Source organism: Equus caballus, chromosome 7 (genome assembly GCF_041296265.1).
Source record: "Equus caballus isolate H_3958 breed thoroughbred chromosome 7, TB-T2T, whole genome shotgun sequence".
Taxonomy (NCBI): Eukaryota; Metazoa; Chordata; class Mammalia; order Perissodactyla; family Equidae; genus Equus; species Equus caballus.
Genome location: NC_091690.1, coordinates 21193160 through 21337338, shown reverse-complemented (window position 1 = coordinate 21337338; position 144179 = coordinate 21193160). Strand labels below are relative to the sequence as shown.

The window sequence follows — 144179 nt, the reverse complement described above, 5'->3', positions numbered from 1 at the left end:
AGTTACAAGATGGAATATGTGTCAAAAATACTCTAAACCCAGGAAACATACAACATCAAAAAATAATTTAATAATAACCCAGATTCCAAATCCATATTTTTTTTCCTTTTTCTCCCCAAAGCACCCCCAGTACATAGTTGTATATTTTTAGTTGTGGGTCCTTCTAGTTGTGGCATGTGGGAGGGCGCCTCAGCGTGCTTGATGAGCGCTGCCATGTCCGTGCCCAGGATCCAAACCGGCGAAACCCTGAGCCGCGGAAGCAGAGCATGCGGGAACTTAACCACTCGGCCATGGGGCTGGCCCCCCAAATCCATATTTAACTAAAAAACTTTTAGGTAAGAAGGGGGAACAGAGGGAAATAAAAGTATACAAAGTCTTCATCCTCCACAGTTGTGAGCCTAAAATACCAGTTGGTGTTCACATACTTTCTTATAAACACATTACATATGAGAGTAAGGGGCAGTCCTTAAAAAGATAAAGAGAACTTCACCCCTGTCTCAAGGTGTTTAGTCTGGAGACCTCTAGCCAACACACAAGATAGATTTTAATGTTACGAGAAAAAAACAAACAAATGTTGAATTCCTCGATGAAGCCGTGGAGAGCCAGTCTTCAAATGATTTTAGACCTTACTGCCTCAGTTTTTTCTATTCCTCCTGGTAAAAGATTCCTAAAATCTGGCATGAAAGGCTGCAGAGTTCTTGTTTATGGATCTTGTTCACACGGGCCCTCTGTACCTGAGGACAGCATCTCATGCACACACACACACAGGCACACACACACACACAGTGTCAGTGCAAGTCATGACAGTCCTCAGGCTGGACTGGCCTTGTTCAATAGCATCACTGGTGTCATCAAGAAAGACAGACACAAAAATTCCGACCCCCTGGGGGGGTCTCCACAGGAACTACTGTTACACACACAGCACTTAGGCCTGAAGTCAGTACATATACCAGGTGTTTGCCAGTCACTATTTAATGTAATGCTCACGACAACCATCCAAATAGATGCCATTTTTCCAATTTTACAAGTGAAAAAAACTGAGGCTCAGAAAGATTGTTTTCCAGAATTACACAGCCAGTAAGCAGGTGGCACAGAGGCATCTCCAAGCCAGATATTTCTGGCTCCAAAGTTCAGCACATCACATCACACCATTTCCCTAATTCAAAGAGAGAAGGTAGAAGGAAAGGGAGCGAGGAGATTAATTTTGCAATTTATTAAAGTGTTCGCACAGGCGCTTCCTCTTGTACAAAACAGTAAGAATAATCATGATGATGAAGATGATGCGATGCACTGAGCTCGGACCTGCTTGATCCTCGCTAAAACACTCACAGCGTGAGTATGGGGCTGCTTTTCTCTGACATACAGGGTTCGGAGACATTCCCAGGGAGTGCTCCCGCCTCTACGGTTTGGTTAGCAAGCACCAATTACTGCACCTTCAGTCCTCGCAATCTCTTGAGTATTCCGGGCTAACCCTTGTCCTACCGGCAGGAAGACTAGATTGTCATTGGTTTACCTGAAAGAGTTCAAGTTCTAAGGCACTGTTCCTACCAGGGCTTTGAGAAGGGCACGATAACTAAGACAAAAGAATGCATCTCTAATAGTCAAATTTTAGACACATACAAGGGAGTTATTTTCAATCCCCTCCCCACTTCCGCCAAAAAAAAAAAAAATTCTTCACATCGCACCACATTGAGACAGTGGTTCCTCATCTGTGTGCCGAGGGCTTGGCTCATCTTGGTGTTACCTAACTCAATGTCTTGCTCCCCCACAAATCACGCGTAGACACCAAACCAGGGCGTAACACGCCCTGGAGATTGACCCAAGGCCAGCTCCCAGGCCAGCCGTTCCCTGGGAGGCATCGAGCCGCTGCTCGGAGCACCCAGTCTGTCTCCGTACTCAGCGGTCCCTCCTCTCTGGGGTCCGCCCGGCCAGCCTCGGCGCCCGCGGGAGGGTCCCCGAGCCGCCTCCGTCCCCGCCCCGGGAGGCGCCGCGGTGGCGGGCGGGCCGCTGCTGCCACCTCTTGGCCGCCTGGCTCCCAGCCGCACTCAGGTCCCCCACCCCCACCTCCTACCCCGCCCCCAAAACCCTCCCCAGACGTCCCGGGGCTGGGAGGGTGACGACCCTCCCCACGGGGACTTCCAACAGATGGAAGCGTCTTCCTTTCGGGTCACTCCCGGTGCGCGCCCCGGAAGGGATGTGGGGATGAGTGCGGCCAGCACCGACCTCCTCCAGGGTTCTGCGGAGCAGGTGCCCGCGCCCCTTCCTGGCTTGGAGATCCAGAAAACGCCCCAGTTCCCCGGGGCCACTCCATGGCCCCCTAGGCACACCGGTTAACAACCAGGAGCCCCAAATGTGGGCCAGCCGGGCTGCCTAAAGGAATACAGGTTACAGCAGAGGTTTTTAAACTCAGATTCCTATGTCAAACCCATTGAATTAGAATCTCCAGGGCAGAGGACAAGAAACTATTTTTGCAAAGTTCCCAAGGCCATCCTTGAAGGTCAGGCAGGCTGGGAACCCACTAAATCAGAAAATCTACATGACTTTTTCCTGTCACCCGTGTGCACACACAAACACACACTGCTGAATCTGTGAAAAGATAAACACCCAACCCCAGGTCCAGTGCCTGGAAAGAGAAAGATTTCACTGAGAGCTGGTCACCTAGCCCAGGGGTAGTTTTCCAGCCTTCTCTGTTCACTGTGCCCTCAGTGGCTCAGTAACTTTTTTCACAGTCCCCCCTAGGCCAAAAGCAGTCCCTAAGGGTTCTGTTAAATAGTTAGGCTCAAACAATGTAATTACGTATTTATGTCCTAACTGAGTATCCATTAGAAAAAACAATAGATATAAATTGCAGGGGGGCGGGGGGGATATTTTTATTCCATCCTTAAATAACCACAACTACTTGCTAATGGGATGTGTGTGCCAGTTGGGCACTGCACAGCGTCTCAAACCTTGGAATCAGATTAGACCCTGCCACCTTCATTTCCTGTTCTATATTGATTTCCCCATGGTGCTGGCTTTTTATCACAGCAACCACGGAAAAGCCAGCTTCCCAAAGATGTGATGTCATCAAACAGCGAGTAGGGCTACTTAATAGTGAAACTGCAAACTATCCTGAGCTGGTTAGTAGTTTGCATGGAGTCCTACATATGTCAAGGGTCACCTTAAACATTTCACATGTCCCACGGAGGCCCTGTGAGTTCACTGCAGCGCCCCAGGACACATGCGTGGACCTAGCTCCCCGCTCGTCTCTCTGTCTCATCACTCACCACGCCCCCCAGGGTTCACGGTGCGCCAGCTACAAGGACCTTCTTTCTTCTCTTGCCTGTGCCGGGTGCTTTCCCTCCTCAGCACATTTCATCCTTGCTGTTTTCTCTGCCTTAAATGCTCTTCCTTCCCCAGGTCCTGGCAAGGGGGACTCCTCTCAGCCTGCAGGTCTCAGTTCAAATGTTCCTGCACTCTCTGAAGGCTTCTGGGGCCTCCCACCAAATTCCTCTCGCTATGTCAGCCTGTTTCCTTGTCTTTGTAGCTCTTATCGCTACCTGAAGTTATCCTGTGTATTTATTTATTGGCTTACTTACTTATTGTCTAGCTTCCCCATCAGAATGTGAGCTTTATGAGAACAGGGAATTTTGTTCATTACTGTTTCCCCAGCATCTAGAACGATGCTTAGCAATAAGTAGACAATCACCAGTTGTTTAACAAATGAATGCAGCCACTACACCCAGCCCAGAGAGATAAAGCTATGAAGAATGTGCTTCATGGTGTTAGTCCCTTTGATCTTCACAACAGCTGTTAAAATATAGATCTGATTAACCCTGCTTTATAGATGAGGAAGTCAAGGTTCGGAGAAGTTAAGCATTCCAGGCTGCACAGCTAAAGCGGTGGAGCTAAGATTCAAATTCAGGTCTAGCTGACTCCAAGGCTTCTTTTCATAAAGCCACATTGCCTCCCATGGACTTCCGTTATCTGCCCAGAGAAGCTGAGGCCGGTGGCAAAGTCAGGCAGTGGATCCTGGGGGCTAATCCCCAGAGTCCTTAGAAGAGAAACTGGCCCAGGTTGGAATTCCCCCCTAGAGCCCCCAGCCTACCTCCAGTAGAGACCAGCAGAGGTGCCCCTCCCTGGGGAGGTCTTGCCTCTCTGGGTCCTCTGGCCAGTGGCTGGCACAGGGAGGTCTCCTGCAGCCGTATCTTCTGGCCTGGCCCATGTTCCGCTGTAAACCTAATGGCACGTGTAACTGGTGGCTGCCTCTAACTGCCAAGATCCTGTTGATCATCCTGTCAGGGAGGGGGCTAACACAGACACTGCAATCGAGGATTGATGAGCACCCACCATGCCCTCTTCACTGGGTACTAAGGGGGCCCACATTTTAGGCCGCCCCTGAGTGAGGCAAGGATTGTCAGGGCACACTCACCTGTAGTCCCCAGGAAATTTTAGGTTGCCATGACTCCCTGGGAGGAACTGTCAGAGGACACACAGGTCAGATGTTGGGTGGCTGGACACTGAATTTGAGGCCCTTGTACAAAGGAGAGGAGATTAAAATTTGGTCTGTAAAGTCAAGAGACCGTGCTTTGTCATTTTCCTCTTCACATGGCTTGCTTTACCACCTTACTATTAAGCTGGGTGGGTCAGGCAGGAAAACAACCCTCTCCTCACCTTTCTACTCCCTTTGCCTGGCCCAGCTGACTCCTGCTTATTGTCTAAGACTCAATTGACTTGGTTCCACCCCCAGGAAGCCTGCCCTAGCCCCTGAGCCTGGGCCAGGTACCTCTCCTCTAGGCTCAAAATACCCCACGTATAACTGGATCCTGGTGCTCAACACACTGCATTGTAATTAGACGTGTCCCCACCAGAGTGGGAGCTGTTCTGAGATGGGAACTGTGACTTATTCACTATCTTATCTCCCGCCCTTAGTACCATGCCTGGCATATAGTAGGAGTTTAGCAAATGTTTGTGATGAATGAGTTACTGAATTACCAGACCATGTGTTTGAGTGTGGTTGGGAACACAGAATCACCATAGTTCTAGTCTCTGTGTAGCCGGTATTCATAGGATCCTGGAAAAGACCTTAGAGGTCATCTAAGCCAGCACACAGCTGCCTGCAACCTGAGGTCCTTGCACTGGAAGGGTGGCCTGCTAAAACCACAAACCCGAAGAGAATGCCACCCTGGGAAAGGCTTGGCCACAGGCTACTGTCCTTTCTTAAGGCTGTGAGCCTGCATCACTGACTGTTTAGAACAAACTCTCCATGACTCAACTTCATTATCTCCTACGCTGAGTCGGAGCCTCCCTGGGTGCTGCATCAGGTCACTGTGATTGCTCCTTCTTGGGTTTGTGACATTACCTCCACACACAGCAGCAACCCCCGCTTCCTTTACAGCAAAAATAGCTTGCCAGGAAAATTGTCAGAAAAGCGATTAACATGGACTGGGTAACAAGAAAGCAGCAACACGTAAGAACAAAGGAGACAAGTCTTCATAGCAAAGTTTACAATCGGCTGCCCTGGAAGCCAGCGGCTGGGGACCTAGGGATCCAGGCTTTAGTCATCAGGCTCTGCCGCTGATGCTTTATCTCAGAAGAGCAGAGCGCCTCCTTTCATCATGAGCCGGAAGCTTGGCTGGTGTGGGAGCCTGCAGGGACCTCCTGAAGCCGGTGATGAGAGAAACAGGCGGCAGCTCAGGAGAAAGGCAGACAGTCTCCCCACCCGCCGCCTATGGAGAAACAGCTGCTTCTCTGCAGCAGAACTCGGAGCTGCTCAAGAGAGAACAAACATTTAGGAAACATGAGGTGACCAACTGTCTGCTGATGGGCAAGGTCATGGGGAGAAATGAGAGAGAGACAGAGAGAGAGAGAAACAAGGAGGGAGGAAGAGACAGAGACACAAACTGAGAAACAGAAGTTGAGAACATAAAAAAGAATTTTTTAAAAGAATGAGTTTTTACAATCAATGAGTTGTGTGAGCATGAGGGGCTCACGTGGGAGTTGGGAGGGGATTATGAAAGCATAACCAGAATATTCTAGACCTCATCACTGGTAACTACAAAGCCAGATCACATTTATTTTCAATTCCCAAGTTGTGATCACCTGAGATTTAGGTTCCAAGCCCCCACTGACCAACCCATCAGCATGTCCTGCAGCTGCCTCTGTGAGATGCTGTGCCTGCCTCACAGCAACTTAAGAACAAGCCCCTGAAGTGGAGGTCCTTCCACTCTGGCCTCCCCATCAGGCCTCCACCATGGTGCCCATGAGCTCACTGCTCTGCAAGGCACCACCATGACTGCCATTCTGGCCACCAGGGAAAGGACCCTGCTCTGAGCCCTTCTTCTCAGTCCTTACTTTGGGATCCACCCTTCTCCAAGACCACACAGCATGCCTGGAACCACCTACATTTATCATGAATTTCTGGGAGGATTGGAGGAATGAAGGGACCTACATAGGTCCCAGTGCAGCCACATGCCCACCCACCTTCATGGGGCCAGGTGTCACTCATCTCCCACCACTAGAAACATGCCAGGCACCTCCATGCTCTGGGTTCTGAGTCTGAGAGATGTTGCCCCACCCCAGTCTAAGGCCTACCTCCCAAAACCAATAAATGCCCTGGATTGCCCCTTTTTACATCCCTTCCCTTCTGGGGTACACCACTGCTACCCACCCTGTAGTCCAGATGGGCTCAAGAAAGACCATCTCACCATGGCATACAACGGTACATTTCCCAAAACCTGGCTGATTCTATTCTTAAGTAACCTCGCGTGGGGGATGTCAAAAGCTCAGTTCAGGTTCTTTCTAGTTTCTTTTCAACAAGGGTCAGAATTAGGTGGGCCGGTCCCAGTGACGTTCCCGCTCACGTGTAGATGCCAGCGGACTCTCTTCTCAAAACTATCAATTGAAAGTTTGCACTCTGTGGCTTCAGAAAGAGAGTCCACATGTTCTGGCTCTGCCATTCTCTCTAGCCCACCTCTAGTCACCTTGTCATATTCAATCTTTCCTTTGTCTCATCTACCTCCGAGCCTTTGCACAGCTGTGTCTTCTGCCTGGCATGTCCTTCTTTGCAATACCTACTCATCTTCAAAACTCAGTCCAAACACTACTGCTTCTGGGGAATGTTCCCTGACTTAAAACATCTAACCCGGTTGTCCCTGCTCTGTGCTCCCACTCCCATGCCTGCCTGACTCGTAGGAGGTACTCAAAAACGCTTCTTGCGTGGAAGAGTGATTGAAAGAGGTCACCAGGAATAAATTCCCTGGGGGCTACGATGGGGACTCTCATTGGTCACCAAAATCTGTCTTCTTCTGTTATAGGAATAGAGCTGTGGCTGGGCACTGGCTACCAGGAAGGGATATTTCCCAATGCCCCTTGCTTCCGTGGGACTAAGTTCTCACCATTGGAAAATGAGCAAAAGTAATGTGTTTCACTTAAAAATACCTCCATGTGCTCCTCCGTGTTCTTTCTGGAACCCAGAAGTGCCTGCATCCCAGCTTTAGTCAGCAGTTCTGACAAATGACCCTGGGGATGATGCTGGGTTCTGGAAAGCCCTTGTGGAACAAATGAGCTCATCTACTCAACCAAAGACTATTAAATGAGAGAGAAATAAGCCTCAATGTTCTTTAAGCCACTGTATTCCTGGGTGTTTTTCTTACAATGGTTTTGTCTTTTATCCTAACAAGATATTATTTCACCCAATCATAACAAGAGCAGGCAATTTCCTGGCATGAGTCACATCTGGTTTCAGCTCACAATAGTGATAATACTCTCTAAGGACCAATTTTGTATAATGTGGTGGTTCGGAGCACGTACTGAGCATTCTAGAGAATAACAAGGTGCCTCCCCAGCACCATCTATGTGAAGTGACAAGTATGGCCTCTCTCTTTTTTCCAGCAGGTTATCTACCTGTTTCCTCCTTCATTTTGTCTCACCCTTTTCCTGCTCTTTGAGACACAATGGAGGATCCAACAGGAACCAACCACACTCAGTGGCAGCACTAACCAGCCAAGTGGTCTTGAGCAAGTCACATGCCTTCTCAGGGCAGCTTTCTTTCCCTCCTTCTTGAAGATGGAGGGCTGGACTTGATCAGTGCTTCTCAACCCTGGCTGTTCATCAGAATCACCCAGGGAGCTTTTAAAAATTGAAATGCTGAGTCCCATGCCAGACCAATTAAAACCAAATTTCTGCTGGTAGAGACCTTCAAACTTGGAACTAAATCCAGTTTTCAGATTGACTTCATCACACCCTAAGGCTATCTTGGTCTGGTCACAGTCCACCCCAGTCTTCAGTGGACTTTGTATCATAGTGACAGCCCAACACCTAGGACAGTAGTAAGTGTCACACAGAGTAGATGCTTATTTTTCCTTCTGAGAGGTTGTTGTCATTTTGGATAAATTCCATATTTCCTGAACTTGATTTTAGAATATGTGAATGGAACTTTCTCTAAGGAGGGAAAAAAACTAAATTAAGTTGATTTTTAGTCCTATGAGGTCTCCAACAGATTGCTACAGCAGAAAGAACATAAGCTTTGGAGTCATTCAGACCTGGGTTTGAATCCCAGCTCTGCCCCTCCCTGCTGTGTGGCTTGGGCAAGTGACTCATTGGCCCCATCTCTAACTGACAAGGCCGCTCTAACTACAAAGTGAAGAGCGTCTCCTGGAGTAATGCAAATAGACAACCTGCAGCAGCCCTGGCTGAACCTCTAAGTCTAGTTTCCTTAGTTTACTGTAAAATGGGAATAATAATAGTTACAACACAGCTTTGATGCAAAAATATGAACAATGCATGTGAAGCAGTTAGTATAGCACCTAGCAGATAGAAAGCATTCAGTAAATGTTAATTTTCTCCCACTTCCCCTGACAAGTCCTCTATATCCCCAAACCTATGCATTTGTGTCCCCTGAATGGGAGGGACTCCTATTCCATAGCCACGTGAGATGCTTGTGAGGACACCTGTAGATGCAAGGGCAACTGAGACCCAGGCGATGCTCAGTGTGGCCCCAGCAAGGCAGCCACTAAGAACAGGGCAAGTTTTGCATTGCACAACTCCTGAGGGCTCCTTTCACTCTGTGATCATCACAGGTTTGTCTGGTTACTACAACAGCTTTCTGGAAGATGTCAGTGAAGTGTCTTGAGAAAGTGGTGCCTTTTTCTAAATTGGAAGAAATTTGCTCTATCAACCAGCAGCAGGGTGACATCCCCACTTCCTATCCCCTCTGGCCCAATGTCACATGGTCCCTCATCAGCCAACCAATCAACCTGCCCACAAGGTAAATCCTGATTATGCCTGTCTCAAGGACACATAAACCATTCTTTGTGTCCACCGACCACACAATGAGAATGGGAAACACAGCAGGACAAATGGAAAAGATGAATCCCACCAAGAGATGTCCTGAAGCTTCCGTTCTGTGAGAGCTCCCAGCCCCCTGCAGTGCAGACCGAATCACCCAGCTCCCAGACAAGCTCCAACTCTCAACAGCTACATATGAGCTCCTGGACGGGATAGCACTATGGCATGCCACACCCACATGCCCTTCTAAAGGAAACTGCCCACCCTCAGCCCCTGCTACAAAGACATCCCCAGGCAGTTCTGTTTCGTATCACACCCTCCCCTTTCAAATGTTTGCAACAGGAAGCAGACCCCCAAATGGCCAATCCACTGACTGGCCAGAGACCTTGGATGTGGCCAAGCACCAAAAAAAGGGGGTGGTGGCAACAATTGGATTTCTATCTCAGGAAACAGAACTGGGAAATGCCAAGAAAAGAAGTCAGCTGGTGGCGAGAGCCAAGACTGAAATGTCACGAGGTGGAGAGAGTGGAGAAATGTCAGAGGGACTGCACTGAGCTATAGGTAAACAGTTATGAATAAGCAGAACCTATGATGTAGAGAAAAGACAAGAGTGGAATTCAGGACAGGGGAGCTGGTCAGCAGCAAGTAGAGAAGTCAGGCTGCCTTATGGGGGGAACTAGAGCAAAATCCAGGCCCTCTGCTCCAGTGTGACCTTAGGTCCAAAATGCAGCTCTGCAGACATCCTTTCTCCCGTTGCTCCACTGTCCTTGTGACTTCCTCCCCAACTTCCCTCGAACTGGTGTGAAGGAGTCTGTTCAACCGCAACTAAAAGAACTCAAATAAACCACTTCGCAAGTAGAGATGGACAGAGAAAATTATGCAAGGAGCCAATTAATAAGGAACCTACCTAAAAGAAGAATAGCTCTTCTGGAGCTTCTGGAAACAGAACTAATTAACATATGTATAACCGTTTGAAATCTTTGGCTTGGGAAAATTATGAGAAACATGAAAATTGAAGCTGAGCTCTCTCTCTCTCATCAATCACCACTGCAAAATCAGTTCATTTTAGTCAGAAAGCCAGACGGAGGGCCTTGTCATCTACAGCTCTCCCACCCACATCTCAGTGGATCTTGAGCTGTAAAGAAATTCTCCTGCAAAGAGCTAGGGGGAGGAAAGCATCTTGAAACACATCCCAGTGGCCACTAGAGGGAGATGCTTCCCTGTGAAACATGTCACAGCCAGTTTCCCACCAGGGAGGATTCTTAGCTGAGACCAGATGTGAGGGGACCCATTCTCCTTCTTCCCCTTTCAGAAATGTGAAGAAGCAGCATCCTCTCAGGAACCAGACGGGCTCTGTCTCCGCCTTGGTCAAGACGAGACCATGTTTTACAAAGTTCACGTGATAATCCAGAGTTCATGCAGAGCAAGGCAGCAGGAGTGGACCGGGAGGTGGAAAGAGGAAGCTAGGAGAAGAGGAGCATAATGCTGCCCTCAAACAGCTGAGAGGAAAAGCGGAGGGGGCTCACCCACTCAGTGCTGCTTCAGACAGCAGAATAGGACCCGTGGGTGAGAGCTACAGGGAGAAACTTAGACACTTGATGCAAGAAGGGCTCCTTGAAAACAGAGCCGACTGACCGTGGAGTAGGCTGCTGGGCAGGAAGCTAAAGGAGCTGACCTTGACACCTTCTGGGTGTGGTGCAGATGGACACCTGTACTGTGTGAGAGGTTGGTCTCGTGGTCTCCGAGGTTGCTTCCAACTCTGAAGTCTACAGGAGGGAGAGAAGTGACCTGCGTTCCCCTGCCCACTGGTGGCTCTTTGCCTGCCGTACTACCACATACCACCAGGGGGTGGGGCTGCTCTGACAGAAGCTATACCACTGAGGTTTTCAGAGGCACAGCCTGGGAGCTAAGCGCCCACACTAGACTAAAAGTCTACCTGTTATGCCAGGACAGCACAATGAGTCCAGCTCTGTTGTATCCCCACTGCTCCAAACACATTGCAAGGGCATGTAAAATATAAAAAGAGGAAACCAAAAAATATAGTATCTCCAATCACCAGCATAAGGCCTGTTTCCAGACCAAAGATTCAGGAGGCCAAGAGGAAGCAGCCACAATATCTCTAGACAAGTAGAGTTGAACACATAGGAAGAGAAAGGGAAAAAGTCCCAAAGCTTCCAATTTCAAACGAGCCTTCAAATCGAAAATTACAAAACACATGGAGAAATCAAATGCTGAGCAGAACAGCCAAAAACATCAATAATCTGAACATGAACCAAGCCAGCTGCAATCAGTTTAGGATGCAGCATAACAGACATACATAAGTATGTCGAGGATGTTCGACAGATAACTGAAGGCATAATGTCTGCCACGCGAACAAAGGCAATGGCTGAGCGACACATGCAGCTGGCCCGCTGGAGCAGCTCTCACTGGGATAAACGCACAGAGAGGCACAGGAGCATGTGTGCAGGTACCCATGGCCCTTTTCTCCTAGGGCAGCACACAGAGGTCTAGCACGGCCCGACATGAGATGCTAGGAGAAGGACCCTGACTCTCAGACTGAGGGGCTTTGATGCTGTTGACTAGGGAAGCATCAGTCTCTTCCTGGAGTAGTCAGAGGCTGGGTGATGTGGCAGAACCTGGGCTCAGTGTCCTTAGCGGGAGGTAGCACCAGCACCTTCCCACGGGATTAGGTCCAAGCCTAGTGGCTGCAGCTATGTGACTGAGCAACCTCGTGGCAAGGATTCATGGTTGGGGAAGCGCCACCTCCCCTGCAGGCAGGATGAGGACAGGGCTGGTACCCAGTCCTTGCTGTTGATCAGGATTGATTGTCACAAGCACTGGGCCAGTTCCTATGTATCCCTGAAGGAAATCATCGCCTTTTCTGGGAGGCCCACCTGTAGGAGACCAGTCCAGGAGAAGTCCACTCTTACCTCTCAGTATCTACTTCAAAAGGAACACAAAAAATTAGGAAACCAAAACAGGTAGACATGAAAAATGTTTTTTTAATTTTGGAAATGAAAATCATAGAAATTAAATTTTAAAACTCAACAGTCACAAAAATCCCTACGCTGACCACAGTCAGAGAGAGTATTAGTAAATTCAAAGAAGGCAGTGTAGAATTCACCCACAATGCAGCCAGAGACACAAATCAAAAGTATGAAAGATTACATAAGACGGCAGATGGACTAGGAGGATCAAACCAACATCCAATAGGAGTTTCAGAAGAAGAAAATGAAGGAAATGGTGAAGAAATCTTACTTTATTCCTCTCTTTGTCTCACTTCCTGCACCAATCCATCAGCAGATTCTCTTGACTTGATGTTCAAAATATACTCTGTATCTAACAACTTCTACCCTCCCTGTCCCCACCACCGTGATCCAAGCCGCCACCATCTCTCACCTTCTAACTGATCTCTAGCCCCTTACAGTTTGGTCTCCATGCAGGAGCCAATATGATCACTATAAAACATAAATCTGGTCCCATCCATCCCTGCCAAAAGCCTTCCAATGGCTGCCCATCACATTTAGAGCAACATCCAAAGCCCTTACTACGTTCTCTAAGTTCCTTCATGATCTGGCCTGCAGTGAACATGCCAATGCCAACTCGCATCCTAGCCCTCGGTCCGCTCCACTGCACTGACCTCCTTGCTGTTCCTCCAACACTGAGGCCACTCCACCTCAGGACATTTGCACCCATTTTTCCCTCTGCCTAGGGGAAACATCATCCAGATTATTGCATGATTCCACTCACTTCCTCATTCATTCACCTCTCTGCTGAAACGTCCCTCATCAGAGAGGATGTCCCCATCCTTCTACCTACATCCCCCACCGCACCCCCCATCACTGCCCTTACAGACCCGTGGAGATAGAGTGGCCTCTTCGGCAAATGGTGTTGATGTAACTGGTTATCCATATGGGAAAAAAAAATAGATTCTTATCTCCCACCATCACAAAAATTAATCCCTGGTAAATTCAAGACCCAAAAGTGACGTGCAAAACTTCCAAACTTTAAAAGAAAATATAGGGGGATATCTTCTTAAGACCTCAGGGAAGGAGAGATTTTCTTTAAAAAGAGTCAAAAACACACTGCCCGTAAAAGAAAAGATTATAAATGTGACCATGTTAAAACTTAAAATGTATGTTCAGCAAAACCCACCACAAAGAAATGTAAAAGACAAGCCACATTTTGAGGAAAGATGTAACACATACAGCCAGCAAATGTTCAGTATCCTGTATTATAAAGAACTCCCACAAATAATAAGAAGATGACAAAAGACCAAATAGAGAAAAGGATATGACGAGGCACCTCAGAGAACAGGAAGCCAAAATGGCCACACTACAAATGTGAGAGAGAACGTACTAAAAGTTTATGTTCACCAAAATAAAGGAAATATGCCCTGAAACAATGAGATACTGATTCACACCAGATTTGCAGAAATTAAAGCCTGACAATTTCGAGCATTAACAGGGCTGTGGAGCATTTCCAGTCACTACCGAAAAGAAGGGATGTTTAACCCAAGACCTGAAAAAATCAGAAGGAGCCTGCCATTCGAGGAGCTCAGGGAAGAATTTGTAGAAACCAGGAGGAGGGTGGTGTGGCTGAAATGCAGCATGAGAGGAAGAGGAAGGATCCCTGTGGCACCTGCTGCTGAGCGTCGGGTAGGGGGACAAGCTCAGAGTCTGCGGGGAGTTCCAGCCTGGGTGTGTGGAGCAGCAGCGGGCCTGTGAAACTCTTGGTGACATGCCCATCCAAGCAGGCAAACTCCCTACCTCCTTATTCTCTATCTCAGGACACCAGGCGCAGCCAGGTCTTACGGGACCTGAAGCTTGTACAGTGTGGAAGGCCGTCTTTAAGAAAAAGTTTACAAAATCACAAATTCAAAACAGCCAGGCCCCCATGGAAGTGAGGGACCTTGAAAGTTAAGCTTCATTCGCCCCATGGTAATCTGCTTCTGCCTACACATATCATAGTTGGCAATTAATTTGTTTACTTTTTAATTGCCTGTCTGCACGACTAAACTGTATGGTCCACAGGGTAGGGGTCATCTTGTTCTTGCACCACCTAGCATGGTGCTTATCACAGAGTGGTGTTTGATGAGTCTCACGGAATGGATTAAATGGGTAGCACCACAAGCCCCAAGGGGCGGAACGATGTCCTTGGAATCTTCTCTGCCCTGTTGCTCCGAACTTTGGCCCCTCTGGCCTTGGGTTCTGCAGTTAGGAATCCCCTATATGGAGGTCAAGGCCTTCTGCTGGCCCACACCAGCCCTCCTTTCCTCATCTGTCTCCCTTTATCACCTTCCTCTCCTCTCCCACAAGCCTTAACTCCTCCCTGAACATCCCCTGTGCCTTTCCCACTGTGCCTTCATGCCTAAAATTCTCTTCCTCCTCCTGGCATGTCCAAATCCTACACTGCCCTCAAGGTCCAAACCAATTGCCTCCTCTTCTGCTCTCCCAAGCCCCCGCTAAAACTAATTTCCCCTTCGTCTCAAATCCTAAAGCCCACTATCTGTCTTTTGCTATGGTGACCATCCCTCTCTACCTGATTTCATTGCTGTTTATGCTCCTCCTCTCCCAAGGATAAGCTCCTTGAGGATGGTTGGATTCGTCTCTGTGTTTCCTCCCACCCGTCCACTATCCAGATGGAGAGTGCCTTGCATGAATCAATACTGACTGAATGAATGCAAGATGTTCACAGATCGCCTCGGCAAGACGTAACAACTAATCAATAAGGGGTTGGAAGGAGGAGGTGTGGAGAAGGACATCCTGGATTCTGGTGCTGCCGTATTCCCAGGCAGAATACAGGAGGACAAACAGGTTTGAGAGGGAAGACAATGATTCCATTTTAGGCAGGTGGAGTTGGATGTACCCACAGGACATCCACGTGCTGATGAATAGAGTAGCTGGCACCCAGGAGAGAGGGCCAGGCTGGAAACAATGCAAAGGATTTCCAGTGATCTCACTGTCTCCATTTAATGAATTAAAAAAATAGAACTTGGCGAAGGAACTTGTTCAAACCTGTATGGCAGAAAGTAGCAGATTCCAGGAGTAGATTCTGTCTGAGCCTATACTGCCTGGGAAGAGGACAGTAGGCAGCAGCCTCTCCCTGGGAGATTCAGGAGGGGACTCAGGAGGTTCTGGATTCTACTGGTGACTCCAGTGGTTTGGGGAATATGGAAGCCTAAGCAGTCCCTCTCTTGAGCTCACGTGCTCAAAGACAGACCAAGGTGGTTGAAAAAGCCCTGGCTTGGGAAATGTGAAACCTGCCACTAATTTATGTAGTACCTTAGGCAAGTCATTTTGCCTTTCAGTGCCTCAGTTTCCTCAACTGTAAAATGAGGTTAAACACATGATCCCTGAGGGCTGTTATAATTCTAACACAGGTGGATCCATAATTCAGCTCTTCAATTTTTGTATTTTTTAATACAAGCCCAGGATCATTTCTTTTCTAAGTACTTTGTTTCTGATTGTAATAGCAATATTATTTCTATAATGTTCATTGTAGAAAATTTGGCCAAAAGGAAAAACCCAAAGAAGGAAAGAAAAATCACTACCATATCACCAGTCAGAGACACAACTGCTAACATTTTGCCTAATTTCTACTGGTCTTTCTTTTACTGTGCAAATATACATACGTCCTTTTTTTTTTTTTTTTTTTTACAGAAATTGGGTAATAATACCCACTCCTAACTGAGCATCTGATAACCACCAGGCTCAGAACCTAGTGGTTTATGGACATGTCACCAATGCTTACAGAAACCCTGCAGGGCAGAGAGCAATGTCCCCATTTAACAGAAAAGAAAACTAAAGCACAAAAAAGGTCAAGTGACCTATCTGAGGCCAACTAGCCAGTAAGGAACAGACCAGAATTCTAAAATTCCTGCCATACTAGCTTTCTGAGCTGGGTTTTTTTAAACTTAATTCATCTTTAACATAGTCCCACTTTTCAAATACTTTCCTACCACATTATTATAAGTTGCTTCAAGGTACTCATCACGCAGCCCTTGCTGGTTAGCATTTAAGCTGTTTTCTATCTTCACCATCATGGACAATGCTATGATTATCTCCTTTCATATAATTCTTTCCACTCAGCAAATTTCCTTAGGGTAAATTTGTAGAGTTTGAACATCTAGGTGAAAGGATATGTGCATTCTTAAGGCTAATGACAAATACTGTCAGGTTGCCTCCCTAAAAAATTGAACAATTATTCTCCCTCTAACAATTTATCAAAGTTCCATTTACCGGCAACCTTTAATGTTGGGAATTATCTTGTTTATATTAATCTTTGCTGATGTTATAAATGAAATTTCTGGTCAATGAAGTTGAACTTCTGTCATTGAAAATTTTATGATTTATTTTAAGAAGCATTTATTATACAAATCCTTGGAAGACAGAAGAGAAATGAAGGAATGGAATGAAAGAGAGGGAAAATTAATTTTATTCATTTAACAAAAACCAAGTACTTAACATATGCAGAGCATGTTACAAGCCCTGCAGGCATTAAAATGAATAAGAGTGAGCAAATATTGAGCACCAATGCTATGCTCAAGACCAGGCATGCTAAGTATCATGGGAGACACAAAAGAAGGTACAACATTTATCCTCTAAGAGGAGGGAAAAAAACAAACACACAAGAAGGTGTTTTGAACTCAATTCTTCCCCTCCCTGTTCTTTCATGGAACTGCTTTCTATCTCCAAGATGACTTTTTGGGTCAACTTTAACCCATTGTTACCTGTCCACATGCATCTCTTCCTGAATCAACTGAGAGCCCCAGAGGGCAGGGATGGTGTCTTACTCATACTCCTGTCACATTATGTCGGTGAGTGATTTCATAATTACTTCACAATTATTCAGTGTTGTAAAATATTGGCAGGTTGCCATGTTCTCTTCCCATCGCCCACCCCATCATATTAGTCCACTGTGTGCCTGAGAGCATCAGAAACACAGGTGGGCACTCGTATACAAGGTCATAGGACTATACATTAACATTAACACATTAAAATACTGATTTGATTAAATAACCACCACACTCCACTTCACTCCACTCCACTTCAACTGGTAGATTCCCAGGATTTTCATTTGTCAGTTCATTTACATGACTGAATATGTAGGGGATTCAAGAGTGTTGAGTTTGTTCTTTTTGTTTGTTACTCTGTCTCATAACATACTAATGTTCTCAACTCCTTCCTGCCCTTCCAGGCCCGACAGACCTCATGATCACCTCCCGCCACCCCGTCACAGTGTCTGGCTCAGGAAACCAGCCTCTCCCACCTAGGCTGCACCAAGTTCATTTCACAGGCGGCTGTGGTCTCATTTTCCCTCTTTCTCCTGCTGAATCTTTTCTAGCCGCCTCCGGCCCTATCCCTTTGTCCCTCTCATTGCAGTTTCACACGCAGCCCCTGCAAGGTCTCCTTTCTCCTTTCTCTAAGGATGGAAGGCACTCCCTAAGTTTTCCCTTTACTATTCTCTGACATAATTTTATCTGTATTGCCCAAAGCATCTAGGGCCAGCTTAGCTAAATGAACATTGTGCTTCATTCAGAATTGATTAATTCAAATTTTGATCAGAATTTCGAGAGAGTTTCAGATTAGTGTGGTCTGAAGGGATTGGAAAAGACTGGCTGCCAAAGATGGGACTTGAACCCAACCTCATGTATAAGTAAGACTCAGATGACAAGGTGGGCAGGGGTGTGTATAACAACTGTCATTGACCACACAGGCCCTATACCAGGTGCTGTATCTATGCTATCTCATTGAATGCCACCAGGCACTATTCGCCCAAGACCACCAAGAACACCATGCCCGGTCAGCAGTTCCCAAACGTCAGAGTGTGTGAGAATCACCATAAAGCTGAATAAAATGACACAGGGGTGTCACGTCCTCAGATCTGGGTTGTGGCCTAGGAATATGCATTTTTTAATAAACATCCTGTGACAGAGATGCAGATGTCCAAGGACCACAGTAGTCTATCCAAATGGGATCATTCTGGAGCTCCAGCTCCCCTTTGGACCCTTGGAATCAGCCAGTCTATTAACACCTCCAGAGCCCACCATCCCCAGTCAGTGTCCACCATGAAAGCCCATCCAGTCATGCCTCCTCCACAGAACACTTCCGTGCTACTCCGTCCTCCCCCTCCTCCTCTGTTTCCCCCTCTAACAAAGCTTCCCTCTGTACCACTTGAAGCCCCCACTGCCTAGTAAGTTCCCCTACATCAGCAACCCTTTCCCTGCACCTTGTGATTTTAGATGAAACTCAACTCTCTGCTGAGGACACCACTTCCGGGGCCACCACTGGCCTCTATGGTGCCTTGGGTAAATTAGAAAAAGGTGGCCCCTCTGGGTGGAGAGGTCACAATGGTTAAAAGTGTCTCCCTAGGCATTCTAGCCCCTGCGGACCCAAAGTGTGGGGAAAGCTCAGATTTCAGCCCTTCCCTCCCTCAGACAGCACACAAACAATACAGACTCCAGCCTGACTACTTCCTTGTAACCCTCCATGGAGATTGCTCAACCTTCCATTCCCCCACTGGCCCGAGGTCAAGAAGGGGGTGCTGTCCTCTTCACTCCCCAGTGCCATCTCCAAACCTTTACTCTCCTCCTTCCTGTGAAAGCCTCTGCCATTCTGACGCTTGGCCATGTGGTTATATCAGCCTCTATTGCTCCTCATGACCATCAGCCTCCAACCTCGTCACTAAAAACTGACAGCCTATCTCTCTCCTTCACATCCGCCATCTTCCTACATAACTTGGATGTCCATAACCTGTCCAACACTGGAGTCACAGTTCACAAACCTCCTCAATCCAGTGGCCTTCACCTCTACCCCACACAGGTCCCCCCACATCTGGGAACCTTGTCAGAATTGCCCCTCTTCAGAAATCTCAAACTCCTGTAGCCCAGCCCCATACAGCAATCCTCTCCCTGCGCGGCTCTCTCCTGCTCTCACTCCTGCTACGTCTACTCCTCAGCATCACAGAGACCTCTCGTCCCGAGTCCTTCATTTGCTGCCTGCTCAGGCTAGACCACACAGCTGACCACCTGAATCATTCTCTCACAAGCATTTACCTTCAATCTCATTTTTTCTGGGAAAATCCAACCCCAATGAATCCAGTGATCCACCTCCTACCCTCCTCCGCTCAGGCTGTGAATGCGGCTGAAGAAAAGCGCACAATTCAACCACAGCACCATGGTCTCCAAATTCTAGTGGAGGGCCACACATCAAACATCCTTACTTGTGCTTTGTAGGCCATCTCCCTCACTCTTCTCAGGAACTGCTCCAACCTCCACAGCCCTCTTCAAGCCCCACACCCACTAACCCCAAAGCCCCTCCATCTCGGCAGATACCTCTTCCTATTTTAATGAGAAAATTGAAGACATAAAATGAGAGCTACCTTAATTTTCCAGCCCTACCTATACCCTTATCAATCTCTGCACCCCTCCTTTTTCCTTCTGTCCGAGGATGAGTGTCCTTCCTCCTGCCCCAGGCCAGTCTCTCCATTCGTGCTCTCCACCCTTGGAACCTGTCTTCATCAGTTTTCATTCCTTATCTTTCAATCTCTCCTTCTCTAGTGTTTCTTGCCTCTTAGCCTACAAATATGCTCAAGTTTCGCAGCATTTAAAAACATTACCTTCCTTCCAGCCCCACTTTATCTCCTTCCTTCTTTTTTTATTAAAACCTAGGGGCTGGCCCAGTGGTGCAGTGGTTAAATTCGCACGATCTGCTTCAGCAGCTCAGGGTTCACCGGTTCGGATCCCAGGTGCGGACATAGCACTGCTTGGCAAGCCATGCTGTGGCAGGAGTCCCACATATAAAGTGGAGGAGGATTGGCAACAGATGTTAGCTCAGGGCCAGTCTTCCTCAGCAAAAAGAGGAGGATTGGCAGCAGGTGTTAGCTCAGGGCTAATCTTCCTCAAAGGAAAAAAAAAACCCTATACTTGCTCTTCTCACTTCCTGACCTCCCCTTCCCAATTCAATCCACTGCAGGCTCTGAACGCCTATTCACCACTCCTCAGTCAAAAATCATTAACGCCTTTCCATTGCCAAATTCAGTGCATAGTTTCTAAACTTGTCTTAGTATTGCATTTGACCCTATTGCTCACTCTCTCCTTCCTGAAACTGTCTACTCCCTTGTGACTGTAATGACACTCTCTCTCTGTCAGTGTGGGTCTTCACCTTAGAATCCTCCTCCACCCACCACTTAATCATTGGAGTTTCCTGTCAATTAGTCTTTAAACTACTGCTTTTAACATTCTACCCAGTGTTCTTGGACAATGGCATCTATGTTGAAGTTTTCACTATTTCCAATATTCTGCTAACTTGCAAGTCTTTACTCTAGCCTGGACTTCCTTCCTGAACATCAGATTTCAATGCACAACCGCATGCTAAACATCTCCATTAGGACATTCCATAGGCACCTTAAACCAGACCTGTCTGAAACTGAACTCATCATCTCCACCCTTGCCCCAAACCTGCTCCTCCTGTGATCCCCATCTTAGTCAACGGCACCATCATCCACACATCCGGGCAAGCTAGATACCTGCAGTCATCCTTAACTCCACCCTCTTCTCAGCCTCTAGACTCTGCTCTTTTTATTGCCTTAATTTGTAAAATCTGTCCCCTCCCCTCTGTGCCCTACAACTGTTGACTATTTTGTGATAATTCATCATCACTCACCTAGACTATTGCAACAGCCTCCTAATTGGACTTCTGATTCCATATTTTGCACTCTCACATCCCTTCTCCACATAATCACTAAAGTGATTGATCCAAACACAGATCTGGCCATGTCACTCTCCTGCTTAAAACCTTGTTGCCTATAGGATAGAGTTTTAAATTCTTGGCTTGACCTACAAGGCCTCCCACAACTTGGTCCCATTCACTCTCCAGCATCAGCACCATCAGTTCTTGTCTTGAACATTATGTTTTAGTAATTCCCTGCTCCCATCACGCTGTTTCACACCTCCATACTTCTTTCTCCAGGAACACTCAACCCCAACCTCCACCCACTTGTGTGGGTCATCTTCTCCCATCCTTCAAAACAGCTCATCTGCCATTTACTTCTAAAAGCATTCTTGCCCTTCCTTTATACTCCTAAGGCACCCTGTGCTTACCTCTATCTTGGCATTTACCCATTATTTTGAAATTATCTATTTACGGGACTACCTCCTAACCCTAAACCAAATTCAAAAGCAAGGATCAAGTACTGGGTACCAATCTTTGTGCTCTCCCTCCCAACCCCCAATGCTGAGCACAGTGCCTGACACATATTAAGTACTCAAAAAATAATTGTCGAATTGATGGTCACAGCAGGGCTATGAGGCAGGTACCACAAGTGAAAAAATTCAGACTCAAAGAGTAGGTTACATGCTAGTAGATGGGAGAGCAGTGACTTGAAACTGACTCTAAGGCCTATGCTCTTTCAAGTACAACCTAGAAAACACAAGCTAAGCAAGGGGATGGAGATGAGAATGTGTCCAGGGCACCAGCCAAAGGGTGATGGTGTATGTGAGCAATCTAGGGAAATGAAGGTGGGCGAGATTCTGGGGGGCAGAACAGTGTAGGCTTGAGGCCCTGTCATTGTTTCTAAGCAAAGCCCTGATATTATAAACTGCCGGCAATGCAAGCCTGAGCTGCCCAGCAGCTAAATCTACATGCTGGGCTGAAGGCAGCCAGTGTTCCCACAAACACTCACAACTCTGCTTCACATTACAACCATCTTCTGAGTCCCGCACTTAACCCCTCGAAAACAAGCCTCCAGGAAGTTCCTAGTGTAGATCAAGACATGGAATATCCAGGGGATATTAGAAGAGAAATAAACATGGACCTGTGTGAACAAGAGCTGCCGTGTCCCTCAGCCTCTCCTGGGAGGTCCCCATCATTCTCCCACCCACCCTCCAGCAGCCTTCCCCTGCAACCTGAAACACAGAAGGCAGCCAACAAAAGGAGTCAAGAGGCAGAGGCATGAGACAAGCCAATGAAAGCTCAGGCCCGGGAACCCACAGAATGACGAGAACATTCTGAGGGAGCAGCCAAGGAGAGGGACTGTTAGATGGAGCTAAAGGCCCCACACCTGCATGCATCAGAACATGGCTGTCCCCTGCACGCCTCCCTCTGGAGCTCCTAGGCTAGAAGGTGATTGTTCTGGACAAGGAAGGCACAAGGACCTAGGCTTGGAATAATCCCAGCGAAAGAAAACTAAAAGTATCATCCTGTGTTGACAAAACACAGGAAAAGGCAGCAAGGGTGTGGATAACAAAAGAAGATAGGGTGCCTCGCCTCTGGTAAACTCCATGCCAAACAAAGGTGAAGAGCCAGAATGACCTCAATAGCAGAGAATCTGGCAGGCATCCAGGACATGGACTCCCCTACCCTCTGTCCTCACTCGAATCTCTGGGGGACAAGCCAACCTATCACCTCTCCTAAAGGGTTCTAGGAACAGGAGAATGCACTTCCTGCCCAGAGAAGGAGGCTAGAAGAGCCTCAGCTCTGAATCATAGTTTTCAGTCACAAATGGAGACTCCTGCACCTTCTCCCCACCTTTGCTTCTGCTCTGCAGACTGAGATAAAGGCCTTCAGCTTACAAAGTTTCACGAGAAAGAGGAATTTGCTATCCTCCTTTCTCACCTCCCCTTAGCCAACCAAGTCCAGCTCCACCCCAACTCAGCTGCAATAGATAGCTCATGACAAGCTAGACAGGCTCTGTCCTGGAGCCCTAGTGAAGCACCTGCAGCTCTGACTCAACTTTTGTTGCTCAAGGACTGGGATCTTGGAATTCCCCTCTGGAGGAGGTGTGGGCAGCTGCCGGGCACCACCTTGGTGGAATCTCTCCAATAATAACAACAAGGAAATCAAAAATTTATTGAGTGCTTTCTCTATGCCAAGCATTGTGCTTTACATGCATCATCTCATTAAAAGTTCCCAACAACCTTATGTGGTGCATACTACCATTATCCCCATCTTATGGACAAGGAAATAGAGCAGTTCAATACATTGGTCTGAGGTCACAGGCACAGCAAATGGAGAAGTGGGGATACGACACAGATCTTTCTTTCCAGCTTCAGAGATCCTGCTCTTAACCATCCACATAGAAGGGGCCGTCTTCCTTGCCTCTGTGTAGATCTCCTTCTCATTGTATGGACTATGATTTTTCCCTATTGATAGCTGCTCAAGTTTTCAGAACTCTCTTGGTCTCCCATTGGAATATAAGCTTCCTGAGGTTAGAAATCAGTTTAATGGCCCTTTGGAAGTGATAACAAGAACATAAATGTTGACTGACCAACTGAAGCGTTCGAAATACCTTGGATGTTTAATAAATGGTATTTATTGGTTGTTACTAAAATCATTAATATTTCACTCACCAGGTGATTGCTTTCCTCTAGAGCAGAGTTTCAAAACTTCAGCACTATTGACATTTGGGACTGGAAAATTCATTTTCGTGGGGGTGTCCTGTGCATTGTTGTTTTGTAGTGCCTCTGACCTCTACTCACTAGATGCCAGTAGCACCCCCCCCACCACCACCATTTGTGACAACCAAAAACACCTGCAGACATGGCTAAATGCTCCCTGGGTGGCAAAATTGCCCCCAGTTGAAACTATTGCTCTAGAGTAAGCAAATAAAAATGACAGTACTTATTCTCTCAGAGTAAAACAGCAAGAAAGCTTATTTCCACATTCAATAAAAGTGTTCTTATTACTCATAGTTAATAAATATGAGAGTTCCTGAGAATTACTTGTAGAGTAAAAGCCCCAGAGCACCAATTTCAGAAAATCAAGATAATGTTCCTATTATGCATGAACGAAATCACTTTCTACTTGCAGAATCTTTTGTAGTGGGATGTCACAGGCTGGTAGGAACCTAGAGCCAAAAAGGAAAGGCCTAGGTTCAAATCCCAGCTCGCACCCCAAATAATTTTTGTAATAAGATAGAGTAAATATAAATATTTTAAAATCTCATCTCCTTTACTTACTAGCTTTTGGTCAATTACTTAATATCGCTGAGTCTCAGTTCCTGTAAAATAGAGGTGATGGTTTCTAGCTCAGAATTAAATCCTAATGAGGAGTAAATCCAACAGCTAGAAAGCAACTATCTCGCAAAGTTTGGTCCAAGAGAGCTCAAAAAGAGTCACTTCTTGCCCTGTCCCCACTTGTCACCAGGCCCTTGAGAGAATCACACGTCTGATTTATTTTTGTTGTCTCCACACCATCCAGCAGAGCAGTTCTCAACCCCAGCTGCACCTGCAGCCTGCAGAGCTTTCAAAATGCTCATGATGCATTTCAAAACGTGGGCCCCACTGCACACGCACTAGATCAGAATCTCTGGCTTGAGAGTATATATTGTAAGTATTGAAAAATTTATTCACGATAAAGGTAATATATTATCTTTCACACAATTTTACTGATGCCAAAAAATAAAACAGTAATAATATTTGTATCAGTTCTTAAAATATGGTAATATTATATTAATCATTAATAATCAATACATTATAAATAACAAATAAATCAGTGTACCTCCAAATGGCATCTATTGTATCCTTAGGATCCACAAGTTCCATTAGAAACTTTAGATTTTATGTTTTAATTTCAATGATCTTTTAAATTTAGCCTTTACATGTTATTAAAAAAAAAATTTTTGAAGTGATAGTTCTCAACCGAACAACATGTTCATAGAATGACTTTGATTTCTTAAGTCAGTGTTTCTCAAAGCTTCAGGAAACAGTGCTACAAATAATTCTGAAACTAATGTATCAATAACAAACTACATAAGTGACAAAACTGCATTGTACACAAGGCAACAAATAGAGCTTGTTATCAGTATACACTACCATTTGTTTTGTTTTTATGAAACATAAGATGCTATAGTATACAGTAGGGATATTTAAATGCTATTACATAGTATCAAATCAGTACCAAAGGAAACGTCACAGTTCATGATTAATGGCAGAAGTTAGCAGCATGTAAGGGAATTAAGTGAATTAAAGTATGTTCCTGTGACACAAATAATGGAACGATATTGAAAAGGGAAAGGTATGGGCTAGATCAGAGCTGTGTTTCAGTAGCCTTGCTGTATACCACATCAGCACATCATAAACTCAAGGGGAGCAGGGCATTGTCTTATTCTCCCAGTGCCTACAACAGCACCAAACCCACAGAGACACTCAGCAAACATTTCTGAAATAGTGAACCCCACCTTCCTCTTATTATCTTATTCTATCTTTATGTTCCCTGTGTCCTTAACTTCTTACTTTTCAAATCTTGTATTTCTGTAAGCTCCCTTAAATCCTATGTGATAAAGGTAGGATATTACGAAATCTATACACTTTTAAAGAATTGGAAGTAAGGGAACTCCTGTAAGTAGCATATTTCCTTTACTTTGCCCCTGGAGAGCCGTCTCCATCACATTCTGGTCAGACCTCCACACTGATCCACAGATCATCCTGGGAGTTCCAATTCATGCCCCACTGATTAAACTGTCCCATAGTTTTTCACTTTTGAGTTGTCCAGTTAAACAGTAAGGACAAGGCATTTGAATTTCTTGATAAAATGCTATGCCCTCCAAAGAAATTTCAAAGTGTAGCCAACGGGAACTAAGGAGAGTCATTTGGTTCCAGAGATATCTGACTTGGACTTGCTAAACTCTCCTGAGACACCCTGCAATGCACTTCCTTTCAGGCAGAGTTCTTGTCTCTCCAGGGAGGAACACACCCTGGCTGGCCATGTAATCAGGGTCCCCAAACCTTCCTCCTCCCGCTGCTGGGGATGCCCTTCTAGTTCCTCTTCTGTTTGGGGATTGGGAAGCACCGAGCCCTGACTTCTCTTCTTGTCTCATCTCACTTCCTCACCCACCAACCCACTCTTTGACCAGACCACTAAGTGCCCTCAACACTTTCGTTTCTGCCTAAAAATGAATGAAATCAATTTGTAATCTTGGGGGGACAATGGATTCTAATATTAGAAGGAGAAGCTTGAAAGTTTCAACCTCCCACTCAGTGAGAAAGAAGTCTTTGAACACTCTTCCTGAGACAACTTTCCAGAGCCTACTTAAATGCCAGCAATCTCTGCTTCTTACCACAGTAACACAGGCATTTCTGGAAATTACGATGCAAATTAAATCTTTGTAGATCCCTGCTTTCCAGACTTTGGATTTCAGAGACCTAGATAGGGTGCCAATTTTTCATTTTGCCAAATAAGGACATTAAAAAAATAAACAGGGGGGCTGGCCCCGTGGCCGAGTGGTTAAGTTCGCGCGCTCCGCTGCAGGTGACCCAGTGTTTCGTTGGTTCGAACCCTGGGCGCGGACATGGCACTGCTCATCAAACCACGCTGAGGCAGCGTCCCACATACCACAACTAGAAGGACCCACAACGAAGAATATACAACTATGTACCGGGGGGCTTTGGGGAGAAAAAGGAAAAAAATAAAATCTTTAAAAAATAAAAATAAAAAAAATAAAAAATAAAAAAAATAAACAGATAAAAGTGGAGGAGGATCTACTATCTACAATCTACAAGGACCACAATTTCATAAAAGAAAGGATATTTTAACAACAAAACATCAAAAAGCTGTAATGTTAGAATAAAAGGCAGACCTTTAAATTGAGTAAATTTTCATGTTCTCTTTTAAAATCTCATCATTTTGCTCTCATTACTCTCATTCCATGAGGACAAGTGAACAGGTGATCAAGACTGTTGCCAGGCTGGAGTTTGGCAACAAGTGACTGTAAGGCTGGGGGTATTTTCCCCTAAAGCTGCACGACCTTGAGCAGCTTACTCAATGCCCCCAACCCTTGTCCACTGACCAAGGACACAAATGAGGCAAAGTGGGTAAAGCACTGTGACAATCTAACTGTGCTCTTGGCACACAATGTAGGATTAAATGAAGCCACAGATGTGACCAACAATGTCTTGAGCAAGAATATAACAATCAACTATTGCAATAGTAAACTTCTCTCCAAGTTCTATAGAACGCAAATAGACTGGGCAAGAGTCCCAAATGTACTACAAAGTATACACACAGCATATTAAAACTAAAGTGTTCTGTGCCTTGACTTTGACCCATCTGAACCTAAAATGCTAAGTAGCAGCAAGCATGTATTAACTGGATAGTAGAATTGCACAGTGGAGAACACACCCGGCCAAGAGGAAGGAAGAGGATGGGGAATGTTGTAGTCCTGACTTTGGCACTAAGTGGGTCTATAGCCTTCGGCAAATTTAATCTTTTCGTGTTTGGTTTTCTTAGATGTAAATGAGAAAGTTTGATTAAAAGGATCTCTTAGGGCCAGTTCAGCTTGAAAATTCTTAATGTCAGATATAAGGATATAATAGTGTGTCACCTCTCAGAGAACTTGCAAGCCTCAGGAAATGAGGATGGTCTCCATCTTCTAAACAGCTGACCAGTAGATTATCTTCTAAAGCATAAGGATCCACACTATGAGATCCTCAGAAGCATAACACCCACCACCCTGAACCAAATAGCCAAAGGGGACAACCTAATCTGTCCCTCAATCAACGAGTGTTGACTTAAGTACCCACTGTGGGCAAACAAATAAGAATAAACATTCTCTGGGCCCCTCTCTCTCCCAGGTAGCCTTCCTCTTAGATTTGCATCATGACCTGCCATCGGTGGCTAAGAACCACCACTTATGGAGTGCTGACTGTGGCATGCATGTTACCTGCATTGTCCCTTAAATTTTCACACAATCCTGCAAGGTTGGTATTATTATCTCCATTATCTGAATAAGACAAATGAGGTTCAGATAGGTTAAGTGCAGTCCAAGGTTTCAACATGAGGGACAGGATTCAAATTGGGGCCTCTCTGACTCTAAAACCTACTCTCTTGTCCCCATGGGCACTATGTTGCATCTCTCACACCTTTGACACACCCAGGAGACTGGATCAAAAACCCAGAGGTGCCTCAGGCTGACGATCACTTCATTCACCAGTGGTCACTTCTGGTGAATTTTAGGGAAGCTCCCTTTAGACTTTGACTTTAGGAAGATCAGCTGTTCTCTCCTCTCTGTAGCTCTCCTTCTCAGAAAGACCAACGAGGTATTGAAGTGCCCACTAGACTTTCTACAGCATGAAGAGTCTCAGCATATGAGCTCTAGGCAGACTGGCAAGTTTGAGGTGCAAGGTATAGTCATAGAACCCAGGTTTCCAACTTCAACAATTAGTCTGACATCCAGTTCTGACCTGGTTTACTCAGATCAGCTGCTAAACCCTTGCTAGTCAAGGTGTGATCCATTGATCAGCAGCATCCTGGCATCACCTGGGGGCCTGTTACAAATGAGGACTCTCAGGCCCCACACCAGACCTACTGAATCAGAAACTATGTTTGCAAGATGTGATTCAAATGCACATTAAAGTTTAAAAAAGCACTATTCTAGAATCACCTATGGAGCTTTTTAAAAGTGTGAATTTCCAGGACTAGAGTCCAAAATTCCAGAGAAAGGAGTAGAGGAATAGAGGAAAGCCCAAATACTTTTAAAAACTAGTTCTCCTGTGATCCCCTGTCCTCAAGAAAAATCAAGTCCTTTCTGGCTGAAATCAAAGGGCAACTTTGTTTCGCCAACAACTGTCCCTGTAGCCAATGTTGATGACTTCATACAGACCCTCTCTTGGGTTGAGCTCTATGTCGCAGTGAATGAATGGAACAATCCTGCTTAAATCAGTTTTCCCCTCTAAGTTGTTTCCTGTCCCCCTAGTCTTCTGCCCCTAGTTCATAGTAAGGTTTAGACTATTGCGTCAACATCAACCACAGAACTCCTATATTTTCTTTTCTCTTGATCCACTGCCTTAATCTGGTACAAAGGAAGGAAGGAAACAAATTAACACGTGTAACAAACCTACTATGTCAGACCCACCTCATCCCCCAAAGCAGTTTACATATATTTCTCACTTAATATACTTAAAAATATGTAAGATTGCAATTAATACCCCAATTTTCAGAAGAGGAGGCTAAATCTCAGATAGGTTAAAACTCTCCCAAAGCCAGGTTGCTAAACAGGATCTAATACTCAAATTCTGCTGCATTCTTTCTACTACCCCAACTTACCTACACAGAATATTACATACATAAAATTCTTACTGAGATATAATTCACACACTGTAAAATTCAATTTCAGTGGTTTTTAGTATATTCACAAGATTATGAAACTATCACCACAATCTAATGCCAGAACATTTCCATCACCCCAAAAAGAAACCCCAAACCAAGTAGTAGTCACTTCCCATTCTCCCTGTTCCCTAAGACCCTGGCAACTAATTTCTGTCTCTGTGGATTTGCCTATTCTGGATATTTCATGTAAGTAAAATCATATAATATGAGTCTTTTGTGTCTGGTTTCTTTCACTTACCATAATGCTTTCAAGGTTCATCCACGTTGTGGCACCTCTCAGTACTTCATTCCTTTTTACAGTTGAGTGATATTCCATTATATGGATACACCACATTTTTTTATCCACTTATCAGTTGATGGACATTCGGGTTGTTTCCACTTTTAGGCTATTACAAGTAATCCTCCTATAAAAATTCATGTACAAGTTTTTGTGTGGGCACATATTTTTAATTCTCTTGAGTATATACCTAGGAGTGGAGTTGCTGGGTCATATCATAGTAACTCTATGTTTAATTTTTCGAAGAAATGTCAAACTGTTTTCCAAAGTGGCTGCATCATTTTACATGCCCACCAGCAGTGTATGAGGGTTCCAATTTCTCCATATCCTTGTCAACACTTATCATCTGTCATTTTGATCAAAGCCATCCTAGTGGCTGTGAAGTAGTACCTCTTTGTAGTATTTATTTGCATTTTCCTAATGACTAATGCTATCGAACATCTTTTCATGTACTTATTGGCCATTTGTATATACTCTTTGGAGAAAGTATTTAAATCCTTTGCCCATTTTTAAATTGGGATATTTGTCCTTTTTTATTGTTGAGTTGTAAGTGTTCTTTATATATTCTGGATACTAGGCCCCTATCAGACATATGATTTGCAAATGTTTTCTCCCACTATCTGAGCTGTCTTTTCATTTCCTTGATAGTGTCCTTTTTAGTTTTGATGAAGTCCAACTTAATTATTTTTTCTTTGGTTGCTTTTGCTTTGGGCATTATATCTATTAAACTGTTGCCTAATCCAAGGCCATGAAGATTTATACCTATGGTTTCTTCTAAGAGTTTTATAGTTTAAATTCTTCCATTTAGGTCTTTGATTCACCCTGAGTTAATTTTTTACATGGTGTTAGCAGGGGTCAAATTTCATTCATTTACATGTAGATATCCCATTGTTGCAGTAGCATTAGTTGAAAAGACTGTTCTTTGCCCCATCAAACTGTCTTGGCACCCCTGTCAAAAATCAGATGATCATAAACATATGGGTTTATTTCTGGACTCTCAACTCTATTCCATTGATCTATATGTCTGTCCTTATGCCAGTACCACATTGTCTTGATTACTATAGCTTTGTAGTAAGTTTTTATATTAGTAAGTGTGAGTCTTCCAACTTTCTTGTTGTTGTTGTTGTTGTTGTTTCAAGGTCATTTTGGCTATTCTGGGTCCTTTGTTGTAGTTTTTGATATACAAGTCTTGTATTTCTTTTGTTAAATTTATTCAATATCTTTATTGAATATCTTCAAGTTTACTGAAACTTTCTTCTGCCAGTTCAAATCTGTTAAGTTCTTCTTGTGAATTTTTCATTTCAGTTATTATAGTTTCCAACTACAGAATTTCTATGTGGTTCTTTTTATCATTTCTATCTCTTTATTAACATTCTTTATTTAGTGAGTCATCATCTTCATACTTTCTTTTCATTATTTAGACATAGTTTCTTTTAGTTCTTTGAACACATTTATAATACAGTCGTGCATCACTTAACAACAGGGATACGTTCTGAGAAGTGCAAAGTTAGGCAATGTTGTTGTTGTGCAAACCTCATAGAGTGTACTCACATAAACCTAGAAGGTACAGCCACCTACAGACCTAAGCTACGTGGTACTATCTTCTGGGACTACTGTCATATATGTGGTCCATTGTTGACCAAAACATCCTTATGTGGCACATGACTGTATTTGAGTTAATGTCTTTGTCTAGTAAGTCCAACAACTGAGTTTCCTCAGGGACAGTGTCTACTGGCTGGAAGTTTTTTCCTGTGTATGGACCATACTTTCTTGTTCCTTTGTATGTCTTGTAATTTTTTGTTGAAAATTGAACATTTAAAAAATATAACGTGGCCATTGTGGACACCAGATTCCCCTCCCTCCTAGGGTTTCTTGTTATTCCCATTGGTTATTGTTGTTTGTTGCTGTTGCTACTGTTTGTTTGTTTAGCAACTTTTCTGAAAGTCTATTTTTGATCATGTGCAGCCACTGAAGTCCCTGCTCAATTAGCTTAGTGGTGAATTAATGAATAGACAGAGATTTCCTTAAATGCCTTGAAACACTAAGTCTCTCAAACTTTGCCGAGTTCCTCCAGTTGTGTATTTTGGGGCATGCCTTCACTGGTCAGATAGGCAGTTTACAATTCTACCTTTGCCTTCATTTCCTACTTGTACAGAGTCTCAAGTTCAGCCAGAGATGAGAAATTAGGGCTTTCTCGGCTCTTTCCTGGACGTATGCATAGCCCTCTACATGCAAATGGCCTTCCATATTTCCAGGAATTTATCAGAGCTTTTCAAAGCCCCCAACTGACATCTCATTCCCCAGTATTTTCTTTTATGTTTTTTGTTCAGCTCCTTGTTAATCTCAGTTGGAATCACTGCCTCAGGCAGCCAAAATGTTAAGAAATTCCCACTGATTATTTTCAACAAATACCCTAGCAATAAGGCTGTTTACATAGAGAAAGTTCTGAGTCAAGTCAAATTTTTAAAAGCCCTGAGAATTCAGCTTTATAGGCAATTTCCAGACAGGTCACATAGTGACAATTCTCTGGAGTGGGGCTTTTTGGAGAGCGCCAAACCCTTCCATTGTGTCCCTTCCATTGCCTGCTAGTTTGCTGATCTTCATGGCAACCATAGTTACAAGGCTATTGGTTTTTAAGGCTACTGCAGAGGTGGCGGGAGAGGCGTGGGAATAGGGCAAGTTAAAAATGCCACAATGCTCACTTGCTTAATGAGATTCAGCCATTTTTCTTATACAAATGCTCCTCAGATTGTTGTAAACCTTTGGTTAATTTCTAGAGTTCTGAAAAAGTTGACTTTGACCATTTTTGCTAGTGTTCCCACTGCTTTTCTGGAGGAGTGGATTTTTCAGAGGTCCTTACTCCACCATTCTGTAAGTGCTTCTCTTGAAGAAACATTTATACATATCACCTTGATTCAGTTCTACACTTTTTGTTTTCTTTCCTACTCAAGTTGTAGAATATTTCTTCCTTCTTTTCTCCTTCAGTGAGTAAATCATAAAAATCAGAGAAGAGGTATGAAAAAACATATTTTCTGATTTTTTTAGTAGTTTTCTTGTGCTATGATGCTATGGAGGAAAGTGTCAGGAGCAAGGTGAAAAAAAGCTGCTTCTTTCCAAAGAAATAAATATAAATCCATAAGCACAGTCTTCCTAGTTCTATGCTAGTCACAAAATGAACTGGGATTATAGACACGTTCAATTAAGGAGACTTGGAAAAGGATATGTAATATTCCAAGGAAAGAGGGCTTTTATGACTGAATAGAGAAGGGAGAAGAGTGGAGCTTCTAAATGAGCCAGGTATGTGGTGACTACTCAACTCAGAATTTCACCTTGCTGGCATTAAACCTTTCTCAACAGCTCTTCAAATAGCAGATGCTAAGGTGAATGAGATGCAAAATAAAACCATGATCTGTACATTCCCTCTCTTGAGCAAAACTGGAGTTTTAAAGGATCATGGTGACAAGTAAAAGGAGATCCATTCCTGGTGATATCTTGGGCCAAATTCCAGAAGCCAGTTCATTTTAGGGAGGAGTGGGAAGAAGATTTGCATGTATGACCTCACCCAGAAGCTCCAGCCCAGGAGCATATAAACAAGTAAGTCGTAGTTCTTACCCAGTTCCAGGCCCAGCAGTTCCCAGGTCAAGACTATGGCAGTCCTCAGGTCCATGCTGCTGCCACTGGGGCTGTGTCTGTGCCTCAGACTGCTGTTTTCTTCTGCCAACCCTGTCGCTGACATTGACAACTGCATGCCCTTTGATAAGGTCATCACCACCACTGGCTCAGCCATCAGGGTTGATTCAGATGTCTATAAAAGCAACAAAATCTACACAGGTAAGGAGAAGCCGTTCTCTCTGTTGTCCTTTGTACTCTGAGGGGAGTTAACCAGAATTTCAGAACAGATCCCTCCATTCTGCTCTCAATCACACAAAACATGTGTTTTTGACCCGGATGGGAAATGGGAGCAGAAAGAGAACAAGTGAGAAAGTGGATTGGGTGGGTCTATTTCTGCATCTTCCCTGTGTGAACCTGATCCACAGGAGTCATTAAGTCCCAACTCCCAGGTTAACTGAGCCCCAGTAAGAGCATACATGCAGCAAATCCTCTGATGTAAATAAAATGAGCACTTTTATTATTTTAAGGGATAATAATTACATCACAGTTTGTAGTCTTTTCATGGCTATTTGATAAAACAATGCTGCCACGGATGATTGTATATTGCACAATTCCAGGAAGCACTGTTGACATCTAGTCTATGGGTGCAAAATCTAGTGAGCTGGGCAGGGAAAGTATTACTATCCCACCTTATTTATGAGGAGCCTGAAGCTAAGAGAAGTTAAATGACTTGCTCAGGGTTTCACTGCTAGTAAGTGGCAGAACTGGTTCTTAAATGTTGGTCTTTTCATTCCTAATCCCATGCTTTTCTTAGAGGTGCCTAGTCTTGTTTTATAAATATCCCTTTTTGGATCAATGAAACCTAGAAGTCAAGGCAAGTGCTTTCTAATTACTTTCATAATAACAACAACAACATTTAATGTGGTGTTTATATATGTTAATGCATTAAGTCCTCTTAACAACCTATTAGGTAGATACTGTTTTCATTCCCATTTTGTAGATGAGAAAACAGAGGTAGAGATGCTAGGGACTTGTTCAGGTCACAAAATTACTTAAATGGTGGAGCTGGGGTATGAACCTGAGCCTTAACCACTATACTATAAGCTTCTCAATTATAGAAATGAGAGCGAAGTCTTCTTACTATGTGTTGAGTCCTGTTCTAAGAGTAAATGCTATTATCTTCCCATTTTATAGATAAGAACTGAGGCACAGGGAAGTTAAAGTTTCACCCAAGGTTATTAGTAGGTAGTATAGCTAATATGTGAACCTAAATAACAGCCAAAATGTGTCCAGCTTTGTCCAGCCAGGCTGTCCAGTTTCAGAGCCTGCCTTCTTATCTACTCTGTTATCCTGCCTCTCTTAGAACTTTAACCAAATTTTGCAGAAACCACCAGGGTGATATCCACACCATGGTCTACAGATTCCAGGCTTCAGCAGGAGAACTAGAGCCTGCCTTTGCACACTCATCCCAGCTTGTCCTTTTTTCTATTTTTTTTCATAAGGTCTGTCGCTAAGGGGCTTAGTTGTGACAGGGCTATGTCCCACTTCCTCAGGCAGTGGATCTTGTCCTACCAGGGCAGGGCGGACCAGATGCAGCATATGTGTGACTTTTTACATGAGGAAGGACCTGAGGGGTCGGAGGGACTAATGCAAAAGAGATCACAGAGCTCTGACCTAAGACAACACATCACGAGGCGAAGGATTTTGCTGTTGAAATGGAAGAAAATGAAACCTAACTTGTGACGATGCTGGGGAGGAGGGGATGGAATGGGAGCCTTCTGAAAGTAGAAAGATAGGAGAAAGAAGGGTCAAAAGAGATCCATAGGACCCCTTGAAAGAGAACATGCTGGATGAGAGGGAAATCACAGCATGTACAGAGGCATTAGGTAGAGCAGAGGGAAAGGGGAAGGACGAAAGGAAGTCTCACTGGACGCCCACTACGCACCACGCACTTCCCCAAACTGCATCTGATTTCATCTCAGAACAGAAGTGTGCTAAAGCTCTGTGATAAACTGACCCACTATAGGGATGATTTAAGTTAAGAGTCAAAATCCTATGCCCACGGAGCTGTGAAGCGCCAGATTCCACACGTAGGATTACACATCAGGCTCCACGATTTCCTTGTAGAGTGTCATTGCAGCACTGAGACTCAGGACTTTTAGGGGGACTGAGTAAATACCCACACAGGCCAAACACTTCTCCTTATTTTGATTTTGAATTTTTTTTTAATTTCAGAGTTTGTGTCAACAGGTGGTAAGTCAGGTATAAATGGCTCAGCAAGTCCCAAGACACAATTGCAGCTCAGGCAGTATCTTAGCACAGGTTCCCTGGGTCTGTCTTGATATCAATGAAAGAAGCCGTAATGCAGAGACATTTACATTAAGACTGTGCTGAGTAAGTACCCGCCTTCATTTTTCACCTCTGTGGGCAAGAAGGAGGTAACTTGCCTGCGTTTTTTTTTTTTTTCTGAACTTTCAGCTTTAAGGACACTCTACCACAATAGATGCCCAACATTTTAAGTCAATCAATGATTAGTTATTTAGCACCCTCCAGGTACCCAGCACTGGGCTGGCCACATACTGACACAGATGAAACAAACCACAGTGTATGGTACAAACTAGAATGTAATTAAGTACTCAAATCTACATTAGAAAACAAATGTTTCAGGAGTGAGAGACAGGTGGCTGAACTGGCCCAGGGGTGGGACATAAGCAGGATCTTAGAGAATAAGAAGGGGTGGGCTGTGTGATGAGAAGGAAGGATTCCAGACAGGCAGCCAGACATGAACAAAGGCCAGGGCATGTGTGAGCCAGGTGTGTCTGCAGAACCAGAAGAAGACTGGGTGCCCCTAGAGTGGGAGAGCAAATAGCAGGGTGAACTAGGTTATGAGGGTCTTAAAAGCCATATGCTGGGTACTGTAATCGACAGAACAGACGCAGACATGTTTATATGGTATAGAAAGAAGGGCACTTTGAAGGTTTGGGAGAGGAGTGTGTCTTGATGAAAGTGTTGTGTGTGGAAGCCTGATCTGGCCGCAGCCTGAGGGGAGGATAATGTGGAGGCCAGAAATCCAGATAATAAAGATGCATAAAAGGGAGGAAAAGAGGAGGCAAGCCAGAGTGAAAGGAAAGCAGAAGAAAGGACAGAGGCAAGAGCATGCCCATGGGACAGCTGACAGACTTGATGACTATCTGGATGACACCATTGCTCGTCACTATCCATCTCACCATCATGCACACATCTAGGACAAACATCAGGTTCTCGCTGAGCAAGTCAAGGCCTGTGGGATCTGGCTCAGCCTACCTTGATTGGCAAAAACAAACAGAACAGAGAAATGTTTTGTGATAGAAATAATAACAGTTGCAATTTATCCAACACCCACCATGTATTAAAGTCCTTACATTGTTCTCTTTACTCCTCCCAGGAACCTTTCAAGATAAGGTATCATAGTCTCCATATAACGAGGGATAATGTCATTATCCTTGTCATTATGCCCTGGTGCAAAGTAGGCATTCAATAAATATTTGTGGAGTGAATGATAAACAATAAGGAAACTGAGGGTCAGAAGTAAAATGACTTGGTCCAAAATGTCAGAGCTAGAATTCAGATTCAGGACTGTCAGATCCCATTACGCTACGTGATCGATTTTCTTTGCTTTGTGTGAAGGAGAAGTCTTTGAAGGAATTTTGGGTGGCTGAGAGGGCCCTGGAGAACAACACCTGAGCACTGGGGAATTCATTCAGAAGGGATCTTCTGTGGGAAGAAATGGACAGACTGAAAAATTCTCTTGAAATTTCTCCCCCATTACACATCAGAATGCTGAAAGTAACAAGCAGAATTAACGAGCGTCAGTGGGGTCTCTGTGAGCACACCCTTGGCTAGGTCAATAAGGATGACTCACCTGAGTGGAGAAGGTCAGGGAACCCAAAGGGGTTATTTGACAGGTACTTGGATTAGGGGCCCTAGGGCTCAGCGGCCCCTGTTCCCTCATCCCCAACAAGGGAGACCAAGAGCATCAGCATTTCTGGGATGAAGAAATGGGCTTTTCCTTGATTTGGCAGTAACAGTCCCTTATTCCATGAAGCACTTCCCAAAGGGCCCACTTCACCCTTTCATATGCATCAACACTTTCTCTCCCCACACTCCACTCCCCCTGAGAGAAGGGGAGAACAGGCTTATCCTCCTCATCTGATAGATGGGAACCAGGTTCAAGAGGTTAAGAGCTAACCAGGATCTCACCCCCAGTGTGTAGCAAAACCAAAGCCAGAGTACAGGTCTTCCTTTGTCCACGTTTTACTGTAGAAAATTGGGAAAATCCAAAAAAACACTAGGAAGAAAATAAAAATCATCTATAATCCCAGTGCTAATAAATCACTGCATTTAATATCTTGATGTATTTCCTTCCAGACTTTTTTCAACTTCTTTTACAAAAATGGGACCAGGATATATGTACAAACTATTTATAACTTTCTTTTTTCACACAATTTTGATTTCAGGACACTTATCCCTTGTCTTACTGCACAATGCTGATTGTTTCCATATTGTTTCTTCCTAGTATGGGTTCCTGTGAACAACAGTATCAGCTCTGTGGTCCTACGAGCAGTGGACAACAACAACAACTCCATAGGCAACTGGCAAAAAGCAGACAAGTATTGCAACAGCAGTGCCATCTATAACCTGAAGGACTCACACAACATGATCTTCGTGGCAAACTGGATATCTCCTAATTCCAGGAACATAACCACAGTCGAGCTACAGTAAGAACCTATCTATCTGTGATTTGCTTTCGGCATTTACAATTTCATATTGGGTTTACACAGTTTTACACTGGCCTTGAAGGACTCCAACTACAATCCAGCTATGATGTGGAGAATTCAGTTGCTGCACTCATTTTCTGCCATGTCATTCTTTGTCCTACTTTTATCTATAGGAGTTTATATACACACACATATACACACACCAGGTACACTCAACATAAACAGAAAGAACTGGTGTTAAAGAAAACCAGAGCTGGACAGTAGTTGAAGCAAAATGAATTAATGAATAAGTAAAAACTGATTATATTCAGGTCTATTGCAATAGGAGAAAAGAGATCTCAGTATAGAACCAGGCTCAATTCTGAATACAACATGGGCAAATGGGCTTTTATAGCCAAGGAGAAAGCTGGGGGTCAGTGGATGGAAAATTACTAAAAAAAACATCAAGGCCTGTAAGGGGGGATCTGGCTAAACTGACCTAACAGGATTCTTGCAGAAGGCAGGCCAGGGTGATCAGACATCACCTGGGGCGGGGTGGAGGAGAAAGAACTCGATCAGATATTAAGGGTGATCAGATATCAACGGTGGGAGGTTCTTGCTAAACTGACTTAGCAGGGTTTTTGCTCAAACTGGATTTTACAAAGAAGTACACAGAGGGGCATAGAAGAAGGTTCTAGAGCCTGACTAAAGTCTGGTCAAGCAAAGAATCTTTGTCACTGGGCACCCTGTTTGCTTCAAATTCTCTATATTCAAACTGGAAAGTCATTTTTTAAAACATAGATTCATTTTGGAAATGGTCTGCTAACTGAAAGTGTGATGATTGTGTAATAAATCTGGCTTCCTAGTGTCACACAAAATGGGCGCACTCAGATTCTGAGGTGAGGCCACCTGGGGACTCACATTACACTTGAACAAAAAAACCTTCCTCCCAGCTAGGGATTCGCTATTGAGATGACGTTAGGAACCAAATGCTGAGAGGTCCTTACACTTTCGGACTGCTGTTTTGTACTTACAGGGCTGGTCTGACCCTCAGGCCACATCCACTGTGAGCAGCCACCAAATCCCCGTGGACAGTGGTGGTGATGATGCTGTCAAGCCATCCTGCCCTCTGCTGCCATGCCATGGGCCTGGTCGGACCTAGCTGGCTCTGGAGGAGGCATTACTATGCCCACAGAGTGACTTGCAAGAGTAGAATCCAAAGAGAGCTGCTTACAATCCAGCCTCACAATGACAGTACTGTCTTAGAAGCCGGCCAAGGCTAATTAGGGCAATGTCTTTCCTTTCATCTCACCTCATTAAAGCCTCTGCACTCCAGGCAACAACAGATAAAAGACCAAACAGTGACAGTATGCAATGGAAACAGCACATTCCTGCTGGCAGTGTGGTCTCCAGACTCCTAACTCGCACCCCACTACGTGCACTGGCCTCTCTACCTGTTTACAATATACACACATGGCCTTGATCAGCAAGGCTGACAAGGAAGGAAGGAGCAGCACATATGATGGAATACAGAAAGCAGGGAAGTCCACTATGCTGGGTAGGGCACAAAAGAGATGTGAGGAGGCCCCTGCCCACGAGACTTTACGATGAGGTTTGGGGAGGCAAGGCCAAGCAGAGATAATTACTGAGGTTAAACAGCACTTCCTCAAGAAAGCATTCCCTAAACGCCCAGATTAAGTTCCAGCTGCCCGTTATTCACTCTCATAACTTCCACTGCTTCATCAGAGCACACATCACAAGTGTGATCAATTGTTTAACTCATTAGCTGATTATTCGTTTAAAATCTGCTCTCTGAAAGGACTGTAGGTGCCACAAGGGTAAGAACCATGCCTGTATTGTTCACTGCTGTCCCTTCAGCACAAAGCACAGTAATTGGCATGTCATGCACTCCCATTAATTAGTTCTTGAATGCACGAACAAGAGATTGATACAATAATGAGCCCACTGATATAAGAGCAACAGACTACGCTGTACAGATCATTTAACAAATATTAAGCACCTACTATGTGTCAGGCATTGTTGACAGCAGAACCTGCCCTTAAGGAGCTGGCCCTCCAGTGGTAGGAGAGGCTCAAACAAAGGCAATGCAGTAGAGGGGCATGTCTCTCTGGTGGAGATCTGTCTGGGTTAATGACAACAGGGAGAAATGATTTCATGGAGGACACTGTTGAGTCTGTGGGCATATGACCAGGATGGATATTACAGGCAGAAGAACTGGCTTGAACAGACCAGAGGTGTATACCACCAGCCTGTGGGGAGTTCAGGGTGATGAAGTCAGTAAGGGACGGACAGGATCTTGTCTAGACAAAAATCATGGAGGATCTTAGTTAAAATAATATAGAGCTGACCAGTATTTAATGATCTGCTAATTGTGCTGTAAAGAAAGTAAGCACAAAAGGAATTAAGACACTGGGGTCCCCTGGGAAGGCAGAAATGTGAGCTGAACTTGTGAGTTCCACAGCTGAGGTCCTCACCATTATCTCTCATTGATTTGCCCTCCACAGAGCCTTCACTATCAATTTCGACAACGTGGCTACATTTTCTTTTCTGAAACTGAAAAAAAATGGTAAGTCCTTCTGCAGCCTATTTACATATCTGGCAGTGAACTTAATCAGCATGAAAAATTACTTTGTGGAGGCCCTAGAAAAAAGACTCTTTGGCTCACTCATTACCCAGATGTCAATTGAGTCTCCCAGTACCTTGAGACCTACATAAGATTAGCTCAATCCCTTATCCTATGCCCTGTGGGAAATAACAGCCATCCCTAAGATTTCCGTCAATTCCCAGGGGCCTCGTATTCTCGCAGTCACCTGTGGCTTCAGACTCCTGCTTCCTCAGAAGCTGTTTCTATTCAATACCACATAGACACCAATATGAATGTCAACTCCTTCCGCAATTTCCAGAAAGAATTCCCACCCACACAAAGCCTTCATAGGCATAGCAGACTTTAACCAAAGGGTCTAAGGGAGGAGGGGAGAGATTTGCACAAAGAATGGTTGCTAGCATAGAAATACCAGGAATTTCATTAGTTCTCAGAGTGGCCTTTGGCCACCACCAATACCATCGGGAATTTCAATTGGCCTTTCCCAGGCTGTAGTCCTCAAACCATCCTGAGGTACCTCGCCCTTCCTCTCCCTTCTCCATCCCCTTCCTTCTCCCTTACCTCCCTCTAGGGAGCGTAAACAAATTCAAGAAGCTGAGGTTCAGAAAACAAAGGTAACTTGCCTAAAGCCACACAAAAACTAAATGGTAAAACTAGGACTCAAATTCCACATCGCATACTTTCTTCTGCTTTTCTTAGACTTACACCAAAACTATAAAGGCAATCTTTTTTTTTAACGAAGTTTTTAAATATAAGATTCACCAAGAACAAGAACCATTAGTCTTTCTCGTTGTCCAAATAACAGGTCTTCCTCATGAGCCCCTAAACACTGAAACACACCTAGTATGCTGCCCATTTTCCTGCCAGTCAGGCACTGCCAATGTAGTGAAAGAGATATCTATTTTCAACAACAAATTTTAAAGTGATTACGCCTAATCAAACTATTATATAAAAGCCTTAAACTGTTTCCTTGGTGGTTTTCCCTCTGTGAAAAAAACTGGGATGTTATTTTCTTGCTCAAAGACATTTTTGAGATGAAGCTTTGTGTAAATGCTAAGAAAGAAAAGAAAAATATTTCTAGTCAGGACTCCTTAGCTCCATGCTAATAAAATCCAGTTAAAAAAAGAAAAAGAAAGGGGTTGTGTTCAGACTTCCTGGTTCAGTGGGATACTTGAGAAACAAGGGGAAATGATAAATGAGATAAGACAATGCCACAGAACTGGAAGGCACCCTCCAGGCAGGCAGAAGAAGGCACAGGCCTGAGCGAATCACTCACATCTCCCTCCTTCCTTAGAATCCCTCTGTGATTCACTCACTCCCTTGGAGGTAGCATTGCCAAACTCCAGTCTTTCCAGAATCAGACAACCCCCCAGGGCTGCAAGCCTGGCTTCTCTGCTTCTCTGCAAGGCACCCTCGGAGAACCACTGCGTGATCAGATCCCAGCAAGTGAAAATGACTAGGGCCTCAGAAACCGTGATTCAGGGGTTTGGACGGGGCCTCTTTCCACTTCCTTTTAAAGTGGGGGTAGCCATGCTCAGGCCCAGATGGTATCCAGTTCTTACAGGCTTTATATGCAACCTTTGAAATTAGCATGAAAAAATTAAATTGTGTCATTGTGGATCATATTTGCACTGATTGATCTAATGTTAAGGACATGAAGACGTTTGAGAGCTGATTACCTACCCAATAACAATTTAGTAGTTGGGTAAATTCAGTATAAATTCCTTCCCCCATAGGACTGTGTAGATCTTAAGGATACAAAGTGTTTCTTACTTATTTTTTCTTCCTTGACATTCTGTACCCTCTTTTATTCCCCCTCCTCTATACACCTTTGGCTCTTGAGAAGTGTTTATTGAATTTTGCTCGTGAACTCGCTCTAGTGTTCCATCAGATTAGCCTCCTTTCTCTAGTGCCCACCCACCACCCAAAAGAGGTTCTGATAACATTGTTTTCTTTGCAGAGATGACCACAAGCTTGACCCCCACGACCTCAACCTCCAAGCCCTCCACAACCTCCAGGCCCTCCATGACCTCCATGGCCTCCAAGACCTCCATGGCCTCCATGACCTCCATGGCCTCCAAGACCTCCATGGCCTCCAAGACCTCCAGTACCAGGCCAACCACAACCCCACATCGAACCACACCCAGAAGCTTGGCCAACAGAGTCTTCCTCAGCCCCATCACAGATGCCATCCATATCCTGCTCATCTTTCTCACCAGCAAACTTCTATTCTAGAAGGAAGCTAGGGGAACAATTGCTCCTGCCTCCACTGCATTCTCCTACATTCAGCTCCAAGCCAGTGCTCCGATATGTGTGTGAACAAAGGCTTTACGTTCTCAAATGTACAGCTCTACTGCCACCACTTCAGACCCACACAGAGACGTAAGGGTAACTCAGTGGAGAGTAGCTAGTCCACTCACTGGTGGACTTGGGGCACACAGATGTTCAAATGGATCTTTCAGTACATAAATTAGGCTTTTTGTAACTACTTAGACCCTGTCTGGGTATAACCTGGAATTCTGGCTCTCTTTAATATGTTGACAGCCAATTTAAACTTTTCTTCATTGCCAGATGATTCCTCTGCACCCCTGAGTCTCTGTGGGAAGAATCTTTCCTCACTTTCAAGATGATCTCAGATTTCTGACGAAACCCACTCAGGTTACACAGAGCTTCTATGATTCATGTGATTCAACTAGGAAAGGAGAAAGAGTTAATAGCCCTGATGCTATTGGCAACATCAGTAGCATTTGAAGGGCAAGAAAATAAGAATGTGCCATGTCTGAGCAGCCAAGGATAGGTGAAGATTATGGTATAAAAGCATTATTTTCTATGTCATACCAAATAAACCATACTTCAAACAAGAATGATGAAGGTGTTAAATTCAAATATGTGTTTAATGAGTGATTACTTTAACTTAAAATACAGAGAATGTTATTTAAGTTTATTCATTGATGGGAGCATTAAAAAATTAATAGAATGGTGAGAGTTTTCAAGGCCAGATCTAAGGTAAAATTTTCTCAATTTCAATTTTCCTCAAGTGCAAACTGGGCACTTTTCCTCCAATGATAATTTCCACTAAGATAAATGGGACAAGATATTTACAATATTCATAATATAATGCAAAACCAAAAGAAAGCATGGTATTTCCAGTAATAAGCAACAAAATTTTCTTTTAATAAATATGCTAAATTTCAGTATGCCAACATGCAGCGACTGTTCTTCCTCAGAGACGATTTCTGTCAATATCCTCTTTTTCCCTCTTGATAGACCATACTTTCCTATTTTGTACGTCTTTAATTTCTTTGTTGAAAACTGGACATTTTGAATATTATAATGTGGTAACTCAGGAAATCGGATTCTCCCTTCTCCCTAGGGTATACTGTTGTTGCTTGTCGAGGGCTGCAGTCATCCATTTGTTTAGTGACTTTTCTACAGTATTTTTGCAAAGACTTCATTCCTTCTTGTGTATGGTCACTGAAGGCTCTTTTCTGTGATCTAAGCAGTCAGCCAGTGACATGACAGATTTTTGTTAAATGTCAAAATTTAGCAGTCTCTTTCCTCATTATGCATTCCCCTCATAGCTGTGAGTTTTTATTAGATTCTAGAGCTCTGAAAAAGTTGACTCTGATAGTTTTTGCCAGCTTAATGTTTGCTTTAGTGGCGGGGCCATTCTTAGAACTCATTACTCCACCATTTCCTGTGACATCACTCAGTAGCAACTATTAGTATCTGCCAGGCTCTGTAGTAAGCACTGTATATGCACTGTGTCATTTAATCCTCACAACAACCCTATAAAACATATCCATTTGACAGATGAGGATACTTGGGCAGAGAGAGAGAAATAATTTGCCCAAAGTTACTCAGTGAGTCAGTAGTGAAGCTGGGTTTTGAAGAGTGGTCTATTCCACTTCAAAGCCTGCACCCTTAACCAGGACACCCTGAGCAGCTCCTGCTCACCCGGGATCCCTCAGAACAACTGGTAACCCTGGGTCATGTGACAAGCAAAGAGTATGAGTGTCCCTTGCTGATACAACAAGCAGGCTGCATGTTCCGCAGTGCTCCTCCATGCCCCACTTCTCTGCTGCCATCTCCAAGATAAGCTACGGTGATTCCTGACCCGACAAGCTAGGAACAAGCTTCCTGTTTATCTTTCATAGCCCAACCTGGCCCCCAGCTCACGCTCAATGTGGAAGGTGTGACACATATTGGAGCCCCAGGAAAGATATTCTATGAAGCTGGAAAACTTTTAGACTCAAAGAAAGCTGAGTTCAGACAAGCAGTATAGAGGTGGCTGAGCAAAAGCATCGGATTAGGAGACAGGAAACTGTTAAATTCCAGTCCTGCTACAAAGTAGAAAGGCGACCTTACACAAGTGGTTTTACTTTCTTTCACCTCAGTTTTTTCACCTGTTAGATAAAGGGTCGGCCCAGTATGCCAGCCCTCTTCCAGGTCTCAATTTTGATTTCTCTGTCACACCCAGACCTAGTTCTAAAGGTCTGGTCAGAGACACTAAGCAGCTATTACCTTACACCATACCTGGTTGATTGAGAGAGGCTGCTGGGAGCACCGTGAGAAGGATTCTGAAGCAAAATCCAGGCTCAGAAATAGTGTTGTATTCAACGAGTGATATCTTCCTTGGGCTCAGGAGGCAGGAATTGAAGCAGCACAGGTTCCAGGTATTTGCCATCCTTGGTCACTCCTTAAGTGAATCCAGTAAGTGGCAAGCAGGGTGGGTTGCAGAATAAGAGTAGAGGACTAAGGAAGTGTGTACATTTGCAGTGTCAGGAATAGCTAACCCTGATCCTCACTAATGGGAAAGTGATACACCAAAAGGAAAACAAAGCACACAGGCCACTGCAAGGAAGCCCACAGGCTGCACCTCATGCACGGAAAGAAGAGATGAACAAGAGACACATGGCTTATCGCTCCCACACTCACTTGCCCAAACTTGTTCTTCCACTTTTGTGTTTTCTTGTTTGCAGCTTCGTGTTTTGTAAATTCAATGCATTCTTATTCTGTGTTAGAAAGAGCAATTGCCTACCCATTTAAGGGAAGTGGCAATTCATTCTGAGAAAGTAGGAAAGAAGACTGATGCCTTCCAAATCCCATTACCTCAAAGATCTTCACACACCAGAAAGAGTCTCAAACCTGGTCAATGGTCCAACTGTAACACCAATCATTCAGAGCAGGAAAAAATGCAGAACAGCCAGAAAATTGAGACAGTATCTTATTGTCGTCTATCAACCCCCAAATTACTTTTTAAAGTACATGTTGAAAATATTAATAATTAAGTAAAACTCTATTATTTCATAAGAGAGGTAGTTTGGCAGTTATCTTAAAAGTCTTAAATTGTCTTAAAGCATGAACTCTGAAGCCAGGCTGTGCGGGTTCAGTTACATCTGACTTTTCCCCTTATTAGTTGTGAGACCTTGTACAAGTAACTCAACTTCTATGTGTGTCAGTTTCCTCATCCGTAGAACAGGGAGAAAAATAGTAGCTACGTATAGGTTGTTGTGGAGATTAAATCAGTTAATGTATATAAAGCACCCAGAACAGCACCTGGCACAAAGTAAGCACTATATAATTATTTAATGCCTAAAAAAGGGCACCACAAATGATACATTGATGTATAAGAAAGCCAAGTATTATAACAATATAAATATGCACAAATAAAATGGTGCCTACAACAAGGACTAAAATTATTCATTTGTAACTATTATAAGAAATAGCTAATGTCTGCTTTCCCGTCTTTCTCCCTCCAGCTCCAGCTTCACCTTCAAACTTCTAAGGGGAAGGTCTTCTAACTTCCTGAGTCAGCTCCTAAGCTCTCTCTTCTTGTGGAGAATCTAAATAATGGGTAAATGGGTTAAATTATTCTACATAATAAAGAGCTGAGTCAGGAGAGAGGGTGGGGCAAGAAAGAGGAAAAGAGAGTTTGGGTTGGGTACTGTGGGAGTGGAGACAGGAGGAAAATTTTCGAGCCTCTGTGGACTGAAAGTAGGGTCTAGGGAATTTTCTAAGTGCTGTTCTCAGTTACAAACAGGTTCTTCCTTAATGTCCTTCAAGAGATACATGTGAAAATTGGAATTATTTTACCTTTTTTTCTAAAAGATTGGCACCTGAGTTAACATCTGTTGCCAATCTTCTTTTTGTTTTTCCTTCTTCTTCTCCCCAAAGCCCCCCATAGTTGTCTGTTCTAGTTGTGAGTGCCTCTGGTTGTACTATGTGGGATGCCACCCGAGCATAGCCTGATAAACGGTGCCATGTCCATGCCCAGGATCTGAACTGGCGAAACGCTGGGCCACCAAAGTGGAGCATGCGAACTTAACCACTCGGCCACGGGGCCAGCCCCAAGAATTATTTTACTTCTGATTGCTGGACTGTATTTCTTTGAATGTGGCTCAGCAGTGAAACTGGGACATATGGACCACCCCCACTCTGCTTTTACATAAGTTACATCCAGAATGAAGTTAAATATATACACCTGATACAAGTGGGAACTAATTTAACATATGCAAAAAATCTACATATTTATCTATGCAAACATATATAACCTATACATAAAAATAACTTTAAACTCAGATGCTTGAATACAACAAACTCAAAAAAAGCCTTTGGCTAAAATATGTAGACAAAGCAATTTAAAGAGCTTGGGATGGATCAGCAAGTTGCATGAAAGACTAGAGGAATCACCCAAGCTGAACAGATAAAAGAACAAATAATTAAAAAGAACAAGATCAGTCTAAGGGAATTCTAGGACAATATCAAGCACACTGACATGCGTATTATAAGTGTCCCAGAAGGAGAAGAGAGACACAAAGGGGCAGAGAATCTATTTGAAGAAAAAATAGCTTAAAACTTTCCTAACCTAAGGAAGGAAACAGATACGCAGGTACAAGAAGCACAGAGGGCACCAAACAAGATAAACTGAAAGAGGCCCACACCAAGACACATTATAATTAAAATGTCCAAAATTAAAGATAAAGAGAATGCTGAAAGCCACAAGAGAAAGGCAACAAGTGACACACAAAATCCCATAAGGGTATCAGCTGACTTCTCAGCAGAAAACTTACAGGCTAGAAGCCAGTGGCATGATATATTTAAAGTGCTGAAAGGAAAAAACCCACAGCCAAGAATACTCCACCCAAAAAGGTTATCATTCAGAATGGAAGGGGACATAAAGAATTTCCCAGACAAGCAAAAATTAAAGGAGTTTATCCACCAAGAAACCAGTTTTACAAGAAATGCTATAGGGACTTATTTAAGTGGGAAAGAGAAGATCACAAATTGCAATAAGAAAATTATCAAAAAAAAGGGCAATAAAATCACTGGTAAAGGCAAAAATATAGTAAGGAAGCAAATCAACCAACTATGAAGATAATATGAAGGTCAAAAGACAAAAGTACTAAAATTACCTATTTCAATGATAAGAGGGTAATGGATACACAAACACAAAATGAGAGGTTCAATATGATATCAAAAACATAAAATGTGGGAGTAAGGGAGTAACAGAGTAGAGTTCTTAGAAAGACGTCAAACTAAAGAGACCATCAACTTAATGTAGATTGCTATATACATAGGTTATTATACATGAACCTCATGGTAATTACAAACCAGAAACCTATATTCAATACAAAAATAATTAAGAGAAAGGAGCCCAAACATAATACTAAAGAAAGCCATCAAACCACAAGGGAAGAGAGCAAGAGAAGAAGAAAGGAACAGAGAAGAACTACTAAAACATCCAGAAAAAAGTAACAAAATGGCAATAAGTACATGTTTATCAATAGCTACTTTAAATTTCAATGGACTAAATGTTCCAATCAAAAGGCACAGAGTGGTCCATTGGATAAAAAAACAAGTCCCATATATACACTGCATACAAGAGACACACTTCAGACCTAAAGATACAAACTGAAAGTGAAGGGATGGAAAAAGATACTCCATGCAAACGGCAAAGAAAAGAAAGCTGGGGTAGCAATACTCATATCAGATAAAATAGACTTCAAAACAAAAACTGTAACAAGAGACAAAGAAGGACACTACATAATGATAAAGGGAACCATCCAACAAGAGGCTATAACACTTGTAAATATGCACCCAACATAAGAGCAACTAAATATATAAAGCAATTATCAACAAACATAAAAGGAGAAATAGACAATAACACAGTAATAGTCGGGGACCTTAACACTCCACTTACACCAATGGATAGATCATCCAAACAAGATCAACAGAGAAACATTGACCTTAACACATTAGACCAGGTGGACTTAGTAGACATATACAGAACATTCCATCTAAAAACTGCAGAATACACATTCTTTTCAAATGCACAGGGAGTATTCTCCAGGATTGATCACATTAGGCCACAAAACAAGTCTCAATAAATTTAAGAAGACTGAAATAATACTAAGCATCTTTTCTGACCACAAAGGTACAAAACTAGAAACCAACTACAGGAAGAAAATCAAAAAAGACACAAATATGTGGAGATTAAACAAAATGCTACTGGGGCTGGCCCAGTGGCTCAGCGGTTAAGTGCGCACAGTCCACTTCGGTGGCGGGGGGTTCAGCGGTTTGGATCCCAGGTGTGAATATGGCACTGCTTGGCACGCCATGCTGTGGCAGGCGTCCCACATATAAAGTAGAGGAAGATGGGCACGGATGTTAGCCCAGGGCCAGTCTTCCTCAGCAAAAAGAGGAGGATTGGCAACAGTTAGCTCAGGGCTAATCTTCCTCAAAAAAAAAAAAAAAAAAAACACTACTGAACAACGATTGGGTCAATGAATAAATCAAAGGAGAAATAAAAAGATACCTAGAAACAAACAAAAATGAAAATACAACATGCCAAAATCTATGGAGTACAGCAAAAGTGGTTCTAAAAGAGAAGTTTATAGCAAGACAGGTCTACCCCAACAAACAAATTAAAATCTCAAATAAACAATCTAACAGTGTATCTAAAGGAACTGGAAAAAGAAGAAAAACAAAGCCCCAAATCAGTTGAAGAAAGGATATAATAAAATTCAGAGCATAAATAAATGAAATAGAGACTAAAAAAAAAAAACAATAGAAAAAAATGAATGAAACCAAGAGCTGGTTCTTTGAAAAGATAAACAAAATTGACAAAACTTTAGCTAGACTCACCAAGAAAAAAAGAGAGAAGGCTCAAATAAATAAAATCAGAAATGGAGGAAGAGAAATTACAATGGACACCTTGGAAATACAAAATATTATAAGAGAATACCACGAAAAGCTATACGCCAAAAAATTGGATACTCTAGAAAAAATGGATAAATTCTTAGAATCATACAACCTTCTGAAACTGAATCAAGAAGAAATAGGGAATTTAAATAGACCAGTCACCAGTAAGGAGACCAAAACAGTAATCAAAAACCTACCAAAAAATAAAAGTCCAGGATCAGACGGCTTCCCTGGTGAATTCTACCACATATTCAAAGAAGATTTAATACCTATCCTTCCAAGTCTTCCAAAAAAATTGAAGAAGACAGGGAAGCTTCCTAACGCATTCTACGAAGCCAACATTACCCTGATACCAAAACCAGACAAGGACAACACAAAAAAGAAAATTACAGGCCAATATCACTGATGAACAGTGATGCAAAAATCCCCAGCAAAATACTAGCAAATCAAATACAACAATATATTAAAAAGATCATACACCATGATCAAGTGGGATTTATTCCAAGGAGGCAGAGATGGTTCAACATCCCCAAATCAATCAGCATGATAAACCACACTAGCAAAATGAAGAACAAAAATTACACTATCATCTCAATAGATGCAGAGAAAGCATTTGACAAGACACAGCATCCATTTACGATAAAAACTGTGAATAAAATGGGTATAGAAGGAAAATACCTCAACATAATAAAGGCCATACATGACAAACCCACAGCTAATATCATTCTCAATGGAGAAAAGCTGAAAGATATCCCTCTAAGAACAGGAACCAGACAAGAATGCCCACTTTCACCACTCAATTAACATAGTATTGGAAGACTTAGCCAGAGTAATCAGGCAAGAAAAAGAAATAAAAGGGATCCAAATTGGAAAGGAAGGAGTGAAACTGTCACTATTTGCAGATGACATGATTTTAAATATAGAAAACCTTAAAGAATCCACTAAAAAACTTTTAGAAATAGGGGGCTAGCCCTGTAGCCAAACGGCTGAGTTCACGTGCTCTGCTTCTGTGGCCTTGAGTTCGCCAGCTGAGATCCTGGGTGTGGACCTACGCACCGCTCATCAGGTCATGCTGTGGTGGCATCCCACACAGAAGAACCAGAATGACCTCCAACTAGGATACACAACTATATACTGGGGCCTTGGGGAGGAAAAAAAGAGGAAGACTGGCAACAGATATTAGCTCAGGATCAATCTTCCTCACCAAAAAGTATTAAAAAAAATCTTCAAGGTCAACAAAATGAAAACTTTTAGAAACAATAAATGAATATGGTAAAGCTGCAGGATACAAAATCAACATACAAAAATCAGTTGCGTTTCTATACACTAACAATGAAGTAGCAGAAAGAGAAATTAAGAATACAATCCCATTTACAATTGCAACAAAAAGAATAAAATATCTGGGAATAAACTTAACGAAAGAGGTGAAAGATCTGTACACCGAAAACTATAAAACATTGTTGAAAGAAACTGAAGAAGACATAAAGAAATGGAAAGATATTTTGTGCTCTTGGATTGGAAGAATTAACATAGTTAAAATGTCCATACTTCCTAAAGCAATCTACAGATTCAATGCAATCTCCAACAAAGTTCCAACAACATTTTTCACAGAAATAGAACAAAGAATCCTAAAATTTATATGGAAAAGCAAAAGACCCCAAATAGCCAAAGGAGTCCCGAGACAAAAGAACAAAACTGGAGGTATCACACTTCCTGATTTCAAAACATACTACAAAGCTATAGTAACCAAAACAGCAGGATACTGGCACAAAAACAGACATAGAGATCAATGGAACAGAATCAAGAGCCCAGAAATAAACCCACACATCTACAGACAGCTACTTTTCAACAAGGCAGCCAACATACAATGGAGAAAGGAAAGTCTCTTCAATAAATGGTGTTGGGAAAACTGGACAGCCACATGCAAAAGAATGAAAGTAGACCATTATCTTACACCATACACAAAAATTTACTCAAAATGGATTAAAGACTTGAATGTAAGACCTGGAACCATTAAACTTCTAGAAGAAAACATAAGCAGTACGCTCTTTGACATCGGTCTTAGCAACATATTTTCAAGTACCATGTCTGACCGGGCAAGGGGAACAACAGAAAATATAAACAAATGGGACTACATCAAACTAAAAAGCTGCTAGACAGCAAAGGAAACCATCAACAAAACAAAAAGCCAACCTAACAACTGGGAGAAGATATTTGCAAACCATCTATCTGATAAGGGGTTAATACCCAAAATATACAAAGAACTAATACATTTCAACAACAAAAGAACTAATAACTCAATTAAAAAATGGGCAAAAAGATGCGAATAGAGATTTCTCCAAAGAAGATATACAGATGGCCAACAGGCACATGAAAGGATGTTCAACATCATTAACTATCAGGGAAATGCAAACCAAAACTACAATGAGCTATCACCTCACTCCCGGCAGAATGGCTATAATTAACGAGACAGGAAACAAGTGTTGGAGAGGATGTGGAGAGAAGGGAACCCTCATACACTGCTGATGGGAGTGCAAACTGGTGCAGCCACTATGGAAAACAGTATGGAGAGTCCTCAAAAAATTAAGAATAGAAGTACCGTATGATTGAGCTATTTCAGTGCTGGGTATTTATCCAAATGACATGAAAACACGAATGTATAAAGACACATGCACCCCTATGTTCACTGCAGGATTATTCCCAATAGCCAAGACTTGGAAGCAACCTAGGTGCCCATCAAGGGACAAACGGATAAAGAAGATGTGGTATTTATACACAATGGAATACTACTCAGCCATAAGAAATGATGAAATTCGGCCATTTGTGACAACATGGATGGACCTTGAGGGCATTATGCTAAATGAAATAAGTCAGAGGGAGAAAGTCAAATACTGTTATGATCTCACTCACAATTAGAAGATAAAAACAATGACAAACACACACATAGAAACAGAGACTGGATTGGTGGTTGCCAGAGGTGAAGCGAGGAGGGAGAAGGGTGAAAGGGGTGATTAGGCACATGTATGGTGATGGGTTGTAATTAGTCTTTGGGTGGCGAACAGGATGTAATCTACACAGAAATTGAAATATAATGACATATGCCTGAAATTTATATAATGTTATAAACCAATATTATCGCAATAAAAAATAAATTAATTTTTTAAAAGAGAAGAAGAAGACAGAAAAGACAAAAAAGGAAAACAATAAAAGGACATTGGGGAATAGAAAATAACATAAAGAGCTTGGAAAAATCTTTGAAATAGTTATTTTAATTGCTGAGTCTGTTTTTTTCTTTTTTTTTTTTAAGCCAAACAAACCTAGGTTCCAATTACAGCTCTTCCACTTGCTGAGTGACTTTGAACAAGACTCTTAATCTCCTTACACCCAAGATTCCTCGGGGTGAACTGGAGCTGACTCCTACCTTAAAGAGTCATAGTGATTGAGACACTGGACACAAATGGCTGGCATAATGTTAATTCACAATAAGCCAACGAATGCAAAAACCTGAAGTTAGTTAACTACACAGACATCAACACAATCTCAAATGAGAGTGGAATGTTCTCCCCCACAATCTGGGTAGGTTGCATTCTTTTTCCTTTTCTAAACAGTTTTCTCCTTCAAGATTGGAGCCTTGATTTCCCCCTAGTACTTTGGGAATTATTAAAAGTTATTATGGCAACAAATCAGGCCCTCGTTTGCTGAAAAACACATATTGTCTCAATGTTGCCACAGATCTGTTCAGTTCTACACTCTACAAGGAACCCTGTTCCTAGGGGCCAAACAGATGGAACGATAAACGGCATTCTTTGCAAGACCAGCTGAGGCCCTCTCTGCCTGGGGCAAACCTACTCTCCAGGAGCCACAATAACTACCCACCAATCTTTACTGTTTATCTTGCTATAAAGGGAGTACCTAGTCAGTGAGCCCCTGAGTTAGGGCTGCTAACAAATGATGGTGTGGTCATGAAGATGGCAATTTACTAAGACACCCTCGATTCAGAGTCCTAGCCCATCCTTAGCAGCTGAGGACTAAAATTTTACCCACGAATGGAAATGGAAAATTCCCAGGAAGATAAAGTTAGCCAAATAAACAGATTGGAGGAATACTTAGGGGGTCTTATTTTATGTTGTGATGGTTGTTCTCTAAACTGAAGCACATAAAGAATAACACCTATCTGAAGTATGCTTGAAAAGTTTGGCATTAAAGTTTTGTGGTTTTGGGGGGGGTTTTTTGTGAGGCAGATTGGCCCTGAGCTAACATCTGTTGCCAATCTTCCCCTTTTTGCTGGAGGAAGATTGTCAGTGAGCTAACATTTGTGCCAATCTTCCTCTATTTTATGTGGGACGCTGCCACAGTGTGGCTAGATGAGCAGTGCTAGATTCACGCCCAGGATCCAAACCTGCAAACCCCAAGCTGCTGAAGTGGAGTGCAAACACTTAACCACTATGCCACCAGGCTGGCCCCTAAATCTCAAATTTTTACCAAACCAAGTTCAACGAGTTCTTTACAGATGGCAGGCACTTTCATCCATTCAATAATCCAATATCTTGGAGATGTATAGCAGGCACTGGACTAGGCCCTAGGAAACAAAAATGAGTCAGACAGACAGGGCTCTGGCCCTCATGAAGTTGACATCCTCAAGGTTGGGACAGACAATAAAGTGGCAAGCAAATAAATAAGACAAAATGAAACATATATATAAAATTTTAAAACTGCAAGAAAGTGGAGTGTATAGGTATTACAATAGAAAATAACAGAGGATTTCTACCTATATAGGGTGATTGAGGAAGGCTTCTTCAAGAGGGTGATATTTAGGCTGGAATATGAAGAATATTAGGTTTTTGAAAGGGATGGAGGTGGGGTAGGGGCAGCATTCCAGGCAGAAGGGCAGAAAATGCAAAGATCTTGAGGCAGGAATGAAATTGGTGTGCTTTAGGACTTAAGAAAAGGCCAGTGTGACCAAAACATAGTGAACGGCTTGAGGCTGGGAAGTACACAGTGGCTGGATCATAGAGGGCTTGGCAGGCCAATGTGAGGAGTTTGCATTATATTTTAAAAGCAACAGGAAGCTTTCAAAAGGTAACATGGTGGGGGGTTGGGGGGGCGGGGCAGAGAGGAGTGTTGAAGAGAACCAAAGTGGAAGCAGGAGACTGGCTAAGACGCCATGTCAGTGACCCAGGCAAGAAATGGTGGCGGTTTGGATTGGGGTGGTGGTATTGGAAACGGAGAGAAAGACAAAAATCATTACACACTTTGGAGGTAGAACCAATAGAACTTTCTGAAAGATTAGGGGTAGGAGGTAGGAATTCAGGACAACTCCCAGATTTCTGGCTTGAAAATATGAATGTATGGTAATGGCATTTTTCGGGAAGACTGATGGAAGAATAGATTCTGAAGAAGAAATCAGAAAGTCACTTTTGGAAATGTTAAGTTGGAGATGCCCATGAGACACCCGACTACTCCTAGGCGGTACTATCTGTGGGCAAATAAAAACTTTAAAAGGTGAAAGACAACCCTAGCCCTTCTGTTTCTGCAGGTTGTCATCAGCCAAGGTGCTCATATTTATTAAGACGTTTGTGAAAGGTGAAAAGGGTTTTTAAGCTTATTCATATTTATTAGCATACTAAATCGGGAATTTTCACTGAATAATAAACTGGTTGGACGAAGGTGAACTTGGGCTTAAGTACTGAGGACTTGTTTCAAGGGCATCTTTAAGAAGACAAGTTTGGGATGTCATTTCTTTAGCCAAGAACCAAGAAAAAAAACAGAACAGTGTTCTAATTCTCTTCTTTTAATGATGAATACTCCTGTCTCGATAGTGACAGAATACTGGCGGGAGAGTGTGGGTGGATTTTGAAGGAAGCAAACCAAGCAGTGAGCTCCTTGAAAGCAGAAGAGCTGCTCTGAAAATGCTCCAGGGTAGGAACCACCTTCTCCCACTTTTCTTTTGTGGGGACAGCAGATCTCTCTGCCACTATGTGGAGACAGCGTTTATCTGGGACATTTTCCAAAAGTGTCTTGCAACAGAATCTTGCTATAAAGTTAAATTGTGTGAAACTAGCAATGATTCTTCTATCTGCAAGGGAGGCTAGAAATAGCCCAGACATAACAAAAGCAAAATGAGCACAATCTGTTTCCCATGTTCAAGACACTTTCTTTCCAGGAGGAAAGTAAAAGTTTGGAGTTTTTTAAAAACAAGACGGACGCTTATCATAGGTCTAGTCTATTAGTGGCCACAAGTATACAACTGATCATATTATTCTGGCCACATTTGTAACACATTGGTGGTGACAACATCACTTCAGGCAACAGAAATGATAGGGTTCTGGTCATTCAGTTCAGAGATATGGTCGATATAATTTTTCTTAACTTCACACTTTAGAGTCGGTTTTAATTTCAAGAATCACAGCTCAAAGATTTCTAAATTTACCTACTTACAAACCCCACCATTCCCGTTGGAAACAACCGCTGCGGCTCTGATAATTCACTCTGGTAAAGTGAGATGTGCTTTCCCTGGGGTAAAAACGGGCAAGATACACACCCTCTGCCTACCTCTCCTCCTCATCTCCTCATCTCCTGCTATTGTCCACATCACACTTTACACATTAGAATATACATGTAATCCACCCCCCAAGGGTGGGATGGACCTACAGACTTGCTTCTAAGGAACAAAACACAAAAAAAGAGATTAGTTTACAAGACTGTGACTTCTGTCTTGCTAGCCCTCCCTCTCCCACCTTCCTCCTCTCTCCTCCTCCCCCTCCCCCTCTCTCCTGCTGGCACTCTCCCTTGCCCTCTTCCTTGCTCACTCTGATGAAGCAAGCTGCCATGTTGTGAGTTGCTCTCTGAAGAGGCCTATATGGCAAGAAAGGGAGGGAGGAACTGAGGCCTCAGTCCAACAACCCATGAGGAGCTGAATCCTGTCAAAAACGACGTGAGTCGGGAAGCTGATCCTTCCTAGATAAACCTTGAGATGACTGCAGCCTTCCCAGTGATCCTGAGCCAGGGTCCCAGCTATGCCACATCCAGATTTCTGGAACATTAAAACTGTGAGATACAGCCATAAAAAAAGACAAAATCATCCCATTTGCAACACATGGATGGACCTGGAGGGTATTGTGCTAAGCGAAATAAGCCAGACTGAGAACGACAAAGACCATATGATTTCACTTATGTGTGGAATATAAACAAACACATGGACAAAGAAAACAGTTCAGTCATTACCAGGGGAAGGGGGGTGGAGGGTGGGCACAGGGGGTGAAGGGGAGCACTTATGTGATGACAGATAAGAAATAATGTACAACTGAAATTTCACAATGATGTAAACTATTATGAATCTCCATTTTATTTTATTTTTTTAATAAAGATTTTTATTTTTTTCCTTTTTCTCCCCAAAGCCCCCCAGTACATAGTTGTATATTCTTCGTTGTGGGTCCTTCTAGTTGTGGAATGTGGGACGCTGCCTCAGCGTGGTTTGATGAGCAGTGCCATGTCCGCGCCCAGGATTTGAACCAACGAAACACTGGGCCGCCTGCAGCGGAGCACGCGAACTTAACCACTCGGCCATGGGGCCAGCCCCTGAATCTCCATTTTAAAAAAAGTAAAAAAAAAAAAAAACTGTGAGATAATAAATGTGCATTGTTTTAAGCTACTATGTTTGGGGTATGTTGCTATGCAGCAGTAGAGAACTAATACACTCACCCGCAGGGTGGTTATAAGGACAAAGTGAGGTAATATAGAAAGTCCTCAGCAGAATGCCTGACACCACAGGAGGCACTGCACAACACTAGCTCTATTCTCCTTGCCCTGTCGCTCTATTTCCACTGCCACCACCACACTCCTAACACCCACCGCCTCATGTCTAGATCCTTGCAACAGGCTTTGCAACTGGTTTCCTTGCTTCCCTTTGTCCAGCTGGTTATCTTTCTTAAAAAACAAACAAACAAAACTTGAACAGCTCCCTATTCCTGCAAGGATAAAAACCAAACTGATAGTCAAGGCCCTCCAGGCTGTCCCCATTGTTTCCAAGCTACCTTCCCAACACTCTCACACCTCGTCACCACTCTATTAAGGTTAATCTATTCACTATCTCCCAAATACATTCCCAGCCTCTAACCTCACTAGTAAAATCCGACCCTTAGGGTACTTATTCCCTCTTTTCTGCTGAATTCCAAACCACCACTCCCCCTGCCCCAGCACTTCAGTACCATTCAAGACTTCCCTCCTCCACTAAGCTCTTCCAAACCTCACCACCCCACAGCAATCTTTTTCCTTCTCTAAATTAATATTTACTCATTTGGTTTTTAAAATCATCAAGATATAAAATCTGAGAACAGGCAGAAGCAACTTCAGAAAGCATCTGGTCCAAGCACTCATTTTATGGTAAAGAAACTGAGGCTCTGAGATGAAAGTGAGACAACTCAATAGTAAGAGGACCAGGACTAAAATTCAAACCTCAAAAGTTTCATGTCATTCAATTCTGAAAATATTTACAAAGTGTCCATTATGTATAAGGCACTATAAAACTTCAGCAGTTTCTACCAATATGCCATCCATTTATTTAATCAACAAAAAATTATTGAGTAGTATTTACCAGATACTCTGCTTAGAATAAAGACTTTGTCCATAAGGAATTCAAGGTAGTGAAAAATCAGAAAGTTAAAGCAACAATTGAAATATAGTTTGATAAGGTCTCCGACAGCAGGTTCTAGGGAGACTTAGAAGAAAATCACCTACATATTTAGTCCTTCACTCAACTACTCACTTATTCACTCAAGAGACAGATAGATAGATAGATAGACAGACAGATAGAAAGACAGATGATTGACAGAACTCCCAATTTCCTACGGAGAGCAAGTAAAAAAAGTGCTCTCTTGAAATAACTCATAAACAACAAACACCTGGAATGTCCATGTTACTATGAAAAATAATGTTTTTCTAATATGATATCAGATCTGCAAAATTGGCATTTGAAAAAAAAATCTTGAAATATGCATACATTATCCTTTTTTTACAGTCTGTGTTTGGGAGTTAGACAGACCCTGAGTGTCAAACACTCAGTTTGCTATTTATTTGCTGAGTGATCTTAGGCAAGTAGCTTAAACTCACTCAATTTTAATATTCTCATCTGTAAAATAGGTATAATACCTACCTTGCACGGTATTTGTGGGAATTAAAACATAAAGTGCCTTAATAAACTATAGCTATCCTGTCTTTCAAGTCATCAGTACAAAATATATAGGAACAAGTAACATAAAAATTGTGTTTGATAACTAAAACACATTCAGATTTTTTTAAGTGGGCCCTGCATTACTATCAAAATTTATCATAAAATTCCTGCAGTTACTAACTCTCCAAAATAAAAGTATACTCCTCTGAAAATGTCTCTAATAGAGTAACCACTGCGTAAGTCTTTTTGCTATTTTCAGGAGGAAACAGTCTGAGAATACATTGTGTATTAGTTGCTATGTGGAGAGAAAAATAAAACCCTATAAGAAGTAGAATACTAAAGAGAACACGAGAGAGAACAGTTCTTTGTGCAAAGCAAGTAAATACATTCCTGTGGATTTAGTCATGAGCAAAAGACACCAGAGATGAATGCCAAGAATACAGTTCAACTTAATCAAGTAAGTTTAATGATCAGAACAAAATGGGATCAATTAGGAAAAACTGTATACAAGAGATGCTTTACAGAGTAATATATCCTTTTCATGTTGATTATTTTAATAGGGTTTAATATATGTGATTATCCTTCAGTCTTCCGAGTTAAAACTGTTCAGGTGGCCGTAGGTCTGGAAACATGCACAAATATTAATAATAAGTAGTTTACCGATATTCCATGATTTGTTCAACATGCTGTTCCTCACTAGCAATTCATAGTTTAATAAGCTGTGCAAAATTTCAATGAACGATATGCAGTAAAGCAGCATTTCCATCAGTCCTTGTACATCCATTTACAATGCACTGCCTCAGATGATTTGTGTGTCTAATTTTCACTGAATAAACTTGGGCCTGAAGCATACCCTAGAACAAACAGTCAAGGAATACACGTTGTCTACATTTCCAGACTCTGTGATCACCTGTATTTTATTTGTTTAAGATTCACCTACTGTAAGTCTTATAAACACTTTTGCCATTTATATTATATCAAGAGAAAAACGAATACTAAAAATGAGATAATGAAAAAACAAAAATAGATTTCTTTTGCTTTCAAATAATTCTACACCAAAACATTTTGCTGAAATGAAGTGATTTTTAACCTACAGATGAAAGACTCCTAAGTAATACTCAGGATACATTACAAATTTGGTTTTAGATAAATTTCAATTTAAAACAGGTCTTACTGACAATTTCAATAAATTAGGCACTCAAGAACTCAATGTGGAGGTCCAACAACTATGTGATGATTTCTTAACAGTCCGAGGGGAAAAAGATCTTTTTCAAATATGGAAATCAATTAAATCTTTCTATAGTATCTACCCCTAAGACCTATTCTCCTTTATAAACTACAATGTTATTGTCAGTTTCATATACTTTCACTTTATAAAGAACACCCACAGGAAGAAATTTCTGGAGGTTTTCCCAGATATATACAGCTACATTTTCTGTTGTGCTGTAGAAGAAAAGAAAAGAAGATCAAAAGGCAAATAAACAAAATTTCATGTTTAATAGTTACAGAGAACACAAATTCTAGCTTTTAAAAGATATCGTTAAACTAAAACTTTAGAAATCACACAGTCATCAGACAAAATGTTAAAATCAATTCTTCTTCCTTACTATCTATACATAAGGCAAGACAGTCACACTCACCTTACAATATCTGCAAAGTATGGCACATCCAGATCCAGATTCTTATGATCAAGGGGCTTCATAATTGCCTCCTTTAGACAAACAAAGGAAAAACATCATTGATTCCATTTATGACTCTTAATTCCAAAGTGTTCCACCTTTGCCTCTAAACCTTACCTGATCATTTAGCCGCTAACTCAATACTTGTAAGTACTATATCTGTGTCTTACAAACCAATCTTACAAAGTTTAAAGTTGTAAAATAAAGTAAGGCCCAGCTCTCCATAATGACTGGTTATCCTCATTACTGCATGCAAAGAGGTAAGACACCAAAAAGTAGAGAAGAACTCACTGGAGCTTTCTCATAACGAGCCATTGTGATTCATAATTCAGTTTAACACTTCTTGAATTCTGTCCCAAAACCTACCAGAAATACTTCTCCCTAAAGTCTCACCTTCAGCATAATGCCACAATGTTTTAGGACAAAGATCCAGTGAATACTACATTTTTATAAAGCAGGCTAAGACTGAAATTATGTAAGTGGTTCTAAATTTCTGCTATAAGAAGTAACTTAAGAATGATCTTGGGCTTTAGGAGAAAAAACCTAAATACATAAAGACTGTTATTGTTTCCTAATGTTTATATACAGTCATGCACCACGTATAATCACATTTCAGTCAACGATGGACCACACATATAATGTTGGCCTCATAAGATTAATACCATATAGCCTATGTGTGTAGTAGACTTCACCATCTAGGTTTGTGTAAGCACACTCCAGGCACTCTACGATGTTTGCACAATGACAAAACTGCCCAACAGTGCATTTCTCAGAACATATCCCTGTGGTTAAGGGACGTGTGACTGTACACAAACATAATGTTTTTCTTTGTCAATGGCAAGAATTGTAACTGTCTCATCCTTTCTAAGTTTTTACTTTCAGCTGTCATACAAAATCTAAGCATTTGTGAAACAATCTAAGTTTCCATATGGTATAGTTCCAAGAAGGGTACTTTAATAACAATAATAGCAATCATTTTTTGAGCAAAACCAGAATCATATAAAAAGATAAGCCCTAAACCAAACAACCTTTAAAATAGATCAAACAATATCTACGTGGATATCAAGAAAATAAATATCTTTGTTTTATCTTCAATTCTAGTTCAGGTCCCAACTTTTCCATTGAAGCCTGTTCTACAGGGCTCTTTCTAACTCTACCCTCCATGGCCATGATGAGCTACTTTTACTGATAGGAGTGTGTGGTGTCCTTCAGGTATACAAAGGTGGGAAAAAGTATAGAGAACCTGTCTAGTATTTAACCACAAGCTTGCTGGGGATGTCTCATATTCCTCATATTGTTGTCTTGTCTTGGACAATACTGTGTGTATATGTCCCCAGTAAGTGCAAGAACTCTGTCTTTATAGCTTTCCTAAAGTACTTTGAACACAGTGCTGTTTGTTCATTCTTCATTCTCTTATTCATTTATTCAACCAACACTTATTAAGCACTTATCATTCTGTACCTGCTAGAAAAGGCAACACAAGCACTCTGTGAGTAAGGGGTATGTCTCAGGCATCTTTGTATTTCTAGTACTTAGCTCAAAGACTGAGGCAAAGTATGCAAATATATGGATTATAAGTAATGTGAAAGTAAGGATTATTAATAACAGCATTTTTATGAAACAAATGTCAAATTTTAGAACAAAAATAAGGAGCAGAGCTGAAGGGAAGAACCAAAGAAACAGGCGAAATGAGGGAATAAAAATGAAGCTGGATAGGACATCTACTCCCAGCTTTGTAAAGGACTAACCACACGACCTAGGGCAAGTCAGTGAACTGTCCAGCGTCTCTCAGTCTTAATCTATAGAATGAAGAAATTGGTCTAGATAATCTCTAGACAAGAACTCTATAATGATGCAATCAGTAAGCCCTTTATCGCATAACTTCTTTTGTGTCATCCCTCTGACGAAGTGCCCCAGTGAGTTTATAATAAAGCTAGAGTGAATGACACAGGTTCGTGTTAAAAATCTGTGACCAAAGGCATAAGGAAAATTCAGAGAAGGGAAAAAACCCTCAAAGAGAAAGTTGTATCTTGAAAGAAGGGTAGAATGTGTTAAATGGAGGAAATTAGGATATGCCAGCAAGAAATACAAGATTAATATGCCACATGTATTCCCATCATTGTCATACAACTGTGACTAATTTCCACTGTCACCCAAACACCTTTAGAAGAACACGAAAGTAGTTCCTCCAACTGCCCCCCCACTCCCACACCCAATTCCACTCACGAGGTCACAGAACCTCTGGAGACACTCGGCTGGGGAAGCAAAAAGGGGGCCATTAAATATTATACTTAGAGGGCAGCACATAATAAATATCCAATGTGCCATTACCTCCATATACTCTTTGAGGTCAGTCAAATTCATAACCATGCCTGTAACAGGATCAATCTAAAGAATAAACAACAAAGGTGAATATTACTATAATATGCTCTCTTCGTATTTAAACCTCTGGTAAATTATTAAAGGCTGTCCAAGGTGCAGAAATTGTGCCCACATCTGCCTTCCTCCCCAAGACAATCATCGATCTCAGCACAGAAACACCAAGTGCTCTAGGCAACCTGTTCATTATACTGCTCTTCTACCTGTCCATGCACAGCACAGTAAAGATGACACATTGGGAAAGGAAAGGTCTGGAATGGCAGCAGCTCACCATACACAAAGGTCAACAATGAAGCAATACTGATTTGAACAGAATTTTGCAACACAGAATCCATCACGTAGGCTGAAAGAGCGTCCAGCAATCTTCACAAACCATACAGATATTTTCAGCACGTACCTCTCCTTGTACTGTCACCACGACTATGGGAAAGAGAACAAAATACCAAAAAACCAGCATGACTTTCAACAGATTAACATCCAAGCACAAGTCTGGAACATAAATTAAGTATCAGATCTCTGGCCTGCAAAGCCGTATATTTTCCCCAAAACATCTTTTCTTTTAGTTAAGATCTTTTTATCAACTAAAGCAAGACTCAGCCAAGACAGAGGAGCTTAGAAGTAGCTTTGGGTAAGCAGAGGAGCTTAGCCAAGGCCAAAAAGGGCATAAATTCTGCTTATGATGTTGATGCACTGGGTAAGAAGCTCCATTACGTAGGCTCGAGATACTGCTCGATCACTGCCTGTAAAAGTAGAAAATGTACAGCAAGAAGTCCAGCTACACACTGAGCTAGTCCAACTCTGGGCAGTACGTTTCTGAGCAAGCACAACTATTACTGGGCCTAAAACGCTTATCCTTTTACTCACGTGAATGTATACACAGTTTACAGCAATGCTTTGTAAATTAACAAGTGCTTGTATGAAGCATTTGAAAAATCTTGATGATTAAAGAGCTTTATAAATTAATAACTTTCATATATTTTTTCAGCTCCACACATACACCACTAGGTATTATGTGATAAATGAGTAAATGAGAACGAGAGGTATCACAGATCAAGTAAGAGGCGGTAACTAAACTAGAAATCCTGATCTTCTGCCACTTTTTCTGGTCCTTTTTCTCCACCATACCATATGCTGTGATGCTCTATGGCTTACGGAGCTGTTTTTTGACACCTCAGCTAGATCTCAATGAATCAAGTCTCTTACCCTTGCATAAATTAATTACTTTCTTGGAACACAGCTGGCAAAGTTTTAGACCCAATGTATTTTCCTGCCATACAGCATATTCCCAACCGATATTCCCCTTTTGCCAGTCATTATTTACTCAAAGAACACAATCTAATTTTAAAACTGGCCTCAGCGATACCTAATTAGAAGGAAACATGGTGCCAAAAGGATCTCATTATGCACACTAAGACCAAGGAAAAAATTATTTAAACCATTTATTTTTTTGGACTATCTGTAACAGAGCAGACAATTGCAAGGTAACTCTTAAGACATATCCAACCAAGGCAACAGATCTTTTCATTTTGAACTTCCACTGAACTTCTCATTCAAGGCTCAAAGCATTCACGCTCTGCTCTGTCCACAAGGCTTCCTACTCACTCAGACCACGTTTGCCGAACACTCTTTCACCCTTATTGAAAGGGCTAAAATTTCATCAGTTTTTCTCTCACCTTTATAATTGTGCCCATGGCCATTTGGATTGTTGCATTTCCCAAAGAGTTTCAAGTTTTCTTCATTACTCAGAGATTTGCTGAACAAAAAAAACAAAAAAAAAGTCAACACGACTCAAGTTCAGACACCTTCTCTATTCCCTTCATTTATTATTGGCTCTAGGCTTTGAAAAGCTTCACAATTTGTTATTACTTTAGCTCACCAAATGGAAAGCCATAAATCAATTTGATTTCATTACTCAGCTTTATGTTAGAAACCAGGGCATGCCCCCTAATTAGACTACAGCACCACACAAATTAGCATAAACAAATTCAACACTCTTTCACAGCAAGATTCCAACAACTGATCTGCTCAAGGCCCCTCTATTTTTCAACTCAGTAAACATTTACTGAACACTTACTACATACTAGGCACGGGACGAATGAAGTAAGGGCATACAATGACAAAAGAAGATGCTTGTCCTCAAGTGGCTTAAAATCTCATTCCTCCTGAAAAATAATTACACGACCTGGTATGTCTCCTCTTTCACAATCTTGCTTTATTAGGGCCTCAACTACTGCCTACTGACAACTTCACCAATCCATTGAGCGGTATTCAAACTAGGTGAAACTTCAAAATTATAATACTCAGCTGTTGTTCCAAATAGAGAACAATTTTCTTAATAGATTTTTATACCTAGACTTGTCCAGTCAGCTCTACATCTTCAGCGAGGCCTTATCACCCTCCTACGCTTGAGCTTTCTATTTTACAAGCCCTTTCTCTCTGAGACCCTCTTTATTATTTCCTCCACTTTCTCCTGCTCATCCACTTCTTACATTTAGAGTACTACAGCTCGCAAAGCTTCTGCACAAAATGATCCCGCTGTACCCTCCACAAAACTGGCCACATTGTACACTCCGGACAGAGGCAGCGACCGGTGCATGCTGATCCCGGCTGCATCCCCGTTACCTAGCACAAGACCAGACAAGCAGCAACAAACACCCGTCCAGTGAACGAACGGATGACCCTTGTCAGGGAGAAATTATTATCCTCATTTTAATAAGGAAACGGACGCTCAGAGCGTGGAGCTTGCTAATGAGCGGCAACACTCTGCTCAAAATCAACTCTTCAGTGCAATCGAGCCGCCAGGACGCTGGGTTCAAATCCCAGCTGTGCTGCTTGCTCTCAGAGCTGCCTTAGGAAACTGAACATCTGGGTGCATTTTATCTTCGGTAAAAGGTGCTTGTCTTGCTGTAATTGTGTCAGTTCCAGGAGCTAATGCTCCTGGCATGTAACCGTAGCTAACGTTTCTTGAGTGTACCGTGTTCCTGGCGCTGTGTAATCTGGGCAGGTTTAACTCCTCTGAACGTCCCCTTTGAGCTAAACTAGGGGAATCTAAGATTGGACAGAGAAGTTGCTTCAGGTCACAGAGGCAGCGACAGGAGCTGTTTGATTGCGCGCCCCGGCCGTGTCTCTCCGCAGTCGGCTGCGTTACCCCCCACGCAGCACGGCCTCCTCTGGAGCCCGGTCGACCCCAGATGTCTCTGTTACTGTGTCAAGGAAGCCAGGCGGCCGCACGAAGGCCCGAGTGCGCCCCGCCCACGCCTCGGTTCGCACCCGGGACCCCGTCCCCCAACACTGGCACTGTGCGCACACCCCACCTGTGGAGCCGGTGGGTCGCGCTGAAGGAGACGAGGCGGGACACTCGCGCCCGGCGGCGGCCGCAGCCCACCGCGCTCATGGCCTCGCAGGCCGCGCGGGCACCGGCGCCTCCCTCCTCGGCGCGCGCGGGCTCGGCGGGCGGGGCCTCCCCGCGGCTGCGCAGGGCGGGCGGCGACCCCAGAGCGCTGTCCGCTTCGCGAGGCGGCCGCGTCGTCGGGCGGCGGGGCTCCCTCTGCCGCCTGGAGGCAGTAACAGGTGTCCTTACTATCTAAATCTCTGGACACCAAGAGTCCAAATAGCTAGGTGTACCTTGGAGCGGTCAGATTAGGTGGGTGGGGTTTTAGTGTCCCTCATTTTTATGTCTGCTCAGCCTGAGGCCACGTCACGCGGTTAGGGTCAATCTGGACATACTCTGGGTCCTGGAGGGACCTCTTGGAACCACCCCTCCCACTCCCTACTAGAAAGCCCTGGGTTACAACAGAAACCTCCAGTGGCTGGTTACTCTGAGATGAGTCCCAGGGTCAGTGCGCTTAAAGCATAAAGGGAGCAGGAATTGGAGGGCATGTGTGGGACCACGTGGCTTTCAGAGATGATACTACCTTTGGACTAAAGATTCTTACTAAGAGAAATTCTCAAGCTGTTCTTATCAGCCACACGCATGCACGGACCCGTTTATCACTCTGGGTTGGCGCCATGTAAACACATGCCCCCGTGAACACACACAGCAATCCTCCGTCCAGTGTAGACCCCTCTGGAGTGATGAAAGCGTTGTGTTTCCTCTCATCTGCTCATAAGGAGTGTCCAAACTACTTACAGGTCCCAGTAAAATGTCACATCTTGTCTCCATTCATTCTTAAATATTTATTGAATATGTACTCTGTGGCTGGCACTCTTCCAGGCATTGGGAAGCATGGACAAAACCATGGGAGTGGTAGAAATATAAGTTCCAATGGTGATTTCTCTCAAATCTCTCCTGTCTCCAGCTATATGTTGTTTGCTCTGCATTAAATTATTTATGTGTTATGTGCAAACATTCTTCACACATTTTCAAATACTTTTCTGACCTCCCCCATTGGGCCGTAAAGAAAAAACTTCCAAGAATTATACACTTCAGAGATTTTTGAGATAGAGACTATCTAGTTCAGTCCTCTCACTCTACAGATAAGAAAACACAGGCCCATATAAGTGAATTACTTATCCAAGATGACTGATAAACAATATTTCCCAGGCATTGACTACATCAGATAAATACTCTTAACAACACCATAATACTCAGTGGTCACACAAACACTTTATTCATTCCAAAACAGTTGAAAGAATCAAATTAAAAAGTAGAAGGAATTTCTGAGAAATTGCTTTACTTATTGACTTCAGGAAAAATTTAGTCATTGCATTTGAAGAGTTCTTGCTCTAAATTTTTTTATTAAAGCTAATTCTATATAAAGGTATTCACCAAATTCACTCTCAGTGATCCTGTTATGGTTGAATTGTCCCCCCCAAAAATTAATGTATTGAAGTCCTAACCCCCAGTACCTCAGAATATGACTTTATTTGGAAATAGGGTCTTTGCAGATGTAATTTGTTAAGATAAGGTCACTAGGGTGGACCCAAATCCCTTTTCCCCTCACTTGTGCACCACACACTCCCCTTCCTGAGTCTGCAGACAATGGCCAGTGATGAGTTGGCTGGAGAGAGGGGAAGAGGCCCTGCCTAGGTTTGAGTCTTAGTCATATGCTCACTCAATTTTATGAGCACTTTCTCCATTGGATTACCAGGCATACGCTCCCAGATTTTAAAATGTCATCAATCCTTTTTCGTCTTTTCCTTTAAGAACCTTATAGATGGTAGAGCCAAGGTAGAATTCAGGCATCCTTGGGTCAAAATTTTATGATTATACTGCTAACTTTTATATGTTTAAATTTCACTCCCTGTGTATCAGGATGGAGTAAAGGTTTACAAACAGAGGAAAGACGTGATCAGATCTGTGTACTTCCCAGATGTCAACTAGAGTCTCCTTGACCCTTCAGATTCAGAGGAGATCTAGATCAAACCTCCATGTCTTGTCTGGGGAGTACAATGCCTTTCCAAGGACTTCCGTGAAATAGCAGATGATTTATGTTCTTATGGCTACCTCAGCCTCTAAGCTCCCACATCTGCTACATTCACTCTGTTGAGGCATCTTCTTCCCATTCTGTAACTGCTACTGTTGTTCTGTATCTCACCAACCCAGATACAAAACTTGGAACTTTTATTTTATTGCCACAATGTAAACCCCCACACGTGGCATTTGTGTGTATGGAACACTTCATTAAAGCGGATAGAGTTTGTGACGTTTATAATAACTCAAGGAAAATTGAGAAGCAATTGATTATGTTGGTCCAGGACTGTGCAGTGAGCCTAATGAGGTGACTACATGTTTGGGGGGCTTCTCCAGCAACATTCAGCCTGCACAGGGAGCAAGGACAGTTTAACTGGCCCAGGGTTGGAGTTTAGCGGAGGGAGGGGATATAACTGGAGGAAAAGGGAACAAGGGATTTTGAAGGCCTTAGCAAGAGTGTGGCTTAAGTGATAGACCTAGGCTGATTCGAGCTGTTGGTAAAAACTGGGGAGGGTTAGAAATGTGGAGATTATATGGTCTCTAGTGCCACCTGTTGCCCAACTAACTGAAGAACTATCTACTTTTCATCAATCTCTGAAGAACTATACATCTGGAGATTAGAAGAAATGCCTGATTTTAGTGATGTCCCTCAAAAGAACACCCTATGCGGGGTGGGAGGTGGTAGTGGGGGTTCAAATGCAGTGGCATCTGCATGGACAGCACAGAAACAGCCAGTTTAGAAGAAGCCTCCAAGAATGACATAGCTGGCTTCCTGTTGTCTGTGAGTACCTTGGGACCAGTGGCAACAGGCAGGCTGGGATGGAAAAAACATGTTACTTTTCAGATCTATATTCATATTCTACTATCTATGATTATTTGTATTTCTCCTCCTAAGTGTGAGGACCTCTGTCACCCGCCTATCTGGTGGTGGTAATGACCCAGTTCTAGTTTTTCTTTCATGTATTCATATTACATAGAGGAAGATATGTCTAGTAAATATAAATTTAAAACTCTCTTCAAAAGGTTGTATCAACACTTGCTTAATGTTTTCAAGGAAGAGTCTGAAGAAAATATAAACCCATAATTATCTCATGAATTCTGTTTCTAATAGAAATTTAAAACCCAGTTATCTATGGTTTGAAAGGTAAGATGCCCTTTTTGCTCTCTCTTCTGTACAGAGCACATTCATTTTAAACGTAGTTCCCAGATCTTGTGGTTGTTCCATCAGATGTTTACGAAGGTGCCGTGGAACCCATAAGGCATTTGCACAGGCACCTCTGCTCGGCCCAGTTCTTCAAAGTTCTTGGCATCCAAGACTAGGAGAAAATTGCTTTCATTCTAGAAAAGGAAAGATAGTACTGAAAATTCCTTTTTTTTCCCCATCAAAAATCTATCTCCTCCACTGGGCTGTAAAGTCACTAAGGGAGAGACCATGTCCTACTCATCTTCATATCTATCCCCAGCTCTGAGCACAGTGCCCTGCCTATCCATTCACTGAACGTTTGTTGAATTGGTAAACTAGACTGAAAAAGAAATTATGGTGAAGAAGTTCATATCTAGAGCAAAAAAATTAAGTTGTTTACATTAATCACCTTCATAGGATCTCTTTGAGTTTAAGGATTTTTTTTTTTTTTTTTTTTTTTGGCTGAAGAGGCTTCACCCTGAGCTGACATCTGTTGCTAACCTTCCTCTTTTTGCTTGTGGAAGATTTGCTCTAAGCTGACATCTGTGCCAACCTTCCTCTATTTTGTATGTGGGTCGCCACCACAGCATGGCCACCAATGAGTGGTATGGGTCCACACCTAGGAACCAAACCTGGGCCACCAAAGTGGAACACACAGAACTTAACCACTAGGCCACAGGGGCCAGACTCGCATGATCTTTCTACCTGCCCCTTTTCAATCTCTCAAGAGACATAGAAATTCTTTCCTCCAAATCAGAAATGCCTCCATTTCATGTTACTGTGGAGCTGTTCAAAAGGTAGCATTGCAGGGCTGACTGAGAATTTCCCTGGCCTAATTACAGGAGTGGCAAGTACATGTATGAGGAGTAAGTTCTCCTAAACCCATGGCAGACATTACTAATTGACCACAGCATTTTTCTCACCAAACCCTTAAAAAGCCTCAGAATCCTATACCCCAGGCAGCCACCAATAATTGATCAAAACTGGTACTCAAAGTGAACCTATTTGCCATAAGATTGCCCTAGATGAGAAGTTAGATATCAATATTATTGAAACACTAGGTCAGGGCTTGCCACATTAGACTTTTGGGTCATTCGATTGGAATTGGCAGCATAGAAGATGGTATGAATATTAGACCAGAAGTCAGAAGATTAAGATTCAAATTCTGGCTTTACCACCATGCAATCTGTTGCAAGTCTTGGCTTCCTTAAGTTACAAATTCCACATGTGTAAAATGTTATCCCACAAACTCATTTTGATCACTAAATCAGATAATACATATGAAAGTAGTTTGTAAATAAATTCCTATGCAAATGTAAATTACTACCATGGTTCTACAAATAGAACTTTAAAATAACAATAAAGTACGGATTATGATAAAAGAGTATGTAAATAGTAAGGAGAGGAACAGAAGGGAGATTGTGCCATAATGGAATCAAAATCACCTATCAATAGCATCACTAAATATAACCCTCAAAGGGCTCAGTGCTCATTTTCTTTCTGACTAGTGATAGTGAAATACATTTACCTGGTTGGGAGTGATCACCACGGAAAGAATAACCCCACCATCTTCTTCATTGGCTCCTGGTACTGGAACAAAAACAGGTTCTGAGGGATAAAAGCCATCTTCTCTCCAAACCTGTAAATCCCAAAAAAAGGATCTGATAAAAGGCTGGTTATGAGCTGGAAACTTTCTATAGCTTTTGTCACTCCCAGCATGAATTGGGCTGTCAATGTAATATTCCAACTGTAAAAGAATCAGGCTCCCTGAGTTGAATATAGGCTAGAGAGAGGGAGCTTTTGAGCTGCAGATTCCATGATCATCAAACACAATTTGTATAATTATAACTTCCCACCAACCTGAAATATAGGCATCCCAACAACCTTAACCCCACGATTTCTCTAAAAGTAACATCATGCACAGAATTGTTTTTCTGGGCTTGTGGTTCATTGAGATGCTTTAGAGGGAACAGACTCCTAACCTAGGTGATCCCATGGTTCTCAAACTTAACAAAAGCAAATGGCTGAGCTGCTTAAATACTAAAGAATCACAAGAGCTACCTTAAACAAAACAGAAACTACTTCGACGGTCTTTTAAGAGTTCAGGAAAGGAAAGAGATTTTCCTTACCTTCAGTGTCTTGTTTACCACATCAACCTTGATCAGCGAATCCCCCACCAGATGCCGAAAGCCACAGCCATAGAAGAAATGATACTTTTTGCCACTGAATTGGCCATAGTTGATCTGGGGAAATTCAACACCTCCTTGCTCCTCTAGGTCCTCGGGATGCAGATTTTCATAAGAGCACCAAATCTAAAAGAGGTTCCAAAGGATTTGTAGTAATTTTTAATTCTCACTTATTTTCTTCAGTGTAGGTCAGTGAGGGGCTAATACACTATAAAAGTTTGTGACAGGGCTTGGAAACGGCAGTCCTACGTCATTTTTCACATTGTTCCTCTTTCTATCATATATATGAATACATAAAAGATTATTGGGTTTGGTGACTAAGCTGTCAAATGGCACAGGAGGGGCAAGTGGGCTTTTTATTCTACTAAAGCTAAGACATTGACAGCTCCATGACGATGTGCCTGTGATAAGCACAAATTACCTAAAAGGTTGGGCTGGTCCATACCAATCTCAAATACTTAGACATTTCATAACCATTAGAAAGTTGCATACATCTGTTTCAAAATACAAAAAGGATAGGTAAACACAGTGCTCACTCCCACCCAGAATTCTGCGGTTCTTGTGCAAGCAATGTTCCATAACCTTACCCTGTTTAGTTGCATGTTACGAAACTTACTGGGCACCGAACATTGTGGAGAAAAACCAATGAAAAAACTAATACTGTTAAAGTTCAAAGTCTTAGTGTAATGTCCATTCACAGCATACCTTTCCATCAGCCTGTTTCACAGCACTGGCCGAAGAATAGGACAATGGGCTGAGGTTCTTTCCTTCAGGGGCATCCAAACTGACATGTAAAGGCAAAACAAATCTTCGAGGGAAAGACTTGGCTGCTGAATTATAGACCTGTTCAGGAAAGAGAAATAAACAGATGAGAAAATTGTCATTCATAGGATAACAGTATGTCCCAGTAATTTAGACCCGGTCAACATTATTGGCATTCCTAAGTAATTGTGTAAATGATAATTTTCATTCATTCATTTGTTCAACAAGTATCTGTTGAGTACCTACCATAGGCCAAGCACTGTTTTAGACACTGGGAATACAGCAGTGAACAAAACAAAGTCTCTGGCCTCATGGAATTTATATTCTAGTGGAGAAAGAATGCTGAGAAATAAGAAATAAAATATACGCTATTGGGGTCGGCTCAGTGGCACAGCAGTTAAGTGCGCACGCTCCGCTTTGGCAGCCTGGGGCTCGCTGGTTCGGATCCCGGGTGCAGACATAGCACCACTGGCAAGCCATGCTGTGGTAGGCATCCCACATATAAACTGGAGGAAGACGGGCACAGATGTTAGCTCAGGGCCAGTCTTCCTCAGCAAAAAGAGGAGGATTGGCAGCACATGTTAGCTCAGGGCTAATCTTCCTCAAAAAGAAAATATATATATATATATATGTTATTAATTAGTGTCAAATAAACAAATGATTATATAGCCCAAGGTCTGACAGTGATAAGTGCCATTAAGAAATATAGTGCAGGGTGAGAGACTAGAGAGTAACAAGGGGTGCTTCCTTCTTCAGGTTTGGTCACGGTAAACCTCTGTGCAGAAAAGGACTAATTTAGCAGACCTCAGTTGCTCAAACCCTGCACATTCTCAGGAAAAGCCTGTTTTCATGACTGGTCCTTGGCTGGCACCTGGAAACCGAATTCTTGGAATATTCTGTCTGATAGTGGTTTTGCACGCCTGAGGCGTTGAGTCACACTGTACTTGTTTGTCCAGATAGTTTGTGATAACAATGTGATTTATAATGAACACTTGCTTTCCCTCTGGGAGTCTGGAGCTTCAGGAACTGAGGTTACTCATGTAGGGGCTATATGCCTACGTGCTGATCTCCAACAAAAACCCTGGACAACCAGCTTGGGTGAGCTTCCTTCGCAGACAACATTTCACACATGCTGTCACAACAAATTGCTGGAGGAATTAGACGTGTCCTGTGTGACTCTACTAGGAGACGACTCTTGGAAGCATGCACCTGGTTTCCTCTAGACTTCATCCCATGTGCCTTTGCCTTTTGCTGATTTTTCTAGGACCTGTGAGCCCTCCTAGTGAATCATCAAACCAAGGAGTGGTCTTGGGGACCACCAACACAGTCTCTCTGCAGAGATGGTGTTTAAGCAGGAGACTCTAATAAAATAAGTGAATTTTTCTGACAATAAGAATGCTTAAAACACATTTTCCTCTCTTGAAATACTGTAAAATGGAGAACAAACCGTGCCTTTTCCCCTCATATACCTAGTCCACGTTATCTCCATCTCATGCCAAAATGTTTTTACTGAGCAAAGATTTAGCGCCATTTTTAAGTTTCATAAAGAGTTAGCTTTTAAAAAATTACTTTTAAATTTATTTAGATATATTTCTCTTTTGCAAAACTATAGCTGAACACAAAGAGATTTCCAATAATGGTGGATTAGGTAATGTGGATCAACTGTCCCATTGAGAACAGCTAGAAAAGCTAGAAAAAATGTTTAAAAAAAGCTACTTGAAGGCATTGGTGAGCTAAAAAGGCAGTGAAGAACAATGGGGCAGAGACTTGGGAGGAGAAGAAAATCCACAGAGACATACTAGATATTGGGGGCAACTTTTCCCCTAAGCACATCAGCTGCTTTTAGGAAAAGGCAGCTGAAAGGCTGAGAAAAATAAAAGAATTTTTTAATTAAACTTTTTTATTTTGAGCTCACTGCAGATTCACATGCAGTTGTAAGAAATAATACAAACAAATGTACAATTGATTAAAAACTTGGCAAAAGACTGGAATAGACATTTCACAAAAAAAAAATACAAATGCCCAATAAGTACATGAAAAGATGCTCAATATCATTAGTCATTAGGAAATGTGAATCAAAACCACAATGAAATAACACTTTACATCGTTAGGATGGCTATTACTAGGGGGAAAAGAACAGAAAATAACAAACGTTAGTAAGAATGTGAAAAAAGTAGAACCCTGTGCATGCTGGTGGGAAGGTAAAATGGTGCAGCTGCTATGGGAAACAGTTTGGCAGTTCCTCAAACAGTTAGATATAGAATTATCATGAGATCCAGCAATTCCATTTCTAAGTATATGCCAAAGAGAAGCGAAAACAGGGACTCAGATATTTGTATGCCAATGTTCGTAACAGCATTATTCACAAAAACCAAAAGGTGAAAATAACCCAAATGTCCACCAACAGATAAAGAGATAAACAACATGTGGTATACACATATAATGAAATATTATTCAACCTTAAAAGGATGAGATTCTGATACATATTACAACATGGGTGCCCATTGAAAAGATTATGCCAAATAAAATGTCAGACACAAAAGAACCAATCTTGTATGATTCCACTTATATGATGTACCTAAAATAGGCATATTCATAGCAACAGAAAGTAGAATAGAGGCTACCAAGGGTTGGGGGTGGGTGTGAGGGTAGGGGCGGAGGGGTGTAGAATAGAGAGTTGTTATTCAGCGGATACAGAGTTTCTGTGTGTGATGATGAAAAAGCTCTGGAAATGGATAGTGGTGATGGTACAACATTGTTAACATACTTAATGGTACTGAACCGTACACCTAAAAATGGTTAAAAGGGTAAATTTTATGTCATGTATATTTTATCACATTAAAAAAATGCAGAGAGAGCCCATGTATCTTTCATCCATTTTCACCAATGATAATGTCTTGCATAACTACAGCACAATATCAGAACTGGGAAATTTACATTGATATAATCCATCAAATTCATTCAGATTTCATCAGTTTAACATACACTTGTTTGTGTGTGTGTGTCTATTTAGTTCTGTGCAATTTCATCATGTGTAAATTCATGTGATCACCACACAACACTCAAGATACAGAACAGTTCCATACATACACAATGAAATACTACTCAGCCATAAAAAAAGATAAAATCTTGCCATTTGCAACAATATGGATGGACCTTGAGTGTATTAGTCTAAGCGAAATAAGTCAAATGGGAAAAGACAATTACCATATGATTTCACTCATGTGGAAGATAAACAAACAAACATACAGATGTGGAGAACAGATTGGTGGTTACCAGAGCGGATGGGGGGTGAGGGGAGGTGAAGGAGTAAAGGGTCACATGTGTAAGCAACAGATGGCAACTAGACTTTGGATGGTAAACGCGATGCCGTCTATACAGAAGCTAAAATATAATGTTGTACACCTGAAATTTATATAATGTTATAAACCAATGTTATCTCAATAAAATAATAAAATTAAATTAAATTTTAAAAAAGATACAAAACAGTTCCATCACCACAAGGATCCTTCATGCTACCCTTTTATAAGGATATAGCCACACCAACTCCCCCACCACTTGATCCTAATGAGAAGAGATTTTGATAGTTCTGAGGAGCTAGAGAGACAAAAGTTGGAGTTCAGGGTCTGCAAAGAAGGGGATGCCCTGATAAACCTCTAACTCTTTGCGTCAGGACCACTTAGGTCTGCACCCTAGGAGTAAAAATAACTAGAAATACTCCAGCTCTTGCCGAGACTGTATCCTCACTCAAATTATCTCAACCCCTATAAATAGATTAAGAATATCTGGAATTGATAATGTATCCTAGCCACCTGCCAGAAGCAAATGAAAATCTTCTCTGTGGGAAGATAACATCATCCTGGGTCTCAAAATATCTCCACAATTTTTCAAACCCAATATTCCATATATGATAAAAATTAACCAGCACATGAGAAGACAAGAGAGTATGATAAAAAGAAACAATAAGACAAAGAACAGATGCTAGAAACAGAACCACAGGGGATCCAGATAATAGAGTTATCAGACTTTATTCTCAATATGTTGGAGGAAATTCCTTTCAACTGAGAATTGTAGCAGAGAACTAGAAATTATAAAGGAGAATCAAATCAAAATTCTAGAACTGAAAAATGCAATGAGTTTAAGAACTTAGTGGCTAGGTTTAACAGCAGAATAGACACGGCTAAAGAGAGAATGTTTGACTGTAAGACAGATAAGAAAAAATATCTTTAGAGAGAGAAAAGGATGGAAAATACTAAAAATAACATAAGCAACAGAGGACAGAGTGTAAAGGGGTAACATATGTGTGCTGCAGTCCCAGAAAGAAAAGAGACAAAGGTTTTACCAGATGTAATAGTTGGAGAAATAAGGGGTGAAATTTTTCAAAACTAATTAAAGACATCAAACCATAGATTCCAGACTCCCTAAACCTCCAAGTAAAATAAATCAAAATAAAACCATATTGAGAGATATCATTAACTACAGAAAATCAAAGAAAAGATCTTAAAAACAGTCACAGCGGAAAAAAGATCAACTTTAAAGGTGCAAAGCTTAGACTGACAACTGATTTTTTAACAGAAATCAGAAGATAATAAAATGGTGACCTTATAGTGTCAAAAGAAAATAACAAACAACCTAATTCTTTATCCAATGAAAACATCCTTTAAGAAAGAAGATAAAATAAAGACATTTTTTTTTTAAGATTGCCACCTGAGTTAACAACTGTTGCCAATCTTTTCTTCTCCTTTCCACTTTTTTCTCCCCAAGTCCCGCCAGCACATAGCTGTATATTTTAGTTGTGGGTCCTTCTAGTTGTGGCACATGGGACGCTGCCTCAGCATGGTCTGACAAGCGGTGCCATGTCCACACCCAGGATCCGAACCAGTGAAACCCTGGGCCCCGAAGCGGACCGTGCAAACTTAACCACTCGGCCATGGGGCCGGCCCCAAGACATTTTTCTGACGAGCAAAAACAGATTTCATCACCAGCATATCTGAACTAAAGAAAATACTAAAAGATATTCTTCAGTCAGAAAGAAAATGATTCCATGTGGAAGCTCAGAGAGTTTGGAAGGAATTAAGAGCAATAGAAAGGTAGAGATGTGGGTAAAGGGGTAGTATGGGTAATCAAGATTTTACATAAAGCCACACTAATAATAATGCCTTATAGGGTTTAATAGAGAGAGAGAATTAAAATACACAAGAACGGTAGCATAGAAATCAGAAGTAGAGTAAATGGAGTAAAGTGTTCCTAAGTCCTTGGATTGTCTGGAAAGAATTAAAAGAACCAATTTATAATATATTGTGTTAAATCAAGGATGTATACCATAATCTCTAAAATAACTACTAAAAGAATGTATAACTATCAAGCTAATGGGCGAGGGTGGGGTGAAGTTTGGGGGAGGGGGGGTGGAAAGGAAATAAGAAAATATACTCAAACAATCCAGAGAAGGCAAGAAAGGAGAGAGAAAAAAAACTAGTGACACAAATAGAAAGCAAATAGGAAGATGGCATATTTAAATTCCAATATATTGTTGATTCGTTCAAATAAATGCCCCAATGAAACGTTAAGAATTGGCACAATAGAGCCACCCCTGACGGCCTAGTGGTTAAAGTTTCATGTTCTCCACTTTGGTGACCTGGGTTCTCTTCCCAGTCACAAAACCACACTACCTATCTGTCACTTGCCACGCTGTGGTGGCAGCTCACGTAGAAAAACTAGAAGGACTTACAACTAGGATATACAACCATGCTTGGGGTTTTTGGGAGAAGAAAACAAAGAAAGAATTAGCACAATGGATTTTTAAAATATATGCTGCTTACAAGGTACAGATCTAGAAAGATTAAAAGTAAAAGAATGGAAAAGTTACAGCATGCAAACATTAAGCAAAAAGTAGACTTCAAAGCAAAAAGCATTACTCAAAGATAAATGTTCAATAAACTAGGAAGGGAAAACAATTCTAAATTTGTATGTACTTAATAACAGAGCACCAAAATATATAAAGTAAAAATTAGCATAACTATAAGGAGACAGAAAAATCTATACTCCAAGTAAGAGATTTTAATATACCTTTCATGTTATATGATAACTGATATAATAGAGATCAATAAAAATAGAGAAGATTTGAATAATATTAACAAATATGACCTAATTGACACATATAAAATACTGCATCCAAAATCTAGGACATATATTATTTTAAGTACACATAAAACATTTAAAAAATGATCTTGGGGGCCAGCCTGATGGCACAGCGGTTAAGTTCGCACGTCCCGCTTCTCGGCGGCCCAGGGTTCGCTGGTTCAGATCCCAGGTGTGGACATGGCACCGCTTGGCACACCATGCTGTCCCTACCAGGTGTCCCACATATAAAGTAGAGGAAGATGGGCATGGATGTTAGCTCAGGGCCAGTCTTCCTCAGCGAAAAGAGGAGGATTGGCAGTAGTTAGCTCAGGGCTAATCTTCCTCAAAAAAAAAAAATGATCTTATGCTGGGCCATAAGGCAAATCTCAATAAATTTTATGTTTAGAATCATACAGCAAAATTAAGCTAGAAATCAATGTCAAAAAATAACTAGAAAAGTGCCCATATGCTAGAAAATTGAAAGACACATTTCAAAGAAGAAATCTCAATAAGATTTAGAAAATACTTTCACTGAAAAGTAATAAAAATAAAACATAAAACTTGTGAGATGCAGCCAAAGCTCTTTAGAGTGAAATTTTTTTTCTCAAAGGTATATTTTGGGGGGAAAGGATCAAAAATAAAGGATCCATACCCTTAGAAAAAGAACACTAAATTAAACACAAAGAAAGTAGAAAAGGAAATAATTAAGAGCAGAAATCAATGAAACTGAAAACAAACAGACATTTAAGAGGATCAGCTAAGCCAAAAAGATGGTCCTTTGAAAAGCCTCATTAAATTGCTAAGATCCTGGCAAGCCTAAACAAACAAAAAAGGCAGTCAGTAAAAACAACCATATTAGAGATAAAAACAGGGAATATCAATTAACCCTACATACATTTTTTAAAAACATAAGATGATATTATGAATAACATTAGGTCAATAAATTTGAAATTTTAGACGACATGGATAAATCTCTAGAAAAACACAATTTGCCAAATCTGACACAATAAGAAATAGAGAATCAGAATAATCCTATATTATTAAAGAAATAGAACTCATAATTTACGATCACCTATTAAGAAATTAATAGGTAGATCTTTACTGTTGAATTATCCCAAACATGTAAGAAATATTGCCAATCTTATATATTTTCATACAAAGAATAGATAAGAGAACAATTTCCAACTCATTTCATGAGAGCAGCAAAACCTTAACACCAAAACCTAACAAGGACATTATAAGGAAGAAAAATTACAGGGCAACTTTATTCATGAAATACATGCAAAAAAATCCTAAACAAAATATTAGCAAAGCAAACTTAGCAATATATTAAAACAAAAATACAGTGGAACCAATTGGAATTTAGTTCAGGAATGAAAGGTTAGTTAACACTCAAAAATCAATCAATAGCTGTTAGAAATTTTTTTAAAATCAATCAGTGTGCTTCACCACATCAATGGAATAAAGGCTAAGTCGTGTGATTCTCTCAATAGCACAGAAAAAAATTTGATAAAATCTAACGTCCATCTATGATAAAAATTTTTAGTAAACTAGAAGGGAACTTTCCTAATTGAACAAAAAGTATCTTTAAAAAAAATATTTTGATAACTGATGTCCACACAAAACAATAGGGAAGAATAGGTGGAACATGGTATTTTTAGGGCAGTAAAACTATTCTGTATGATACGATAATGGTGGATACATGACATTATGCATTTTTCGAAGTCCATAGAACTGTACAATACAAAAAGTGAACCCTGATGTAAACTATGGACTTCAGTTAATAATAATGTATCAATATTGGTTCATCATTTGTAACAAATATACCACATCGAGGCAAGATGTTAATAATAGGGGAAACTGAGGGAATAAAGGGAAGGGAACTCTGTACTCTGCTTGATTTTTCTTTAAACCTAAGACTTCTCTAAAAAATCAAGTCACTAGTGTTTTTTTTTAATCTACAGCAAACAGCATACTTGATGGTAAAATGTTGAAATCTTTTCCTCTCAGACAGGGAACAGACAAGGATGCCAACTATCACCACTTACATTGAACACTGTCCTGGAGGTGCAGTGAAATAAGGCAAAAAAAGAATACCAATAGTTTGGAAAGGAAGAAAAGAAACTGTCACTACTTGCATATGATATGATTGTAGATGTACAAAATCTTAAAAAAGCTATAAATTACTAGAATTTATAAGTGTAATTACAGCATTACTGAACACAAGATCAATAACAAAAACCAACCATACTGCTATACAGCAGTATTAACATAAAGGAAAGCAAAAGTAAATAACATGTAAAATAATGTCAAAAAATATCAAATACCTAGGAATAAATCTAACAAAAGACGTATAAAATTTTTAACGAGAAAACTATAAAACACTCAAAGGAATTAAGGAAGTCCCAAGGAAATGGAAGGATATATTGTGTTCATGTACTGGAAGACTCCACATTGTGTAAAGATGTTAATCCTCACTCAAGCTGATATATAGATTCACTGCAAATGTAATTAAAATCTGAAAGGGTTTTTGTTTTTGTTTTGTGTGTGTGTGTCTGTGTGTGAAAACTGACAAGCTGATTCTAAAATTTATACAAAAATGTAAAGGACCAGAAATGGCCATGACACTCATTGTAGAGGAAAAAATTAGGAGGACCTGATCTACTAAACATCAAGATTTTTTATAATAGTGACAGTAATTAGAACAACGTAGCACTCGCACAAGTATACTTAAGGAGACCAATGGACCAGACTATAGAGTCCAGAAACAGAACAATACATATATGGATACGTAATTTTTAGAATTAAAAAATCTTCTAGAAGATAACATAGGAGAATATTTTCATGACCTTAGCATAGGAAGATGTCTGAAACAGGATGAACAATGGACTACTCATGTCTGTTCATCAAAAGGTACCATTAAGATAAACTGATAAAGGTATCTACAAAAATACCTGCAGTAATTTCATAATTAATGGTGAATTATTAAAAATTTTCCAAATTAGATGGGGAAAATGATTACTGCTATGACCACTTCTTTTCAGCTTGAGGTCCTAGCTAGTACAATAAGGCAAGAAGAAAGAAAAGGCATAAATATTGGAAAGAAAGAAATAAAACTGTCATTATTTTCAGATAACATGATTACATACATAGAAAATCCAAAATAATCTACAGATCAACTATTTTTAAAATAATAAGCAAATTTAGCATGGTCTTTAAATATGAGGTCATCATACAGAATCAGTTGCATTTCTATATACAAATGAAAGTTTAAAAGATACCATTTACAATATTTTCAAAATACACTAAATACCTAGGTATAAATTCAACAAAAGATATCTAATATCCTTATGCTGAAAACTATAAACATTACTGAGAAAAATTTTTAAAAGACTCAAACAAATGGAGAGATATTCCATGTTTGTGGACTGGAGACTCAATATTTCTCACTATTGTAAATATGTCAATTATCCCCAAATTGATCCATAGTTGCAACATGATCCCAATCAGAGGGGTTTTTTTTTTTCTTTGCAAAAACTGACAAGTTGATTCTAAAATTTATGGAAATGCAAAAGGCCAAGAAAAACTCAGACAATCTGAAAAAAGAAAAGAGCTAAAGGACTTACACTGCAGCTATCAAGACCTATCATATGCCTATAATAACACAAATAAGCTTAGTAAGTATAAGTAAAGTTTAAAAGTAATGTTTTTAAAAGATTTAAAAATAAAACTCTAACTGAAAACAATTTACACTACATAATCCAAGGAAAAATTTTACCTTGGATTCAGTATCAGGAAAAAGTGAATCCCTTCAGCTGGATAAACCAATAGACTTTCTTTCATCACAGAACTAAGATCATAGTCTGTTTTGTTCTCCTTTCCAGGAAACATAAGTCTGTTTAGTGCTCAAATGTAACAAGGAACTAATCACAAGTGCTTCAAAACACATCTCTTGACTTTCTTTAACATGCTTTTTATTTAAGTATTAAGTAAGTACTTCAAATTATTTTTAAGTATTAAATAAATAAATGACAAAGCTGTGTCTTCACTTTAAAACCATTCTCCCTCCTTATCTGCCAAAGAAGCAAGAGAAACAGCTAATGCCAAAGCCAAAGCCAGAACTTGGCTAATTCAAAATTAATTTCACAACTCCTGACAAATCAAAGGTGTTTACCTGATCAAGTCCTTCCCCAGCTTTCCTAAGATTCTGTAGTTGGTAAATTTCTAGGTTTTCTCCATTATCTTGACAGCACAAATCAATTACAACACAGCCCTGGTCCTCAAAGGCATTGATTTGATGAAAAGTAACAAAAGGTTTACTGTAGTACATCCCTGGAAGAAGCTGCAGGGGAAAACACAAACAAGGAAAAAGAGACATTTTATTTTATTTATATTTTTTTCCTTTAAGGAACAGATCCACAAAACTCAAATTAAGAAGATTCCCCCCTTGAAGTGACAGGCCCGGTAGGTGTAAAAAGTAGAATTTGGAATGTAGAAGCAAATCCGCTTTGATTTAAGCACTGCTTGCTCAAGTCGTCTCATCTCATATTAATCAATGAACTCGGGCTATTTGATATAGACCAATCAACTGCCACAACTAACTTAAAAGTCCTCATGAAACATGGTCCATTGTTTTGAAGAATAAATAAATCCTGGACTCTAACTACATGGTTAAATAGAAAATACTGCTATTAAGTAGCTTATGATAAATTAAGTGACTAATTCTTTGAAAAATGCACTCAATTTTATTAAGATGGGATTTTTTTTGGTAATGAAATTAGGGTACAGTAAATTTAGAATACTATCTCTTTAGAGAGGTAAAAAGTAGACAAATATAATAGTGCTTTTAATCAGGAGTATAGAAAGATATTTAGCCAATGTGCTTTGGACTTTGGTAGGATTATCACATTTACATATCAAGCAGTGGTAGAAGTAACTAACTGAAGTACCATTGCAAAAGTTAAGGAACACCTCCGTATAAACAAGATCCTCTTCAGCAAATATTATGATATGGAAAAACCCATGCTAAGAAGGTGTCTAGATGTCATTTTAATTGAATCAGATAATTAAAAGGATAAAATCGCTTCCTACAAAATCCACTAATAAGTAGTTAGCCCTACCTATGGAAAAAGGTATATCCTTGATTAAGAGCATCTTACACAAGCAATGCCCAGTGAAGGTAAAAATCAACATATGGAAATTTGCCTTTGTGTCCAATCATTTTCATGATAAATATACTCAAAATACTCCACCTGTCCAGTGTGCTTATCCACCACATGAAACCGTGTATTATACTGGGGTTCCCAGCTTATTGCATCAGAAAAGGCCTTTCCCCGAATTTTGGAAGTGACAATTCTCCACAGATTCATCTTTAGAGGCTGTTCAATGAAGATTATGTAGTTCCTTGTCATTCCTAAAAGGTTCCAGCAAACAATAAAATGTTATTTCGCAAATTAGAGTTGTCTGAAATGTGAGTTATGGGGACTTGTCTGAATGCCTGGACATTTTACTGCTGACCTAAACAAATCCCAGACAGAAATAATTCTTCACTGTTTCCCAGCTTTGCTGTACATATTTCCTGTCCCTACATGAAAAAGAGAACTGCTTAGAATAACTTGAGTTGAATGCCTTCAGCTTGCTGGTTACCCCTTTTTTGTTCTTTCTTTTTGAATTGTTTTGGTTTAGGAACAAGGTAAAGAAGCATAATATTAAAGTGTTGATTATGATCTGAAACTTTATTCCCTAATCCTTTTGCTATTTATACTGGGGGTAAGGATTCAGGAACAGACTGGCTATAAAGGTTTACAATGCAGAAGATAAACACTCTGAGAAAAAGCTGAAGCAATCTGTACAGACTATGAATTCTTCCCGCAAATACAGTCAAGACCTTTTCAGTCAAGACCTTTTCAGGTATGATTATTATCTGTGGACTCTAAAGTTACCTAAAATTTTGAATCCTGTCAATTTTTAATGGTCAAATGATTTTTTTTTTAATTTTACTTTTTAACAGTGTTTTTTATTTTCACAATAAATTGAAGGGACGGTACACAGATTTCCCATATATCCCCTAGCCCCACACATGCATAGCCTCCCCATTATCAACATCTCCCACTAGAGTGGTACATTTGTTACAACTGATGAACCTACACTGACACATTGTAACCACCCAAAGTCCATAGTTTACATTACAGTTCACTCTTGGTGTTGTCAATTAATTTTTTAGTACTTGCTTGTACTAAAATAACTATATATTTTCAAGCAGTCAGTTGGCTAGGGTAAGAAGTACATGACTAAACAGAATAAACTTAACTGACATTAAAATGCAGTCTTGATCTCATTAGCCCCGTACTCTGACAAGCTGTATTAACACAGTACTTGCCAAAACTAGTCCCTCTGCTATGGCGACATTAGGGCAGGTCCCATTACAATTTACCTTCTCTCTGCACTCACCAAAGCTATGGTAGTAAGAAGGTTTCATCTTCTCTGCAGAGGCAATAGAACATACCACCTGGGCTCCATGGATTGTCTCCCCAAGGTCCACCTTCTCTGGAGGAACTCGAATAACATTATAGCAAGAACCTGGAAAACGGAAAATCCTGTCTTGTTTTACATACTTTCTAGAGTAAAAGATAACTCTTGTACTTGCGGACTAGGCAAAAGCAGTTAAGAGCTTTATACAATGTGCATGACATCCATATTTCGTGAAGAGTTATTTCAAACAAAGACTTGTATATAAAAAACATATTAACTTTATAAAAATTATTAGCTAAGGTTTTGAAACAATACACACAAAGTAATCAACCATTTTTTTGCTCTCAAATGGTTTACTATCTTTTAATGCTCTCAAATGGTTACTTTCTCACTCCCTGAAGGTGCACTCAATCCCTACTTCATAGGAAAAGATAACGTAGCAGCCAGGAATATCCTCAAATTCTACTTGTCCCTCCCCTCACTCTCCACTATCATCTCCATTTGCATCTATGTGCAACACCTTCCCTTCAGTCCTCTGAATCCCTGGGGTCACTTTGGGGTCCCATCTCATCCTGTCTCATGAACATTCATTTATACAATCATTCATCTGACTATTGCTTACTACTTCTTCAATAACCAACTCAAGCGTCCACTCATCAAGTAGCCTTCCCTGACTCCTTCCCAGCCCAAAGGTATTTGGAGCCCTCTTCTATGCCCTGATTATATCTATACAGTCATAGCACTTATCCCATCGTACTATAATTTTCCTGCTTGTTTATCTTCTTCCCAGGAGACTGGTGAGCTCTTCAAAGGCAGGATCATCTCTGCATCCTCAGTACCAAACAAGGACTTAGCATTTAGCAGGTACATTATAAACAGCTTTGATGGATTAACTAACAACATATGTTTGTTAAATGATTCAATGAATGAACAAATATTGATGTCATACTGAATTAACTTCCTGTTATTAGAACTGCCAATGTAGGTACTGAAGAACTTGGGTAACACAGAATTTTGCAATCACTAGCTTCCTTTGGAACAAGATAACCACTTATTCGGCAACTACTTATTAAGTGCCAACTATATTCCAAGCAATCTTCCAACTGTCCTAAGTACCATATTCCAGACGCTTCTATACAGGAGTGTACAAAAGAAACACAAGGCTCTTTTTTCATAAAGCTCAAATTCTAATAAATTATACGATAACTAAAAAATATAATGCATCAGATGATGATAAGAGGACAATTTAGAGAATTTTTCATTTCAAAAAGCCTTTTTAAAACATCTGAAAAAGCTAAAACAATTAAAAGCTTTTTACTTCCTAAAGATAGAAATTACCAGCAAGCACTTTATCACAATGAGAATCACTAAATTTCCCCTAGATGAAATTTAGCATCCTAGGTAGTATAGCTCCCTGTAGCTACATGTACATTTGAGTTCTAGTCCGAAAACTCCTCACTGAACCAAATAATCAAGTAAGAAAAACGAAGTAAATCCAGTTCTAGTTGAGATCAGAAGATAAAGAGAAGAATTTCCTGTCTCAGCAATTGGGTTAAGCGACAAATACTCAAGTGACTAAATTTAAACACTAGTAGAACTATTTTAACCACAAGTCTTGAAGGCATGATTAAGGGAGACAGACCCAAGAAACACCCAGCAGAGGAATGACCTGCCCAACACTGTGAGTCTAACTCTGCGAGATTCTTTAGATCTTGTGACAGCAAATTGAGGCAAAGCAATAAGCCCAGCCTCTGATGATTGGCGAAAGGGCTCCTCAAAGATCCAGGGGCCACTTGCACCAAAATCAGCAGGGAATCTTGTTAAATGCACCAAGAAAAGGAGTCAGGGGGTGGTTAAAAAGCAGATTCTTGGCCCCTTTTCAGTTCTACTGAACCAGAATCTCTGAAGATGAAGCCTAGCAATCTACATTGCTAGGAAGCATTCTGGGTGATTCTTAGGCACACTAAAGGCTGAGAATCACTGATCTAATGACTATTTATTTTAGGATATATAATTGAGAATTGTTAAACAGTATTTCTCATTTTATGATCTAGTTACAAAATTATCTACTTGGTTAACAGAGTTAATAAGAAATTGATTTTTTTAATGATCAAAAAAGACGGATGACAAAAAACTGCTGAGTCAGTTTACCCACTTGCTGAAACATTTTACCAAAAAGGATGTTTGCTGTTTCCTGTAACAGCTTTGAAGAATACATCCCTATCTGAGATCAAGCAATAAAGAAGAGGGGAGATGGCTGGGTGATGAAGTTTCCAGGGTACCCTATCTCTACTTGAGCCAGTAAAAACACATCTGCAGTATTCATTTTCAGATACACTCATACGTATAAATACGGAGAGGTAGAGACGAACAACCCACAAAGCCAATTACTCACCAAAGGTATACATTAACCTATACAAAAGGTAATCTGTACAAAGGTGTCATAGGTTATAGATGATAGACTGATTGACAGCTAAGATAGATAGAAAGATCTACTACTTATACTTACACCTTCCTTTTCAAACACAGAGAAACATTTGTACTCAAGTAGGAACGTGAATTTGCATGCCCTGAGAGAGTCTTCTGTACTCAGTGGTAAACAATTCTTAAGTTGGTCTAACAGTGACTAATAGCAAGCCTTGGGTTGTGATTCAGGCTTGCTGACAAGTCTGGTCTTATACACTTGGAAGCTTGCCTAAGCAAGTATCTTAAACCGTCTCAAGATTCACTGCCCTTGTCTGTAAAAAGGGGATAATAATAGTACCTTTCTCAGAGAGTTGTTAGAAGGATTAAATGAAAAAATATATGAAAAAACACTTAACACCAGCACATACTAGACACTCAATAAATGTTAGCTATCATTATCAGGTATTAAAACTTTCTCAGCAGGGGGCTGGCCCGGTGGCACAGCGGTTAAGTTCGCATGCTCCACTTCAGCAGCCTGGGGTTTGCTGGTTCGGATCTCAGGTGCGGACCTACATACTGTTTGTCAAGCCATGCTGTGGCAGGCATCACACATATAAAGCAGAGGAAGATGGGCACGGATGTTAGCTCAGGGCCAGTCTTCCTCAGCAAAAAAAAAAAAGAGGAGGATTGGCAGCAGATGTTAGTTCAGGGCTAATCTTCCTCAAAAAAAAAAAAAAGAAAAGAACTTTCTGAGCAGATTGGTAGGCAGTTGGGGAAGTACATGGATATCAGGAAAGAGATGTGGTATAAGTGACTGTGAATGCAATTGCACTATAACCTCAACTGACTTTAGTGTGTTACTTCCATGATAAAAATAAATTCCTTCCCATGTGATAGACAATGTAGCTTCCCTACATCTCGCTGCTGCAGCATTCTAAATTTCTTACACTTACAATATGGTACTTACTAAAAATTCAAGTTTAAGAAACACGTACTGAAAATCCCTACAATGCTTGTGAACCAGAAAGCACAATGGACCATAAATGTGTGAGCCATGCTGAAACAGCCAAATAGAAAATCAGCATCTTAGCATATGTGTGGAATGACCACAGAACACATACTTAATGATAAATTACATACTTTAAGTTCAGTGACGCTACTTTAGAGATTTCTCTCTGAAACTTTCAAATGAAGTTTCATATGTTTACATCTTAACCATAACGGAACATGAGAAGCTAGTTAATTTTCAATTGCTTTTTAAAAAGACCTCCATTCTAACTTTACCATGTGGCCCATAGGAGTTTCCCATGTTGTAGGCTGTTCCATCCGGGTCGTAATGAGGATGTGCAGTTGCTCCATTCACAGCAATAAATTTGCTCCAGTCTACCTGCAAATTTAAGACCATCAGAGACTTTTCAGTGTTACATGGGCAGATCTCATGGGCACAGACAGTAAGGATGTGCCAACAATTTTAAAACAAAATATGAAAACTACAGTCTAAGCCCTAAGATCTCACCTCTGAGAAATCAAAATTATTTTTCCTACTAAAGCAAAAGAAACTAAGACAAAAAAACGAAACTAAAAATAAACAAAACCCCTACCACCAAAAATGGACAAAATGATTATCCAGTAAGGATTTTGTACGTGTGTGTGTGCCCACAATCATAGGAAAGTTCAACAGAATAAGAACTAAAATTGAGGTCCAAAATTTTATTTTATTTCTAATTAATGTGCTACATAAAGGCAGTATAGGTCTAGACAATCTCCGTTCAATTCCCCCTGTAGCTAGGAAGAACATGAACTGGCCAAAAATAAATCTGTACTATTCTGTTTCTCCTTCACCCTAGCCTTCAGATATTAGAAGTAAGGAGGAAGTCTAAAATTATCTTTAAGGAAGACCAACCCCACAGGGCATTCTAATCAGGACAGAGAGTGCACAATGACTTGAAACAGTGGGTAACTTTGTTTTTGTTTGGTTAAGGCTTCAATTTCTTCTTCAGATATCTACTACTCTAAAAATATTTCAAATGGAAAGAAATTTTAGGGTCTGTTTTATTTACTTTTTAACCTATATTTTACCTTTTCTGTTTTTTCCAGGGTCTCAATGTCCACTTTATTCATAAAGTTGGTCTCAGTACTGATGTAGTAATCACCCTTGTACCGCACATAGTTGACATTAGTGTTGTCAGTCATTGCTGAAACCAAACCCCAGAGTTATTAAAACACAACAACTTACTATAACAGGCCCCAAGCACTCAATCAGGGAGAGAAAGCAGTTTAAACATCCTCTCATACCAAAAAAAAAGTCTATTTCAAGATTTATCTTTATATAAATTGTCATATATCATAATAATTTAAGTAATCATCACCATCACCTGCAAATTCTGGGTCCATTAAAGGCTGCTTACCAAGCTGTTCAAACTTTGACATAAAACGTTCAAAAATACTCTTGCATGGATCAGGGAGGGCCAGTGTGCCAAATTCTGAGATCACAATTCGATCATGAACACTGTTGGCCTTGTATGTATCACTCTGTAGAAACTTGCTCCTATATGTCACTGTGCCCTTCTCTATCTTGAACTGGTGAAGCAAAGCCATTCCATCAAACCAGTGATTGTACCTTCAAACAAGAGCAAAAATAGAAAAACAAATATTAATAAGAAAAACACGGTTTCCAAATGAGAGATTTCAAATAGAGAGAGAAGGAAACGGGACAAGTTCCCAGCAGAACCTGATTAGTCAGAGAATTTGAAATTAAAGGGTAACAGCTTTTGAGTATGTCCTGAAGCACAACAGGAAACAGCAACTTACCTTCTCCTGACCCTTATCCTCTGTCAAAAAGCTCACACTTCAGAGGGCTAAAGAGAAAATCTAAGCTGGTGCCTACTGAGATAATTCTGATCTTTACCCTATAGTCAAGAGAATAGCGTGAGAGAAATGCTTAACATTTCTCAGATTAAAATCGCTTCCTAAGCGTTTAGAACTAGTTATCTTTTATATCTTGTATATATTACATTTTCCATTTACTTTAAAATTTTTCTAATTTATCAAAATTATGCTAAAGTAAACAAATAAGATGATTGTCCTTACTGGATAATCATTTTTGTCCATATGATTACACTAGAAATGACCTATTTAAATGACGGAACATCCAAAAACTAAGGAAAAGATTGTGGCTTTACTTTTAAAAGGGTTTAGCATCATGTTGTCTTTCCTTTCATATGCTTGACAGATTGAATGCTTAATTTCAGCATAAATAAGGGAAGCTAACATCATCATCTTAAAAGGCAATGGTCCTGAAAGCAGGGATTCAAAGAGAAATTTGTACATCCATATTTATAACAGCATTATTTACAATAACCAAAAGGTGGAAGCAACCCAAGTATCCATCAATAGATAAATGGATAAACAAAATGTTTACATACAACGAAGTATTATTCAACCTTAAAAAGGAAGCATCTGTCACATGCTACGACATGGATGAAACTTCAGGACATTATGCTAAATGAAATAAACCAATCACAAAAAGACAAATACTGTATGATACCACTTACATGCAGTATCTAAAGTAGTCGAATTCATAAAAACAGAAAGTAGAATGGGACTGAGGGAAGGGGAAATGGGAAGCTATTGTTTAATGAGTATGGGCTTTCAATTTTGCAAGATGAAAAAGTTCTGAAGATTGTTTCTTAACAATGTAAATAAACCTAACACTAACCTGTATGCTTAAAAATAGTTGAGATGCTAAATTTTGTTATGTGTTTTTTACCACAATAAAAAAAAATGCAGGAAGTAAGAAAGTAGAGAAAAGGCCCTCTTTACCCAGTGACTTAAGATGCCGTCTTTATCATAAACTAAATTTCCGTAAGTTCTTTTTTTTTTTTGTAAAGATTGGCACCTGAGCTAACAACTGTTGCCAATCTCTTTTTTTTTTCCTCCAAAGCCACCCAGTACATGGTTGTACATTCTAGTTGTGAGTGCCTCTGGTTGTGCTATGTGGGACGCCGCCTCAGCATGGCCTGACGAGCAGTGCCATGTCCCCGCCCAGGATCCAAACTGGCGAAACCTTGGGCCACCGAGGTGGAGAACTCGAATTTAAAAACTCAGCCATGGGGCCAGCCCCCTCCATAAGTTCTTGAGTCTGTTTCTGGGCTTTCTACTCTGTGTCACTTGTCTATTTACCTATTCATGCACCGATGTCACAATGTTTTAATTATAGAGGTTTTATAGTATATTTTAACGCCTAGTAGGCCTAGTCCTTCCACTGAAAATTTTCTTTTTTAGTTTTTTCTTGACTATTCTGGGATATTTATTTTTCCATATGAACTTTAGTATCGATTTGTCTAACTTCCTTAAAAATTTTGTTGGAATTTTTATTAACATTGCATTAAATTTAAAAATTAATTTAGGGAGAACTGACATCTTTATGATGTTGAATCATCCTAATTAAGAACAGAGGATGCCTTCCATGTGTTAAATGTGTCTTTCAGGAGTATTTTAAAGTTTGCACATTTCTTGTTAAGTTCATTTCCAAGTATTTAATCTTCTTTGCTGTTATTGTAAATGGCGTTTTCTACCATTATGTTTTTTTTTTTTTTGAGGAAGACTAGCCCTGAACTAGCTGCCGCCAATCCTCCTCTTTTTGCTGAGGAAGGCCGAGCTGAGCTAACATCCGTGCCCATCTTCCTCTACTTTCTATGTGGGACGCCTACCACAGCATGGTGCTTGCCAAGTGGTGCCATGTCCGCACCCGGGATCCGAACCGGCAAACCCCAGGCCACCAAAGCAGAACGTGCGCGCTTAACCTCTGCGCCACCGGGCCGGCCCCAAGTTTTCTACCATTATGTTAGCTGATTATTGTGTAGATGAAGGCTATTGACTTCAGTATGTCAATTTTACTTGCTGTTACCTTACCTGTTATTGTTTGAGTTAGTTTGGTCACTGATTCTCTATGCTTTTCCAGGTCTACCATGATATCATCTACAAAAAGAGACAGTTTTACTTTACTGATCCTTATGCTTCTAATCAATTTCTTTAGTCTAATTATATTGGTTATATTTAGTTGAATAGTAGTTGAGATAGTGGCCATCCTTTCCTTGCTCCAGCCTTAGAAAAAATACTTGTAGTGTTTCCCAATTTAGTATTACTGGTTTTAGGACAAAGATTAGGATATATTAATGTCTATATATGTATTTATACACACACATATGTGTGTGTCTGTGTTCGAATAATCATGTTAAGAAAGTATCCATCAAATCTTATTTCTTCAGTATTTTTAGGAGAAATGGATGTTGAATTTTCACAAGTTTTATCAGCATTTATGGAGATGATTATTTTTCCTGAGACATATTAATATGGTATATGATATTAATGGATTTCCAAATAATGAATCTACCTTGCACTCTTGGAATTAATCCTACTTGATCATAGTAAATTATAGTTTTAATGTAGTACTGGATTCTGTTTGTTAACAAAATATTTATTAGTACTATACATTTTGTACTTTTTCATGGATATTCATATATAATAGCAATAAATAATAGTTCTCATTTTTGTACCATCTTTATCATGTGTAGATATCAATATTACACTTGCTTCATAAGAAGAAGTGAGAAGTTTCCTTTCATTTTCTATTCTCTGATACATCTTCGGGACTATCAGATATTTGAAAGTTTGCTAGAATTTCCCTGTGAAACAATCTGGGCCGGGTGCCTTCTGAAAAGTAGTTCCTTAATAAGTTTCTCTTCTCCCTCTACAGAAATTGGTCTGTTTAAACTTTCTATCTCTATCAACCGTGGTAATCTGTATTTCCCCAGGAAATTACTCATTTCATCAAAGTTTTCAAATGTATTTGCACAGAGCCTACAAAGTCTCTTGTAATTTTTCAACTATTTCAATGGTTTCTTTCCAATTGTCATTTCTTACTTTTGTACATTTGTGCTTTCTCTCTTTCTCTTCTTGATCATGTTAGCTAGTGGTTTCTCTATCTTGTTAATTTTTTTCAAAAAATATTAAAAATTAAATAGTTTCAATAATTATTGCTATTCTGGTCTAACTCCCTCTAAAACTACAATACAGAGAGCCAAACACAATACTCTGGGTGTAAAACCAGACATTGAGGTTCCCCAATTAAGATATTTCATGTTCTTTTATTTCCTCCTTATTTTTCTTTGTTACTACCTCATACGGTTGTCAATCAAAACTCCTTAGTAATTTTTAACACGTTCTGCTGTTAAACCACATCTCTTTCATACTGTGCATGTAAATTTGTTTTTGTCCTCCATATTTACCTTTAATAATTTACAACTTGTTCGATTCCATCTCACAAGATTCTTCTAGAGTCTGTCATTCAATGCATTCATTTAATCAAATCAACCCACATTTCTTGAGTCCCTCCTATCTGCCAGACATTGTACCAAGACCAGTGCTTACAGGCACATAAGCAACTATGCCACAAAGTGATTACTGAGACAATGCAGAAGTGTTAAAAAATGCTATCCATGCACAGCAGGAGCAACAGGATGTAAGGATGTGGGGATCCAGGAAAGGTCAAGAGGGGAAGAGACATTTCCCTAGTTCTTAAGCCTGTTTGCCATTTGAAGAAGAGAAGGGCATCCCAGGCAGAGATGGAAAAAGAGGAAGAGTCGTGAAGGCATATATCTTGAAGGAAGAGCCAGTTAACAAGTCAGTGTTTTGGCAAAGCCATCAGTGGCAGGCAATGATGATGGAGATACAGGTCAGCACAAGACCTGTCGGCACTTAAAGACTATAGGCTTAAAGACCTTCAAGAGGAAAGTGTGGAGTTTTGAAAGAGGAGAGTGAAACTGTAAGACCACCATTTTAGAAAGGTCACTCTGGATACAGGGCAGAATATGAGATAGAAAGAGACGCATCTAGACTTGGAGAAACCAATGAGGAGACCAAGCAATAATTCAGTTGAGAGAAACTGAAGCACTACAGTAAGATAAGGACAAATTCCAAAAAAAGTCAAAGGTGACTGACAGAATGTAGGCAGTGACAAAAAGAGAGAGCCAAAAAGTCATACTCGAAGTGATGGCGATGCAGAATAGGTGAAGAGCAAGTATTGGGGGAAAAGCAAATCGCTCAGTTTTGAATAAGAGTATGAGCTATTTGTAAATATCAGGGTAAAGATGTTCCACAACCAGTTGGTAAAATACAGGTCTAGAGGGGGCTGGCCTGCTGGCATAGTGGTTAAGTTCACATGCTCTGCTTCACCGGCCCCAGTTTTGCAGGTTCAGATCCCAGGCACACACCTACACACCACTCATCAAGCCATGCTGTGATGGCATTCCACATATAAAATAGAAGAAGATTGGCACAGATGTTAGCTCAGCAACAATCTTCCTCACACACACACACACACACACACACAAAATACAGGTCTAGAGCACAAGAGACAGGGGTGGGGTGGGAGATACAAGTTTGAGAGTTATCTATGTGGGACAGGAATAGGCACAGGCACAAATGAGATAATAATTACCACCTACTGAATATTTTCTACATGCCAGGTACTGTGCTAAGCACTTTACCACATCTTTCCTTATATATAAAATATATATTTGTCCCCCACACATTGATCCTGTGAGGAACTATTATTTCCATGTTTCAGATGTGGAAACCAAGGTTCAGAGCAAGAACATGCCCAGGGCCACAGGGCTGGTAAGTAGCAGAACAAGGATCTGAACTCAATGCTGACTCTAAATCCTGGTATCTCCACCATCCCAAAACGTAAGGTGAACTATAAGAAGTCATCTGGCAGGAAAAGGCGCGGAGAGAGAGGGCACTGAAGGGAAAGAAGAGAATGGAAACGTACTGGGGCCAATTCTTGTCAGCCATTGAATGAGGTACTTCATATGCCTTGTCTCCTTTAATCCTCATACCCAGTCACTAAAATCAGTATTATTAGTCCCATTTTCCACATGGAAATCCTTGCTCAAGATCACAGCACTCATAAGTGATGAAAATGGGATTTGAATCCCCTCCATCTTACTCCAAAGAATATATTATTTCCACTATACCAAAGAAAGCACAAAATGCAAGAAAAGAAAAAAATATTCAGGGCAGAGGCTGAGATATATCAAAGGGACAAGTGAAGTGAGATGAGCAACAAAAAAAATTACTTTAGAATATACTCATAAAATTTATAAAATTATTTAGAACATGCAACCAGAGGGATAGAAGAAGAATCAGGGGAAAGTGTTATGTGGGAATCCAGGGACGGGAGAACTTAAGACGGGTGATCAGTAAGGTCAAACACTGTAGAAAAGTCAGGCTGAGGACTGGAAAGTCCATTTCATTGAATAGTTAACAGACTTTGGTGAGTTTTTTGAGAACTGATACTGTAAAGTGGTGGGGTTAAAAGTCAGAGGGCAGTGAACTGAGACCTCAAGAGGGGGGAAAACAGAAGTAGTAAAGAGAGGAAAAGGGTATTAGCTGAAGAGGAAGATGGGATAGGCAATGAGGGTTTTTTTTAGGATGAGAAGATATTTGAAGACTGAAATGAAGGGTTAGTGAAAGAGAAATTGGTACAAGGGGAGGAGTGTGAATGATGCAGCAAGATTTCAGAGGAGGGGAAGAGGGCCACTTCCTCCTCTTGATCATGAGGAAGCAGGAATAGGCACCTAGGTGGGGAAATTTGGACATGGGGAAGAGGGAGATTAAAGGAGCTCGAATCCAACTGCCCCTCTATTCATTATGAAGTAGGCCAGTTTATCTGTTGAGAGTGAAAGAACAGGGAGAATGAGGGGGACTTCAGGAAAGGGACCTGTGGGGAGCTGGAAAGAACAATGACTGCTCAAGATTCCTGCGTGGCACCAAGGACTCAGCTAGAGCTGGAAATCATCATTTTGTAATTGAATCAATCAGCAAGGTTATGAGATTTCCTCTAGAAGTGCTCAGCAGGCCTGAGGCATGAGTGGAGGAAACCAGGAATGGGCTAATCTAGGACTGGAAATGGTCAGAGGAGAGGCAGTGATCACCAGCGCCGAGGAAGTGAGGATGGTGGTAACAGTGTATTTGAAGTGACTGATGGTGGAATCCGCACCAGGAAGAGGAAATTAAAGGAGAGCTGATAAGCTGAGAGGAGAGAACAGTAAGGAGAGGAGAGCTTAATGAGACTGAAAATAAGTGGACTGAAAATAACAAATAGAGGAGTGTGAAAATTGAGGTTTTGAGTACAAAAGAAGAGTTTCAGAGTTCAAGATTTCAGAGGTAAGACAATTCTGTGGAAGGAGTTCCAGGATGTAGACTTAGTATACGGCCTTGTTGAAGTGGCACAGAGGGGGACAATTACTGCAGTGGGGACAGTCAAGGAACCAGAGGCTAGACTTCTTCATCATGGATCCTGAAGTCATTCTAAGAGAGTAGAAGAAGTTAAAATGCTAACGATATTTACTATTCTGCCCAGATTCATGTAATTTAAAAAACTGATAAGCACGCCTTCAATGAAATCATTAATAAAACATTTTTAATTGAAGAAAGGCCTTTATCATGTCATTACTATGTCTTCATGTTGAGAGACCTACTAAGTGGCATCGAACAAAGAGATGAGAGATTCACAACCGAGTGGGGCTCTTCCTAACCACAGGTTAAGGGTTACACTGGCTTTAGGTCTCTTCCACTCGCTTTAAGTCTAATGTGGGGATTTGACCACTAAACTACATCTCAGTTTGTCTCCTCTTTGACCTGAAAATATCTATACTTCACACCCAGGAGCAGACAAGACCCATTCTTGCTTTAAAAGCCTACTACTGGGGCCGGCCCCTTGGCCAAGTGGTTAAGTTCGCGCGCTCCACTGCAGGCAGCCCAGTGTTTCGTCGGTTCAAATCCTCGGCACAGACACGGCACCACTCATTGAGCTATGCTGAGGCGGCATCCCACATGCCACAACTAAAAAGGATCCACAACTAAGAATATCCAACTACGTACTGGTGGGCCTTGGGGAGAAAAAGGAAAAAAATAAAATGTTTAAAAAAAAAAAAGCCTACTGCTGACTCTGAAAAAATTGATTTGAAGGATGAAGTAGACACTTATGAGGACCAGCCTCACCACCCACTTCTCCCACAAAGATGTTTACCTTAAAAGAGGCCTGTGGTGCAAGCCTAGGCCCTGAGTGGCTCTGCTGCTTGGTTTAAAATTTACTAGAGCTGCTTCTGCAGCAGATGAAATACCATATGCTTTTTGCAAGAGGCTGTTACTCTCTGGGGGTTGGACTAGTGGTTTTATTTTTCTCTTCCTCCTCCTCCTATTCTTTCTTTTTGTCTCATAATCTTTTTTCAAATTATAACTTGTGTGAAATCCAGATATGTAAAATAGGAAAAAGCAGAGCTTCTCTGGATAGGACCAGGATGGGAAGCCACAAGCCAGCTCACTCATGCTCTTTTTCTCTACCTCCAAACCATCTCCCCAACTCCCAGCCCTGCCAGCCCCCACTCCAGGCATCTAAACTAACTTTTAAGGGCTTCTTGAAGCAGCCAGGGATGGGGAGAACCACTGCATTTTATTTCCTTTTAGCACTATCATCTTATAAGTCTATTATTCAGTGAAGACAAGATGCAACAGGTTCAGCAAATTAAAATATCTGGAATATTAAGAAACATACCTTGAACGTGTCCATAATTCTTGATCTGCTTCCAACAACAGCTAGGAAAAGCACAGTATGACCGTGATCATAGTCCCACCAGGCCCATGGGAATGGGGTAACTAACAGAAAGTAGAATGGATAGTTGCCAGAGGCTTGGGGAAAGGGAGAAGGGGGAGTTATTGTTTAATGGGTACAGAATTTCAGTTTTGCAAGACGAAAAGTGGACGGATGGCTGTGATGATAGCACATCAATGTGAATGTACATAATGCTACTGAGCTGTACACTTAAAAAGAGTTAAGGTGGCGTAGTGGTTAAGTTTGGCATGCTCCACTTTGGCAGTTCAGGTTTGTGGGTTCAGATCCTGGGCATGGACCTACACCACTCATCAGCCATGCTACAGCGGCAACCCATATATAAAATAGAGGAAGACTGCAACGGATCTTAGCTCAGAGCGAATCTTCCTCAGAAAAAAAAGGAAAAGTTAAGATGGTAAATGTAATGTGTATTTTGCCACATTTTTTTTTAAAGGCAATCGTTCCTGGAATACCGTCCAGCCTTTAAAAATAATGGTCATTCAGATTTCATAACAACATGAATAAAAAGGCTTTTGACAGTGTGAGGTTTTTTAAAACTAGAGCAAAAAAATCCGCTAATATCTAAAATATATAAAGAACTCATACAACTCAACAGCAAAAGACAAACAATCTGAATAAAAAGATCTGAATAGACATTCTCCCAAAGAAGATATACAGATGGGCAACATCACTAATCATCAGGGAAATGCAAATCAAAACCACAATGAGCTATCACCTCACATCTGTTAGAATGGCTATTATTAAAAAGACAAGAAATAAGAAGTGTTGGCAAGGATGTGGAGAAAAGGGCACCCTGTTGGTGGGAAGGTAAACTGGTGTAGGTACTATGGAAAACAGTATGGAGGTTCCTCACCAAATTAAAAATAGAACTACCATGTGATCCAGCAATTCCACTTCTGGGTATTTATCTGAAGTAAAAAAAAACACTAACTGGAAAAGATATATGCACTCCCATGTTCACTGCAGCATTATTTACAATAGCCAAGATATGGAAACAACCTAAGTGTCCATCAACGGATGAATGGATAAAGAAAATGTGGTACATATATATAATGGAATATTATTTAGCCATAGAAAAAGAAAGAAATGTTACCCATTTATGACAACATGGATGGACTTTGAGGGCATTATGCTAAGTAAAATAAGTCAGACAGAGATAAACAAATACTGTATGATCTCACTTGTATGCAGAATCTAAAAAACAAACAAGCTCACAGATACAGAAAAAAGATTGGTGGTTGCAAGAAGTGGGGGGTTGTGAAATGGGTGAATGGATTCAAAAGGTACAAACTTCCAGTTATAAAGTGAATAAGTCAGGGGGCCAGTCCCGTGCCCAAGTGGTTGGGTTTGCACACTCCACTTCAGCAGCCCAGGGTTTCGCCAGTTCAGATCCTGGGCGCGAACACAGCACCACTCATCAGGCCATGCTGAGGTGGCATCCCACATAGCACAACCAGAGGCACTCACAGCTAGAATATACAACTATGTACTGGGGGGCTTTTGGAAGGAAAAAAAAGAAGATTGGCAACAGTTGTTAGCTCAGGTGCCAATCTGTAAAAAAAATAATAATAATAAAAAACATAAAAATAAACAAGCCATGGGGATGTAAGGTACAGCATAGTGACTATAGTTAATAATACTGTATGGCATGTTTGAAAGTTGCTAAGAGAGTAAATCATAAAAGCCCTCATCAAAAGAAAAAAACTTTTTTTGCATGGTGACGAATGTTAACTAGACTTATTGTGGTGGTAATTTTGCAATATATACAAATATCGAATTATTATGTTGTCCACCTGAAACTAATATTGTTATATGTCAATTATATCTCAATTTAAAAATTCTACATATAACATGATTGTAACTATTTAAAACAAATCTATAGAAATGGGGGGAAGACTAGCAGGAAATACACCCAAGTGCTAACAGAGAATGTGGTACACACTTTTTCCTCCTCTCTTCTATATTTTGAAAAGTTTTATACGGGTAAAAACTTTAATAATGAAAAAAAGCCTCTAATATTTAAAAATGTTTAAAGCAAAACAGATTCTTTCCTTCCCATAGGGTTTCTTCACATCACTTCATGTCCTTAGTAGACGGAGAAATGATACACTAAAGAGTTATTGGCTTTTTTCAGAAACAGACTCATAGATAGAGAAAACAAATTGATGGGTGCCAGAAGATGAGGGGATGGGTAAAATAGGTGAAAGGAACTAAGTACAAACTTCCATTCATAAAATAAATGTCATAGGGATGTAACATACAGCATAAGGAATATGGTCAATAATACCACAATACCTTTATATAGTTACAGATGGTAACTAGACATATTGTGATCATTTCAGAACGTATAAAAATATTGAATCACTATGTTGTATATCTAAAACTAATACAATATTGTATGTCAATTATAGTTCAATAAAAATAAATAAATAGGGGCCAGCCCTGTGGTGCAGCAGTTAAGTTCGCACATTCCGCTTCTCGGTGGCCCGGGGTTCGCCAGTTCAGATCCCGGATGCGGACATGGCACTACTTGGCAAAAAGCCATGCTGTGGTAGGCATCCCACATGTAAAGTAGAGGAAGATGGGCATGGATGTTAGTCCAAAGCCAGTCTTCCTCAGCAAAAAGAGGAGGATTGGCAGCAGTTAGCTCAGGGCTAACCTTCATCAAAAAAAACAAAGAAATAAATAAAATAATAAATAAATAAATAAATAATGATAAAACTAATTGCTGTTAGGATTTATTTCAAAAGGAAAGTGGTAGTATAAGACATGATACTGTGATCATAAGAAGAAAATAACAAATGAACAAAAAGAGTAAAACACAGTTAGGAATCTCTAATTTCTAGGTGGAAATTAATTTACTAATTTTAGCTAATACCAGTTATCAAAAATTTTCATTGACCAGAAAAAGCAGAGTTCTCTTTAAACAGTCAGTGTTATTTTTCCTCAGTTTTAGAATAACTATGGGAATGCTCTAAAATTCTCTACGGCATTTAGTTTTAATAAAATAACTTTTTTAGAAGAGTTATCGGGGTTTTTCATTTAGTTACATATATTTATTGAATGCTATTTAAGTGAGGGCACTGTCCTAGAAATTGGGGATATGAGGTAAACATGAAAAAGCCCTGCCCTCCTGGAACTTACATTCTAGTGGGGGAACACAGCTAATTTAAATAAATAAACAAAAAACACTAGACATTGTGGGGCCAGTCCCATGGCTGAGTGACTAAGTTCACGTGCTCCTCTGCGGTAGCCCAGGGTTTCACTGGTTTGGAACCTGGGCAGGGAAATGGCACCGCTCATCAGGCCACGTAGAGGAGGCGTCCCACATGCCACAACTAGAAGGACCTACAACTAAGATGTACAGCTATGTGCTGGGGGGGTTTGGGGAGATAAAGCAGAAAAAAGAAAAAAAGATTGGCAACAGTTGTTAGCTCAGGTGCCAATCTTTAAAAAAAAAAAAAACTAGACATTGATAGTGCTGTGCAGAGAATTAAAATAGGTAATACAATAAATAAGAGCATTTTTAGATTGGGAGATCAGGCAGGGCTCAAAGGACATGAGATTTGAACTGATATCTGAGTGACAAGAATTAGACTTGAAAGATAGATGAGAGAGCCAATGCTAAGACTGAGCAAAAATAAACATGCCCAGCTTGAGGAACTGAAAGAGCCATTGTGTCTGCGGACTACTGGGTAAGGCAGTGGTATGAGGTGAAGACATTGTCCCTTCCTTCAGGAACTTGTGGTGAAATAGAGTTCACTAGTCACACAGACAGTTCCTGTTACTTCTCTTTTGGCATAAACCTTCAGAGGACATCAAATTCATAATATTCTGCAGAGAAGAAAATCAGGACTTTTAAAAATAATTAAATCTCCATTTTTTTGCTATAGGCTACAGTTTCCTCATCTTTAATCAACGGGATTGCATGGCAATGTTAGCCACAGAGAGGAAGCAGATACTAATGCATATTGCATAGGAGCAGCCCATGCTAAGAAATCCAGATTGTTCTCCAAAATCAAGACTTACTTATCCTTCCCAAACTCAAATTTCCCGGGTCCAATTCGAAGTAAATAGCCATTGAGCCAGTCAGGAAAATGTCCTCGGACTCGAGCAGCGACAATCTGTGGAGTCTCCTCCACCGTGGTGAGTAGTGGTGCAATACATGGAAGACCCTCCCTCCTACTGACGATCACTTTTTTCTGATGAGTATTTTCCATGTACTTCTTCAAAACTGTGAAGAGGAAATCAAAAGCACAAACAATTTTACCAATCTCCCATAAACATGCCTGTTTCTCCATAGACAATAATCCTACCTACTGGTAAGGGAAATGGAAACATAGCACCAAATACCGTCTCCAAATACCTCTCTCCTTCCTCATTCTCAGACCATCAACTCTTTAGTTCTCCATTTTTGAACCACAATAATCCTTTTTATATTCTTGAAGTACAAATCTGCCTAAGAAGTAACTCAGGACTTTAATTACTACTATTATCGTTTCTCACAGTTGAACAACGCTCATCTTTTCACCAGACTGAATCTACATGCTAACCCTAGATGTGCTAATAGTAAAACTCATTTGTTACAATAAAAAATGGCCACCATTCAATATTATCATAATTACATTGACCTCAGTACTTCAGTACACCAGAACATGATCCCAAAGATAGAGCAATTTGTAAAAATTTAGTAGGAGCTATAATTTAATTTCTTCTATTTTAATGCCATACACATGAACGTACATGGCATTTTCTAGGAGAAGGGTGTCATGAATTAAATTATGCAGTAATACGTGGTTTGAAATTACTTGAAGTTCAAAAGCCACAAGAAGAAAAAAATCATATATAATAACGAGCTAAAATTGTCCCCATTATTTCACACTTATTGAGTGTTCACAAGGCAGTATTGCCTAACACAGAAGGGTGATCAAATATATAATTAATTAGGTACTATAAAATACAGTCCTTTATTTTATTTCATAAAACTTTAACAGTGATATAGAAGTCTAAACTAGAAAAACAAATTAACACATAGGGACACTATTCCTCTGAAGAAGTGAGATTTGTATTCTTTTAGCAAAATATTTTATAATATTAAATCTAATATTCCATTTCTTTCCAATTTTTTCAAAAATTCAGTTTAGAGCACATGGGACCTTCTATTTTCTTATACGTAATGTAGGAGACAGAAAAAATTCCCCTTCTTCCCATCTAGGTTCTTTGGCTGGTCTAACACCTGAGTTGATATAAGGCAAATTAACAAGAGAAAAACAAACTTAATTATGTACATATGGAGCCCTATAAAGATATGAAGACTCAAAGAGCAGCCAGGTAATTGAGGCTTATATAACATTCTGAGCTAAGAAAAGGGATTGGGTTCTGGGAATAAAAAGAGAAGAAAGGTCATTCACAGGAAGGAGAGAGATGTTTGGAAAAGCAAAGTTTGGTCTGTTATGCAGGTAAGTTTCTTAGGTACAAAAGCATCTCTGGTAATAGCTCTCTTCCTAGTACAGATCCCCTTTCCAATTTAAATTTAGGCAGTTGATGGGGAGGTAAAAGAGCTTTCCTGAATTTGCTCAGGTATGATGCCCTTTAGCTCAAAATAATCTTTATGCTAAAGAGACATATTTTGAGGTGGCAAAATCTGCTCCCATTCAGTCCCGCCTCTGAAACTTCAAATAAGAAGTTTCACAATCCAGAAGCTAAGTTGGTAGGTTGCTCCCCATCTCATTGAACCAGTCTCAGTCTTGAGAACAGATCAGTTCAGTTAAAACAGTTATGTCTCATTTCAGGAGGTGGGTGACGCAGGTGGTCTCCCAAAGTAAGGCCTATATTGCATAAGCAAGCAATCAGGTATTTAATAAGAGGCAATTCTATGGAAACAAAAAAAAAGTTAATGATTGGACCAGACTATAAACCCAATCTGAATCTCAAGGACTGCCAGTTGAGAGAAGATAAGATTTCTAGATTTAAGGGTCAAAGCATCTTTTGCAATTTGAATGTCTCTGATGACATCATCAAGTATTTAGGTAAATGTTCCGTGTGGCCCATACAGCAACATGCACAAAGGTCATCCATATGTGAGCTGTTGTGGGAATTTCTCTGAAGTTTATATCAAAGTTGCTCAGGTTCAGTTTGCAGGATTCAGGAAAAGGACAGTTATAGTTCTCAATGATTCCAAGTCAATAAGAGTGGGAGAACATTGGAGATGTTAATTTGAAGATTTGTAGCCAGATTATTTGAAGCAATTAAAAGAATTTAGAATGCAGTCCACTTTACAGGTAAATAACAAAACCTCAAAGACAATTAATAGAACTAGAATCTGATATCCACAAGAATGTATTATAGTTTCTACCGAAATAGAATTTTTCTCTCTACAATCACGCCATTTGTACCAACAATAATTATAGTAAAAATAATTTGTTTGCAAAATAAGTCTAGTCATTAAATTTGGCCTAGTTATTTATATAAATGCAGCAAGAACAGTGATTGATCATATAAGCTGTCTTGAATCTGCTTTACTGAAACTTTTCATTGGAAATCTCAGACTTGCCATCAGACTTCACCTGCAATACCTACAGATCTGGATGAATTCCTCTCTTCTCAAGCTCTCCCAAAATATCCTGAGGTTCTTGCACCTACCAAGAAGTGACCATCCTTACTCACCTGGTTAAGACTGCAAGGTACCAGGCTGTTTTTTCCAAAGCACCTTATTGGCTCCATAAAGTCAACCTTAGTTCCTTAAAGCTGTCTGGTCATATCTGATTCTATGCACAGCTCTCTCAAATATGACATTCCAGTCAAAGCATTTGTAATACAACCAATGTTTCCAATTGTGTCTTGTTACAAGGAGAACAGATTCTTATTGAACTTATGCAAAGAAATATATTGTCAAAACGAATGTTCACTAAGTTTCCAAATTCTAGAGGGACCAGGTAGGGAGAAAAAGTAATTGTTTCATCTTTGATTATAAGGGTATAACTTTACCAAATTGCTATAAGTCATAGCTGACTTAAGAGAAAAGAGGAAAAAAGTTTCCTTAAATCTAGAAAAACAAAAAGTAAAGAACCAGCAGTGTTTCAAACAAAAATCCCTCATTAGTTCATTCAGTCCGATGTTGTTAATTCCTGTTCTGCTTGAATTCAGGTTTTACATTAGTTCTGGAAATTCTTACCCAGTTTAGTTTTACAATCTTAAAGTTATTAGAAACCTGTGCTTGCCAGAGTCCTTTCCATGAATCTCCTTGGAAATGAAGCACTTTTGCAGGAACACTTTTGCAAAAGCATCAGAGTGAAACAATAACTGTAAATGACAGAAGACTTTAAAATGGTCATGGTCAAAAATCTTGGGGCTGGCCCCGTGGCCGAGTGGTTAAGTTCGCGCGCTCCGCTGCAGGCGGCCCAGTGTTTCATCGGTTCGAATCCTGGGCGCGGACATGGCACTGCTCGTCAGACCACGCTGAGGCAGCGTCCCACATGCCACAACTAGAGGAACCCACAACGAAGAATACACAACTATGTACCGGGGGGCTTTGGGGAGAAAAAGGAAAAAAATAAAATAAAATCTTTAAAAAAAAAAAAATCTGATAAGAGTTTACTATAACGCAATTGACAAGAAAATTTGCTTATTTCTGTGACATATACCATTTTAAGAGAATAACCAGAATTATGACTGGTAACATTATAACAAGATATACTAGATAGCTTGGAATTTCATACAATTTCTGGAACATTTATATTAATACAGCCACAAAAAATACAATCTAAAAGTTTAGCATTACCCCTTAGTTGACATTGCTTCCCTACATAATTTAACATATCAAGTAAGCCTAATTATTTTAACCTTTCCCCACCCCATTTTTTTTTAATAAGGAGAGAGAATAAATCTTTTGAGATGTTCCAGGAGCCCTCTGGACAATCCCAAAGTTAGTTCCAGGTCAAAAAGACTTCATTTAGAATTTGATTTGGTTGGTGAAGTTTGTGAAAAGTATCAAAATATTTGGACACTTGACTAAATAGGATCACAGATCATTATGAAACAGTACTTAATTATCTATTTGACTGAAGTGATAGTAAAAGATTTCAAAGGCAAATGCAGAAGGTTGCATAGTTGTGAGCAAAACTTAGCTCTTTTAATATTAGGAAGATTCAGTTTTCTTAAATAATCAAAGACCTAATGATAAAGATACGGGAAATTATTTTGACAAAACACATAATTTTTGCTTTCTAGGCAGATTACTTAAAAGGTAAAGAAAAGCCTTTCACGATCTCTTATCAGTAGCAGACCAACAATCCAAGAAAACTTTGTCCTTTACAGATGAAAGAAAATCAAGTTTTAGTTTTACATAAGTACTCTACTGATTTTAAAGCTTAACTGTATAGCCCTTATAATAAATTCATTCAATTTTAGCCAACTTGACCACACAATGTAAGATTCTCTCTCTCTCTCTTTCTCTCTTCACAATTTTCTATTTAATTTGTCGTTTATTCTCTCTTTTCCTGTTTTGAAGTAACCAGTTTTACTTTGGGACAAATTAACTTTCTTTTCCCTTAAAAAAAATGCATCTTCATATCTCATACTTTTTCTCACCAAAAAGCACATCCTGTTTCCCTTGTATACAGAGTTTTTTCCCCTTATTTTTCTAGTAATTTTAATTATATATATTAATTAGAATTCTTAACCTATAGAAACTTTAATTTCTAGTGAAAACTAAGAAGCAAGCAATTGTGAACTATTACACTAGCATTCTTCAGATTGGCAAACTTATGAATACATTTCCTAATTTCTAAAAACATACGCCCTTTTTAAAATAGCACAGTCCTTCAAGGTGGTATGAGACATATTTGCTAACAGACCCAAATTTATCTTTAATTTTTCTGTGATAGGAAGCCAAAAGTAGATCAATTCATTCAGTAATTAATGCTTCATTATTTTCTCTTCTTTGGAAATGATTTAGATATTCAATGATCTTCCAGCATTTAACTTAGCAAAACTCTAAAGTCTTTAGTCACCAAAAAGATTTGGGTAAACTATTTAAGTAGAGATACCATAAAATATATCTATTGTCTAAAGCTCACCCAAAAACTCTTATCTCATTTACATCAATCTATTCATTTGGTGCTAACAATTATGTTTAGGCTACCCACAAAAATTTCATGAGAAATTAGACAAAGTCAGCCATCATTCTAAGTTATTTTTTTCTTGCTGACAAATTTTAGAACAGAGATAACACGAATTTATTTGATTAATAAACCCAGGTAGAATAAAAGTTGCATGTCTACATTATATTCAATGTTGATAACTCTAAAGACATATCTATTTTAATTAAACCAACAAACTTAAACTAGCTTTCAGACCAAATATTTTTCCAGATCACCTAAGAAAGCACTGGGGTTAGTTGTGAGCAAAACTTAGCTCTTGTTATATTTCTGAGAATTTTAGGAATACTTAATTCATATAAGCACTTGTTGGTTTTTAAGCCAATTAAATAGAGCTCTTTTACAAATTAATTTTAGCAATATTAGAAAAAATTAGAAAAATACCATACAACACATATATACAGACACAGAGACCTTATAGATACTAAAATTTTAGCCATGAGTCAGGGACGAGAATACAAAACTCACTAGTTTATAAAAGAACAGTTGAATCCAAATTTTCTTTTGACAATTGGAATAAGTTAAGTTTACCTGCTTAGATGGCTAAAGCTTTTTATCAATATTTGTAGGAAGGACATTTAAGATTTTTCATTAGCCCAATTTCCAAATAGCTCCTTTTTACTCCTTCTGATGAGAAACTTCTCCCTAAAGTTTCATTTCATTTCAAAGAATGGCTATGTCTTAGAGTAGACAGAGGCAGAAAATCTACATCACAAAAGCACAGAGAAATTATCTGTTTTCTCCAAGATGGAGTTTTGGGGGCATATTTGCTTATTACCAGAGGCCTATAGTAATTACTATTTAAATTTTTCCTTCTTTGTTTTTAAGTGCAGGACAATTGTACTTCCAGGGTCCTGATTTTTTTTTTTTTACAATATCTGAAAATATCTGAAGGCAAATGGGAAGGGGTGTAAACGGACTTTGAATTGCTCTCAGAGATATGCTTTTTCTCTAAAGATTTAAGTTGCAAATCAAGATCTATTGATTTTAACTCCTTTTTTCTCTTGTATTCCTTCAAGCTATCTTCAAAGAACTGAGTAGCTGCTTCCAATATAATGCTTAGAGGTTGACTAGCCCATTAAACCACACTATTTTGAATATATCTTTTTATATCAGGGAGAAAATTTTCTCCTAAGGTGGAAATTAAAAGACTTCTATGTTCTGGAGCTTCAGGGTTTAGTACAGTATGCCTTTGAAAAGTCTATATAAAGTGTTCAATAAAGGCCTTCGCAGGCCAGCCCAGTAGTGCAGCGGTTAAGTGCACACATTCTGCTTTGGCAGCCTGGGGTTCACCAGTTCAGATCCCAGGTGTGGACATGGCACCACTCAGCAAGCCATGCTGTGGCAGGCATCCCACATATAAAGTAGAGGAAGATGGGCATGGATGTTAGCTCAGGGCCAGTCTTCCTCAGCAAAAAGAGGAGAATTGACAGTAGTTAGCTCAGGGCTAATCTTCCTCAAAAAAAAGAAAAAAAGTCCTTTGGATGCTCTCCTTGTTTCTGAATGCACAATTTAACTTAGACCAATTCACCTTAGTCGGGAAAGCCTCTACTATTGCTCCTATCAGCCCCTGAATATCAGCCTTCAGCTGAGCCATTTCCTGGTCATTTGTAGGAGGACCTGGGAAAAATTCTGGCTATCTGTTTCCTCTGTGAGAGGTGTTTTCCCCATTTGGCTTGTATGATAACTATAGTATAATCATGGGTAGGAAGAACGCCTTTTAACAGCCAATCTAGGTCCCTGAAAACGGGGCTGTGAATGGCTACTAATCTTTCCAATTCCTCTCTAAACTCGGTAGGATCTTCCGAAAGTGGAGGTAAAAGGGCTTTACAATTTAGAAGACCTGCTGCTGTCCAGGGGAACATGAATTCATTCCAGTCGGGATCCAGGGGTCCTACATCCTCAAAGGATACCGCATAGGAAGGCCTGAAGCTGGCAGAGCCTCATTACAGAGCCCTGAAAGTAGGAGGAATTGTAAAGATGGCAAAGTGAGCCGTACCACCTGTCTTGGGGGCTTCTGCTAAATTCACTTCCTGGCTTTTAATATCTACATGAGTAACCTGTATACCCCAGGTCTGGAGATCAGCCTGGAGTGCTTGTTGTAAATCCTGGAAAGAAAGGAAAGTCAAAATAGGCAGCTTGGTGTTTAAGGGATTTTCTGGGGAAGTTGGAGTCGTCTTGGGATCTAAGGAAATTTGCTGACGTGATGGAGCTGGATTTTGAGGGGTGTTTAGATCAGGGGCCCAGAGATCCAAAAGATCTTCTGGAGGGTCAGGGACAAAGAGTTGGGGATAAAACGGGTGTATAAGAAAGTGGAGAAGGGGAATTTACATTAGATGTGGAATTTAATTTTTGTTGTAAGTCCAATTTCTGTTCTTTTACCTTATTAAGGGAGTCCTTAAAGCCAGCTGTTATATTCCTTTGTATCCACTTTTAAACTTGGTCTTTCCATAGGTACCAATAAGACAAGTTTTTAGGATAAGAGCTCTCTAAAAAAAAATTTTTTCTGTTAAATATAGGCAATTCAAAGGATCCATCATTTGGCCATTGGCAAATAGTCACTTATAGTAATCTCAATAGCAATGGAAACCAATAGGCCTTTTTATGGCTTAGCATGGATGCAAGAGGCTTTCCAAACAAGAGTGCAAAAGATGCAGCTCTCACAGCATCCAGAAAGTTCACTCCCAGAGTTAGCCTAAGAAAGCAAAGACCTTCATTGACACAGGTGGTAACGTAGCCGCAGGCCCTCCAGGACCAGTTCAACTGACCCCATCTTATCGACAGAGTAATTAAGAGTTGTCCTGCAAGAGCTAAGACCTTTTGTCTAGTTCAGGCCAGTTGAGACCACCAACCCATCAACTGGGCCTGCACAAATGCTCAACAAGTGACCTTTTTGACATCAAGGAGCTAAAAACTCCACTCTCAGATCATGGTAATGCCGCCATTTTGTGAGCACGCATCCTTAGAAGAGGCGTGAAGCTTGACTTCGTTTGTGCAGATCATCACTTACCTCACTTCTCTTTACCTTCAATCATTCATCTCCACACTTCGGACTGCCCTGGCCTTTATCCCATAAATTGCGCCCCAAGCCCCTATCTCTTTGCAGATAGATCTCGCAAAATAAAGCTACATTTCTTTTCCCACAAGCTGATGCCATAATAATTGGTGTTTTTTTATGCACATTGCGCAAGAGAATCCCAATTTTGAACAGTAAGAATGGTGTAGTGCAAATGGTGTCTCCAGTTTCCCACAAGAACGTGAGATGCCTCCAATCACAGACCCACTATTTGGTGACATTGGGCAAGAGCTACCGGAAGAGGACTTTTCCAGCACCAACAAGACAATGAAGACTGAGATGACAAAGACCCCTTATGGATCAGGACCCCTTATGACAATCAGCCCCAAGAGTTTGCACAGTCAGACAAAGGGAATGCTGCTTATTGACCCACAGCTTATTTGGCTATCTGCCAGATGCACACCACCACACGAATCCTCCAGTTGGCAGAGACTAGAGAGAATATTCTCACTGTTCATAAATCCAACCTCTCAGGACATAGAACAAGATGATAGAGACAAAAGAAAATAATGACCATCTCTGGAAGGAAAGGGATCAGTAGAAAATAAAAGTACTCCTTACAAATTTTTACCACAGTCTCGATACTCATGAAACTAGTTAATACAAGTATTTTTTCCTGCTAATCTAAATTTAGAAAAAGAAAAGGACTCTTACCACTCTCGATTCCAACAAACTCTGTAGGCAGAGATCTGAGAGACTGACATGGTAAGAATTCTTACCTTCTGCTGGCTTTTGTCAGAGGTCCCAGGATCTCTCAGCTACAGTAGCCTTGGAGCGAGCAGTATCCAGCCAGTGAAAGTCCCTTTGTAGTTGCCAACTGTAGGAGGGGAAAAATTTTCCCTTCTTCCCTTATAGGTTCTTTGGCTAGTCTAATAACTAAATAGATGTAAGACAGATTAACAGGAGAAAAACAAGTTTAATTATGAACACATGAGAGCCTCATAAAGATATGAAGACTCAAAGGGCAGCCAGGTAATTGAGACTTATATAATATCCTAAGCAAAGAAAAGGGGCAGGGATCTGGGAAAGAAAGGTCACTCACAGGAAAGCAGAGGAGATGTTTAGAAAACAAAGGTTGCTCTGTTATGCAGATAAGTTTCTTAAGATAAAAGACATCTCTAGTAACAGCTCTCTTCCTAGTACAGGCCCCCTTTCCAATGCAAATTTAGGCAACTGAGGAGTGAGAGGTAAAAGAGCTTTCCTGAATCTGCTGGGGTTTGATTGCCTTTAGCTCAAAATAATCCTCATGCTAAAGAGACATATTTTGGGGTGGCAAAACCTGCTGCCCTTCAGTAACAATTCAAGTCAAACCTAACTATTTCCTGATTTCCCAAATAAAATTCACTTTCAGTCTGCATGCCCTTCCCACTAATCTATCCCTAAGGAAATTCTACCTATTGTTCAAAGTCTATTCCTTTAAGAGGCAGCATATTGTAATATATTTAAGAGCGTGGGCCCAGGCTCTGCCTGGCTTCAGAATGCTTAGGTTCAAATCTTGGCCTGCCATTTTCCAAATAAATAGCCTTGAGCAAAACAATTAACCTCTCTATGCTCTGTTTCCTTTTTCTAAGATGGGGATGATAATAACTCTTATTGCTCCTAAAGCTGCAAACAATAACTGAGTTAGGTTATGAAAAGTTCTTACAACATAGGAAATACTCAAAAAATGACAGATATTATTATTTATATAACTTTTAATGATCAATCCAACAAGATGTAATATCTTTTTTCTTTGAATTATTTATTCATTCAGCAAAGTGGTAGGCACTGCTGAGGGATAAAAACTATTAGAACCCTAATGTAAAGGAACTTACTGCCTGGTAAACAGACATACGAATGGATCATTTTTACTGTAATCACTGTTTTGTTTGAGCATTGTTTCTCAAGGTATGGTCTGAGGACTACTTGGAACACTCATACCTGGTGTTACTGCTAAAACGTAGATTCATGGACTCTAGTCTGGACCTAATAAATCAGAATCTCTGAGGTATGGTAAGCAGGTATTCTTAGGCATATTAAAATTTGAGAACTACCATATTTGAGGTATGAAGAGGATGCTTTGAAAACTAAGAGGAGAAGACCCTTGGATATCTTTCTACTTTCATGAATATGCTTATTTATCTTACTCTCCTCTTAAAATAAATTCCCTGAGGCTAGGTATTTTACTCCTCTTACTTAAATAGAATTAAACTGAATAAACTGATTGGTCATTTGTCTGAATAGAGATTCATGAATTTACAACATTTGACATTTTAGAAAATACTCAGACGTCTATATATTCTCTACTCCATAGCATGCTACCGGCTGTTTACTACGTACTCTTCAAATTTTCTGTAATACTTCATATTGTGGTCAACAACTCCTTAAACCCTTTTCTGTTCTTGGCTTCCAAGACATTGCACTTTTCTAACTTTCCTGTTCCCTCTTTGTTTGCTTTATGCCAGCTTCACTACCTGTTAGCTGAAAACCTTGGGTAAGTTACTAATCACTCTGAGCCTCAGGTTTTTCAAGGATAAAATGGGAATAATGGAGACAAAAGGAGGATAATACTTCCCATTCATGTCTATCGTCATAACTAAATATAATTATAGTAGATAATTTCCAAATGTTAATTCCCTTTATTAGCTCCTCTTGCCCTTATCACCTCATGAATGTGTTCCTAAGGTCTGATGTTGGACTTTTACTCTTTAATTTCAGCACTTTCTCTCGGTAATCTTATCTAGTTTCAATTTCACCAAGTACTTCTTGCAAGTGACTCCCCGTATGTCAAGAGAGAATTTTTCATTTTCCCCCTTCCAAATTAATCTTGCCACCTGCTACATCACCTAGTTTCAAAATCTCTGTGGGTCTTGAATTCACCTTCTTGACTTTCCCCTCACATTCACTAAGTTGTTAAGTTCTGCTGACTATATCCACGCAGGGCCAGGAAAAGGATGCTGAGGGGATGATATCGGATAGCCAGTACAAATTACTAGGGCTCAGAAGTTTGCAAGGGTGTCTGGGGGCAAATCTTTTATAGGGAGTTTTATCAGTCCATCCCTCCCAGGCAGTGTCCCCAATTTTCCCTCTGGCCCAAACCTGTTCTCATCAACACTGAGCCTTCAAATTCTCTTGCCTATCAGTCACTTCCTTTCTACTGTCCTGATAAAGGCCCTTACAACCTCGTAGATGGATATTATCACAGCCTCTTAATTTGAAAGAGAAACTAGACAGAAAGCTGTCTTCTATGCCAGAGCTTTCTAATTGGTGGGCTTCTTGATCCCCTTAGCCCTTGGGATGGTCAGAGGCCCCAAGCCAATCTCATCCAGCTCTAAGCAGCTCATCCAGGCTCCAGATCCCATCTAATTTACTCCAATGTGAGATAAAAATATTATCATTTTCTATGTGTGCTACAATGTGAAAAAGGTTGGGAAGCACTACTACTAAATTAATCTTCCTAAGTATTGATCTGATGGTATCATATATTCCTGCATAAAATCTTCACAAATGACTACTCACTGTCTACCAAGTAATTCTAAACTGCTTGGCTAGGCACTGTACAGTCTCACACCAACCTATCTGTCCAGTTCTGCCTCTCACTAATGCTGTCCTCTCCAGTCAAACTGAACCACTCTCCATTCTCTTCTCCTCATCATAATTGTACCCTTCTCTTCACCTAGGATATTTTCCATCTCCTGCAGGAGAAATTCACTTACCTTACCCATCCTTCAAGATCCAGTGCCATGTCACCTGCTTCATAAACACAACATTCCCATTTCCTACAGCAAGAACTGATTCTCTTAGTCTGAACTCACACAGCCTGTTTTAGCTTTCTTATGGCACTTATCTTATTCTGTCTTGTGCATTAAAGATGAACATACTTTATAACCTCTGCTACCAGTATTCCTTGAGTACAAGGTCTTGGATCTGCTCCCACCCCAGTACCTAACTCACTGCCTTTCATACTGCAAGTACTAAATTATTGAATTAAACAATTTTAAAGTTGAGGCCAGCCCCATAGCCAAGTGGTTAAAGTTCAGGCACTCCACTTCAGCCGCCCAAGGTTTTGCCAGTTCGGATCCTGGGCACGGACCTAGCACCACTCATCAATCCATGCTGAGGCAGCATCCCACATAGCAGAGCCAGAAGGACCTACAACTAGAATATACAACTATGTACTGGGAGGCTTTCGGCAGAAAAAGGAAGGGAAAAATTTTTTAAAAGATTGGCAAAAGATGTTAGCTCAGGTGCCAAACTTAAAAAAAAAAATTTAAAGCTTATAGTATATATCAGTATGATTTCTGATAACTCTGTATCAGCCAATTTAGAAAAATAAAATCATGTATCGATAGTAGCTATAATAAAAAGCTACAGAAAAATAAACAGAAGTTTTAATGCAGTACCCTAGAATGCAAATAGAAGAACCAAACATTTACATTAGAACATGTAGCAGCGATTTCCAATTGATAAAGATCTAAAGAGTGATCGGTTGCAGATAAAAAAGAATTGCTAAACCCTGAATCCTGCCTCTATATGTTGTGTAAAATACACAAACGGAAAGGCTGTTTCCCTGACAACAAGTAAACAAATCCCACCTCTTTAATTCCCAGCTCTGTGGCGTTGCTGTATGCATCCGCTCCACACAGAGTGGAAAACTTCAGAAGCCCCCAGTATTCTTCAGGAAAGAGGCACAGAATTCTAAGTTCAGGCTGGTAGGAAGAGGAACAGGAAGGGGAAAACCTCTTACCTGGAATCCAGCGCACTCTCACAGAAAGGAGACCCATTGTAATGGGAGAAAGATTGCTGACAAAATGGAGATAGATTTGAAAAACCATGTTTGCGGTGACTTTAGCAGCAGCAGCTCCCGTGATTTCCAAATCCTCCTACTCACTGGCAGTGAGCTGAAACATGCACTTCCTGGGCTGTCCCTGGCTCACTGACAGAACAGGAGGGAATGGGAGGAAGCGGGAGCTGGTGGAGAGGCGGGGTTTCAAAATTCCCACAATCTCTCTCTCATTTCCATGACAAGTATCCCAACAACCTGTCTATAAGTAGCTGTCTGAAATATTAAAATTGGACTACCAACAGTGGTCTTCCTTCCTAAACTTTCCTCTTTCAAATCTGTCCTCACACTACAATTAAGTCAGTTGATCCACAGGATCAATTTCATTATGCCGCCCCTCTCTGAAAGATTCAGATCTCCACTTTCCTTACAGAATAAAGTCCAAATTTAGTCTGTCAACAAAGGACTCTACAACATGGCCACAACCTACATTTCATCCTTTGTCTCTTTGCCTTTCTAGTACTTTCATCCATCCTTTTATTTTATTTTCATTTAATTTACAAAACATTTTCTGACAATCTAATGTGAATAAGTCCCTGTGAAGGTATGCCCTTAAAAAAGTTCTAACCAAATATTTTATTAATTTAACATTTTTGAGCACAAATGTATCAAATAACTGTGCTACAAATTGAGAATATCAAGAAACAAAATTCAGTCCCTGCTTTCTACTAGTTTAGATGATACGCTATACCCCTGTGTGAATCCTCAGCCCAGTAAAATGACTGCTGAACATACCAAGTGTTTCGTTCTTCTGTGCCTTTGAACAAAATTTTCCCTGCCTGAAATATCCTCCATCTTTCCTTTTCAAAAACCTATTTCAACATCTACCTCTCTGACCCCCTTGCCAAAGGCCTTCTAGTAACTCCCACTAGGAGGAGTTACTAGCAACGCCACAGAGATACTTCTAACACTTACACGTCATGTCTTCCTAGCAAAGACAAGTAAGTATATTTCAAGAAAGGGATGGTTAAAACTATCAGAAGGGAGAACAGAGAGTATCTTACACTATTCTGTATTCCCTACAATGTCTTGCAGAGTATGATGTACAAAGATATTAGATATGTATTTTGATTTGTAATCAGTGAAAAATATAAACTTGTGAAATTTCATTGAAATGAAAGAGTGATATCAGATGTATAAATTAAAGGGCAATGTTATTCCTGCAATAGTCTACCTCCAGTTGTGAGATAATTATTCTTGTTTATGTGGATGGTACCAAAGACATCAAAATTTGATAAAAATAAGCCTTAATTAGGCTCTGAGGAACTTTTACTCTCAGAGGTAGCTGTTCGGACCAGTAAACACATTGTGACTATAAACCAGTTCCCTATTTTAATCAGACAAATGAAATGATCCAATCAATTCTCTAAACCTGCAGAGGGAAGGACCAGATGCTGAACAACGGTGACACCAACAAGCTATAACAAGTATACTATGAAACCCACTCTGAAGCAATCTGTTAGCCTCATTTTCACATTGATAATAATCGCTCAGAAAAAAACAACTCAAGAACATTTTTTTAATGATCATGGGCCAGTAGTCATCGTTGTATTCAGAACATTAAAGAACTCTATAACATAACAGACTAACTCAAAATCCAGGTGACATGTCATATCAACTCAAATAGAGTCTTCTGGTTGTATTTAGTATTTAAAAAATCCCATTTCTAATAGTTACTTCATTGACCTCCAAACTATCCCATGCCATGAGCATATCCCTCTACAAACCTAGTAATTTTTTCCACTGAATGATTAATATTTTTAGTAATATTATTTTACTTTACTATTTTTAATCCTTTCTTGAATGAATATTTATGTTACATGGTATATATGCCTTAAAATAATAAATTGATGAAATGAGATTTTATTTTAACATTTAGAAGGCAGCAAGGCAAACATGCTGTCCACCTGAGGAATACCAAATTCCCTGTGGCACTGTTTGTAAATATGTCCAAACCTGTTACGCTTATATCAGCAAAATATACATATTATAGACTGAATTATCTATATGATTGAAAAATGGGTGCTGTCATTTTTTTAAGTCTGATTAATATAGTTATTATATCTAATTACATAACATATTGAAGGTTTGCAATAAAAGCACAGCAATAACTTTCATTGAAGTGAGAATTTTTTTTAGTTTGATGAGTATTAGAGATCCTCTAGTCCAAATTCAATTTCTGAATTATATTAGGATTGAAATGATCCACCAAGGTCACCTTGTTGTTTAGTCAATCTCTTCACTTCTGGATTACTAGTCTTTATCCGCTACCACACAGCTGCTAAAGCTTCTAAATATAATTCATTAACTGCACCATTAATATTGTTGATTGTAAAAAAGCCAACTCATACAAGGTTCTGGTTAGTAATCTCTGGTTTTTATTTTACCACTTTTACCACAAGAAAATAATTTTAAACCAAGAATTTTTATTAGCCATGTACAATAATAGTGAAAATAATCAAATGGTAACGTTAAATAGCAATAGCACAGTTATATTTTATTACATATTGAGAAATTGGACAAATTACTTTTGGGTTTCAATTTTTTTATACTATTGACCATGAAAAACATTTTAAAACTATCTCCAAAGCTATCTATCTATTTAAACAAAATATTCTAAAAGAAAAAGTGCAATATTGTTAAACATTATCAAATTAACCTGAGTTCTCTTTTTGAAGTTTAAGAAAGGCCAGGAGGTTTAAGAAAAAAAAGAAAGAAAATAATTCATATATAAGTTAAATAATTTACACTTTTATAAAATATGCCAAGTATTTGACCCTCAAAAGAAAAGCTACATACTTCATATTAATGTCCAGATTAAAGTCCCTTTTAACTCTAGAAAAGAAATTCAAGGAGTTTCCCCTTATGTTTAAGGTACACATTTTCCTTTAACAACTAGAGAGTTTTCAGAGCATAAATGTCATTCTCTCATTACAACAATAATGGGCTTAAATTCTCAGCTTATTTTAAGTACACAACTTTATCTGTGCAGTGTGTTTGCAATCATTGTAAACCTTTGTCTAAGGAGCTCTCTTTTTTGTATTAGAAAGTTTTCAATAGTATTGGCTTCTTTGAAGAGTCCATCTATCTCGTCAATATAAGATGCATCTACTGCTGCTCTCTCACTAATGGGGAAAAAATTGTAAGTTAAACTAAATAGTTTTAACATCTAGACACACTACCATAGTGATGTTCTTTATTATTCCAAATTTGTTAGCTATTTCATTTAAATGGCTTTGAACATCAGAAAGCCTCGTTAATTTACAAACACTCTTCACTAAAAGTTAAATTAGTCCCACAAATATTTTTATCAAGTCTCCTAACACAGCAAAATGTGTATCTTATACATTATAATTCTAATATTAAACTATATACATTATTTTAACAGCCACACAAACCATTATTCAAATACAGTGACTGTCCAGTAGTTTAAAAAAATACCTTATAAAACACAATCTCAGGCCAATTAAATATTTAAATTCAGCCTTCAAATGTATATAGAAAATAGTTAAGTACTTCATAAATATAAATATTTATTTTATCTTTAATATCACTCTATCATTATCATTAGCTTTACCAAATGGTATTTGTCTCAAAGAGGTTTTTTCACAAAATTTTAAATGTTGTATCATCATATTAGAGATCAAAATATATCCAGCCTAGCATTAGCTCTGGTAGTAGCAAAACAAAGGATGGTTATAGGGAAGTTTGGGGTTATCTTTTGAAAATAACCAACTAATCTATCACAAGAAACTGAGGTAGAATAAAAAATTCCAAAATTATAATTACTGGACAGGTTTTGCAGCAACTGAACTAAACTTCCCACTATGGAGCTTCCAGCAGAAAACTTCTACAGTCATGCACTGCATAACAGTGTTTCAGTGAACAGTGGACCACATATACAATGGCGATCCCGTAAGATTAGTACCATAAGGCCTAGCTGTATAGTAGACCATACCATCTAGGTTTGTGTAAATGCACTCTAGGACGTTCACACAATGACAAAATCGCCTAATGATGTATTTCTCAGAACATACTCTTCTCATTAAACAATGCATGACTGTATTTCTAAGAGAAAGACTAAAGAGAATTATAAGTACTTGCCTTAAGATCTTTGCATATGTAGACAACATTAGATTAATTTCCTTGCTCATATCTGTTCAAAAAAAAAATCACTGGGTAAGTTAAAAACTGTAAGAAACCTTCTGTATCAGAAAATCAATGTATAGAAATATAAGCATTTTATACATCACCATTCAAATCTTTCTCCAGGGCTTCATCTTTATAAAATAGTCCAGAGCTTTCAGAGAAAGAGGAATCTGATTTTCCAAGAGAGGAAAGTTGTGGACTATCTGGCATTTGAGACTATTAGAAGAAAGTAAAAAAACAGGTAAACAGTCAACAAGATCTTTAGAACATATACATTCTCTCAAAAAAGAAAAAAGCAAATAAAATGTCTTTCAGAAAAAAAGCAAGTATGCTAGAAATTATATGCTCTTGTGTCCTAAATACTCATTTGAAATTTTATCATTCAGGAAACTTTCAGACCCAACAAGCAGCTTGTTCAACATACTAAATTTTATTTTCGTTTTACCTTAGACCTTGAATATGTTATTAATCCCTGATAAAGAAGTTTCCTGTTTCTTGAACCAGTAGATGTTTCCAGAGCAATACTTTGATTTTAACAATAGCCAAATGCTCGCAAAATTTTACAAGATAACATAACCTTTAAGGGAGCAAATAAATAATGTTCCAAATGCAAACAGATCAATTGATGGGGGTCATAGTGAAGGAGAGCAGGATACAGTGGTCTCTTTAAAAATATCAGCAACTACAGTACCTAGGTATTCTACTTATTATAGCAAAATAACTATTTAAAGCTCTATGTATCACAAAGGTGTGAACCCACTTCTGTCTCTAGATCACAAATTACCACAAAGAAATCTCCCCACAGTTTCTTGAAGGCCTGCACTTGGTGCAAATACAGCTGGAGTCAACACAGTTCCTGCTGGGACAATCCCAGCTCTGGGAATATGAAAACATTAAATTCCATTTACCAATATAACTTCGTTACATGGAAGAAATTTGAGAAGCATATAAAATAAAATAGAAGGCTCCGGGAGCATACAGATTACCTCCAACTCTCTTGTTCTCTTGCAATTTCTGGTATCAGGTTTTACAAGGTGACTTGCCATCATATTCCGGAGGCAAGAGCTGCAAAGTTTAGAGCAATGCCAAATTTAAGTACAAAATCGATGCTAGAGCTCTCCTGAATCCTTCCTTCTCCTTCCATTCCTACTGCCACTGTGAATTTAGGCTCTCCTTCTCTGTCACTTACCTAAACTACTCAATTTCTCCCTTCCCTATTTCATCTGCCAACTGCTGTTTGGGCAATCTTTCCAAAACTCTGATTCCCATATTCCCTTAACCTTTCATAACTCTGACTATTGCATTCTTTAAACTCAGAAACCTTCCCTTGGCTACTGATCGCTCCAGAATAAGTTCAAACTGCATGGTATGGCGGCCAAAGTCCTACATCACCTGGGGCCAACCCACTTCTCCCATGATTTTCACGTACTCCCTCTAGATACAGTCAGCCAAACTAGCAGTTTCTTTGGCACTTCCGCCTTGTTTCAGGGTTCATTTAAGATCCTTCTACCTTCATAAATTCTTAATGTTGACCTAGATCTTAAAGTTCATCTAATTCAATTTCATTTTTTACAGAGGTGAAAACAGGTGCAGAGATAGGTGACCAAGATCAAACAAGTAAAACAAGCCAGACTAGAACCAAAATCTCTTCTAGTCTGAGATCGTTTCCACTGTCCTATCTTACCTTCCTGTAGCATCGAACTTTACTTTTAAATCACTTTCCCACAAATTCTGAAGCCAATTTCCCTAGGAGTCTGAAAGATTAAGTTTAAACTTAAAGCCAAAATGCTGAAACCTAGGATGATATAGTCTCTACAGCTTAAGAGATGAGGAGCCCTGTCTACACTCAAGTTACTGTGCTTGTTTTTTGAGAAACTATGCTGACCTGGCTAATTGTAATGAATCTGATTAGTCATACATAATAATCATATATGTCAGATAGCAATCACAAATAATAAAGATGTTTGTTTCGTAAATTCTGTACAGCGCTTCTACATTCCTGTCAGCTTTCTAATATACACACTTAAGCGCTACGATAAAAACGTGGAAAAATGCACAGTAGTGCTCACTTTCCCTCGGGAAGTTCAAAACTGCTTCAGAGAAGCCAACACGAGAGTCGTTCTCTTCCCTCTTCCCCTTTCTGTTTTTTCCTTTTACATCTCTTATCTCCTCTCTCATAGTCCTATTTCCACAAAAATAAATTTCCTGTCACAGCTTAGGGTCTCAGCCGGATCCAGGCCTGGTCAAGAGGCTGGGCCTCGTCATGTGACAAACACCATTCACAGCCACTTCCCCCCGCTATGCAATCTCAGGCGTCGGGAACTTAGTCATTACCAAGAAGTACCCCTTTGCCTTATGCAACTTTTTCTCCCAGACTTCTCTTTCTTCTCAAGGCCACCTGGGCCCCTGAGGCCATTTCACCTTTTTTCTCACTTCCGCCCCCCTCTCCTTCCTCCCCACTAGAGACCCCGAGAAGAAGCTTCTATCCTCTTGCTGCCTTATTTCACACCCTCACGGGCGCTCATCCCTCCAGCCCACCCCAAGATGGGTCTGGTACCAAGCGCCTGGACCTTCCTCGCCAGCGACAGCGCGGAAATGGAGAGATCACAGGGTGCGAATGCGCAGATGGTGCGGGCGGCCGCGAGGCACGGCGTTCCCAGCGGTCAGCGCGCCAGTCACGTGACCCCGCGCGAGGCCTCTGGGAGCTTGGCGTGGGGCGTCCAGCTGCCGCGGAAAGGCAGCTTTGTATCTTCCGCTCTTTCTCTCGCTTTAGACTCTCTGTCAAACAAAAAGTCTTCCTCTGACTCCCGGCCTGTTTGTGGAAGAAGGGAAAAAGCTGATGCAGGTCTCTCAAGAAAGAACAAGGAAGCCTCGCCACAGCAAGGCAGGGGTGTGGCCCCGCCTCTTGGAATCTCAGTAAAGGAACGCAAAATAGTACACCCACCGCCACTTTTCAAGTACAAGTTCCGTCCTATGCCAGGTGCTTGGTTTGAAGGAAGAGTTTCTACCGACATTCCCGCGGCCTGCAAGCGAAAGTTCTAGATCCAGAGACTACGTTCCTTCAGTTCTTTTTGTTTGATGCAAGCAGACTTCTGGAGTCACACCCTTTTAGAAAAGTTCCTACTTGATGTGTCACTAAGTGTAGTGGACTTAATTGGCAGCTCTCAAAAAATACTTTGCAACACGCATGGCTCGCATCCTTGAAGCTCAGCCTCCTCGCGTGTTTTAATGTGGTGACTTTGACCTGCCGGTTCAAAGATAGACGTTCTAAACTAAAGCCTAGTTAGTAGATGTAGAAGAAAGCAAGCATATCACCTCATAAAGCAAAGGTCACTAACACCCCCCCATAAATTCCAGGTACATGATCTTACACCTTAGCAAATTATATTTAACATGTTTTTCCTTTTTGGTTTATTTAAATGTTTGTTGTCATAAAGACTTGTAAGTTTTGTGTGTGTGTGTTTATCTGTTGGCCGTTTGTGAAGAAGCTGATTGTTTTAAGTAAGTTCCTAGGAAACAAGTACTCTGTTTAACTTAATAAAACTAGGCCAGATGATTATGGTGCAGTCATTAAAGGATCCCAATTACTGTCCGAGGATGATGCCAATCTGTGTTGAAATTTTCCTTATCTGTGGTAAAATGAAGGAAAAAGGAAGGAGTTTTTCATAAACCCAATGTATTTACTTTAAAGGGTTGTCCTTTATACTATGTCCTTTCTAATTTTTTGGTGTTAAAGTGTCCTTTCCTGCAATAGAAATCTAAAGATTTTTAAATTTTTAATGTCCTTATTTGGTAAAATATAAAGTTGTCCCCTCAGTGTCTCTCTCCTCTTCATTCTAATCATTATTTTTGTTATTATTCTTAATGGTCTGTTAAATCCAAAAGTCTGGGAAATACTGATCTAATTCTTCTTCCAGCCTTCACGTTGTATAACAGCTAAACAGTCATGTAGTTCTTAAAATATTTCCAGGGAAAATGATTTCATCTAATAAATAACTGTTAACATCAAATTAAGAGAAACCATGGTCATTTTATTTTATTTTTAAAGTCTTATCTTCTGTTTATAAGCTAAATAAGAGAAAGTGAGAGGGTGTGGAGGGTTATGGTTATCTAGTGCTTTAAAAATTCAAAGGGCTGTCACCATCCCATGTAATCTTCGCAAAAATCTCTATGGATGGGGCTGGCTCGGCCAAGTGGTTTGGTGGCCCAGGGTTTCACTGGTTCGCATCCTGGGAGCAGACATGGCCCCGCTCATCAGGCCATGCTGAGGCAGCGTCCTGGGTGCCACAACTAGAAGGACCCACAACTAAAAATATACAACTATGTACTGGGGGGCTTTAGGGAGAAAAAGGAAAAATAAGATCTTTAAAAAAAAAAAAATCCTGTGGTGTAGGCAGGACTTGGAGACCCAAATGGGTTGCTCTATCTCACAGAAAAAGATGTTTGTCCCAAAACTAAGAAATGGGTAAGTTATACATTCTATGTCTTTACACCTGGAGTGAAACAATTGGCAATGGGCCATTTAAAATTAATGTTTAATTTTAAACATTGTTTGATGCTCTGCTTCTGATCCCTGTTTGACCCCACTTCATGCTTTCGTGTTAACTGGCCCAGTTGGACGCTACAGGTGGAGGACGAAAACTTCTTATGTCTGTTTCAACCGTGTGTATTCTTATCATAAACTTCTTAAATGTGCTATTTTTTTCTTCTGATAGTCACCGCACCAAGCAGCTCCAACCATACTGCTGCAGACTTCGTTTGTAATCACTGCTGTGGAATGATGTTTTTATGACCTTAGAAAATGAAAACCCTATCTTGTTAAAAATAAAACCAAAAAACCCAACTAGCTATTTATGTAAGCAGTTTGTTTCCTTACTCTAGAACTCCTCTGTTTTCATACAGTCTCTGTAGTAGCTATAAAAGCAAAAATAAAAAGTCACCTTGTTAATTCCTTTGCTAGCAAGATAATACAATTAGCACGTGTTCAAGAGAAAATTGTCTAAGAAACTTTGTCTCTGCTAATTATTTTCAAGGCTTTGACTCTGCTTTTTAAAAGTTATGTTTTAGGTGCTATGATTACATTATAGGACTTATTCTAATGGGGCTGATTATTCAGCTCTGTTAAATGAGAAAAAAGTTTTATGCCGAAGTGTGAGTAGAAAGTCTCAAAATAGAGATTAATGTGAGAAAAGATGCTTCTAACTGACCAAGCAAGTGCTTTTTTCAAAGTGCTTGGATGTACTTCTGAAAAAGGTACAAGCTTTGGAAGGGCCGGGGCTCCAACTTTTACAGAAGAAATGATGCTGTTGAAATAATGATTTTACATTAAAAGAAATACCCATATTCTCTGACACTTTGTTTCAAGTTCTGTCACCGCAGGAGAGAGCCCAGGTTTGAAGGCGGTCCAAGGCGTGCCAGAACAGTCTCCTCCCTCCGCCCTCTTCCTCTTTCTCCCAAGCGCCTGGGCCCCTCACTGCTCCCAGGACAGCTGTTGAATCTGGACGAGCAGTGAGGAGTTCCGTTTTCCGATGCTTTCTGCGTTCCTGGCTGCTTGCTGTGGCTGCTGAAGGGGCCGCCGCCTTCCACCGTTTACACAGCCTCAGGAAAAGAAAGGAACTTCGTACCTTCCAGATCGCTTCCTCTCGTAGGAAACTACTGAGCACAGGTAAGAAATACCATTCATTCTTCTTTATTTGGAAACCTGGCATGGCGATTAGAGGTAGATAACTTAGAAAAGCGATTGAAAGGAATTTAAGTCCTTTGACATCACTGTGATGGGCAGGCGGTAACAACGTCAGTGACATAGCAAAGTCAGAGGAGAAACTTTTTCTCTCTTTTAGCCAACGTTGGAGAGTATCACTTTAGAGGAGATTCTCAAACTTTTAGGTCTCATGACCTCTTTACACTCCTAAAAATTATTGAGGACCCCAAAGAATTGATGTTTCCCTAGGTTATTTACTGTCATTTACTGTATTAGAAGTTAAAACTGAGAATTTAAAAAATAGTGACCTGTGAATTTATTTTGAAATAGCAATAAGCGCATCACGTTAGCATAAACAGTATTCGTATTTATAGATCACTATATATTCCAAAGTAATCTACTGTGATGAGTGATGTTGTTTTCATTTTTACAAATCTCTTTAATGCCTGGCTTAATAGAAGGCAGCTGTGTTCTCTTCCGCTTCTGCATTCGGTCTATGCCGCATCACACAGAATGTAGCATCTAGTAAACTACTGTACACTCGTGAGAGAATGAAAGAGACAAATTAAGGGCCGGCCCAGTGGTGCAGCAGTTAAGTGCTCACATTCCACTCTGGGGGCCCGGGTTCGTGGGTTGGGATCCCGGGTGCAGGCATGGCACCGCTTGGCACGCCATGCTGTGGTAGGCGTCCCACGTGTAAAATAGAGGAAGATGGGCATAGATGTTAGCTCAAGGCCAGGCTTCCTCAGAAAAAAGGGGAGGATTGGCAGGAGTTAGCTCAAGGCTAATCTTCCTAAAAAAAAAAAAAAAGAAAGAAAAAGACAAATTACATCTTAGAATTATTATGAAAATCACTTTGACCCTGTGAGCCCCCTGCGAATCACTGCTTTAGAATGATGAATTTCTCTTTAAACGGAGTCTTAATTCCCTTTAAAGGGAGACTAAGTTATTTTAAAAGCAAACCAAATATTTGGCACAGGTTGATGATCTTAATGGAATCTGCATCAGCACCCTTAGGCTGGGCTACAGTTGGACAATATTATAGCATTCCCCAGGAGAATTTTATTTCACAATAAGGAAAGGGCTGAATAGATATCTCTATTTTGAAGTATGAATAAAAAATTAGGACGCCCCCCTTAAATGCCTCTTTTCTTTTTGCCTATATCCAGCTATTTCAAGTTCTATTAAATCTTCTTTCAAAATATCTTTTTTAATCTGGCTTGTTCATACAGAAGCCACATGAATGTTATAAATTCTTACGTGAATTTCTACAGTAGTTTCGTAGCCTGTCTCTGATCATTTTCATAATGCACTTGCCAACTCAGTAACCTGCTTTTCCTATTGCCTGTGAGATTATTTTACATGAATTCCAGAACCCTCCATAATCTAACCCCCCTCCCCACCTTGTGTTCACTGCAGGAAAGCAGGATTGTTCCACTACAGTCAAAAAATGGCTCCATTCAGTCCACTCCCCACCACAGCACTGTTTTAATTATCACAGAAATGCTCATCCATGCCCTTCTCCATCTATTCAAATCTTAAGCATTCTTTAAGATTAAATTCAATTCTCCTTTTCACACAAGCCCATTCCAACTACATCAGTTCCATTTTGGCTTTTCGCTCTGAGTCTGTATTTAGCAGTTGATTATATATACTTTTTGTCATTAACTATTTACTTAAATTTTTTCCTAAGTATTCTTCCTCCCCCAACTCCACCATACCCATGTATATACCTTCATAAGATGGCAAAATTTTCAAGGACCAAATGATTAATGGAATTGAAAAGTTAGGTTTTGATCTTGTTGCTGTCAAGATGACTACCTACCTGATTTTAGGGAATTAGTTAGGTAACGTGCTTCCTCATTTCATCCCATACCTATTATACAGAACTGAAATTCCACAGCAAGGATAAACATAATCATAGTTGCTTTTCAAGTTCAAGGCATTTTTACTTATAATCTAATAGTACTTTTTTTTTTTTTTAAGGAAGATTAACCCTGAGCTAACTACTGCCAATCCTCCTCTTTTTGCTGAGGAAGACTGGCTCTGACTAACGTCTGTGCCCATCTTCTTTTACTTTATATCTGGGACACCTGCCACAGCATGGCTTGCCAAGTGTGATGTCATGTCCGCACCCGGGATCCGAACTGGTGAACCCTGGGCCGCCGAAGCAGAACGTGCGCACTTAACCACTGTGCCACCGGGCCAGCCCCTAATAGTGTGTTTTTAAATTCCTAGTGGCTTAATGCTGACTATACAAGAAATATTCAGTCAGTATTGTTGTTTTAGAATTATGAAGAAGTGGTTACTAGGGCATTTCCCACATATAAATGGTTCTCTGCTTGCAGCCTTGACTAGAATCTAGCATTACAGAATGCCGAAGCTGGAAAAGACCTTAAAGACTGAGCATTCAACACCCTCCTTGTCCAACTGTGGAAAATGAGACCCTCAGAATTAAATGAGTTGCCCTAGACAAGATTGGAACGCATGTGGCCTAATTTACATCCTGACTCTCTACCATCCACTAGCCTCTGGCTAGTTTCCAAGGCTTGTATAACTAAAATTCTTTTTTGTTTCAAAGAACCAGTTGTCACTGCATGCTCCTGGGAGGATCTTTCTAAGGTGGTATATAACTCGTTTAAAAAGAAGTCAATAATCTGATAATCTTAGATGAAATATTCAAAGCATTTTTATCCAATGGGAACTATAATTTTCATAGATTAGAGTTAAGAAAGCAAAGGAACACAGATGAGAAAGGAAAAGAGGAAAACTGTGGGGAACAGAGGAAGGGAGGCAGAACACTTGTAATCATAGATGTTTTGAAATCTAATAAAAAGAGCAGTAAGAAAGAATTCAAAATAAACACTCACATGGAATAAAAAATAAACTAATAGGGAAAAAAAAGAAGAAGAAGAATATTAGAGAAATTATTCTATTTTTTAAAATCTCTTTTCAGACTTCCCTCATTTTCTTTCTCTTTCTCATCGGCTTTCAGATGGAGTAAAAGTTTTAAGAGAAAAAAATTCTACCAGTCCCTTTATTCACTGTTGTTGTGGCGACAGGGTTTATCATAGAAACATTTATTTATTTAATATTTATTGAGCTCCTGCTATGTATAAGCTCTTTCCAGGTGTTGAAGATTCAAAAAAAAGGACAATACATTTTCTTAAAGAAACTCAGATTGAAGCTGGACAGACCTATTTGTAATTTACCAAATCTTAATTTAGAGTAGTAAGAGCTATTTCAGAAGCGTGAAGGCAGGGGTGGGATGGGCACTGATAAGAGAATGATTATCTAGGAATGGAGAAGACAAGAAAGTTTTCCAAGAGATGTTTGAGCTAGGACTTAAAGAGAAGGATGAAGAAGGGCTCGGCAGGCAAAAAAAGCAGAAGTTCCAGCCTGGCAGTGGAAATAACTTTGGCAACAGTACAGAGTGGAGGAAGAGTCTGGAAGCAAGAAAAACAAGTAAAGGAATATTAAAATACAAGATACTGGAAGTGGTAAGGGCTTGATTTAAAACAGGGCTGGTGGAAATGGAGAGGAGATACCAAATTCTAGAGAAATTTCTGAGTTATAATCTACAGTATTTATGAGACAGGAAAGGTTAAAGGAGTCAAGAAGGACTCCCAGGTCTCAGTTCTGTTTTTTTTTTTAATTGAGGAAGATCAGCCCTGACCTAACAATTGCCATCAATCCTCCTCTTTTTGCTGAGGAAGACTGGTCCTGAGCTAACATCTGTGCCCATCTTCCTCTACTTTGTATGTGGGATGCCTACCACACCATGGCGTGCCAAGTGGTGCCGTGTCCGCACTGGGGATCCGAACCTGCGAACCCAGGGCCGCCAAAGCCGAACGTGCGCACTTAACCACTGCGCCACTGGACCAGCCCCAGGTCTCAGTTTTGGACAGATTATTTGGACGTGTTTTGGAAAATAATTCATTAGGATACCTTACAGTCAGAACTGTGGGTCTGGAGCCAGAAATTGAAATTTGAAAGTTATATAGCCCCCAGGAACTACTGCCCTCTCTCTTCACTTCCTAAAAGAATAGTTTGTGTTCACTGACTTTTCTTTTTTCCTATCCCATTCTGTCCTAGATGTTTGTTAACTTGCCTTCTGCTACACTTTTCCCAAACTGTTCTGCTGATTCCACACTTCCTAGTTGTCGATTTCGTTGAACAGGTTTAAGCCTGTATCTAAATTATGGGCTCTGACGCGTCTGATTTCAAGCAGCTCCTCTGGAAGCTCCTTTCTCCCTTGACTTCTGTGGCTCTTCACTCCTAGATTTGCAAAACTGAACTAATTATTTTCCACTCAAGCGTGTCTTTCATTCTCTTTTTTCTTAGTTAATGAGGTAATCACTCAACAAATTGCTGTAGCCAGAAATTTGAAGTCATCGGCAGTTCCTTGTTCTTCTGTTTGACCCACAACTAATCAGCTAAAAAGTTCTGTTTAATCTCTCTGAATCCATCCTCTCCCTCTTTGATCGCACAGCCACTACCTTGGTTTATAGCTTCATCAACTCTTGCCTTAACTGTTAAAATTGCTTCTAAGGTTCTTTTCTGGCCTGTGTCCAGTCTTGCCCCATCAAATCCCTTCTCTACACTGCTGCCAGAGTGAGCTTTTTAAAACATACATTTGACCATATCTTTCTCCTTCTTGAAAGTCAATATTTTTTCAGAAAAAAATTCAGGGCCAGCCCTATGACGTAGTGGTCGGTTTCAGCATGCTTCACTTCAGTGGCCCAGGTTCACAGGTTCAGGTCCCGGGCATGGACTTACACCACTCACCAGCCATGCTGTGGCAGTGACCCACATACAAAAAATAGAGAAAGATTGGCACAGATTTTAGCCCGTGGCTAATCTTCCTCATGCAAAAAAAGAGGAGGATTGGTGGGTGATGTTAGCTTAGGGCTAATCTTTCTCAGCAAAAAAAAAAAATTCAAACTCTTTAACCTACTTAAATAGGCCTTTGAATCTGACTTTCCTTTACAAGCTTGTGTCAAACTGAACTACATTGCAAGTTACATTTTATGTAAATTAAGTTAGGCAGAATCAAACAGAATGTAATATAATGTAAAAATAATAGTCTCACTCTATAGGCAAAATGGAAATGTGAGCTCCTCCAAATTAAATAGTTTATCTAGAAGGACAATTTGAAAACTGGTAGGCCAAGTGAGTTGTGAACTATTAACTCTTGCCACATGGAAGTGTCTCATACCTAGTAGAATTATCTGCTTCTGTGTCAGTATCATGTAAGCTAGGCTATTCTTTAAATATCTCAGAAGTTCTTGAGACATACAGGTTATTGTTGTGCTGTTATTTTTTTTAACACACACTATTATAATTTAAAGTATTTTTTTATCTGATAACAATGTTATCAAAGTACTAAGAGGTATTATTACTGTTTGTGCTGTATTATTTGTACCTTAAAATAAATAAGTTGGGGAAAAGTTAGATGCAAGAAAACAATAATAAAAAGGCCAAGTGTCACCACGATAGGCCTTGTGGAGAGAGCCCTCTGCAAAACATTAGTAATAATGCTGAGAAAGTTGAAAAACAGAAAGAAATAAAGAATACACTTTGGTCGTTGTAGATTTATGTACCCAAGGATATTTCCTCACATACTTTTATATTTATTCCCAGGGAACTGTTAATTGTGAACTATGTGAGATCTTCAGAAACGCATTCTTCCTGTTAAACGTAACTGCATTGGCATTAATTACAGTAAAAATGATGACGCTCCAAACAAGCCATGTTCTCTCAGCTTCCCTGCTTCCTGGCTTTTGCTCCCATTACTCCCTCTTTGTGGAATGCTCTTCTCTGGGCCTTGAAAATGCCTGCCTGTCTTTCAAGGCAGCATCTCTTCCTCAATCATCATTTCCTCTAAAAAGCCTTCTTCCACACCACCAGGCAGAGAGAGAGGATCTCCTGTAAATCCAGCTCTTACAACATTCATTTTACTATTTTGTAATTGTTTATGTATTTGTCTCTGCCACTAGATTCTTGAGTAATTGGAGGGTAGGAACTAAGTCTCAATCGTGTGTTTTGTCAGCTTTCTAGCACCATGCCTGATACATAGTGGGTGCTCAAGAATTAATTGATGAATGAATTCAAATATTGTGTAGTAGTAGAATTTCTTAAGGTAAATATGTGCTTCTCTAAATCCATTCACTCATCAACTAACTAAATGTTCACTGTCTTAAACACTAGTAATTTCATCCAGTTCCTGCACATACTACTTGGTACTTTTCAGGTGAATAACTTTCAAAATATATGTGTATTACATAGTATTAAAGTTTGTAGAGAAGACCACCCTAGCCATTATTTTACCAATTTATATATATATTATATATATAATATATTCACATAAATTTTTTAACTATCCTCATTTGCATGTGTATAAGGAACTGAACCTGTTGTGTGAGATCTTTATATATTATGGAGAGTAACCCCTTACCGGATATATGATTTGCAAGTATTTTCTTTGCAAATTGCAAAGTTGATGGGGTGTAAAAAAAAATTTTTTAACATAGTTTGATATAGTATATATGTGCTTCTTTATTAACACATTAAGTAAGATCCACTGGTGGGACTAATAACTTCCATATATTTCAAAGTAGTAGTAAGTTTAAACCATATTTCAAAATCTCCTCAACAATTATAACACAATAGGAAATACATATTTCTATTAGTGACAGTGATAGGTGCTTCTGATGATACTGTGGTTTGTTTCCTACACCATGGAAGGAACTGCTAAATTTCGGTTAGAAGTTGGTGAAAATAACTGTGCAAATTTTTCCCATCCAAATTCACAAACTTCCCAGATTTATAACCCCTGCTCCATAGTCAAAGGTCTGGGCCGGCCCCGTGGCCCAGTGGTTAAGCTCGAGCCTCCGTTTCGGGGGCCCAGGGTTTTGCCAATTCGGATCCTGGGTGTGGACATGGCACTGCTCATCAGGCCACGTTGGGGTGGCGTCCCACATGCCACAACTAGAAGGACCCTCAACTAAAAATACACAACCATGTGCTGGGGGGATTTGGGGGGAAAAAGCAGGAAAAAAAAGAGATTGGCAACAGTTGTTAGCTCAGGTGCCAAAAGAAAAAAAAAAGGTGGGGAAGGATACACATCATATTGGGGTGGGGTGGGGTGGGGTGGAGCAGGGGAGAAGAGTAAAACGAAGAATTTTTTTTTTTTTTTTAAGATTTTATTTTTTTCCTCTTTCTCCCCAAAGCCCCCCGGTACATAGTTGTATATTCTTCGTTTTGGGTCCTTCTAGTTGTGGCATGTGGGACGCTGCCTCAGCGTGGTTTGATGAGCAGTGCCATGTCCGCGCCCAGGATTCGAACCAACGAAACACTGGGCCGCCTGCAGCGGAGCGCGCGAACTTAACCGCTCGGCCACGGGGCCAGCCCCTAAAACGAAGAATTTTTAACATTTTCAAATCCTGTGGGGTTTTTTTTACAGAAAGATTGTATTTATGTATTACTTGTGTAAAAGGCATAGTATAATCCAGACTCCAGAGCAAAAGCTGCTGCTGCTCAGGGAGGAAGAGGGCCATCAGATTCCAAAGCCCTTCGGTCCCCTCCCACCCTGCCCCCACTCGCAAGCGGAAACACCATTTTTATCATCACCTCACCTTTAGCACTTTGACAATGAAGTCACAAACCTTCAATCTCTCATGCATAGGAAGCCACTGGTTGTAAAACAGAAAGAACCAGTCCCTAGTTAAATGACAGGATTAGGTGTGTTTCTGGCATCCTATATTTATATTGATAATATATTTATATTTCCCCCAAAATACTAGGATGATAATTTAGTTTAATAGTGGACCACTTATCCACCCTTTGTAACATTGTTTAATTAGAAAATCCTTTCTAGATTCCAAGTATCTGATGGTTTGTAAGAGAACATTTGAACATGTGTATTCACAAACTGAAGACTTTTCAGCACTTATTAAATGTCCAGCATTCATCAGCATACTGAGTGATTCACTGTCTTCTGAGTTTGGAGAGAATATATAGCAGTAAGAAGTAAAGGATCCCTTTTGTGTAAAAGGAACAATCACTACCTTTTAACAGATGACTCTTTGCTTTCAGTAGGAATAAAGATGGCCGCTGGACCAGTAGAAGACAATTGCATTAGCTTGGTGGAAATGAAATTTATTGACAACACACTTTACTTTGTAGGTAAGTCTGAAGCCATAGGCCAAATACAGGGTTCAGATAAATATATTGAACTAGAAGGGGTATGGGGCAAACTATTAAGTGACTCCTTTTTGTCACCAAATTCCATTGTAATACTAATGACACTCTTTTCTGGGGAAAAAAAATAGCTTCTAATTAACTATAATATGTCCAAGGTCCCAGCACCTTATCCCACCACATGTCCTGGCACTTTAGTTAGCAGTAGCCCACTCACAACGTGGCTGCAGGTGTATGTCATGAAAATCCCACAAAATTGGGTACATTCAGGGAATACAATTTCCGAAATTAAAGTGGCAAATTATGTAAGAGATACCTTAAGTCTAGGGTTCTGTGAATGAGTTATACCATTTTATGTAAATATGTGACAAATGAAAACACATTCTTATGATTAATCTTCCATGGGCAGTTTGGCTTCATTTGAAAACTTCAGAGAAAGTCATTAGGTGACTTTCCACTGAAACAATAAATTTAAGAGTAAAATCTATCACTTTATAAAATTTCTTTTTAGCTACAAATTTAAATTTATAAACCCTGAATTTAAGTTTTTATATCTAACTTACATGAGAACACACTAAGTCTAATGAGCTTCATTTTATGGGGCCTTTTGGATGAGGATATAATATTTCTGTTGGAGGTCAACAAAGGGCATCACTGGTAAGTATGGGGTTAAATAATAGGGAGTTGTAGAGAAGAGTAATAAAAGGGTAGAGTGAGGGGAGAGTCTGAATTGAAATATAGAATTTAACATATTTTGTTTATCTTTTTTCCCCTTTAGCTGAAAACGATGGTAAAGTATACATTTATTTCTCTTTCTTTGCAAAAATTACTTGAGTAAGCATCTCACAGACACATCCATGTCACCGTTCACAGCAGAGAGAAACTGGTACTAATCTATTTGAGAAGCTAATCTTCCCTCAAAGGAATGTGGACTCAATAGCACAGCTTTGAAATAAACATGATCATAAGGGATACAAAGAAGAACCTCTAAACAATATGTTTCTCTACACCTTAGGAAATTCTCTACCTCTTAGAATCTACAAAATAGACCTTGCCCGTTACATAGATCCTGAGATTAGCAGGAAGTCATGGACTATCTGGAGTACATAGGAAAAACGGATTGAAGCATGAGAACTGTCCAAAATCAAGAACTCTTCCTTCTTCAACCCTCTGTTTCAGAAGTGCTTTGGGAATAAGTTTAGGAGGCTACCAGTGGGCAGAGAATTCTGAAAGTAGAGGAGATGGGGAAGGGTAGAGCAAATAGAACTATGGGGTTGAGTCATTGTCTTCTTAAGAAGTGGATGCACCCAGCCTTTGTTCTTACGGCATTCAGGGAGCATCAGCCTGTGGTCCTCTAACAGACCCCTAGATTATTAAAGTCATTAGTTTCTCATACTTTTCCTTAAAAATAGCACTTTCCCCATTCGTAAGGTAATCCTTACTGGACTAGAAATAGAAAACAGCAACTTTTTAAAAATACTATTCCTTCATGTTTCTTCCCCGCCCCCCCCCCCACTTTATTGAGATATGATTGAGATATAACTCATGTTTTTTAAAGATTGCCCTTCTCTGCATTGATTTAATTCAATAAATATTGAGATCTGTATCTCAGGCACTGTGTTAGGCACTAGGATATAATGGTGAGCAAAACACAATTCCTATAGGGAGAAGCAAGCACATAAGGAAGGCAATTGGAATATGGTATGTTAAGTGTTACAAAGGCACAGGATACTATGGGAGCATAGAAGGAGCACCCAATTCAGTCCAGTAGATTCTGGGAGGGCATTTTGCAGGAGGGACAGATTTGAAGAATGAATAGGAGTTAGCTAAGAGAAGGTGTTCTGGGCAGAGAGAAGACCATGTGCAAAGGCCAAGTTATGAAAGAAAGCATAGCATGTAGGAGGAATTAATAATGATTCAGAATGAGAGTAGAGTGGGAGTAGAAGAATGGTGAGAGAAGAATGATAAATAGGGTGCAGATCATGAAGTTTCTCTTATTCCAAAATATGGAGTTTGGACCTTATCTTTGGGGTTATGGGGATTTATTAAGCAAAATATATATGATCTAGGATACAGATTAGTTTGCTGTAACAAAGAGATCCAAAAATGTAGTAACTGAATAAGATAGAAAATATTTTTCTCAAAAACGAGTCCAAGTAGGTAGTTCATGATTAGTACAGCTAGATGCAGCCTGATGATGCTAGGATCTCAAGTTTCTTCTCTCTTGCTATTCCATCATCCCATACTTACTGAATTCACTCACATACTGTACTTGAAAACCATCATCACATTTCTTGGGTCCACAGCCCCTGTAGCAAGAAAGAGTTCAAAATAAGAGGAAGCCAGGCCCGTTCCTTTTAAAGACTCTACTTGGAAGTTGTATACATCAGTTCCACTCATAGTCCATTGACTAGAATTTAGTCATATGGCCACACCAACTGAAAGGAAATCTGGAAAATATAATCTTTATTCTGAGTGGCCGTGTGCCTCATTAAAATTCAGAGATAACATGATCATATCTCTGAATTTTCACTTTAATTAAAATCGAACTTTAATTCTTTCTGGCTTGAGTGTAAATAATTGACATGGGGACAAAAAAAGGGGGATGCCAATTAAGAGGCTATTATTGTAGTCCCTATAAGAAATCATGGTGACATGAATTGAGGTAGGCACAATGGGGTGTCAATGAAGTATTTAGAAATATTTGGAAGAATGAACAGGACATGGTTTGGGGTTGGATTTGGAAGGGGATGGAGAGAAAGATAGAAAAGATGCTGCCTGTTTTTTTTTCACCTACGCAATTTGTACCATTCAGTGAAATAGGAAACACAAGAAGAAGAGCAGGGTAAAGAGATATGCAGGGCAAAGAGGACTACAGATGATGAATTTAGTTTTGGATCTTGTCTGTGGGACATCCTAGTGGAGATGTCCAGGAGACTCTTAGACATAATGATTCTGAGCTCAGGGTGAAAGTTTGGGCTGGAGATATAGAGGTAGGAGGCTTATGCATAGAACTGGCATCTGAAGCTGTAGGAATAAAAGGACAAATCAGGAAATGTGTAGCATGAAAAAGTAAAAGCTAAGGACTAAACTCTGAGAAATACTTTCATTTAAAGGATGCAGTAAACATAAATAAATAAATAAAGGATGCAGTTCTTTATTAAGAACAGAGCAGGGTAACCAAAGAGGAAGAAGAAAAACCAAGAGAATGCCACAAAATCCCAGGAGAGCATCTTAAGATGGAGGTAATAGGCACTGTGTTGAATTTTGCAGCCTTGAAAATCAAAAACTGGAAAGCACCTATTATATTTAGCAACAGGGAGTGTGGTGATCTCAGTGAAAGCAGTTTGATGGCAAAATGGAGGCAGACTGCAACGAGTAGAAGAGTGAATGGAAAGTACGGAGATGATACAGACAGTTCCTGCCAGAAGCTTGGCTGTTAAAAGGAGGAGAGAAACAAGGCTAGCTACAGAGTAGGATATGGTTGGTGGAGGATTTTTAAATCTCAAAATGAAAAGAGCTTTATGTTTTTCTGATTATAAAAATAATGTGTTTATTATAAATAATTCAGGCAATGAAGATAAGAACATCTTATAGAAGATTCTTATAGAAGAAAAATATTCTTTCTTATAGAAGAATATAGATATATAGAATATTCTTATATAGGATGTAACATAGAAACATGTAGAATATAAGAATATTCTTTCTTATATAAGAATATTTATTCTTCTTATAGAAGAAAAATAAAGACGTGAAATAACCCAGAAATAATCATTACCATGATTTTGATGTTGTAGTTCTGTACTTCTTTCAATATATATATTATACTGCACCTAGGCTTCTTTTTCTAATTTAATACACATGGACATCTTTCCAAGGCAGTGAATAATTACAATTATATTAAATTCACGATATTCCATAGTAAAGGCATATCAAAATTTATTTGATCAACCCCCAATTAATGAACATTTAAATTGTTTCCAATTTGTTGTTATTAATAGTGCTCCCCTAAACATGCTTGTAAAGAAATATTTACATGTTTGTCTGGTTGTTTCTTTAGGTTAAAATCCTGGAAGTAGAATTGCTGGGTTGATAGAAGAGAGGGAATGATTGATAAATCGAGGTTTCAATAGAAAGTTCTTGTAGAGCACAGATAGGATTAGCCTTAGATACCAGAAGGGGCACCTTTCCACATTTTCCTTTAGGACAAGAGAGGTAGAAGTAACTGGTGGTGCTGCAGTTAAGTCTCTAAGTGGAGTAGCAGGAAATCATTTGCTGAAAGTGAAAGCAGAGGTGATGATGTAGAGATAAGAGTGAAGAAGGGTTAAAGTTGCAGCTCCGGACTATGGGAGAGGGTGACGGACTGTAAAAGAGAAGAAGAATTGACAAGTGATGTGTCTGTAATGGCACCAATTTACACATTTGTGTAATTGTTTACTAGCAGCACTCAGCAGTCAGGTTTGGAGTTTTGTAGTAGAAAGACAAATGAGTTCGGGATTTAAGGTGCTGGCAAAAGGGTACATAAAATGGTGAACATGAGGTCCGGGCTGCATAGAGAAGGAAGGGAAGACAGAAAGAGGTTAGATAGAAAATGCAAGAGTCAGGAGGACTCAACGAAGTGGAGGAAAAGTATTAAAAAACTAAAAAGATGGGAGATTTTGGTCAGAAAGTAGGATATTTGAATTTAAGATTTCAGAGGTAGAGTTGTTCTGAGTGATAATAAACATACCCTTGAAAGTGAGTTAAAAAACACCACGCAACTTTATCTTAGCTGCTTCTGTAACAGAAAATTGTGATTAATAGCTATTGAAAACTGAAATGTATAGTATGCCTATTTGTAAATTTAGAAAAAAAACTTATTTTTTTAATGAGATTTATTGTGCATTGTAGAAAACCTGGAATCAGATTACTTTGGCAGGCTTGAACCTAAACTCTCAATCATACGAAATTTGAACGACCAAGTTCTCTTCATTAACCAGGGAAATCAACCTGTGTTTGAGGATATGCCTGATTCTGATTGTACAGGTATTTTTTTATATATATTTGCAAATGTAGAAATGACAAGCTACTTCTCATTCTGTTTTACTGCCTGTATTTTTCTATGATAGACCTAGTCCTTAGATGAAGTCATAGGAGTAGTAATAATTTCACTTACAAGAAACTTTATAGGGCACTCATATTTTTCAGGTGGGGCAAAAAATTGATACAATAAAGATATTGCTAGAGGTCACACTACTCTGAGCCTACATTTGGATCACCACTTCCTTCACTGTAATTGCATTAACCATGTAAGATGTCTATAGAGTTGGCTCCTTAATACCTGCTGGTTATAGCTGAAATTTGCTGATAGCATTTTCAAAACTCAAAATTAAAAATAAACACACTAACATTTCAAATAAGTCTGTCTTCTACCAGAAATTTAGAGTACCTTAGAAAATGAATGTTTACTGTGCCTTCCAAGGTATGAATTCTAAACATTAGAGTTTAGGCAGAGTTGAAGCAGTGAATGTGTGCTCTTGAAAAATACTGAACTTTTACCTTAACAGATTTTTAATATTCTATTTAGCATTTAAAAGTTAAAGACAATCTTTTAGAATTTGGAATATCTCTAAGACACTCAAAAAGTTGCTGCATTTGTGTTGTGATACATATTCGAATGTGTTTTAAAGAATGTATGAGTAGCTGTGCATAGTCTCCTTCTGCTAACTGGCTGAATCTCAGAGTACGGGGTTGGTAATGGATCTATTAAGGATTGTCCTTTGGCTAATTTCCATAAATATTGATTTGCAAAAATTCTTCTAACTAGAGTTCTCATTTATTAATGCTTATTTCAGACAATGCACCCCAGACCGTATTTATCATATATATGTATAAAGATAGCCTCACTAGAGGTCTAGCGGTAACCATCTCTGTGAAGTGTGAGAAAACGTCTACTCTCTCCTGTAAGAACAAAATTATTTCCTTTAAGGTAAGGCTGAGCCTTAATTTATTTTAGTCATATTTATACACAAAATTAGAAAACTCTCAAATATCCTCAGTCCAACCTTTTGTCTAGAGCAAGAATAGCAAGAAGCAGAGAACCATTAAAATGGATAGTTACTAAAAATTGCCACTTTAACCTGTTGTAGTAACATCATGGTTTTTCTGAGCCTGCCGTAGGGAGGAAGGGGCGCGATACTTGTTTCATGACCTGGGTCTTCTGATTGATCAATCTATAGATAAATAATAATATAAAATATGTATGTGAATTATCATATTTATTTAAGAATTGCATATGCCTTTCCAGAATAAGTCTTGCTACACAGGATGAAGCTAATTGCCCTTCTGTAAACCTTCTACTTAGTAAATTATGATGATAATATTTTAATCTCTAATTGTTTTGTTCCTGTTTCTTATCCTAAGTCTTGGCTACATCCTTCAGCTTTCAGTTGGTGTATGTTGTTTTTAATGTTAATCTAACTGAATAAAATTAACAAGATCAGTTGTAAAAGCAATAGTATAATGTGTCTCAAAGACAGCTATCAATTATTTCCAGCCACTGCTTTCTTTCTGTGTTCTCCATTTTTTTCTCCATTATTATGTTTCTCTATTTTCTCCATTATTATTAAACTACCACTAACTGTAGCTACAGATTGACCGAAAAAACTTTCCTCCCAATGAGAGCAGCCAGGAAATGCTAACAAATTAATTGTGTTTCAAAGGTGAATCCCATGTCATGAAGATTTTCTGAGTGGGGATTTGCCAGTAAGGAACTGCTCTCAAGATCACGCAGGTCCCACTGAAAGTTAAAGTATAAGCTTGATGGACATGCCAAGGGAAAACTTGGGAGGGAGGAAAAAGCCACTTTAAAATATAATCCAAGTAAAATCAGTGTGTATGCAACAAATATAGCCCCCAAACAAATCCCTTAGCCATCCCCTTCCAACCAGAGTGCCACCCCTTCAGGTGGCAATTTGAAGTCCCCACTCTCTGGGCTGCTAGTCAGGAAGCTTAGTTATCAAAATGGCTTTAGAGGCCTGGGAGTGTCAGGTAGGGTTGGGAGGATTTAAGCATGTTGTTATTGGCAACAAAATCAGAAGGAAGGGAGGGAGATGGCCAAGGTCAAGCCGTGTGGAGTAGAGGAAAACTAATTCAGCTGCAGAAGCAGATTCGGAAACTGGGATAGCCTCACCTGTAAGTGGATTCTTACTGAGAGATACAGGGGAGAGTGTCAAGAAGATGCAAATAATGCTTGGCATATAGTAGGAATTGGGGCAAATCCAGGTTTAGGGGAGCCTGAAGCTTATACAATTGGGGCAGCCCTTTCGAAGAAAGAGCATATAAAATAACCCAAGGCGTAAAGTTGACGATTCATTTAGAATAAGAAAAGAAGGAGGCTTGGAAGAGACCTGTGCAACTGAGGGGCTCTGGCATTCAAGCTTCACTAGCTTCATCGCAAATCTGCTTCTCAAAGGAACTCGGTGAATGTTAGTTGGAGGGAGTGGGGAGGAAGAAGTAGGCTAGGATCAGTTTTAGCTGATGCTCTTTAATCCCTTTCCCCCGACTAATAAAGGTCTTAGTGGTGATTATAAATATGGACTAAGTTCTACATAATAAGACACAGCTGGCTGCCATTCTATGCTCACCTTTCTGTGTTGGTTACTAGTTATAAAGTCCTAGTGCTTAGAGTTACCCCTGTCTTTCTTTGGGCAAGAACCTTCAAGACACCAAAAGAGATTTGCTTCAAGAGGTTACTGTCAGTGTCTGTTTCTTGTATATACATCCAGCCTTGGTTAGGATTCTCTCAGACTTACTAATGCACTTGGAAAAGGGCCAAAAGAACAGGGGCCAGCCCGGTGGCGCAGCGGTTAAGTTCGCACGTTCTGTTTCAGCAGCCCGGGGTGCACCAGTTCAGATCCCGGGTGCGGACATGGCACCGATGGGCAAGCCATGCTGTGGTAGGCGTCCCACGTATAAAGTAGAGGAAGATGGGCACGGATGTTAGCTCAGGGCCAGTCTTCCTCAGCAAAAGGAGACAGATTGGCAGCAGTTAGCTCAGGGCTAATCTTCCTCAAAAAAAAAAAAGAACAGATGTTAGGTTAAGCTTAACTTTCCCTCAGTTCAGATTCAACCCCTCCTCTTGTAAAGAATCCCTTAGGCCCTTAGAGCACCAGGCTTTCTAAGTTGGGGGTTCCCCAGGGTCACCAGGATTGTTTCCACATCCATTCGTGTGTATAATGGGTTGAATAGTCCACACCAAAACCAAGGAAAGCTGCTCTTCTAGGATTTCCTCGTGTTTGTTCTGAAATGTGACATTGAACTGTGATTAGAGATCACTTCTACCTCTCCACACCCCAACCTTCAACTATAACTTTCCATGCTAGGTTTGAACTGACAGGTTCATCTCCCTTTAGTATTTCTAAAGCTTTTGAAATTTCAGCTAAGGATTATTTCTCACTTTTACGTTAGACTTTAGCTTAGTCTCAAATTGGCTTCACCAGCTTAGAGTCTCTTGCTAAATTCTCATATACTGTAGACAGCTGCAGAAATAAGTGCCAGTAGGGGATCCAGTTTATATTGTCATCAATTCAGGACTCACGTTTGTCAATAAAGGACAAACGTCAAGAGTTATGACTATAAATTCCATAATTGAGAAATTTGGAGCCAACCCCACCCCACCCCCCGCAGTTCTTTCGGGCATCTTAGGAGAAAGCTGGAATGCCATTTTGGGTCTGGAGGTCATTCAGTCAGTCCTTAGTTAGGATCATGGAGATCTTTGTCACCATGGGGTTAAGATTAAGTTCAAAATGTCTACTGGTTCCAGGATTAACATGGAAAGAACTTGGGTGGTCCTCACATTTTCTAGTCCATCCTGTAAAGTAGACGTGACGCAACAACAGGAAAAGTGCAGGTAGTACTATCAGTTAGATGACCAGCAGGATTATGGTTTCAAGTGATCTAGCCATTCTTGAGAAAACCCTATTCTGAAGCTGAAAGATATAGGACTCAGTATTTGCCCTTACAGAGCAGGGCCCATCCAGTAGACTACTTTCACAATAGAAATTCAGGACTACTATAGAACTGGAGTGCTTGGCAGAAAAAGTCAAAGTCTGTTGGCTAAGCCAGTACAGCAGGGCTGTACAGGAGCCCAGGACCTAGCCCTAGAACGAATGGTGTGTCTGTTTACAGCAAGTTTCAGTTCTAGGCTCCGCTGAAGGAAGGAAGAAACTGAGATTCCTGCCCCTCCTGCTCTCTCACATTTGGCTCACAAACTAGAGCTAGGCTAGGCCTGTGGGTGGGGGTCATCAATATCTTTAGCTGTGAATGGTTGGAGAAGACAGGCACTGACATTAGCCCAAAAAGGTTGTGGTCTTTGCTGGAGCTCTACTTCTTGAGCAGGTGTGGACTCCACTCAAGGGGAGAGAAGAGAAGGAAGCTATCTGGTGGATAAATGTGGAAAAACTTAGAGACCTAGACCTGAATGTGCATTTCATGGTTGGAAAAGCCAGAGTGGACAGGGAGAATAAGAGATTGGGAATTAAGAGGGGGAGATCAGTATTCCTATAGTCAGAGATTTTTTTTCCTTAACTTTTGAGAATAAAAACTTCTTTAGTTCTATGCAATAATATACTTCAAGATAAACTGCACATATTCAAATTGTTCATGTCCTTAAAAAATTGAGTAATTTTTTTTCTCAATAGGAAATGAGTCCTCCTGAGAATATCAATGATGAAGGAAATGACATCATATTCTTTCAGAGAAGTGTTCCAGGACATGATGATAAGATACAGTTTGAGTCTTCACTGTATAAAGGATACTTTCTAGCTTGTGAAAAAGAGAATGATCTTTTCAAACTCATTTTGAAAGAAAAGGATGAAAATGGGGATAAATCTGTAATGTTCACTGTTCAAAACCAGAACTAGATATTAAAATTGCATAGTTGAAACTTTCTGAGTTTTTGTCTTTCAAAAAGTTTATGAGTTTGAACCTATAACTGTGATGAATAAAATGAATACTGCTCCCAAAAGATACCACTAAGAAATGAATAATAAACTTTCACAAAATTGAATTGACTCCCTCTTATCAGGTGAATAAAATATTTGTAAAATGTAGAAAGAATGCATAGTTTGAAAAAACATTCTACATTGTTAATTGGAACATAGATTATACTCAGTAGAAGTGTTTTGAATCTTCTAATGATGAAAGATACTGATGTTTGAATTTTCTAATTCTTAAAAATATCATTAAAACCGTCAAGATTTTATAAAGCGACCACTTCACTTGACTAATTCCTGCATTTCTTCCAAAGTCAGAATATCTTTAAAAGTCAGATTGATCCTGAATCTGCAAACATACAAAAAGGATTATACACTCTGATCAAGAGGCATTCAACCCAGAAATGCAAAGATGCTTCTAAAATCAATGTAGTACACCATCTTAATAGAATAAAGGATAAAAACCACACAAACATCTCAATAGGTGCAGAAGTAGCATTTGATAAAATCTAATTCATAGTAAAAATCCTCAAACAACTTGAAAGAGAAGAGAACTTCCTCAATGTGATAAAGGGCATTTATGAAAAACCTACAGCTAACGTCGTACTTAATGGTGAAAAAAATAATGCAAGAATGTCAGCCCTTGCAACTTCTATTCAACATCATACTGGAGGTTCTAGCCAGTAAGGAAAAGAAAGGTCATCTAGATTAGAAAAGGAGTATAACTGTCCTTATTTGCAGACAACATGATTGTGTATGCAGAAGATCGTAAGGAAAACACATACATGCTCGCAAACCCCTATTAA

At 40.1% G+C, this 144179-nt stretch overlaps 5 protein-coding genes across 15 annotated transcripts; 2 read left to right on the top strand and 3 right to left on the bottom strand.

Moving 5' to 3' along the window:
• The first annotated feature begins 33206 nt into the window (after positions 1-33206).
• PLET1 (placenta expressed transcript 1) lies at positions 33207-43484 on the top strand. Its single transcript, XM_023644810.2, has 4 exons — positions 33207-33480; positions 37817-38018; positions 40523-40584; positions 42581-43484. Exons 1-4 carry the CDS (start codon positions 33297-33299, stop codon positions 42853-42855), a joined length of 723 nt encoding a protein of 240 aa, XP_023500578.1. The 5' UTR covers positions 33207-33296; the 3' UTR covers positions 42856-43484.
• A 15952-nt stretch (positions 43485-59436) lies between these two features.
• Positions 59437-66562, bottom strand: PTS (6-pyruvoyltetrahydropterin synthase). 4 transcript variants are annotated; one of them, XM_005611568.3, is made up of 7 exons: positions 66366-66562; positions 64725-64804; positions 63449-63471; positions 63004-63060; positions 60634-60704; positions 60382-60436; positions 59437-59615 (listed from the first exon to the last, which is right to left on the bottom strand). In XM_005611568.3, exons 1-7 carry the CDS (start codon positions 66443-66445, stop codon positions 59577-59579), a joined length of 405 nt encoding a protein of 134 aa, XP_005611625.1. In that variant the 5' UTR covers positions 66446-66562; the 3' UTR covers positions 59437-59576. The 4 variants fall into 4 exon arrangements, with proteins under 4 accessions (XP_005611625.1, XP_070129714.1, XP_070129713.1 ...); XM_070273613.1 differs by having other exon boundaries at positions 63449-63540; positions 66366-66528; XM_070273612.1 differs by having other exon boundaries at positions 59437-60436; positions 63449-63540; positions 66366-66524.
• Positions 66563-67637: 1075 nt separating this feature from the next.
• BCO2 (beta-carotene oxygenase 2) lies at positions 67638-115804 on the bottom strand. 4 transcript variants are annotated; one of them, XM_070273610.1, is made up of 13 exons: positions 115252-115804; positions 111245-111401; positions 102321-102525; positions 90001-90212; positions 89672-89787; positions 88877-88979; positions 85166-85294; positions 83968-84128; positions 82890-83057; positions 72539-72676; positions 71777-71959; positions 71176-71286; positions 67638-69802 (listed from the first exon to the last, which is right to left on the bottom strand). In XM_070273610.1, exons 3-13 carry the CDS (start codon positions 102509-102511, stop codon positions 69689-69691), a joined length of 1626 nt encoding a protein of 541 aa, XP_070129711.1. In that variant the 5' UTR covers positions 102512-102525; positions 111245-111401; positions 115252-115804; the 3' UTR covers positions 67638-69688. The 4 variants fall into 4 exon arrangements, with proteins under 4 accessions (XP_070129711.1, XP_014596821.3, XP_005611624.3 ...); XM_014741335.3 differs by having other exon boundaries at positions 111245-111342; positions 115252-115423; XM_005611567.4 differs by lacking the exon at positions 111245-111401 and having other exon boundaries at positions 115252-115450.
• A 1898-nt stretch (positions 115805-117702) lies between these two features.
• Positions 117703-122788, bottom strand: TEX12 (testis expressed 12). Of its 3 annotated transcripts, none has more exons than XM_005611566.4 (6): positions 122441-122788; positions 122054-122308; positions 120483-120561; positions 119601-119712; positions 119452-119503; positions 117703-118472 (listed from the first exon to the last, which is right to left on the bottom strand). In XM_005611566.4, exons 3-6 carry the CDS (start codon positions 120543-120545, stop codon positions 118328-118330), a joined length of 372 nt encoding a protein of 123 aa, XP_005611623.2. In that variant the 5' UTR covers positions 120546-120561; positions 122054-122308; positions 122441-122788; the 3' UTR covers positions 117703-118327. The 3 variants fall into 3 exon arrangements, with proteins under 3 accessions (XP_005611623.2, XP_001501942.2, XP_070129710.1); XM_001501892.5 differs by having other exon boundaries at positions 122067-122308; positions 122441-122582; XM_070273609.1 differs by lacking the exon at positions 117703-118472 and having other exon boundaries at positions 119097-119503; positions 122067-122442.
• A 2158-nt stretch (positions 122789-124946) lies between these two features.
• On the top strand, positions 124947-143447 carry IL18 (interleukin 18). Of its 3 annotated transcripts, none has more exons than XM_005611426.4 (6): positions 124947-125161; positions 133295-133384; positions 134178-134189; positions 138290-138424; positions 139234-139367; positions 143080-143447. In XM_005611426.4, the coding sequence occupies exons 2-6, from the start codon at positions 133306-133308 to the stop codon at positions 143299-143301; spliced, it is 582 nt and encodes a 193-aa protein (XP_005611483.1). In that variant the 5' UTR covers positions 124947-125161; positions 133295-133305; the 3' UTR covers positions 143302-143447.
• Positions 143448-144179: the final 732 nt, after the last annotated feature.

What these genes read in the sequence shown, in the direction of transcription:
- PLET1 (XM_023644810.2), top strand. Translation starts at nt 33,297, where the DNA reads ATGGCAGTCCTCAGGTCCATGCTGCTGCCACTGGGGCTGTGTCTGTGC. An exon ending in AAGCAACAAAATCTACACAG is followed by an intron (nt 33,481 to 37,816) that starts GTAAGGAGAAGC and finishes GTTTCTTCCTAG; the next exon opens with TATGGGTTCCTGTGAACAAC. An exon ending in ATAACCACAGTCGAGCTACA is followed by an intron (nt 38,019 to 40,522) that starts GTAAGAACCTAT and finishes TGCCCTCCACAG; the next exon opens with AGCCTTCACTATCAATTTCG.
- BCO2 (XM_005611567.4), bottom strand. Translation starts at nt 115,339, where the DNA reads ATGGTTTTTCAAATCTATCTCCATTTTGTCAGCAATCTTTCTCCCATT. An exon ending in CCCTGGAAAAAACAGAAAAG is followed by an intron (nt 88,980 to 89,671) that starts GTAAAATATAGG and finishes TTAAATTTGCAG; the next exon opens with GTAGACTGGAGCAAATTTAT. An exon ending in TGAAACAGGCTGATGGAAAG is followed by an intron (nt 71,960 to 72,538) that starts GTATGCTGTGAA and finishes AACCTCTTTTAG; the next exon opens with ATTTGGTGCTCTTATGAAAA.
- PTS (XM_070273612.1), bottom strand. Translation starts at nt 66,445, where the DNA reads ATGAGCGCGGTGGGCTGCGGCCGCCGCCGGGCGCGAGTGTCCCGCCTC. An exon ending in GCGACCCACCGGCTCCACAG is followed by an intron (nt 64,805 to 66,365) that starts GTGGGGTGTGCG and finishes TTTTTTGTTCAG; the next exon opens with CAAATCTCTGAGTAATGAAG. An exon ending in CCATGGGCACAATTATAAAG is followed by an intron (nt 63,541 to 64,724) that starts GTGAGAGAAAAA and finishes TTTATGTTCCAG; the next exon opens with ACTTGTGCTTGGATGTTAAT.
- IL18 (XM_005611426.4), top strand. Translation starts at nt 133,306, where the DNA reads ATGGCCGCTGGACCAGTAGAAGACAATTGCATTAGCTTGGTGGAAATG. An exon ending in GCCTGATTCTGATTGTACAG is followed by an intron (nt 138,425 to 139,233) that starts GTATTTTTTTAT and finishes TGCTTATTTCAG; the next exon opens with ACAATGCACCCCAGACCGTA. An exon ending in ACAAAATTATTTCCTTTAAG is followed by an intron (nt 139,368 to 143,079) that starts GTAAGGCTGAGC and finishes TTTTCTCAATAG; the next exon opens with GAAATGAGTCCTCCTGAGAA.
- TEX12 (XM_070273609.1), bottom strand. Translation starts at nt 120,545, where the DNA reads ATGATGGCAAGTCACCTTGTAAAACCTGATACCAGAAATTGCAAGAGA. An exon ending in AGAGAACAAGAGAGTTGGAG is followed by an intron (nt 119,713 to 120,482) that starts GTAATCTGTATG and finishes TTCTTCTAATAG; the next exon opens with TCTCAAATGCCAGATAGTCC. An exon ending in CCTGGAGAAAGATTTGAATG is followed by an intron (nt 119,504 to 119,600) that starts GTGATGTATAAA and finishes TTTTTTGAACAG; the next exon opens with ATATGAGCAAGGAAATTAAT.